General features: G+C 52.2%; 5 protein-coding genes across 9 annotated transcripts; all 5 read right to left on the bottom strand.

Moving 5' to 3' along the window:
* Positions 1–929: 929 nt before the first annotated feature.
* RHOT2 (ras homolog family member T2) lies at positions 930–11523 on the bottom strand. Its single transcript, XM_069734772.1, has 19 exons — positions 11408–11523; positions 10898–10956; positions 10681–10762; positions 9358–9401; positions 8691–8744; positions 8025–8077; positions 7837–7945; positions 7622–7723; positions 7415–7513; positions 7169–7277; positions 6844–6964; positions 4821–4905; positions 4435–4580; positions 4258–4358; positions 3901–4031; positions 3578–3658; positions 2449–2571; positions 2002–2198; positions 930–1726 (listed from the first exon to the last, which is right to left on the bottom strand). The coding sequence occupies exons 1-19, from the start codon at positions 11442–11444 to the stop codon at positions 1609–1611; spliced, it is 1851 nt and encodes a 616-aa protein (XP_069590873.1). The 5' UTR covers positions 11445–11523; the 3' UTR covers positions 930–1608.
* Positions 11524–14375: 2852 nt separating this feature from the next.
* WDR90 (WD repeat domain 90) lies at positions 14376–38338 on the bottom strand. 4 transcript variants are annotated; one of them, XM_069734770.1, is made up of 43 exons: positions 38273–38338; positions 37234–37325; positions 36894–37070; positions 36233–36371; positions 35985–36155; positions 35631–35754; positions 35279–35349; positions 33352–33461; positions 33095–33277; positions 31633–31689; positions 31477–31545; positions 28556–28666; positions 28299–28444; positions 28159–28216; positions 25787–25905; positions 25507–25668; positions 25300–25430; positions 25087–25203; positions 24785–25014; positions 24412–24551; positions 24210–24340; positions 23948–24078; positions 23703–23864; positions 23498–23626; positions 23301–23428; positions 23152–23228; positions 22914–23045; positions 22697–22837; positions 22527–22603; positions 22331–22433; positions 21873–21994; positions 20097–20256; positions 19781–19971; positions 19437–19605; positions 19250–19361; positions 19001–19172; positions 18808–18930; positions 18568–18733; positions 18356–18486; positions 17750–17893; positions 17364–17483; positions 15121–15205; positions 14376–14787 (listed from the first exon to the last, which is right to left on the bottom strand). In XM_069734770.1, the coding sequence occupies exons 1-43, from the start codon at positions 38280–38282 to the stop codon at positions 14630–14632; spliced, it is 5481 nt and encodes a 1826-aa protein (XP_069590871.1). In that variant the 5' UTR covers positions 38283–38338; the 3' UTR covers positions 14376–14629. The 4 variants fall into 4 exon arrangements, with proteins under 4 accessions (XP_069590871.1, XP_069590872.1, XP_069590868.1 ...); XM_069734771.1 differs by having other exon boundaries at positions 22914–23042; XM_069734767.1 differs by having other exon boundaries at positions 22527–22837.
* Positions 38339–38605: 267 nt separating this feature from the next.
* Positions 38606–68297, bottom strand: LOC138645437 (cilia- and flagella-associated protein 70-like). Of its 2 annotated transcripts, none has more exons than XM_069734765.1 (27): positions 68215–68297; positions 63871–64057; positions 63678–63776; positions 63115–63194; positions 62012–62188; positions 61735–61917; positions 61567–61661; positions 61377–61467; positions 57162–57305; positions 56144–56308; positions 52654–52740; positions 52209–52300; positions 50169–50229; positions 49891–50082; positions 48513–48644; positions 47461–47586; positions 47006–47139; positions 46279–46394; positions 46035–46172; positions 45783–45941; positions 45620–45714; positions 45393–45545; positions 45147–45308; positions 40153–40242; positions 39917–40018; positions 39703–39750; positions 38606–38796 (listed from the first exon to the last, which is right to left on the bottom strand). In XM_069734765.1, the coding sequence occupies exons 1-27, from the start codon at positions 68290–68292 to the stop codon at positions 38716–38718; spliced, it is 3267 nt and encodes a 1088-aa protein (XP_069590866.1). In that variant the 5' UTR covers positions 68293–68297; the 3' UTR covers positions 38606–38715. The 2 variants fall into 2 exon arrangements, with proteins under 2 accessions (XP_069590866.1, XP_069590867.1); XM_069734766.1 differs by having other exon boundaries at positions 45792–45941.
* Positions 68298–76571: 8274 nt separating this feature from the next.
* On the bottom strand, positions 76572–79555 carry LOC138645436 (WD repeat-containing protein 90-like). The gene is made up of 5 exons (XM_069734764.1): positions 79495–79555; positions 78456–78547; positions 78116–78292; positions 77526–77664; positions 76572–77448 (listed from the first exon to the last, which is right to left on the bottom strand). The coding sequence occupies exons 1-5, from the start codon at positions 79502–79504 to the stop codon at positions 77156–77158; spliced, it is 711 nt and encodes a 236-aa protein (XP_069590865.1). The 5' UTR covers positions 79505–79555; the 3' UTR covers positions 76572–77155.
* Positions 79556–79827: 272 nt separating this feature from the next.
* LOC138645435 (cilia- and flagella-associated protein 70-like) lies at positions 79828–117747 on the bottom strand. Its single transcript, XM_069734763.1, has 28 exons — positions 117648–117747; positions 111744–111831; positions 106736–106922; positions 106543–106641; positions 105979–106058; positions 104876–105052; positions 104599–104781; positions 104431–104525; positions 104241–104331; positions 101158–101301; positions 100140–100304; positions 94143–94229; positions 93694–93785; positions 91396–91456; positions 91118–91309; positions 89738–89869; positions 88687–88812; positions 88232–88365; positions 87415–87530; positions 87171–87308; positions 86928–87077; positions 86756–86850; positions 86529–86681; positions 86283–86444; positions 81349–81438; positions 81113–81214; positions 80899–80946; positions 79828–80018 (listed from the first exon to the last, which is right to left on the bottom strand). The coding sequence occupies exons 2-28, from the start codon at positions 111819–111821 to the stop codon at positions 79938–79940; spliced, it is 3258 nt and encodes a 1085-aa protein (XP_069590864.1). The 5' UTR covers positions 111822–111831; positions 117648–117747; the 3' UTR covers positions 79828–79937.
* Positions 117748–121896: the final 4149 nt, after the last annotated feature.

Below are 121896 nucleotides of genomic sequence, written 5' to 3'. Positions count from 1 at the left end.
CTCCTTGTAGGGAACGTGGCGTTAAGACGTGACGTATTAGTAAGATAAACCTGTATAACAGCTTTGAAAAAAAAAAAAAAAAATTTGTATGTTCATATGCAAATGAAGTAGTTAGCACACTGTGGGCGGGGCATGTGGTTTAACACTGGGCAGGTTTGTCCACCTAGCTCCACCCCCCGTTTCACCGTGACAGCACTACGCTTGCTAGCTGAAAGTGTGGGAAGTTGGGCACGCTGGACTGTGACCCCGCCCAAATTCCTCAGAGCCTCTCATTTGCATACTAAAAATAAATTAGTAACTCGAGATACAGCTCCGATTACTGCAATGTTCCCTCACAAGGGAACAGATCTCATAGAAGACTGACTCCCTGTAAAACGTTTATCTGTGGCCACCACTAGGGGGAGCTCAGATTACTGCACACTGGGTTATTATTGGGAGGGGTCTGCAGTCAGCTCCTGACCTCCCCCTAGTGGTGGCTGCAGGTAAACAGGATTATCATACTATAGGTAGATCAGAGATGTCAGGCTCCAGCTGCCATAAATATCACTCATTTGCTGCATAAGACCCTTCACATAACCCCAGCAACAGCGGGACTACTCCTGAAAGACTCTGCGCTGCTGTGAGAACGCTGTGCCTACATATAAGTCTAGGTCTATTGGACGCATCTGCTGCTGAGCAATGGATGATCTACGTCCTGCCCAGAGACGGGCGACATCGCTGGGCCCTGCGCTGATCTCGTGGCAGACCATTGGGAGAGAAGAGCTCCCAGCAGCACAGAGTATTTCAGATGACAGGTGCTGAGCCAAGTCCTTCCTAGCACGATCCCTTGGCATCACTAGCTGAGCCCAGACCCACCAGTCACTCCCGACGTGCGCCCCTCGTGTCACGTACGTGCCCCTCCGGTTATAACAGACGACAGAACATTATAATTTGGGGTTTTCCTTAAAATTGTTTTATACATAATTAGATCCGGTGTGAAATCGTTCCGTTCACGTGAGACTGTACACACGACTGACCACCATGGCCGATCGTCCAGAACATCGGGGGTCCGCACTGCAGACTGTTCAGCTGGGAGCCCCCTGATTACTGCTGAGAATTACATCAGATCAGTTCATTAGGAAATAAAGATAAAAAATAGAACTCTGCATCCGCCATCTTCACTTTGGTTTTGTCTCCGCTCCATTCACTTCTCCACAGCATTTATTGATCCTGAGCTCAATCCAGTCTTCTACTCCAATCACATCCAGAGCTGCGGCCAATATCCCATAACGCACTGCTTTCCGCTGTGCACATTACATCTCCGATAATGCAACACAGCAAGAGACATGTGCACAGAATTGTGACTGCAGCTCCGGCTGTGACTGGAGTATGAAGTGGCGCCCGGCCTGTACATGCTGCCAACGCAAAAGAGAATTCAACACTGGAGGGGGGGGGGGATAAAAAAATTTTTTTAAAAGGGTAAAAATGAGGACACAACACCGTTCCTTTGTCAGTGCCCAAGCAGAAGGGGTTAAAAGTGCCAGTGCCGGGGTGGCAGCTCCTCCGGGCGGTCACAGTGGTCGTGCGGTGGATGCTGGTCAGTATCGGGAGGTGCAGAGGCAGCGCCGGTTATTTGCTGCGCAGCAGAGCTTTGTAGAGAGTGAATCCCACGACGGCGGCGACTGTGGCTCCCAGCGCCACCCGCAGCCAGAAGGAGGCTGTGCTGAGCTCCGTGTCGTGCAGGTGCCTGCGGGGGAGGGTGAGAGAGGCGTCAGGGTACAAGGCGGTAACATCGGCACAATGGACCCTGCAAACAGCCCCACAAAGCTCAGCTTCCAGATCGGAAAAGAGACTATAAGGTCCAACACTGATCATATAATGTGGGCTGAGCTGGCCAACAGCGGGGGTCCATCTAGACCCCATGGCGGTGCCTCTGACATTAGTCTGTATTTTGACAGTTTAAGTCCAGTTTTAACAGTCAGGCAGACCACCCCCCATGAATCAATGGCGTCCAATACTCACGGAAAGGCAGCAGCCGTGGCCAGCTTGTTGTAGATGACTTTGTCCACGGAGCCCTGGCAGCTGAAGTGGTACGGTGTCGGCAGCCGATGCTTGTGGCAGAACTCGGCAGGGGAGATCCCGTGCTGCTGCTTTACTTCTCCTTGGTCCCATTTACAGCCCACAAACAGGCAGGGCGTCTGACTCTCCATGTAATGTTGCTACAGGAGGGGCGAAATATGGAGGGGAGGGAAATATGGAGACATTTCAGTAATCTGGCGCTCAACAGTCCAGAATCTGTGGTCAGGGGCTGGACCGGAGGGATTCTCGGGGCAGAGATCAGAACCAGAGGGACTACTCATTCCTGGGCACCCGATAGTCTGGCATCACACTTCATCCATGGATGCCAGACTATTGGACTCATGTCAGACAGTGAGTGGTAGAGGTCGTCCTCCCGCCCCGGACACGCACCTTGTAGATACTGGCGCAGTAGTTGAAGGATTTGGGGTCAGTGACATCGTACATCAGGCAGGCGACATCGCAGGCAGCATCCGACTGTTTCAGGAACTCAGTGTCCACGTCCACTTCAAAAAGCTGGGGGAAGCAAGCGGCGGACAAAAAGTCAGTGCACCCCGATTCTGAATGAGGGGCAGTCTCAGAGGCTCTCCCCCATGCTGCACACGGCAGCTTTGCTTTTTTTCAGATTGGCAAAAGGGTGATTTATACGAGAAGTAAATGACGACTACAGGGAGAGGCTATAACACCCCGATAATGGCCGCTCTTAGGTGCCCGCAGTGTAAAGCGTCTCCGAGCAGCTTCCTGCGAGTGTCAGGGAAAAGAAATATGAAGACTGGATGTAACCGCACCAAACCCTCAGCTGTGAGACGTTTATGAGGTCGGGGTTTTCAGTCTCTGGCTCTTCTCAGCCAGCAGAGATGTGAAAAATGACGATGAATACTACAAGGATAAACATGTAGTCAGGAAAAACTCGGTGGCAGGAGAGGATGCGGCAGCACACAGATGTGCGGTGTGTCGGTGGAGGCAGCACAGATGTGCGGTGTATCGGTGGAGGCAGCACACAGATGTGCGGTATACCGGCGGCAGCACACAGATGTGCGGTGTATCAGCTGCAGCACACAGACATGAGGTGTATTGGCGGCAACATAGACATGCGGTGTACTGGCAGCAGCACATAGACGTGCGGTATACCGGCGGCAGCACACAGACGTGCGGTGTATCGGCGGCAGCACACAGACATGCAGTGTACTGGCAGCAGCACATAGACGTACGGTGTACCGGTGGAGGCAGCACACAGATGTGCGGTGTGTCGGTGGAGGCAGCACAGATGTGCGGTGTATCGGTGGAGGCAGCACATAGACGTGCGGTATACCGGCGGCAGCACAGATGTGCGGTGTATCGGCGGCAGCACACAGACATGAGGTGTATTGGCGGCAGCACACAGACATGAGGTGTATTGGCGACATAGACATGCGGTGTACTGGCAGCAGCACATAGACGTGCGGTATACCGGCGGCAGCACAGACGTACGGTGTAGCGGTGGAGGCAGCACACAGACGTGCGGTGTATCGGCAGCACTTACAATGAGATACTTCTCCTGGCCGCCCACGAGCACCGTGTTGACGGAGTGGAGGGAGGGCTCCCTGAGGGTCCGCAGCTGCTCCTGAGGATGGAGAAGGCGACAGGTCACAGGGGCGATGGCGTGTGGGCAGACAGGAACATACAGTAATATTGGGGAAGAAGCTTCTCATGGAGGAGCAGCAGAGATAAGCGGAGCCGACGGTCACCATCACCTGATAAAGGAAGGTGACAACAAAGAGGCCTCTGACCCCGCTAGTGATCACTTATCTGCCGGACCATGTCTCTGCTTCCTGCATATGACAGATGGAGACGTTGCCCCCTCACCTCCAGGTTCTGCCCCAGGAACGCCCGCAGGAAGGCAGATTTACCCGTCCCGCGGGGGCCGATCACTTTACATAGGAAAACGTTTCTCTGCGTCTGTCCCTTCTCCAGGTCGATCCGCTTCTCCCGGGTCACTGAGGGAGACAAGAAGACGCGTCCAGTAACAATACCCATCGTAGGGGGCCGTGCCCCCCACAGATCAGCCGGGCTCGTCGGCTCGATCACATCTGGTGCCGCTCATCTCCCATGGAACAAAGCATCGAGCTCGTACAGTGAGTAACCGACCGTCATCGACCTTAGCCCAGGTCTGGCCTCACCAGCGAGACACATGTAAAGCAGCCCTCCGGACCCCCGACGTACCGGTGATGGCCTGCGTCTGGCTGTCCTGCTCACACAGGATCGGATACCCCAAATACCCCAGATGTTCCAGGCAGCGATGGACGTCCAGATAGGCCACCAACCTGTGAGGAGGAAGCGCAGGACAATGCAGGACCTGGCAGGACCATGGGAGCACGTGACACAGCGCGGAGAACTTACGTCCACTGGCACATGAACCCGTGGAGGGGGAGCAGGCCGTTCTCCGCCAGGCACACCGTGCTGCTCAGCTCCGGGCCCCACGGGGTGTACGGGAAGACGCTGAAGAAGCTCTGAAGCTCCGAGCGACTTAGGGCACCATCACCATCCTGAGGACACAGGGGAGACTAAGGATCAGACTAGGGGGTAAACGAGGCGTCATCATCTGATAAGAGCCCCCCAAAGTAAGAGACTCCCACTCCGACTAGTGATTTCTAGGGGCACTGGATATTCCAGCAATCAGATCATTGACCCCTAATTAGGAAAGAGGGGTCCAAGCTTAAACATAACCAAACCCAATGCTCCTGATCTGCCCCAGCGTCCGGACGGGGGGCTTCTGTGGGTCTCACCAGGTCGTGCTTCTCGAAAATCTTCTGGAGGAACTGATAGCCAAAATGGTTGAGCTCAGTGGAGGAGTCATGGGGGACACGCAACCTGCGGGGAAAAAAGACGTCTGTATGGGGGCGTCTAACCAACATGGCTCCTGTATAGTTCTGCCCCAACTGCCCCCTTACCGCGGGATAACCAGGTCATGCTGCGCCCTCCGCCCCAGAGGAGAGCTGGCGGACAACCCTGGATGGCAGTTACACTGGTTGTCAGCCAGCTCTTCCCAGAGTCAGGGATGTATTCTCATGTGAAGCGGCTCGCGAAGGGTTAAGCAATAGTTGGCAGCGGGCGCGGGAGCGTCTGCCGTGTGTGAGCAGATTTTCGATGCAGATGCTGCAGTCAGTCGCACGCTCCGTGATGGCTCAATAAAATCTGTTCCTGGATCCGTCACTGCTGGCGCGGAGGCTGAGCGAAGCCCGGAGGAATAACGCAGCGCGCTGGGAGAAATGCTCTGCACGCTGCTCCGCACCCCACAGCACTGCCGCTACGGGAAGCTGAGATACCGCGGACTGTTTGTAGAGTCCTCACAACCCAGAATCACTGCCGACAGCTCCTCGTAGCTCAGCTTCCAGCACCATGTGCAGTCTTAACCCCCTCATGACCTTGGGATTTTCCATTTTTCCGTGTTCGTTTTTCGCTCCCCTTCTTCCCAGAGCCATAACTTTTTTATTTTTCCGTCAATATGGCCATGTGAGGGCTTGTTTTTTGCGGGACGAGTTGTACTTTTGAACGACATCATTGGTTTTAGCATGTCGTGTACTAGAAAACGGGAAAAAAATTCCAAGTGCGGTGAAATTGCAAAAAAAGTGCAGTCCCAAACTTTTTTTTTTTTGATTGGCTTTTTTGCTAGGTTCACTAAATGCTAATACTGAGCTGCCATTATGATTCTCCAGGTCATTACGAGTTCATAGACACCAAACATGTCTAGGTTCTCTTTTATCCAAGTTGTGAAAAAAAATTCCAAACTTTGCTAAAAAAAAAAAAAAAAATATTGCGCCATTTTCCATTACCCGTAGCGTCTCCATTTTTCATGATCTGGGGTCAGGTGAGGGCTTATTTTTTACGTGCCGAGCTGACGTTTTTAATGATAGCATTTGGTGCAGATACGTTCTTTTGATCGCCCGTTATTGCATTTTAATGCAATGTCGCGGCGACCCAAAAAATCGTAATTCTGGCGTTTCCAATTTTTTTCTTGCTACACTGTTTAGCGATCAGGTTAATGCTTTTTTTTATTGATCGGGCGATTCTGAGCGCGACGATACCAAATATGTGTAGATTTGATTTTTTTTATTGATTTATTTTGGATGGGGCGAAAGGGGGGTGATTTAAACTTTTATATTTTTTTTTATTTTTTTCAAATTTTTTTTCACTTTTTTTTTTTAATCTTTTGGCATGCTTCAATAGCCTCCATGGGAGACTAGAAGCAGGCACAACGCGATCGGCTCTGCTACATAGCAGCGATCTGCTGATCGCTGCTATGTAGCAGAAATGGAGGTGTGCTGTGAGCGCCGACCACAGGGTGGCGCTCACAGCAGGACGGCATCAGTAACCATGGAGGTCTCAAGGACCTCTATGGTTACAATGGAGACGCATCGCCGACCCCCGATCATGTGACGGGGGTCGGCGATGCGCTCATTTCCGGCCGCCCGGCCAGAAGCGCCGGTGAAATGACGCTGTCAGCGTTTGACAGCGGCACTTAACTAGTTAATAGCTGCGGGTGGATCGCGATTTCACCTGCCGCTATTGCGGGCACATGTCAGCTGTACAAAACAGCTGACATGTCCCGGCTTTGATGCGGGCTCACCGCCGGAGCCCTGCATCAAAGCGCAGTATCTGACCTTGGACGTACTATCCCGTCCGAGGTCAGAAAGAGGTTAAAGGGCTATGCCTATCAATACTATAGCTCCGCTAGGTGGGGGTCTCACGGATTGGGGTCCGATCCTGAAGATCAAGGGTCTAGTGGAAACCAGGAAGATTGTGACTCACGGTGGGTAGAGGTAGTCGTCAGTGAGCTCCAGCGTGTCGTCATAGCCAAAGCGTCGCAGTATCGTCCATGTGGTCTCGTGGCGCCCCCGCTGGATGAAGAGGGTATTGAGGAAAAGGAAGCCTGGGATTAAAAAGGAAAAGCCCTTACTTGTGGAGCACAATGGCCGCCATCATGGTAGATCGCTGTCGTCTCTCCCGACTCCCACATACAGACATAATCAATTATTTTATTTTTTTCTTAAATTGCCAGTTAGATAATCCCTTTAATGCCTACTCTTAAAGGGTAGGTTACCGGTAAAATACACAACAGAGCATCTGATCTCACCGCTCAGCGTCAGCCCATTGTCCCGCACGCCCTCCGCGGTATTCTTCCTGACAACCATCTTCACGTCTTCCATGGCCTGAGGAACCAAGGGGTTCCCGAAACAGGACTGCTACCTCCCAAGAGACGGCGAGACACCGATCAGAAAGACAAGAACAAAGAGGCGACTGGTACATACAAAGGGTCCTACCCCCTGGGGGGCGCGGACCACCCGCTGTGTGAGCAGCCATGGAGATCGGGGTCAGATACCTGGAAATAGTTCAGCTCGTCGTCGCTCAGGATCTGGTTGTTGTCCTGGTCGGAGATGGTGAATATTCGGGTCAGCGCTTTCCTGCACTGCGGCCTGAGCTGGAGAAGGATCAGATGTAATGAGCCGCGGCCCCCCACATCTCACCTAGGTGGGCGCCATCGCGTTACACAGCACCACACAGGAGGGTGGAGATCACAGCCACGCACCTGCTTCTCCTCCGGGTCGTACAGGGGGGCGGTGGGGTGCAGGACAGCTTTCTGGGCGTAGTAGAAAACTTCAGAGATGTTCTTGAGGTTCTTGGCCGAACACTGGAGGACGGAGAGACCCGGAGGTGACTGTGACGTAACGGCTCATATAGGTACGATACCGGTGTAATGCCTCCATCTCATCACTGGGGGCGCCGCACCACACGGCCACTTACCTCCACGCAGGTCTCGATTTCTGAAAACTGGTTCATAATTGGGAGGATGGATTCCATGGAGCTGCCACACTGGAGGTCCGACTTATTCCCCACCAGGATTATGGGAAGCCTGCAGGGAAGAGAACGCCGATAAGACGCAGGTCCGCTGCCCACCGCCAGCAGGACGGGGAGACGACGGACAACCGTACCGGGAGCTGCGCTCCACATGGCCATTCACCAGCGGGATCCACTTGGAGGAAATCTGGAAGGAGAGTTCCTAATTAGTAATAAGGTTATTGATATAAATGTAATTACGTGTGAGGAGCCTGGATGAGCGCAGACATCTGATCTCGGCCCTCAGCCAATACCTCACTGTCAGCCCCTTATCCATCTCTCAAGCTGTAGAGCGTCACCTTTACTATGTAATATTCTATTCTGCACGCACAGCATCAGATGCACCGTACACAGTACGAGGAACTGACGCAAAGCAGGACACGAGCACAAAGAGGCGAGGAGACGGGCCGAGAGACGGGCCGGAGCTGCAAAGTCTCCATAGTTCTACTCGATAACATTCTTCACTCCCTGCAGCCACCACTAGAGGGAGCTCACAGAACCTGACATAGAGCTTCCCTCGTATTAAGATATGGAGCTCCCTCTAGTGGAGGCTGCAGGCAGAGCATGTGACAGCGCAGAGGGTTTGGAGCTCTGCAATAGGAAAACTGAACCCCAGTCACTATGAAGTAATCAGCACAGAGTTTTGGATCTAATCATATAATAAAAATAAATGATAGAAACTCCTTTAAATTGCCCCTTCTCAAGTGTAACAGAGCACGTCAATGTCATAAGGAGCGCAGCTCTGAAGTCGTTATCCTCACCTTCTCAATGGTGCTGGACTCCGAGACATCGTACACAATGCAGACAACGTTTGCCTGAAAATAACAGAATCAGCAGCGAAAGTCAGAAAATAAAAATAATCAGCCCTCCCTCCCTGGTCTGGAGAATGTACCCAATATCCGTGATCAGACCCCTCCCCGGCTGTTTCCTTGCCCCCGGCTGTTTCCTTGCCATTTGTTAGCAGCGTTTCTGTTAGCCATTATAAAGTGTCATCCTCTGAGGACTCTCCATTCGGATTCCCCTTCATGCCCAGCACCGTCCTCCCCGCACACAGACTGGTGCAGTGCCTATAACCACCACCAGAGGGCGATCTCTACACAGCAGCACATGGCTCCTATTATTCACAATACAGATCGCCCTCTATTGGTGGAAGCAGGAAATGTTGGCGATCTTTTTGCTGATTATTTGGTTGTAGCGTCTCCGACGCCACCCAGGTGCGGTGAAACGACGCATGCGTCGTGCGTTTTTCCGAAAACGCACGACAACGCAACGCATGCGTCCCCAATGATAAAGATAGGGGCGCATGACGCATGCGTTGTCGTGCGTCGACGACGCTGCGTCGCATGACGCTAATGTGAACGTAGCCTTAGTGGTAGTGGCGACGCCGCTCGCTGTTATCTGCCGGGCAGCGTGTGACGCGTCTCTTACCTTCACAATCTCATCCCTGATCTCATCTTCCGTTTGCTCCACTTCTATGGATATAAGAACACGAGCGTCCGTTATACTGCAGGACGGAGGACGATCACTGTATGATGATCCAACATGAACGTCACTGGGAGCACAGAACTCCCCACACCCCGCCTGTGTAATCAGGGGGCCAGGAGCCTGGTCTGCCCGGCCTCCATGCTTTACACTTCTGCTCTGATCCTCTAATAACAGCTCTACTATACGACGCCAGCTGAGCCGTCAGGGTAGGACGTAGTGTGAAACGTCCCATCGGAGCGCTAGACTGCTGCGGTGTCTCTCCCCTGGGATTTGGAGAGTTCGCCCCCAGCAGTTCGCCCCCGTTTGTCCTTGTGGTTCATGAATTCCCGTCCGTCATCAATCCACATGTCACAATAGTGCTGTACAGATACAGAGTGCTGCACGTTTGTCACATGTTAAATCAACTGTTTCCATCTGACATCACGGGGAACCGTTAGACTAAACTCCGTGACCCAAGGAGCTGCGACAGGTAAGTATCATCCAAATGTGCGGGGGTCGAACTGCTGGGAGCAAAACATCCTACAACCAACGGGGCAGCAGCAGCCGGACACATCCGTCCCATAGCGCTATGTGCCAATCATACAAACGTACGACTGTCCCGAGGTGAAGGGACCGCGCAGGGGAGGGTCCCGAGGAGAAGGGACCGCGCAGGGGAAGGATCCCGAGGAGAAAGGGACCACGCAGGGGAAGGGTCCCGAGGAGAAAGGGACCACGCAGGGGAAGGGTCCCGAGGAGAAAGGGACCACGCAGGGGAAGGGTCCCGAGGAGAAAGGGACCACGCAGGGGAAGGGTCCCGAGGAGAAAGGGACCGCGCAGGGGAAGGGTCCCGAGGAGAAAGGGACCGCGCAGGGGAAGGGTCCCGAGGAGAAAGGGACAGCGCAGGGGGAGGGTCCCGAGGAGAAAGGGACCGCACAGGGGAGGGTCCCGAGGAGAAGGAACCGCGCAGGGGAAGGGTCCCGAGGAGAAGGGACCGCGCAGGGGAAGGGTCCCGAGGAGGGACGGGGGCTCCAGCCTGCACAGGAGAGGGTCCCAAGAAGCGACAGGGACGCCCCGGAGAAGGGATAACAGGGGAGGGTCCAGAGAAGGGACGGTGACTATCCTGATGGGACCCCTCTAAACCTTTCTTCCCCTGCGAGCGTCCCTGGGCCGTACAGTCGTGCTATAACAGGCGGCCTCGTTATGGGAGGTCCCGGCCCCCCGCCTGTCAGCAGAGACGTCACGTTTACACCGGGTAACGGTATGACTAACAATGGGCGCTGCGGTTACCGGACGTATCCACGATGTGTGTGGGCACTCGCTCCGGCGTCACGTCGGCCGGGATGGTGATCTCCTCCGCACGGGCCGGCACCTGGTGGACGGAGAGGATGAGGGGTCAGTACCAGCAGCGACACTCATCTGCTGACGGACTACAACTCCCAGTATGCAGTCTGCTGGGAGTTATGGTTCGGCGGCAGCAGCAGCGATGATGACTTAGCACTCCTACCTCGTCCGGGAACTCCTCCCCCACCAGCGCCATTATCAGAGACGTCTTCCCCACACGGGCTGCGGGAGGAGAGGGAGGAGACGGGTCAGTACAGGCGGAGGAGGGGGCCGCACTGGGGAGGGGTGGTCCTGTGTGCGCTGCCCATGATCTGAGGGGTCCCAGCAGTCAGGACCCCCACAATCAGCACGTGGAGAGGGGACAGTACACAGAATACCGAGCGACAGTCTCCATAACGTCTCTCTGGTCACATCCAAAGCTGCAGCCGAGGTCTGTGGTCACCTGAGCGCAGGGCATTGTGGGAGCACAGATACTGGGTCACATGACCGGGGTAAGCAGCGGCTCTGCAGCTTTGGATGTGACTAGAGAAGAAAATTCCTTTGACATCTCGGAAATCACAGCCAGAACCTGCAACTCCCGCCTGTGACAGGACGCGGCCATGTGCGGAGGTGACATTGACGCCCCCGGGACACAACCCGCCGCCTCTCCGCCCCCGTGTGCCCCCGCTCTCACCCTCCCCCAGGAGGAGGATCCTCACGTCCCGCTTCATGATCCCGGTGCCGCTAACATGGACTTCCGGGTGTCCAGGCGGACAACCAGTGACAGGACTCCTCCACTTCCGGCGTCTCTGCGGCAACCCTTACGTCACTTCCGCTCCACGCTTACAAGCGCGAGTAAGAGGCGTCAGGATGCCATGGTAACGAGGGAGGGGCGGAGCGGAGACCTGGCGGAGCGCACGTAGCCCGGGGGAGGGGAGCAGTCACGTGACTGCAGGTGAGCGCCGGCGCGGATTGGGCGCGGATCCTCCACATTACCGCATCATTTGCTGATTTTGCGGCTTCTGTTTTCGTCTGATCCTGCGATCATTTTGCACTTTTATGTTACTTTTTTTGTTTCTTTCCTTTTTTCCCTTGATAATTTCTCTTCTCCATGTTCGCGGTAACTTGCTGTTGTGTCTCCTCCGCTCCCCGCGGGTTCAGGTTTCTGGAGTTTTCAATTTCTTTTTTCAATTTTTTTTAAAGGATTTGTGAGTTTTGGTGCAAAAAAATGAAAAAATAACGAACGTTCAGGATTCTGTGGAAAATATGCAGTCGGTCTGATATCAGAGATGGTGAATCCGGAGCAGAACTCTGTGCCGCAGCACCGCCTGCAGGAGACGGGCGGTAATGACCGGTGCCGCCACCTGCAGGAGACGGGCGGTAATGACCCGTGCGGCCGCCTGCAGGAGACGGGCGGTAATGACGGGTGCCGCCACCTGCAGGAGACGGGCGGTAATGACGGGTGCCGCCGCCTGCGGGAGACGGACGGTAATGACGGGTGCGGCAGCACCGCCTGCAGGAGACGGGCGGTAATGACGGGTGCCGCCGCCTGCAGGAGACGGGCGGTAATGACGGGTGCGGCCGCCTGCAGGAGACGGGCGGTAATGACGGGTGCCGCCACCTGCAGGAGACGGGCGGTAATGACGGGTGCCGCCACCTGCAGGAGACGGGCGGTAATGACGGGTGCCGCCACCTGCAGGAGACGGGCGGTAATGACCGGTGCCGCCACCTGCAGGAGACGGGCGGTAATGACGGGTGCCGCCACCTGCGGGAGACGGACGGTAATGACGGGTGCCGCCGCCTGCGGGAGACGGACGGTAATGACGGGTGCCGCCGCCTGCAGGAGACGGGCGGTAATGACGGGTGCGGCCGCCTGCAGGAGACGGGCGGTAATGACGGGTGCCGCCGCCTGCAGGAGACGGGCGGTAATGACGGGTGCCGCCACCTGCAGGAGACGGGCGGTAATGACCGGTGCCGCCGCCTGCAAGAGACGGGCGGTAATGACGGGTGCCGCCGCCTGCAGGAGACGGGCGGTAATGACGGGTGCCGCCGCCTGCAGGAGACGGGCGGTAATGACGGGTGCCGCCGCCTGCAGGAGACGGGCGGTAATGACGGGTGCCGCCACCTGCAGGAGACGGGCGGTAATGACCGGTGCCGCCGCCTGCAAGAGACGGGCGGTAATGACGGGTGCCGCCACCTGCAGGAGACGGGCGGTAATGACCGGTGCCGCCGCCTGCAAGAGACGGGCGGTAATGACGGGTGCCGCCGCCTGCGGGAGACGGGCGGTAATGACGGGTGCCGCCGCCTGCGGGAGACGGGCGGTAATGACGGGTGCCGCCGCCTGCGGGAGACGGGCGGTAATGACGGGTGCCGCCGCCTGCGGGAGACGGGCGGTAATGACGGGTGCGGCCGCCTGCGGGAGACGGGCGGTAATGACGGGTGCCGCCGCCTGCGGGAGACGGGCGGTAATGACGGGTGCCGCCGCCTGCGGGAGACGGGCGGTAATGACGGGTGCCGCCGCCTGCGGGAGACGGGCGGTAATGACGGGTGCCGCCGCCTGCAAGAGACGGGCGGTAATGACGGGTGCCGCCGCCTGCAGGAGACGGGCGGTAATGACCGGTGCCGCCGCCGCCTGCAGGAGACGGGCGGTAATGACGGGTGCCGCCACCTGCAGGAGACGGGCGGTAATGACGGGTGCCGCCGCCTGCAGGAGACGGGCGGTAATGACCGGCGCGGCCGCCTGCAGGAGACGGGCGGTAATGACGGGTGCCGCCGCCTGCAGGAGACGGGCGGTAATGACGGGTGCCGCCGCCTGCAGGAGACGGGCGGTAATGACCGGCGCGGCCGCCTGCAGGAGACGGGCGGTAATGACGGGTGCCGCCGCCTGCAGGAGACGGGCGGTAATGACCGGTGCCGCCGCCTGCAAGAGACGGGCGGTAATGACCGGTGCCTCCGCCTGCAAGAGACGGGCGGTAATGACCGGTGCCTCCGCCTGCAAGAGACGGGCGGTAATGACCGGTGCCGCCGCCTGCAAGAGACGGGCGGTAATGACGGGTGCCGCCGCCTGCAAGAGACGGGCGGTAATGACCGGTGCCGCCGCCTGCAAGAGACGGGCGGTAATGACCGGTGCCTCCGCCTGCAAGAGACGGGCGGTAATGACCGGTGCCTCCGCCTGCAAGAGACGGGCGGTAATGACCGGTGCCGCCGCCTGCAAGAGACGGGCGGTAATGACGGGTGCCGCCGCCTGCAAGAGACGGGCGGTAATGACCGGTGCTTCCGCCTGCAAGAGACGGGCGGTAATGTCCGGTGCCGCCGCCTGCAAGAGATGGGCGGTAATGACCGGTGCCCCCTGCAGGGGGAGGGCAGTCGGGATCGGCGTTACCCTGCGGTGCGGTTGTGTCAGTATCTGGTCGCTTATTTCGCCTTCTCTACAGACCGTCGGACGTTTTCCTGGACAGACGCGGGGTCAGAGCCGCTCAGATCACTGCAGCCACAATAGTGTTACAGTAATATGGGGTCTGTGTCACCCCCAGTATGTCCGGCAGGAGCAGCCGCCTGCTCTTCTCTACTGATCGGCCATGCAGGAGCCTCGGACAGCTGGGTGACAACGCCGCGGGCTCTGCAGCGGTGGTCGGACTCAGGTACTGGGGAGCTTTCAGTTTAAGGAGAAATTTCTTTTTTTTTTATCAGTTAAGTTCCAATGTGTAAAAAAATATAAAATCTTCACAACAACAAAAAGTTCACAAAAATCTAAAATGACAGAAACATTAATAAACTTTATCTGAACGCAGAAGATTCCTGGTGGAAAAAGAGAAAACATCGGGAAAGAAGTTTCTATTTTACAAACTATACACAAGTCCCGTCCAAAGCTGCGGCGATGGTCACGTGACACGGGGTGATGGCGGCTTCTCGCCCCTCAGGAGCTCTGGACGGCCCAGACCAGCACCTGGCTGTAGGACGCGGTGAGGAGAAGGTTCCCGGACGGAGACACCCGGCACAGGTGGACGCCGTCGTCGTGAGCGGAGAAGTCCTGCCGCGTGCCGGCCGAGGAGTCGATGACGCGCAGGAGACGCTCTGAGAGCAGACACCACACCGTTACAGTTACCGATTTCTCGCTCAGACTCTTCTCACCGTTTCCTAGTCCTCCGGTTACCATCGGTGAATGGGAACATCCAGAGGCGGAAAAGCAGCTCAGATCCAGTAAGTCTCACAGCTGAGGGTTTGTTACAGTTGTGTCCCTGCTGTCCGGTTTGTTCCAATGTATTGGTGCAGGGATCAGCAAACCACAGGGCATTGTCTAGACTGGATAACACTGTAGCAAACCCTCAGCTGTGAGGAGTACGGCTTGGAATGTAAACAGTTCCCTTCACTGACAGCAAGCAGAGATCTTTCTCCCCCCGGACTTACCGCTGCTGCCGGTGACCAGGAGCGACGCCGCCGGCGACATGGACAGAGACGTAGCAAAATGGGACAGAGGGATCCGGAGCAGAACCTGCAGGAAAGATGGGGAGAAAAGTCACACGCAGGGCGGGCGGGGACAGGACGCGCGCCCACAGAGTGCCGGGATAGGGACAGGACGCGCGCCCATAGAGTGCCGGGGCGGGGACAGGACGCGAGCCCACAGAGTGCCGGGGCGGGGACAGGACGCACGCCCACAGAGAGCCGGCGGGGACAGGACACAGGCCCACAGAGAGCCGGCGGGGACAGGACACAGGCCCACAGAGTGCCGGGGCGGGGACAGGACACAGGCCCACAGAGAGCCGGCGGGGACAGGACACAGGCCCACAGAGAGCCGGCGGGGACAGGACAAAGGCCCACAGAGTGCCGGGGCGGGGACAGGACGCAGGCCCACAGAGGGGCGGGGACAGGACGCAGGCCCACAGAGTGCTGGGGCGGGGACAGGACGCAGGCCCACAGAGTGCCGGGGCGGGGACAGGACACAGGCCCACAGAGTGCCGGGGCGGGGACAGGACGCACGCCCACAGAGAGCCGGCGGGGACAGGACACAGGCCCACAGAGTGCCGGGGCGGGGACAGGACGCACGCCCACAGAGAGCCGGCGGGGACAGGACACAGGCCCACAGAGAGCCGGCGGGGACAGGACACAGGCCCACAGAGTGCCGGCGGGGACAGGACGCACGCCCACAGAGAGCCGGCGGGGACAGGACACAGGCCCACAGAGAGCCGGGGCGGGGACAGGACGCAGGCTCACAGAGTGCCGGGGCGGGGACAGGACGCGCGCCCATAGAGTGCCGGGGCGGGGACAGGACGCAAGCCCACAGAGTGCCGGGATGGGGACAGGACGCGCGCCCATAGAGTGCCGGGGCGGGGACAGGACGCGAGCCCACAGAGTGCCGGGGCGGGGACAGGACGCACGCCCACAGAGAGCCGGCGGGGACAGGACGCAGGCCCACAGAGAGCCGGCGGGGACAGGACACAGGCCCACAGAGAGCCGGCGGGGACAGGACACAGGCCCACAGAGAGCCGGCGGGGACAGGACAAAGGCCCACAGAGTGCCGGGGCGGGGACAGGACGCAGGCCCACAGAGGGGCGGGGACAGGACGCAGGCCCACAGAGTGCTGGGGCGGGGACAGGACGCAGGCCCACAGAGTGCCGGGGCGGGGACAGGACACAGGCCCACAGAGTGCCGGGGCGGGGACAGGACGCACGCCCACAGAGAGCCGGCGGGGACAGGACACAGGCCCACAGAGTCCCGGGGCGGGGACAGGACGCACGCCCACAGAGAGCCGGCGGGGACAGGACACAGGCCCACAGAGAGCCGGCGGGGACAGGACACAGGCCCACAGAGTGCCGGCGGGGACAGGACGCACGCCCACAGAGAGCCGGCGGGGACAGGACACAGGCCCACAGAGAGCCGGGGCGGGGACAGGACGCAGGCCCACAGAGTGCCGGGGCGGGGACAGGACGCGCGCCCATAGAGTGCCGGGGCGGGGACAGGATGCGCGCCCACAGAGTGCCGGCGCGGGGACAAGACGCGCACCCAGAGTGCCAGGGCGGGGACAGGACGCAGGCCCACAGAGTGCCGGGGCGGGGACAGGACGCAGGCCCACAGAGTACCGGGGCGGGGACAGGACGCAAGCCCACAGAGTGCCGGGGCGGGGACAGGACGCAAGCCCACAGAGTGCCGGGGCGGGGACAGGACGCAGGCCCACAGAGTGCCGGGGTGGGGACAGGACGCGCGCCCACAGAGTACCGGGGCAGGGACAGGACGCGCGCCCACAGAGTGCCGTGCCGGGGACAGGACACGCGCCCACAGAGTGCCGGGGCGGGGACAGGACGCAGGCCCACAGAGTGCCGGGGCGGGGACAGGACGCACGCCCACAGAGTGCCGGGGCGGGGACAGGACGCACGCCCACAGAGTGCAAGCGGGGACAGGACGCAGGCCCACAGAGTGCCGGGGCGGGGACAGGACGCGCGCCCATAGAGTGCCGTGCCGGGGACAGGACACGCGCCCATAGAGTGCCGGGGCAGGGACAAGACACGCGCCCACAGAGTGCCGGGGCAGGGACAGGACGCGAGCCCACAGAGTGCCGGGGCGGGGACAGGACGCGCGCCCACACAGTGTCGGGGCGGGGACAGGACACGCGCCCACAAAGTGCCGGCGGGATCTGGAGAGCTCGTGGTCAGTACCTGTTTCTGGGCCAGGCTGTAGAACAGCGCCTCCTTCTCCATCCCGAACCCCGTATACACCACTGTACCAGGCTGCCATGGACAGAAAGCGGCAAGAGTGGGAACTGGCGAGTCTGCCTCCTGCAGAGAAAGACAAAGCAGTCACCCGGAGCTCCACTGCACCTTATACTCTAGTCACAGCCAGAGCTGCATTCACCGAATTCTCCTAATAAACGGACCGGCAGTGCAATGCATTCTGGGAGACTTAGGAATCCATTGTACACCTATTACACCTCACCAGCAGGCAGCGCTGCATCTTCAGTGCTCACAGGACGGCAGCGGTATTGCGCATGCAGCTCCGGAGATAACGCCACGTATCAGTGCCGCTCTTGGGCACCGCTGCTCACCTTCTCACTGTCTGGTGCCGGGAAGCTCAACCAATCCATGAGCTCGCACTTATCCTTCGCCCAATCAGAGGCCCAGATGCTCACGCGCCGATCTAAACTGGCAGCCAACCAGATATCTCCACCGTGAAGGCCGAGCTCTTCAGGCTTTGGGAAGAAGGATCAAAGAGGTAAGAGGGGGGAGATGATCCGAGAAAGTGAGGGGGAGGACCGGAGGAAGGGGGAGGAGATGATCCGAGAAAGTGGGGGGAGGACCGGAGGAAGGGGAGGGGGAAGGGGGGGTGAGAACCGGAGGAAGGGGGCGGGGTGAGAACCGGAGGAAGGGGGCGGGGTGAGGACCGGAGGAAGGGGGCGGGGGGAGGACCGGAGGAAGGGGGCGGGGGGAGGACCGGAGGAAGGGGGTGGGTGGGGGGTTAGGACCTGAGGAAGGGGGCGGGGGGGGGAGGACCGGAGGAAGGGGGGAGGACCGGAGGAAGGGGGGGTGACGAACGGAGGAAGGGGGGTGACGAACGGAGGAAGGGGGGTGACGAACGGAGGAAGGGGGGGTGGAGAACGGAGGGAGGAGGTTGACGAACGGAGTGGGACGATCATGGCTCTCCAGCGTGTTACCTTCCTGGGGGAGAACTGGACGGTGCTGATCGGTGACCCCTTGTGATCGTTCAGCACGCGGATGGTCATCCCTGTCCTCGGGCTGCTCACCGCCATCAGACCGTCCTTCCCGCCGGACACCAGAACGTCACCTGTGATGATGAGAAGAGGTGGTCACCGCACGCGGTCGTCGTGTCTGCACAGAACCCCGGGAGCTCGGCTCCATCACTGACCGGTGAGGGAGAAGGCGAGGGCGGTCACGGCACACGGGTGGGGGTGGATCTTCATCTCCATCTCAGTCTTCGTCACACTGAAGAAGCGGATGGTGCCGTCGCTGTACCCGGCCGCTATCCTCTGCCCGGACGACGGCTGGCGGCTCCAGTCCAGGCACAGACAGCTCTGCGGGAGATCACCGGGGTCAGGGAGCTGCGGTAAAGCCCCCTATGTATAGGGCAGTGGCGGTCCGCCATTACCTGGTTGAGGACTTGGAATTGCAGGAGCAGCTCGCAGCTGTGGAGTGACCAGACGCGCACGCTGCCATCCTCCCCGCACGTGGCGCAGTGCGTCTCCCCCGGACCCACCACCGCGCCCGTCACCTGTGGGATCACAAGACATGGAGTCCCAGCCTCCGCCATCGCGCTCTCCGGGAATCCTCCCGCGTCCTACCTTGTTCCTGTGGCCACTGATGAGGCGGATGCTGGTGCTCTCCTCCCAGTTGATGTACCACACCGTGCCGGCCGTGGTGCCCACGATCCCCATCTCCAAGGAATCATCAAATGTGGCGCTGACAATGGCGCCATCTAGAGTCATCTCTTGTTCCATGAGTACGGAGGACGAGCTACAGAGAGAGCGAGATATCGGCTACATATACCCCAGCGCTGTCCCCAAGCTGGCACGGTGACGCCCGGCTCGTACCTGGCAGCGGAGCCCTTCTCCCGGAGCTCCTGCACGGCGGCCACAGACCAGAGCCGGATCCTGCGGGTGTTGCTGCCGGTCAGCAGCCGGTTCCCCCTGCACAGCACGACGCCTGTGGGGCAGAGCGCAGGAATGAGCCCACGGTAAGACGCACGCGGCGTCCGTGGCGGGCAGAGCGGGCTCTCACCTATCTCCCCCTGATCGGCCTCCCAGGTCATGAAGCAGCGGTGCGTCTGAGCGTCCCACACACACACCTGCCCGGTGCTGCAGCCGGTGTACAGCAGGGAGGTGGGGTTGTAGGTTAGCGAGGTCAGCTCTGCGGTGCCCACCTCGTCCGGAACGGGCGCGCTGTACACCTGGAACAGAAGGGACCATGCTGAGGACATGACAGGACTCCTTCCCGTACTCCTCCGCTCAGGGACGGGTGTACGCTGTATGCTCAGCCATCTGGGACTTATGGGGTCCTCAGCTCTCCGATGAGGCCGGTAGGACCCCTGGGACTTGCTGACGATGGAGCATAATGGGCGTTACCTTCATCTGACTCGATGTCCCGTTCTCCTCCACCCGCCAGAAGTTCACAGTCCTGCTGCCGACACAAGCAAAGGTGTCAGCGTGCAATGGGTTAAAGGCAGCGGCGTGGACAGGGTGGGACAGCGTGCTGCGCGCCAGCATCTCATAGGTCCGGGTGCTCCACAGCGCCAGGCTCCCATCTCTGTAGTCACCTGCATCACAGGAGACAGCGCATGGCTTAAAGGGGTTGTCCGCGACATTGATGGCCGATCATTGGGGGTCTGACACCCCGACAAACCAGGCGGCGTGACCCTCAGCGATCTCGCATCCCTCTTACCCACAGTGAGGAGCAGACGGTCGTCCCTGGAGAAGCTCATGGCCTGGACCTCGGTGCGGTGAAGCGTCAGGACTCGGAGACACGATCCTCCCGGTGAGTCCCAGACTCTGATCTGGCAGAGAGAAGAACCGTCCCCAGATCCGGAGGAGGAGGCCAAGATCTGTGCGGAGGAGGAAGTAGGTGAGGTGGCAAAAGGCGGAGGATGAGGCGTCGGCGAGGCGCGGAGAAGGGGGAGGCAACAGCGAGGCGCGGAGGACGAGGGGGAGGCAATAGCGAGGCGCAAAGGAGAAGGGGGTGGCAACAGCGAGGCGTGGAGGACGAGGGGGAGGCAACAGCGAGGCGTGGAGAAGAAGGGGGAGGCAACACCGAGGCACGGAGAAGAAGGGGGAGGCAACAGCGAGGCGCAGAGGACGAGGGGGAGGCAACAGCGAAGCACAGAGGAGAAGGAGGAGGCAACAGCGAGGCGCAGAGGAGAAGTGGGAGGCAACAGCGAGGCATAGAGAAGGGGGAGGCAACAGCGAGGCACAGAGGAGAAGGGGAGGCAACAGCGAGGCACGGAGAAGGGGGAGGCAACAGCGAGGCACGGAGGAGAAGGGGGAGGCAACACCGAGGCACGGAGAAGAAGGGGGAGGCAACAGCGAGGCACGGAGAAGAAGGGGGAGGCAACAGCGAGGCGCAGAGGACGAGGGGGAGGCAATAGCGAGGCGCAAAGGAAAAGGGGGTGGCAACAGCGAGGCGTGGAGGACGAGGGGGAGGCAACAGCGAGGCACGGAGAAGAAGGGGGAGGCAACACAGAGGCACGGAGAAGAAGGGGGAGGCAACAGCGAGGCGCAGAGGACGAGGGGGAGGCAACAGCGAAGCACAGAGGAGAAGGAGGAGGCAACAGCGAGGCGCAGAGGAGAAGTGGGAGGCAACAGCGAGGCATAGAGAAGGGGGAGGCAACAGCGAGGCACAGAGGAGAAGGGGAGGCAACAGCGAGGCACGGAGAAGGGGGAGGCAACAGCGAGGCACGGAGGAGAAGGGGGAGGCAACACCGAGGCACGGAGAAGAAGGGGGAGGCAACAGCGAGGCACGGAGGGGAAGGGGAGGCAACACCGAGGCACGGAGAAGAAGGGGGAGGCAACAGCGAGGCACGGAGAAGTGGGAGGCAACAGCGAGGCGCAGAGGAGAAGGGGGAGGCAACAGCAAGGTGCAGAGGAGAAGGGGGAGGCAACAGCGAGACGCGGAGAAGGGGGAGGCAACAGCGAGGCACGGAGGAGAAGGGGGAGGCAACAGCGAGGCACGGAGAAGGGGGAGGCAACAGCGAGGCACGGAGGAGAAGGGGGAGGCAACAGCGAGGCACGGAGGAGAAGGGGGAGGCAACAGCAAGGTGCAGAGGAGAAGGGGGAAGCAACAGCGAGGCGCGGAGAAGGGGGAAGCAACAGCGAGGCGCAGAGGAGAAGGGGGAAGCAACAGCGAGGCGCGGAGGAGAAGGGGGAAGCAACAGCGAGGCGCAGAGGAGAAGGGGGAAGCAACAGCGAGGCGCGGAGGAGAAGGGGGAAGCAACAGCGAGGCACGGAGAAGGGGGAAGCAACAGCGAGGCACGGAGAAGGGGAGGCAACAGCGAGGCGCAGAGGAGAAGGAGGAAGCAACAGCGAGGCGCAGAGAAGGGGGAGGCAACAGCGAGGCGCGGAGGAGAAGGGGGAGGCAACAGCGAGGAACGGAGGACGAGGGGGAGGTGACAGCAGCATGGGGGGGGGGGGGTCGTCCACACAGGAAGAGCCGGAGACCACTCACCGTTGCGTCGTGGGTCAGCGCCAGGGTGGAGATCTCCTCGCCGTGTCCGAGCCAGTGACGCTGGGATCCAGAATGCAGATCCTCCACCACGATGACGCAGCCGGAAGTGTAAGCGAAGAACCCTGCACGGGGGGAGATCGGGGGCCGCAATCACTCATTTGCTGCCATGAGCGGAAACCGTGATGGTCACATTCGGAGACCGATACAGCTGAGGGTTTGTTACAGTTGCATCCTCTGAGTTAATCATATCAGCAGCAGACATTGAAGAGCCGATTTTGGCCATAGACTGGATACAACTGTAACGACCCCCCAGCTGTGCGCAGTTAGATCGCTGCAGTTTTTCCATTCACTGACAGCAAGCATAAACCTTGGTGCTTATCTTTACAATCCCGGGAGCCCCAACACTCGGAGGAATAGTGGGGGCTTCTGCCACCCCGGACGCCGGGCCCACGTCCTACCTGTATCCGAGCTCCACACCACGTTCCCGCGGCCATTACCGTTGTACCCGATGGCGGCTCTGAGCACCAACCTCTCCTGCCCGGCCGGAGGATGGCACGCCGCCTAGAAACCAAGAGGACAGGAAAGTCAGCAAGGAGCCCCCCGTCACCTCCACACGGGGACGTGGCCCCTCCGTTCTCGCCGGCGCAGTCTCACCTCGGCAGGGCAGGAACTTTTGAAGCGAGGGGTGAAGTGCGAGTAGACGTCAGGACGTGGGGGGTCCGGGAGCAGATCTACGAAACAAAGGGCTGCGTTCCTCAGAGCACTACAGCTCCCAGCATGCCCTGACAGCCGCGGGCTGCAGACCCCCGTCACTAGTGTCGTACCTTGGTCGGCGCCCCCTCGGCTCCGGGTCGGCCGGTTTTCTATGATGATCAGAGACGACTGTCCGTCACTTTCCCCCGGATCTTGGATTTCCACCTCTTCTACCTTCGACTCCTCCAGATCATCACTCCCATCGTCCGATTCTGTCCAGAAGAGCCGCAGGTTAGGGATAACCATCATTATCCGGGGGCGGACACGAGCGAGCGCGAGACCCCTCACCTGTGTGCTGTGCGCCCTGCACGGGGCTGATATCCAGGCGGGGAGGAGAGGAGATGCACGGACGTGGCGCCGTCACCCGTGGCATCCCACTGGAGACGAACGTGGAGTCTCTCCTCTGATCACCATCATCTGCTGGGTGACAACGTTTAAAGGGCCGGTACAGTAAAGAGTTCTGCAGCTTCCTATTATATTTTAAAGGGATTGTACCGTCCCTTTAAACCATACGAGCCCCACTTACCTGCGCTGGAATGGAGGGTGAGGGGCAGGCGCCCCCTGATGGTAGACTGGTGAACCGTGGGCAGACCCCCTGCAGAGCTGCAGAAAGCAGAGCGTTACATCAGTGTCAGCTACCAGAGGCAGAGCGTGGCGCTCCGTACAATACCCCACCTGGTGTCCGCGGGGTCAGGAGCCGCCTCAAAGCTCCAAATAAAGATGGCGTCTCCGGCAGTGATCACGTGCCGCTGATCCGGGGAGAACGCCGCTTGCTGGATGGGTTCGGAGTGTCCGATGAAAACCTGGAGGAGCGAGACGTAGTGAAGACAGAGCGGGCGACACAACATGGCGTCCTGGCATCGCAGCGTTACCTGCGGGCGCGAGGTTCCCGCCAGCCGGTGGTCCCACACCTTCACCACCCGGTCCCCGGCCGTCACCAGGTAGCGGTCATCCGCACTCACTGCCAGCGAGGAGCAGAATTCCTTGTGCACATGCGTGACCTGGGGGGGAGCAGACGCGTGAGATGTGGTCGGCAGCGGCCCCCCATGGACGGCGCAGGCAGGACCCCGCGGTCACCTCTCTGCTCAGCCGACCAGTCGTGGGGTCCAGCCACAGGATCTTATTTCCAGAGGTGGACACCAGGAGGGGGTAAGGGCGGAGGGGGCTGAAGGAGAGACCCCGAGCGCTGTCCAGGGTGGTGCTGTCCAGGTCCAGGATACTGACGTCAACCCGCAGGAGCTGGAAAACAGCAGCATTAAGTGCAAGAGCAGCGCTTCTTAAAGGGGCAGTCAGTCTGGACGACGAGGTGATCAGCGATTTACCTCATCTAACGAGCGGCCGTCCATGACGGTCACCGTGTATTCTGTGGGTCCGACAAAGGCCAAGAGACGGCCATCTCTGCTGAGGGACAAAGCCTGCGGCCCCCGCTCCGGGGTCTTACACACCACGTTACCTGGGGGGTTACGAGGTACAATATGAGAGGCGGCCCACCTGCACCATTCTCAGCTGACACACTGTAACAAGACCATCAGCTGCATAAGAGCGATTCCCTAAGAACAGATCCTGGGATCAGGATCCACTGACCGAGCACCCGCACGACGCGCTGCTCTCTGTGCCCGACGCTGTACAGGGCGAGTGACCCCAGCGCCCCGCAGCTGTACATCAGGCCTCCGTCTGGGGAGAAGAGGAGGCCGGTGACGGCTCCGCGATGCTGCCTGCCGGGAGAAGGACGAGTCAGAGAGGTGGAGGCCGGGCACAGGCTGATGTGCGGCCCCCCGGTACTCACCTGTGTTCTGCCTGCAGAGCCGTCGCTGCCACATCAAAATACCGGACCACCCCGCTGCTGAAGCCGCAAGCCAGGGCCGGCCGGACGGGGTGGAAGGCCACCGTGCACGGAGTCTCCTCACCGGCCGTGAAGTCGTACAGCTGCAAAGATTAGATTAGAGCAAGTGGTGAGGCGTCAGCGAACACCAAAACACAGCGGAGCCGTGCCAGCGCGTCCCGTACAGAGCGGAGCCGCGTCAGCACGTCCCGTACAGAGCGGAGCCGCGTCAGCGCGTCCCGTACAGAGCGGAGCCGCGTCAGCGCGTCCCGTACAGAGCGGAGCCGCGTCAGCGCGTCCCGTACAGAGCCGAGACTGAGGCACGGGGGTCCGCTACCTGCTGGAGGGAAGCCACGTCCCAGATCCGGATGGTGCGGTCCTCGGACACCGTGGCGATCTGACCGTGACACGTGGAGAAGGCACGCAGAGCGTCGGTGTGAGAGCGCATGAGCGTCTGGTAACCCCGCGAGGGAACGTCCAGGACCCCGACTTCTCCACTTCTAGTGGCGGACAGGACACGCAGACCATCGGGGCTGATGGACACAGAGCTCAGCGGACCCTCGTGCTCTGCAGGGCAGACAGGTGTCAGTATATAGCCGAAATGTGACCCCTAGAGAGACCGGATTCACCTACACTCACCCGCCTCTAGGAAGACCCCAGAGAAGTCTAAGGGCCACAGGCGCAGGGAGCCGTCCTCAGAGCCGGTGGCGCAGTAGGTGGCAGAGACATAAAGGCTGTTTATTGCCACGCCAGGACCTGGTGGTGGGAGAGACCCCGTCAGGGAGCGGAACCAAGGATCTCTATGATGATAGTGAACAGTATGGCGGTGGCCGCACTATGTGGCGATCTTACCTGAGCTGAAGGTCATCTTCTCCCGCCGCTCCCTGTGTGGTGTCGGAGGCAGCTGTAGGCGGCGGACATGACGCAGCGCCACGCTCTTGTAGTCGATCTCCAGGATGTGCCCGCTGCGGCTGCAGACATAACTGCGGGTGACAGGACAGAGGTAACGGACGAGCCCCGGCATCCTGCCGCCACCATCACCCACTGACCCCAACTTACAGCGTCCGCTCATCAACTTCTCTCTCCGGACTGTGCCCAACCTCGAACGCCAGGTCTGTGAACTCCAGGTTGTGGTACTCGGCCAGATTCACCGGGCAAGAGCGCAGAGCGCCGTTACGTAGCCGCCATAACCGGACATTGCCGCGGCCACAGGAAACCATCCTGGGGACAGAGAGGACACAAGACGGTGACGGAGGGGAAGCCGAGGTCTAACTGCCCCCAAACCATCACCGAGGGGCCGCGTCACCCCAACAATACAACATGGCCGAAACAAAAATACCTGGTGTCATCAAAGAAGGCGAACTTCATAGTCTGTATATCCACATCTGTGTGAGCCTTCGCCAGGACGACAACCTCACCACCACGGCCGGCCCGAGACGTGTCCCACACCACCACCATCTGAGGGGCAACGACACCGGACACATCGTACAGACCCTCAGAGTAACCGTCTGCACACACCTCGTGCTATACCCCAGAGCTGCACTCACTATTCTGCTGGTGCAGTCACTGTGTACATACATTACATTACTGATCCTGAGTTACATCCTGTATTATACCCCAGAGCTGCACTCACTATTCTGTTGGTGCAGTCACTGTGTACATACATTACATTACTGATCCTGAGTTACATCCTGTATTATACTCCAGAGCTGCACTCACTATTCTGCTGGTGCAGTCACTGTGTACATACATTACATTACTGATCCTGAGTTACATCCTGTATTATACTCCAGAGCTGCACTCACTATTCTGCTGGTGCAGTCACTGTGTACATACATTACATTACTGATCCTGAGTTACATCCTGTATTATACTCCAGAGCTGCACTCACTGTGAACATACATTACATTACTGATCCTGAGTTACATCCTGTATTATACTCCAGAGCTGCACTCACTATTCTGCTGGTGCAGTCACTGTGTACATACATTACATTACTGATCCTGAGTTACATCCTGTATTATACTCCAGAGCTGCACTCACTATTCTGCTGGTGCAGTCACTGTGTACATACATTACATTACTGATCCTGAGTCACATCCTGTATTATACTCCAGAGCTGCACTCAATATTCTGCTGGTGCAGTCACTGTGTACATACATTACATTACTGATCCTGAGTTACATCCTGTATTATACCCCAGAGCTGCACTCACTATTCTGCTGGTGCAGTCACTGTGTACATACATTACATTACTGATCCTGAGTTACATCCTGTACTATACTCCAGAGCTGCACTCACTATTCTGCTGGTGCAGTCACTATGTACATACATTACATTACTGATCCTGAGTTACATCCTGTATTATACTCCAGAGCTGCACTCACTATTCTGCTGGTGCAGTCACTGTGTACATACATTACATTACTGATCCTGAGTTACATCCTGTATTATACCCCAGAGCTGCACTCACTATTCTGCTGGTGCAGTCACTGTGTACATACATTACATTACTGATCCTGAGTTACATCCTGTATTATACCCCAGAGCTGCACTCACTATTCTGCTGGTGCAGTCACTGTGTACATACATTACATTACTGATCCTGAGTTACATCCTGTATTATACCCCAGAGCTGCACTCACTATTCTGCTGGTGCAGTCACTGTGTACATACATTACATTACTGATCCTGAGTTACATCCTGTATTATACTCCAGAGCTGCACTCACTATTCTGCTGGTGCAGTCACTGTGTACATACATTACATTACTGATCCTGAGTCACATCCTGTATTATACTCCAGAGCTGCACTCAATATTCTGCTGGTGCAGTCACTGTGTACATACATTACATTACTCATCCTGAGTTACCTCCTGTATTATACCCCAGAGCTGCACTCAGTATTCTGCTGGTGCAGTCACTGTGTACATACATAACATTACTGATCCTGAGTTACATCCTGTATTATACCCCAGAGCTGCACTCACTATTCTGCTGGTGCAGTCACTGTGTACATACATTACATTACTGATCCTGAGTTACATCCTGTACTATACTCCAGAGCTGCACTCACTATTCTGCTGGTGCAGTCACTATGTACATACATTACATTACTGATCCTGAGTTACATCCTGTATTATACCCCAGAGCTGCACTCACTGTTCTGCTGCTGCAGTCACTGTGTACATACATTACATTACTGATCCTGAGTTACATCCTCTATTATACCCCAGAGCTGCACTCACTAATCTGCTGGTGCAGTCACTGTGTACATACATTACATTACTGATCCTGAGTTACCTCCTGTATTATACCCCAGAGCTGCACTCACTATTCTGCTGGTGCAGTCACTGTGTACATACATTACATTACTGATCCTGAGTTACATCCTGTACTATACCCCAGAGCTGCACTCACTATTCTGCTGGTGCAATCACTGTGTACATACATTACATTACTGATCCTGAGTTACATCCTGTATTATACCCCAGAGCTGCACTCACTATTCTGCTGGTGCAGTCACTGTGTACATACATTACATTACTGATCCTGTGTTACATCCTGTATTATACCCCAGAGCTGCACTCACTATTCTGCTGGTGCAGTCACTGTGTACATACATTACATTACTGATCCTGAGTTACATCCTGTATTATACCCCAGAGCTGCACTCACTATTCTGCTGGTGCAGTCACATTACATTACTCACGTTCTTCCCGTGTCCGTCTTTCCCGACTCCGCACAGTCCAGCTCCGCTGTGTGAGAAGCTGGAGGAGACATGATATCACAGGTTGAGTGCAGTACTTGCTCAGCCCTGCTGGGGGCAGAGTTCCCCTCTGCAGCACTGACCTGAGGGAGGACACGGAGTGGACGTGGGTCCTGAACATGGCGATGCAGCCGCCTTTCTCGAAGTCCCAGAGCCGCACCATGCTCAGGCTGCCCGTCTGCGCGGAGGCCAAGAGGGAGGAGCTGCCATTAAACGCCAGGGCCGACACCTGCAGGAAGAGGAGGCGGTGATGGTGGCGGCGATCAGCGGCACACACCAGCGGCACACACCAGCGGCAGTCGCAGATTGTTCCGGGAGCGGCGGAGGCTCTGGCCTTTACCTTGTCAGTGTGACCCAGGAAGAAGCGCTGATCTCCGCTCCGCACATCCAGCACCACGATAACAGCGTGACAGGGGAAGACCACCGAGCCGCCACAGCCGGACCACAGGGCCTGCAACACAGGAGGATGGGAGTGGTGGTACTATCAGGACACTACAGGGGACGCTGGGAGTAGCGGTGCTGTCACGATATTGTATGAAATATAATATGATGTTGTGCTCTTCTCTCTTTGGTTCTCTTTGATTCTCTGTGTGCTTCGGAATGTATGGTAGAAGGGGGGTTTTATTGCCCTGGCCATAAATTTCAGGCTCGAAGCAAGTTACTCGTCCCCCTCCCAACTGCACTAGCTGAAACTGGTATAAATGGCTCCAAAATCCATGAGAGTCTTTGTTCTAATATTATAAGATTCTGGGCCAACGACTTAGGCTAAGAGAATAATAAATACATATTGCTAACGTCCATCGGCGCATCTATCCATCACTGTAAGCAGGAGTCTCCAAGTCCAACAGGGACAGAGTACGGATTACGCTGGAATGGAGTGTCCCTACTAGCCTGAGTTTAGTATCTATAGAGAGCAAATCCTAATACAAGATGAATCCTGGGTGCGTTATGATCCTGACATGTTCTGTAGCGGAGATACAAGCATTAGACAAACTTGTTTTAAATCTAGTAAGACTGAAGAGATAGGAGGGTCTCGGTAAGCCAGCCCTGTTGGTGATGTCACCGGCTGCGGTTTATAAGTTTCTGACAGACCCCAGCAGTGAGTTTTCTACCTGGGAAGCCATGACTGCTAGCCTGATGCACTGGGACACATGGAAACTCCACCAACTAGCCTGGTTGCCTGCAATGCTCTGAACACATGTAAGTGTTGATTTCTCATGTAATCCCTGTTTTTTTTATAATTACCTTTGTACATATTTTCAATTGTCTCATATTGTAACATCTTTATATAACTTTTTATAAACACTGCCTTATCTTTCGGAGTAAAAATATTTAAAGTACTAGTTCGTTCTTCCTGTTCTAAAACGTACCCTAAGTCTTCTGAAGGGAATTACGCTACTGTTTTGGGTTAGCTTCGGACCCGTTTAATCGAAGCTGGTGGCAGCATATCGTGTGCGAGGCCTTTGGGTGTTGTTGTGGCGATGGCGGCGTTGATAATTATTGTTCCTGCCTGAGTGGGAGTAGTTTATCGTGTCGCTGCAGCGTGCCCAATAGCCAGTACATAGCAGGCAGCCTTTCTGGCGACTAATTACCCAGGGTGCAGTACCTAATCTGACCTGAGAGTAAGGGGGCGCCAGAGAGCTGCAAGTGTTAAGTGGAACTGTAAGCGGGATATACATAAATCCCTGCAGTTTGTGGTATATTGAAAGCAGTGGGATACCTAGAATAAGCCCCTGCTGTAAACTAAGAGGCCAATAGACCTCACAGTGGAGGGATAACTAAGATAAGCCCCCCTGCACATGCGACAGCCGTCTGTTGGCCCAAAGTCACCCCGACCCGTGACGTGGGGGTGACTGTCACGGTGTGAATCGTGACAGGTGCTATCAGGACACTACAGGGGACGCTGGGAGTAGTAGTGACATTAGGACACTACAGGGGACGCTGGGAGTAGTAGTGACATCAAGACACTACAGGGGACGCTGGGAGTAGTAGTGACATTAGGACACTACAGGGGACGCTGGGAGTAGTAGTGACATCAAGACACTACAGGGGACGCTGGGAGTAGTAGTGACATCAAGACACTACAGGGGACGCTGGGAGTAGTAGTGACATCAAGACACTACAGGGGACGCTGGGAGTAGTAGTGACATCAAGACACTACAGGGGACGCTGGGAGTAGTAGTGACATTAGGACACTACAGGGGACGCTGGGAGTAGTAGTGACATCAAGACACTACAGGGGACGCTGGGAGTAGTAGTGACATCAAGACACTACAGGGGACGCTGGGAGTAGTAGTGACATCAAGACACTACAGGGGACGCTGGGAGTAGTAGTGACATCAAGACACTACAGGGGACGCTGGGAGTAGTAGTGACATTAGGACACTACAGGGGACGCTGGGAGTAGTAGTGCTATCAGGACACTACAGGGGACGTTGGGAGTAGTAGTGACATCAAGACACTACAGGGGACGCTGGGAGTAGTAGTGACATCAAGACACTACAGGGGACGCTGGGAGTAGTAGTGACATCAAGACACTACAGGGGACGCTGGGAGTAGTAGTGACATTAGGACACTACAGGGCACGTTAGGAGTAGTAGTGCTATCAGGACACTACAGGGGATGCTGGGAGTAGTAGTGATATCAGGACACTACAGGGGATGCTGGGAGTAGTAGTGATATCAGGACACTACAGGGGATGCTGGGAGTAGTAGTGCTATCAGGACACTACAGGGGATGCTGGGAGTAGTAGTGATATCAGGACACTACAGGGGACGTTGGGAGTAGTAGTGACATCAAGACACTACAGGGCACGTTGGGAGTAGTAGTGACATCAAGACACTACAGGGGACGCTGGGAGTAGTAGTGACATCAAGACACTACAGGGGACGCTGGGAGTAGTAGTGACATTAGGACACTACAGGGGACGCTGGGAGTAGTAGTGACATCAAGACACTACAGGGGACGCTGGGAGTAGTAGTGCTATCAGGACACTACAGGGGACGCTGGGAGTAGTAGTGACATCAAGACACTACAGGGGACGCTGGGAGTAGTAGTGACATTAGGACACTACAGGGCACGTTAGGAGTAGTAGTGCTATCAGGACACTACAGGGGATGCTGGGAGTAGTAGTGATATCAGGACACTACAGGGGATGCTGGGAGTAGTAGTGACATTAGGACACTACAGGGCACGTTAGGAGTAGTAGTGCTATCAGGACACTACAGGGGATGCTGGGAGTAGTAGTGCTATGTCACTCACACATCGCTCTGTGCAGCCTCCGAAGCCGATGATTTTCTTCAGTTTCAGGATCGGATCAGGTAGAAGCTTCTGGAAGACAAAACAGAAGGTAAATGGGGCGTTAGTGAAATGTCGCCCCATCGCCCCGCGGTGCGGCCTGCGCTCTGTAGTCCTCACCCGGCCCCCGGGGTCTGCAGATAACGGCGCTGGTCTGTGGGATGTGATGTGCGCGACCTGTGAGAGGAAAAAGGGTTAAATGGCTGCAACCGGCGGAGCCCACCCCAAGTATGACAGAGCCCCCCCGCCAGCCAGGGGCCCCCCGCACCACGCCAGCCAGGGGCCCCCGCACCACGCCAGACAGGGGCCCCCGCACCACGCCAGACAGGGGCCCCCGCACCACGCCAGACAGGGGCCCCCGCACCACGCCAGACAGGGGCCCCCGCACCACGCCAGACAGGGGCCCCCCGCACCACGCCAGACAGGGGCCCCCCGCACCACGCCAGACAGGGGCCCCCCGCACCACGCCAGACAGGGGCCCCCGCACCACGCCAGACAGGGGCCCCCGCACCACGCCAGACAGGGGCCCCCGCACCACGCCAGACAGGGGCCCCCGCACCACGCCAGCCAGGGGCCCCCCGCACCACGTCAGCCAGGGGCCCCCGCACCACGCCAGCCAGGGCCCCCCGCACCACGCCAGACAGGGGCCCCCCGCACCACGCCAGACAGGGGCCCCCCGCACCACGCCAGACAGGGGCCCCCGCACCACGCCAGACAGGGGCCCCCCGCACCACGCCAGACAGGGGCCCCCCGCACCACGCCAGACAGGGGCCCCCGCACCACGCCAGACAGGGGCCCCCGCACCACGCCAGCCAGGGCCCCCCGCACCACGCCAGCCAGGGGCCCCCCGCACCACGCCAGCCAGGGGCCCCCCGCACCACGCCAGACAGGGGCCCCCCGCACCACGCCAGACAGGGGCCCCCCGCACCACGCCAGACAGGGGCCCCCGCACCACGCCAGACAGGGGCCCCCGCACCACGCCAGACAGGGGCCCCCCGCACCACGCCAGACAGGGGCCCCCCGCACCACGCCAGACAGGGGCCCCCCGCACCACGCCAGACAGGGGCCCCCCGCACCACGCCAGCCAGGGCCCCCAGTACCACGCCAGACAGGGGCCCCCGCACCACGCCAGACAGGGGCCCCCGCACCACGCCAGACAGGGGCCCCCGCACCACGCCAGACAGGGGCCCCCGCACCACGCCAGCCAGGGGCCCCCCGCACCACGTCAGCCAGGGGCCCCCGCACCACGCCAGCCAGGGCCCCCCGCACCACGCCAGACAGGGGCCCCCCGCACCACGCCAGACAGGGGCCCCCCGCACCACGCCAGACAGGGGCCCCCGCACCACGCCAGACAGGGGCCCCCCGCACCACGCCAGACAGGGGCCCCCCGCACCACGCCAGACAGGGGCCCCCGCACCACGCCAGACAGGGGCCCCCGCACCACGCCAGCCAGGGCCCCCCGCACCACGCCAGCCAGGGGCCCCCCGCACCACGCCAGCCAGGGGCCCCCCGCACCACGCCAGCCAGGGGCCCCTGCGAGACAGGGCGGGCAGCATGAGGTGATGGATGACCCCTGACTCGCCTTCTCGGGGTCCGGGTGTCTGTGGACGGTGAGGTTCTGTCCTCTAGACGCGTACACATGGATCCCCCCATCGTCCTCCTCGCCGACGCTGCTCCCCCCCTCGGTCTCTTCCCGCGGTCTCCCGTGTACAGACAGGTGGCGCTCGGGAATGGACTCCACTTGTACGGGGGCGAAGCGAGGAAGCTGAGGGGCAGAGGACAAAGACAGTGAGAACAAGCGCGTGTCAGCGAGCGCAGAAACATGGAGGAAGGACGCACCGGTCTGGGGGTCGTGATCTGCTGGATGAGGGAGACTCTGTCCTGCACTGGTTTACTGAGGGTGACAGAGCGGGGGCGCTGCCGAGCAGGACTGCGGATCGGAGGGGCCCCTGTAAGACAAGACACCAGTATGATATGCACTCACTCCAGAGCTGTGCTCCCAGACTCCGAGCAGAACATGGACATTCAGAACTGAAGTCAGCCGAATAGTGAGTGCAGCTCTGGGGTATAATACAGGATGTAACTCAGGATCAGTAATGTAATGTATGTACACAGTGACTGCACCAGCAGAATAGTGAGTGCAGCTCTGGAGTATAATACAGGAGGTAACTCAGGATCAGTACTGTAATGTATGTACACAGTGACTGCACCAGCAGAATAGTGAGTGCAGCTCTGGAGTATAATACAGGAGGTAACTCAGGATCAGTAATGTAATGTATGTACACAGTGACTGCACCAGCAGAATAGTGAGTGCAGCTCTGGAGTATAATACAGGAGGTAACTCAGGATCAGTAATGTAATGTATGTACACAGTGACTGCACCAGCAGAATAGTGAGTGCAGCTCTGGGGTATAATACAGGATGTAACTCAGGATCAGTAATGTAATGTATGTACACAGTGACTGCACCAGCAGAATAGTGAGTGCAGCTCTGGGGTATAATACAGGATGTAACTCAGGATCAGTACTGTAATGTATGTACACAGTGACTGCACCAGCAGAATAGTGAGTGCAGCTCTGGAGTATAATACAGGAGGTAACTCAGGATCAGTAATGTAATGTATGTACACAGTGACTGCACCAGCAGAATAGTGAGTGCAGCTCTGGGGTATAATACAGGATGTAACTCAGGATCAGTACTGTAATGTATGTACACAGTGACTGCACCAGCAGAATAGTGAGTGCAGCTCTGGGGTATAATACAGGATGTAACTCAGGATCAGTAATGTAATGTATGTACACAGTGACTGCACCAGCAGAATAGTGAGTGCAGCTCTGGAGTATAATACAGGAGGTAACTCAGGATCAGTAATGTAATGTATGTGCACAGTGACTGCACCAGCAGAATAGTGAGTGCAGCTCTGGAGTATAATACAGGATGTAACTCAGGATCAGTAATGTATGTACACAGTGACTGCACCAGCAGAATAGTGAGTGCAGCTCTGGAGTATAATAAAGGAGGTAACTCAGGATCAGTAATGTAATGTATGTACACAGTGACTGCACCAGCAGAATAGTGAGTGCAGCTCTGGAGTATAATACAGGATGTAACTCAGGATCAGTAATGTAATGTATGTACACAGTGACTGCACCAGCAGAATAGTGAGTGCAGCTCTGGAGTATAATACAGGATGTAACTCAGGACCAGTAATGTAATGTATGTACACAGTGACTGCACCAGCAGAATAGTGAGTGCAGCTCTGGGGTATAATACAGGATGTAACTCAGGATCAGTAATGTAATGTAATGTATGTACACAGTGACTGCACCAGCAGAATAGTGAGTGCAGCTCTGGGGTATAATACAGGATGTAACTCAGGATCAGTAATGTAATGTAATGTATGTACACAGTGACTGCACCAGCAGAATAGTGAGTGCAGCTCTGGGGTATAATACACGATGTAACTCAGGATCAGTAATGTAATGTATGTACACAGTGACTGCACCAGCAGAATAGTGAGTGCAGCTCTGGGGTATAATACAGGATGTAACTCAGGATCAGTAATGTAATGTATGTACACAGTGACTGCACCAGCAGAATAGTGAGTGCAGCTCTGGAGTATAATACAGGATGTAACTCAGGATCAGTAATGTAATGTATGTACACAGTGACTGCACCAGCAGAATAGTGAGTGCAGCTCTGGGGTATAATGCAGGGTGTAACGTCACATGAGGAGCACTGGGGGGCAATCTCAGGGGTTTCTTACCTGGGGTGGGGGACGGCGTCTCTCCCTTCTGAATGGAATCGTAGGGTAACTTGGAAGCATCAGAAGGAAATCTGGAAGAACAGTAATTTCCTTCATACAATGTGATGATCGGCAGCCGGCGCTCAGCAGGAACCTATGACCTGTCAGATGTTGTCAGAGGCTCGGTGATTGTTGTTCCGTTACCTCCGCAGACACATGGTGGCACAGTGCACATCTCTGTACAGCGGAAGCTTCTTCTCTAGTGCCCTCCCGGCCATTCCAGCACGAGGTCTCGCTTTACAGCCAGGAGGTGATGGAGCCCAAATGTATCTGAAAGGTGAATCTCGTGGCTGTAGGAGCGGCGTGGACTGACCTTATGAAGTCGTACAGGTCTTGCCATTTCTCTCCTTTAGGAACCGGAAACGCCATCTCGCGGGGCATCGGGGCAAATCCATTCTGTAAAGCCTTGGACTGCCGCGCCTCGTGATAGCTCACCTCTGGAGGGAGAGCCGGAATGGAGTGACCCTTTAAGCTGCCATGTTGGTACAATGTGGGAACCACTAGCGCCCCTTTATTACCCTGATGCCCATTCATTTAAAGGGGCATCATGTAATCCCGGGGCAACAGATGATGCCCAGATGCGGGTACAAAGTGGACATCCCCTTTAACCCCATTTTCCGTTTTTTCCTCCCAGAGCCATAACTTGTTAAGCCCTCACACGTCTTACCGGGGTTGAACACCAGATCGCTGGTCACCAGGTTCTTCACCAGTAAGTTGGAGCAGAGCTTCACGCTCCTCAGGTGGCTGTACCTCCGACTCAAGTACATGGACAGGATATAGCGCAGGTCCAGCAAAAGACAGGTCCACCGGGAGCCTGAGGGGGCCGGACCCACCAGACCTGGAGGGGAGATGCGAGAGGAGGATGATGCCCACCGATCGGGAGCGTTCATGGTCACACAGGATCTCTGCGCTCACCGTGGCGGGCGCCCTGCGCGGTGCCGTCATACACCGAGCCCTTCACTGCTCCGCACACAAACGGGAACTGCAGCCACGTGGTGGTCGACCTAAACTCCTTAAAGAGGTTGGAGAAGGAGATCCGAATGGTCTGACCGTCCTGGAAGAGAGAGACGTGACGAGCGCCATTCACAAGGATGGAACCCAGCTTTCCCAGAATCAGGTGACAGCGGATGTATCCCAGCTTTCCCAGAATCAGGTGACAGCGGATGTAACCCAGCTTTCCCAGAATCAGGTGACAGCGGATATAACCCAGCTTTCCCAGAATCAGGGGTAGCGGATGTAACCCAGCTTTCCCAGAATCAGGTGACAGCGGATGTAACCCAGCTTTCCCAGAATCAGGGGTAGCGGATGTAACCCAGCTTTCCCAGAATCAGGTGACAGCGGATGTAACCCAGCTTTCCCAGAATCAGGTGACAGCGGATGTAACCCAGCTTTCCCAGAATCAGGTGACAGCGGATATAACCCAGCTTTCCCAGAATCAGGGGTAGCGGATGTAACCCAGCTTTCCCAGAATCAGGTGACAGCGGATGTAACCCAGCTTTCCCAGAATCAGGTGACAGCGGATGTAACCCAGCTTTCCCAGATCCCTCTGGATGACACCCGCCCGCTCCCGTCTCACCTCGGCGCTCACGTCTACGTGCACCACAAAATGCTTCCCGGGGATCGGCCTGAACAGCAGGTAGAGGTGGCGGCCGCTCAGCCCCAGACTCTGGGAACTGGTCTTGGGGACCTGGACGTAGTTGCCTGCGGGGACGGCCCCCCGGATCTTGTACACGGTGCACTTCAGGCCTCTGTCCTGCGGCAGGAAGAAGATGATGGGGTGAAGGAGGCCACAGGAAGGAACAGCAGCAACCGTGCTGATTAATGAGGGGCGCGTGGTCCATGGCGATGTGTGGCGGCCCCTGACATACGTCCCCCCAATACTAGAACAGCTTGGAAAATAACATGGAGGCGGTTACCATGACAGCGGTGACATCGCCCTCCCGGCTCGAACGCTTCCACTCGTCCAGCTGCACGTGCTTGAAAACGTTCACATACGGGTGCTGCCAAACTGTGCGGTGGGGGGAAACGAGGACAAGTGAGACCCCAATATACACAACGCCCCCCACATACACATCAGCAGTGCCCCCCCCACATTAAATGTGACCTCTATATTACACACAAGCACCCTCTCGGGACCCCTGAGTGCAGAATCCAACCCCCGAGACCCCTGAGTGCAGAATTCGACCCCGGGACCCCTGAGTGCGGGACACGACCCCCAGGACCCCTGAGTGCGGGACACGACCCCCGGGACACCTGAGTGCGGGACACGACCCCCGGGACCCCAACAAACCAGACACGACCCCCGGGACCCCTGAGCGCGGGACACGACCCCCGGGACACCTGAGCGAGGGACAAGACCCCCGGGACCCCTGAGCGCGGGACACGACCCCCGGGACCCCTGAGCGCGGGACACGACCCCCGGGACCCCTGAGTGCGGGACACGACCCCCAGGACCCCTGAGTGCGGGACACGACCCCCGGGACACCTGAGTGCGGGACACGACCCCCGGGACCCCAACAAACCAGACACGACCCCCGGGACCCCTGAGCGCGGGACACGACCCCCGGGACACCTGAGCGAGGGACAAGACCCCCGGGACCCCTGAGCGCGGGACACGACCCCCGGGACCCCTGAGCGCGGGACACGACCCCCGGGACCCCTGAGCGCGGGACACGACCCCCGGGACCCCTGAATGTGGGACACGACCCCCGGGACCCCTGAGTGCGGGACACGACCCCCGGGAACCCTGAGCGCGGGACACGACCACCGGGACCCCTGAATGTGGGACACGACCCCCGGGAACCCTGAATGTGGGACACGACCCCCGGGACCTCTGAGTGCGGGACACGACCACCGGGACCCCTGAATGTGGGACACGACCCCCGGGAACCCTGAGCGCGGGACACGACCACCGGGACCCCTGAATGTGGGACACGACCCCCGGGAACCCCGCACCTCCAGACATGGCTCCAGCTTAATCCTCCCGCCGCGGCCAACTGTCTACACAGCACTGACGTCATCGCGCTGCCCTAACGACGGCTCCAGAGCATCGTCCCGCCCCCTGGAGACCGGGCGCAGGCTGATGGCGTCACTGGCGGCGTCTGATGTTGCCAAGCAACCGCTCACGTCTCTACTGGAACACGTGCTTCAATCTATAGTCACGTGCCTCCTTGTAAAATGACGCAGCCGCCATCACCACATCCTGAGGCCGCTCTTATCAGTGACCCTATAGCCCCCCATACACTGCAGGCTCATTGTAAAGAAAAACAGGAACGTTTGATTTCATCACTAATCAGCTTTATTCATACAAACAGCCCCATCCCCAATATTCCCTGCTCTGGGGTCTCAGGTGTCATCAGCAGGTGCAGCCCCCAGTATTCCCCGCTTTAGGGCGTTCATCAGAAGGACGGGTCTCCGAAGCCGACCTCCTCCTGGAGCTGCTGGATCTCGGTGATCAGTGTCTGGTCCTGGACATCTAACTGTAGGAGACAGAAGAGGGTCAGAGATGTAAACGGCCATGTCTTACCGCTGCCCCCCCACACTGCCCCCCCCCGGCCATCCCCACACAGCCCACCCCCGCACAGCCCACCCCCGCACAGGCCCACACGGCCCACCCCCAGCACAGGCGCACACTGCCCACCCCCAGCACAGGCCCACGCTGCCCACCCCCAGCACAGGCCCACGCTGCCCACCCCCAGCACAGGCCCACATTGCCCACCCCCAGCACAGGCGCACACTGCCCACCCCCAGCACAGGCCCACGCTGCCCACCCCCAGCACAGGCCCACGCTGCCCACCCCCAGCACAGGCCCACATTGCCCACCCCCAGCACAGGCCCACGCTGCCCACCCCCAGCACAGGCCCACATTGCCCACCCCCAGCACAGGCCCACACTGCCCACCCCCAGCACAGGCGCACACTGCCCACCCCCAGCACAGGCCCACATTGCCCACCCCCGCACAGGCCCACGCTGCCCATCCCCGCACAGGCCCACGCTGCCCACCCCCGCACAGGCCCACGCTGCCCGCCCCCCGCACAGGCCCACGCTGCCCGCCCCCGCACAGGCCCACGCTGTCCGTCCCCAGCACAGGCCCACGCTGTCCGTCCCCAGCACAGGCCCACGCTGCCCATGCCCACACTGCCCATCCCCACACTGCCCACCCCCACACTGCCCACCCCCACACTGCCCATCCCCGCACCGGCCCACGCTGCTCATCCCCAGGAGCAGTGCTCAGTACTAGAGGAGGGGAGGTGTGCGCTTGTATGAGGCGGACGCTGGTACACACTGTGATGCCCATGTTTACGTTTTCAGATTGGGGGCATCATTTCCCCCAGGTGGGCCACCTATCACCTCCATAGATGGTGGCGCTGTACCCGGGCACTCACCTTCCTCGTGTACTTGTACGCCTGTTCGGCCTCCAGTTGTCGTCCCGTCTACGAGAAGCCAGAAATCAATGAGAGAATTGTCTGCATGTTCAGGTCACAGCCCCCCATCTCAGTATTGGGGGTCTCTCCACAGACCTAACATAATCTCCACACATTACTGATCCCTTCCCACCATCTGGGTGGAGTCCTCCCTTAACCCCACGTTGCCTCTCACCTTCAGGCAGACGAGGGTCAGGTAGCCCCACACTTCCGCGTTGCTGTTGTTTAGGGCATTGGCCTCGGAGAGGGCGTCCTCCGCCTCCTGCAGCTCCTCCAGCTGTGAAGGTAATGACCAGTATGAGGCTACGGCCACAGCACTGCCAGGATCTCTGCTTGCAGTCACTGACCGGCCTCTGACTGTTTCCAGTCAGTGATTGTGGCCATATGTCACACGTCGTGGTAAAGCCTCACCCTGTAACAAGCGACACCGACACCCAGCCAGGTGAGGCAGGTGGGCGAGCGTCTGCAGGCCAGGAGGTAGGTGGTCTTCGCCTTCTCAAACTGAAATATAAGAAACGTTAAAATGAAAGATTATACAGATCAGTGAGAAGTCACTCCTGCATTATCCTTCACTGTTGGGAGCAGTACACACCTGACTACACAGGACCAGTATACACAGCTGTGATCGGTCACTGTTGGGCGCAGTACACACCTGACTACACAGGACCAGTACACACAGCTGTGGTCGGGTCAGTGTTGGGCGCAGTACACGCCTGACTACACAGGACCAGTACACACAGCTGTGGTCGGTCACTGTTGGGCGCAGTACACACCTGACTACATAGGACCACTACACACAGCTGTGTGTTGTGAATTCTGTGGCAGAGCTCCCTCCTGTGGTCACAAGTGGTACTTCGGCTGATTCTCTCTGTGAGCTTCTGTTGGTGGAGGGAAGTGGTACTGCGGCTTCTGAGTTTCCTCCCTCAGGTGATCTGGTGAGGTCGTTAGGTGCTTCTCTACTTAACTCCACCTAATGCTTTGATCCATGCTTCCTGTCTATGTTCCAGTGTTGGACTTGTTTTTCCCTGGATCATTCCTGTGGCCTGCTGCTCTGCATAGCTAAGTTCTTCTTTGCTATTTGTTTGCTATTTTTTCTGTCCAGCTTGTCTATTTTGTTGCTGGAAGCTCTGGGACGCAAAGGGTGTACCTCCGTGCCGTTAGTTCGGTACGGAGGGTCTTTTTGCCCCCTTTGCGTGGTTTTCTTTAGGGTTTTGTGTAGACCGCAAAGTTATCTTTCCTATCCTCGTTCTGTTAAGAAAGTCGTGCCTCACTTTGCTGAAACTATTTCATCTCTACGTTTGTCTTTTCATCTTACTCACAGTCATTATATGTGGGGGGCTGCCTTTTCCTTTGGGGTATTTCTCTGAGGCAAGGTAGGCTTATTTTCTATCTTCAGGCTAGTTAGTTTCTCAGGCTGTGCCGAGTTGCATAGGGAGCGTTAGGCGCAATCCACGGCTGCCTCTAGTGTTGTTTGGAGAGGATTAGGAATTGCGGTCTGCAGAGTTCCCACGTGTCAGAGCTCGTTCTATGATTTTGGATTATTGTCAGATCACTGTATGTGCTCTGACCGTTATATCTATTGTAGTACTGAATTGCCTTTCATAACAGCTGTGGTCGGGTCAGTGTTGGGCGCAGTACACGCCTGACTACACAGGACCAGTACACACAGCTGTGGTCGGTCACTGTTGGGCGCAGTACACACCTGACTACACAGGACCAGTACACACAGCTGTGGTCGGGTCACTGTTGGGCGCAGTACACACCTGACTACACGGGCCCAGTACACACAGCTGTGGTCGGGTCACTGTTGGGTGCAGTACACACCTGACTACACAGGACCAGTACACACAGCTGTGATCGGTCACTGTTGGGCGCAGTAACACCTGACTACACAGGACCAGTACACACAGCTGTGGTCAGGTCACTGTTGGGCGCAGTACACACCTGACTACACAGGACCAGTACACACAGCTGTGGTCGGTCACTGTTGGGCGCAGTAGACACCTGACTACACAGGACCAGTACATACAGCTGTGGTCGGGTCACTGTTGGGCGCAGTACAGTACAGACAGCTGTGGTCGGGTCACTGTTGGGCGCAGTACACACCTGACTACATGGGCCCAGTACACACAGCTGTGGTCGGGTCAGTGTTGGGCGCAGTACACACCTGACTACACAGGACCAGTACACACAGCTGTGGTCGGGTCACTGTTGGGCGCAGCACACACCTGACTACACAGGACCAGTACACACAGCTGTGGTCAGGTCAGTGTTGGGCGCGGTACACACCTGACTACACGGGCCCAGTACGCACAGCTGTGGTCGGGTCACTGTTGGGCGCAGTACACACCTGACTACACAGGACCAGTACACACAGCTGTGGTCGGGTCACTGTTTGCCGCAGTACACGCCTGACTATACAGGACCAGTACACACAGCTGTGGTCGGGTCACTGTTGGGCGCAGTACACACCTGACTACACGGGCCCAGTACACACAGCTGTGGTCGGTAAGTGTTGGGCGCAGTACACACCTGACTACACAGGACCAGTACACACAGCTGTGGTCGGTCACTGTGGGGCGCAGTACACGCCTGACTACACAGCACCAGTACACACAGCTGTGATCGGTCACTGTTGGGCGCAGTACACACCTGACTACACGGGCCCAGTACGCAGAGCTGTGGTCGGGTCACTGTTGGGCGCAGTACACACCTGACTACACAGGACCAGTAGACACAGCTGTGGTCGGGTCACTGTTGGCCGCAGTACACGCCTGACTACACAGTACCAGTACACACAGCTGTGGTCGGGTCACTGTTGGGCGCAGTACACACCTGACTACACGGGCCCAGTACACACAGCTGTGGTCGGTAAGTGTTGGGCGCAGTACACACCTGACTACACAGGACCAGTTCCCACAGCTGTGGTCGGTCAGTGTTGGGCGCAGTACACACCTGACTACACAGGACCAGTACACACAGCTGTGGTCGGGTCACTGTTGGGCGCAGTACACACCTGACTACACAGGACCAGTACACACAGCTGTGGTCGGGTCACTGTTGGGCGCAGTACACGCCTGACTACACAGGACCAGTACACACAGCTGTGGTCGGGTCACTGTTGGGCGCAGTACACGCCTGACTACACAGGACCAGGACACACAGCTGTGGTCGGTCACTGTTGGGCGCAGTAACACCTGACTACACAGGACCAGTACACACAGCTGTGGTCGGTCACTGTTGGGCACAGTACACACCTGACTACACAGGACCAGTACACACAGCTGTGGTCGGGTCACTGTTGGGCGCAGTAACACCTGACTACACAGGACCAGTACACACAGCTGTGGTCGGTCACTGTTGGGCGCAGTACACGCCTGACTACACAGGACCAGTACACACAGCTGTGGTCGGGTCAGTGTTGGGCGCAGTACACACCTGACTACACAGGACCAGTACACACAGCTGTGGTCGGGTCACTGTTGGGCGCAGTAACACCTGACTACACAGGACCAGTACACACAGCTGTGGTCGGTCACTGTTGGGCGCAGTACACGCCTGACTACACAGGACCAGTATACACAGCTGTGGTCGGTCAGTGTTGGGCGCAGTACACGCCTGACTACACAGGACCAGTACACACAGCTGTGGTCGGTCAGTGTTGGGCGCAGTACACGCCTGACTACACAGGACCAGTACACACAGCTGTGGTCGGGTCACTGTTGGGCGCAGTACACGCCTGACTACACAGGACCAGGACACACAGCTGTGGTCGGTCACTGTTGGGCGCAGTAACACCTGACTACACAGGACCAGTACACACAGCTGTGGTCGGTCACTGTTGGGCACAGTACACACCTGACTACACAGGACCAGTACACACAGCTGTGGTCGGGTCACTGTTGGGCGCAGTAACACCTGACTACACAGGACCAGTACACACAGCTGTGGTCGGTCACTGTTGGGCGCAGTACACACCTGACTACACAGGACCAGTACACACAGCTGTGGTCGGGTCACTGTTGGGCGCAGTACACGCCTGACTACACAGGACCAGTACACACAGCTGTGGTCGGTCACTGTTGGGCGCAGTACACGCCTGACTACACAGGACCAGTACACACAGCTGTGGTCGGTCAGTGTTGGGCGCAGTACACGCCTGACTACACAGGACCAGTACACACAGCTGTGGTCGGTCACTGTTGGGCGCAGTAACACCTGACTACACAGGACCAGTACACACAGCTGTGGTCGGTCACTGTTGGGCGCAGTACACACCTGACTACACAGGACCAGTATACACAGCTGTGGTCGGTCACTGTTGGGCGCAGTACACACCTGACTACACAGGACCAGTACACACAGCTGTGGTCGGGTCACTGTTGGGCGCAGTACACGCCTGACTACACAGGACCAGTACACACAGCTGTGGTCGGTCACTGTTGGGCGCAGTACACGCCTGACTACACAGGACCAGTACACACAGCTGTGGTCGGGTCACTGTTGGGCGCAGTAACACCTGACTACACAGGACCAGTACACACAGCTGTGGTCGGTCACTGTTGGGCGCAGTACACACCTGACTACACAGGACCAGTATACACAGCTGTGGTCGGTCACTGTTGGGCGCAGTACACGCCTGACTACACAGGACCAGTATACACAGCTGTGGTCGGTCACTGTTGGGCGCAGTACACGCCTGACTACACAGGACCAGTATACACAGCTGTGGTCGGGTCACTGTTGGGCGCAGTAACACCTGACTACACAGGACCAGTACACACAGCTGTGGTCGGGTCACTGTTGGGCGCAGTAACACCTGACTACACAGGACCAGTATACACAGCTGTGGTCGGGTCACTGTTGGGCGCAGTAACACCTGACTACACAGGACCAGTATACACAGCTGTGGTCGGGTCACTGTTGGGCGCAGTACACACCTGACTACACAGGACCAGTATACACAGCTGTGGTCGGTAAGTGTTGGGCGCAGTACACACCTGACTACACAGGACCAGTACACACAGCTGTGGTCGGGTCACTGTTGGGCGCAGTACACACCTGACTACACAGGACCAGTATACACAGCTGTGGTCGGTCACTGTTGGGCGCAGTACACACCTGACTACACAGGACCAGTATACACAGCTGTGGTCGGTCACTGTTGGGCGCAGTACACACCTGACTACACAGGACCAGTATACACAGCTGTGGTCGGTCACTGTTGGGCGCAGTACACACCTGACTACACAGGACCAGTATACACAGCTGTGGTCGGGTCACTGTTGGGCGCAGTAACACCTGACTACACAGGACCAGTACACACAGCTGTGGTCGGGTCACTGTTGGGCGCAGTAACACCTGACTACACAGGACCGGTACACACAGCTGTGGTCGGCTCTTACCTCGCCCTCCTGCAGGTAGATGGATCCCAGGCGGAGGTAGACCGGGTGCGTGTCGGAGGCGTCGTCCACCAGGCTGAGCGCGTGCTCGTAACTCTGTCGCGCCTCCCCCTTCCTGCCGCTCGTGTACTGCACGTGGCCGGTGAGAGCCCACACATCAGGGTTCTGGAATGGGGGGAGATATGATTTCTGGGGGACACGTCATCCGCTCCTCCTCTATAGCCCCATGATATAGGGGGTCCTTCTCACCTGGTGGTCTACCTGTGCCGCCTCCCGCAGGTTCTCATGGGCCGCATCAAACTCTTTCCGGAGCAGGTGCACCTGGGCGCACATCAGGTGGTACTGGCAGCTGGGACCCCCGTCCGGGCTCAGGAGCTCGTGTGACAGCGCCCGCTGGAAAAACTACATAGACGGGAGATTATGGAGGGTCCTCGACATGTGCGGCTGAAATCACGGCCCCCATTTATCATACAGACCTGAGGGGCATTGACCCGCGCCAGGAACTTGGCGGCCTCCATGTAGATGCTGCTGGCCGGGGGCGAGGGCTTGTGGGGGCTGCTGTGCTTCACCCCTGTAATGAGAGGCGTTCCAGACCTGCTCAGTCCAGACCCGCAGTCACCGGACCCCCGGATTACTCACCACTCCCACCTCTGTGAGTTCCAGCTTTGCTTTTGGAGACCACAGATGAAGGGCCTGGGGTCTTCTTCCCTGAGGAATGGCTGCTCGTGGAATGTTCTCCAGAGCCGGGCCGTCGATGCGGAGATGGGGGCACCGTCCTGTCCGGGACCTCGGTCCCCCCTGTAGACGAGAGCGATGTATCACGAGGTGCCCGGTCTGGGGGTGAGGACTTCCCCAGCAGCACAGAGGATTTCAGGCCCTGCCCTCTCTTACCACCGGCACCGGCCTCTCTGCACTCCGATCCTCCAGCATCAGACTGGTCCGCAGTCAGTGCCGCCTGGTGGAGCTTCCCGGCCTCGGAGAAGGCCATCTCCATCCTGATGTCATTTCCCTGGATCTCGTAGAACAGGCCTGGAGGGCGGACGGAGGAGACGGGTGAGCGGCCGCTATACCACACCATGCGGTCATCCTGCCAGCACGATAGGTGCTACAGCCACTGTGAGGAGCTCCGACTCACCCAGCATAGTCCAGGCCAGGGCGCTGCCGGGGGCCACACATGTCGCGTCTTCAAAGAACAACTCTGCGCCCTCATTATTGTCCAGAATAACAGCGATGACACCGCACAGGAGCAGACTGCAGACAGCAAGGAATGCCATTACTACCGGCGCCCACCGCACAGCCAAATATGTGTGCCCCCTCCTATGTGTGTGCCCCCTCCTATGTGTGTGCCCCTTCCTATGTGTGTGCCCCTTCCTATGTGTGTGCCCCTTCCTATGTGTGTGCCCCTTCCTATGTGTGTGCCTCTTCCTATGTGTGTGCCCCTTCCTATGTGTGTGCCTCTTCCTATGTGTGTGCCCCTTCCTATGTGTGTGCCTCTTCCTATGTGTGTGCCCCCTCCTATGTGTGTACCCCTTCCTATGTGTGTGCCCCTTCCTATGTGTGTGCCTCTTCCTATGTGTGTGCCCCTTCCTATGTGTGTGCCCCTTCCTGTGTGTGTGTGCCCCTTCCTGTGTGTGTGTGCCCCTCCTATGTGTGTGCGCCCCTCCTATGTGTGTGCCCCTTCCTGTGTGTGCCCCCTCCTGTGTGTGTGCCCCCTTCTGTGTGTGTGTGCCCCCTCTTATATCTGTGCCCCTTTCCTATACATGTGCCACCTCCAATACGTGCCCCCTCCTATATGTGTGCCCCTTCCATAGATGTGTGCCCCTACAGTCCACACTATTAGCGCAGCTATGAGTGTTACGCACCTGTGTAGATGCTCGCGGTTTGCGGCCAGGGCCTCGTGGAAACATTCCTGCGCTTTGATGTGGTCACCGATTAATAGCTTGAAACAGCCGTAATCCAACCAGTGGTCGACGCGAAGACGGTCCCGGGCCAGCCGCTAAGGGGGGGACACAGGGAGATGAGACGGCGGTGATGGCCGCTACACACTGGCAGGGCCCCCACTAGTGATTACATCGCAGGTAAGACCCCGGCCGACGGTTCCTGGTGGATACTGGGGGGGTCTCGTACAGCGGCTGCCGCATGGGGCCGAGATGCAGACAAGAAACCCCCTGCAACAAAAGGTGCACTATGGGGGCACGGAGCCAAAATATGCAGACCCCCGACCAGCGCTGCACAAGAATCCTCCTGCACACAATGTCCATCATCAGGACGTGTATGGAGGGGCCTGGCCCGGCGGAGGGGTGATGGCCACCCTCACCTCCTGGTAGTACATTTCGGCTTGGTGGTAATCCTCCGTCATCTCGGCCTCCTTGGCGAATCGCAGCAGTTGTTGGGTGTCGGTCATGGGGGCCGGCGGAGCCTTCTCACTGTCATCCAGCAGGGTCTGCAGGCAAGACGGACCCCCAGGGATCATTACAAGGCTCCTCAGACCACTGCGTCTCATTCACCCAGAGAATCTTAAATGTTAATTAAAAATCTTCCATCGCTGCCTCCAGCCAAAAAAACAGACAAAAAAAATATATAAAAAAAAAAAAGGGGAGGGGGAAGATAGGATTTTTTTTTCTCTTTAAAACCTTTAATATTTTTTAAAACCTTTTTTACAAAACTTTTTTCCAACTTTATTTTTAGATTGAAAAAAAAAAAAAAACATTTTAAAATATTTGTAAACTTTTTAACTATTTTAAAATATTTTTCAAAATATTTTTAAAAAAACTTTAAAATTTTTAAAACTTAAAGTTTTCAAAGCCTTTCTAAGTATTTTAAACTTTTAAAAATATGTTGAAAAAATTATATATTTTTTAAAACCTTTTCTAAATTTATTTTTAGATTTGAAGAAAAACATTTTAAACTATTTGAAAACTTTTTTAAACCGTTTTTAAATATTTCTAAATAGTTTGAAAAACTTTAAAAAAATTAACTTTCAAAAAGTTTTAAAAACTTAAAAAAAGTTTTCAACGCCTTTCTAAATATTTAAAACTTTTAAAAATATTTTGAAAAAAAATTATATATTTAAAACATTTTTTTTTTTTTTTTTTTTAGTCCATGCTTTTTTTAAACCATGTTGTCCTATAGAGCGCGGACACAGGCTGTCAATACTGGAATATCGCGTCCCGCACCTCCCCCGTGATCTCCAAATCTGCGCGCCTTAAATGCCGCTGTCAGAGACTGATGGCGGCATTTCAGGGGTCACCAACTGCTATTACAAGGCAGGAGCCGGCTGTGTTACACCTCCGGCGTCTGCAGACTCCTGCATGTGAAGGGGTTAAATGTCCACCCCTAAACTCGCCGGTCTTCCCGGATCTTAGGTACCTTGTTAAGGGCGAGGTGCATCTGATCCACCAGGTAGATGTACAGCTCGCTGAGGAAGGTCTGCAGCTGGTCGCGGTCCTCGAAGGCGGTGGTCTTCAGGTACTTCTCTCTTACGATCTTCACCACCGAGTGCTGCACAGAGACACAAACATGTCAGACAGGCGGAAACTCTGGGTTTCGCCTGTCGGCTTCTTCTGGGGCACGTTTTTACATTAACACATGTTATTTTTACAGCTGTTTTAATGTTAATGTATGGTGATTTGTAGGATGTAATTAGAATGGTCGACTGATAGGGGGAAGAAAACTTATAAGGGTCTTACATAATCATGTGACCTGTAACCACACCCACCTTGTCCTATGAAGAAGCCAACAGGCGAAACTCAGGGTAGAATAGAAGCTGGAATGCCACAAATTGTTTTTTAATGTCATTGTCACTTTATGACTTAAAGTGATGGTCTGACCATAAAAAAAAAACACAGAAAGAATGGATGATAAAAACATAATAGAAGGAAGTAATCTCACCTGCTCTAACCCCCTCATGGCTCAGGTCTGGTGGTAGTCACCAGGAAAAAAGATGACGTCCAGGTCTTCAGTCACTTGACCGCTGAGGACTGTGATTGGCAGCAGCGAGGAGGTGACTGTGACCGGAAGTAACTGCTTCCTGTTCTGATGCAGACCACCGGACCACATCCAGGGGGGGGGGGGGGGGGGAGTGTGCATTTCTGTATTAAGCGTTTCCTATCTCTTCCTTTTCTACTCACTGTGACGACACCGCATTTATTCTTAATTAGGCCAGACAACTATTTTCAGCAGCCTGAGAGACACAGGCCATCGTCTGAACGTTAACTATAATTTGTGTTTTTTTTCAGTGGCTCAAGAAACATAGACTGTTGTTCATATGAGTCTGAATGTTGACTCTTGAAATTGATGTTTGTGAATTAATAAATGGCTGCTGTTTACCTCCTCTATCAGCTCCCTATGAGAGGTTATTGTGCTGCTATCTCTGGAGGACAGGGACGCAGGATAATTTAACAATCGATGTTTGCTAATATGTTGATTACCCGTTGTACCAGGCCATGCAGTTTGTTGACCTGTAAACAGTGGAGGGCGAACTGTGCAGATTCACTCTCTTTGTTTGAGTATTTAATCAATCTCATCACACTTCGCCCCTGACCTGAGGGTGATGACCTGAACCACAGATGTGGGTGTAACAAGGGATGTCAATACTTCCGTAAAGGAGACACTCTACAGCCAGGACACCATGGGCGCCATCAGGGGGAACACAGAACTGACATTCTACATGGCCCCGGAGGGGAGAAGACAGATCTGCTCCGCTGACATACTAAGACGAACGCGCAAGGAGCGGGAGTAATGACACCTTCAGCTGTTCCTTAAAGGCAAAGTATTTTCCGGAGCAGTTTAGCTCATAGTTCAGCTGACACTTCTGCTCCTCCAGCACTTGTGGATCCACATCGACGTCACTGGTCTCCTGCTGCCCAAACAGCTGGCAGTACTCCTCCAAGATGGCGCTGGTTATACTGGTGACGTTACTGTGGAAATCTGCGACCGCCTGAGGAGAAGACGGACACGAATGGATCATTAATGTGACCGGGGGTAAAGAGATCAGAGGGCCGGACCTGACAGACGAGCGCCCACCTTCTGTGCCCCGGCGGTGCGACGATCAAGCTGAGGCCGGACGGGGACGAGCTCCTTCACTCTGCAAAGATGGAGAATTCACTGAGACACAAATATAAGAGATCTCCAACCTGCGGCACTACAACTCTCAGCATGGCCATAAGGGGACGGCGAGAGCCACACAATGAAGTATTAGAGATTACATACATTACATTACTGATCCTGAGTTACATCCTGTAATATACCCCAGAGCTGCACTCACTATTCTGCTGGTGCAGTCACTGTGTACATACATTACATTACTGATCCTGAGTTACATCCTGTAATATACTCCAGAGCTGCACTCACTATTCTGCTGGTGCAGTCACTGTGTACATACATTACATTACTGATCCTGAGTTACATCCTGTATTATACCCCAGAGCTGTACTCACTATTCTGCTGGTGCAGTCACTGTGTACATACATTACATTACTGATCCCGAGTTACATCCTGTATTATACCCCAGAGCTGCACTCACTATTCTGCTGGTGCAGTCACTGTGTACATACATTACATTACTGATCCTGAGTTACCTCCTGTATTATACCCCAGAGCTGCACTCACTATTCTGCTGGTGCAGTCACTGTGTACATACATTACATTACTGATCCTGAGTTACATCCTGTATTATACTCCAGAGCTGCACTCACTATTCTGCTGCTGCAGTCACTGTGTACATACATTACATTACTGATCCTGAGTTACATCCTGTATTATACTTCAGAGCTGCGCTCACTATTCTGCTGGTGCAGTCACTGTGTACATACATTACATTACTGATCCTGAGTTACATCCTGTATTATACCCCAGAGCTGCACTCACTATTCTGCTGGTGCAGTCACTGTGTACATACATTACATTACTGATCCTGAGTTACATCCTGTATTATACTTCAGAGCTGCGCTCACTATTCTGCTGGTGCAGTCACTGTGTACATACATTACATTACTGATCCTGAGTTACATCCTGTATTATACTCCAGAGCTGCACTCCCTATTCTGCTGCTGCAGTCACTGTGTACATACATTACATTACTGATCCTGAGTTACATCCTGTATTATACTTCAGAGCTGCACTCACTATTCTGCGGGTGCAGTCACTGTGTACATACATTACATTACTGATCCTGAGTTACATCCTGTATTATACTCCAGAGCTGCACTCACTATTCTGCTGGTGCAGTCACTGTGTACATACATTACATTACTGATCCTGAGTTACCTCCTGTATTATACTCCAGAGCTGCACTCACTATTCTGCTGGTGCAGTCACTGTATACATACATTACATTACTGATCCTGAGTTACATCCTGTATTATACTCCAGAGCTGCACTCACTATTCTGCTGGTGCAGTCACTGTGTACATACATTACATTACTGATCCTGAGATACATCCTGTATTATACCCCAGAGCTGCACTCACTATTCTGCTGGTGCAGTCACTGTGTACATACATTACATTACTGACCCTGAGTTACATCCTGTATTATACCCCAGAGCTGCACTCACTATTCTGCTGGTGCAGTCACTGTGTACATACATTACTGACCCTGAGTTACATCCTGTATTATACCCCAGAGCTGCACTCACTATTCTGCTGGTGCAGTCACTGTGTACATACATTACTGATCCTGAGTTACATCCTGTATTATACCCCAGAGCTGCACTCACTATTCTGCTGGTGCAGTCACTGTGTACATACATTACATTACTGATCCTGAGTTACCTCCTGTATTATACTCCAGAGCTGCACTCACTATTCTGCTGGTGCAGTCACTGTATACATACATTACATTACTGATCCTGAGTTACATCCTGTATTATACCCCAGAGCTGCACTCACTATTCTGCTGGTGCAGTCACTGTATACATACATTACATTACTGATCCTGGGTTACATCCTGTATTATACCCCAGAGCTGCACTCACTATTCTGCTGGTGCAGTCACTGTATACATACATTACTGATCCTGAGTTACATGCTGTATTATACTCCAGAGCTGCACTCTGTCACTCACTTTAAGGCCACCTCTTCAGCCTTGCGTTTGGGGACGAGCGCTTTCTCCAGCGTCAGCTCCAGGACCAGGTACGTCCCCGAATCCACATATTGCTGAGGAGAGGAGGAGCAGTGACCGACACAAGTAGGAGACGTTAGTTACTCCCTCGCTGAATTCACCCCCGGACGACACTTCCCATGATCCCTTGCCATTCAGGCTTCCAAGGTTATACGGAGACCCCAGTTATGGAACCAAAAGCCCCACATACGGTATTTACTGTGACAACAAGGTGCATTATCTCACATGGCCACTAGAGGGCAGTGCGAGTCAGAAATTACAGAAAGGCAATGATAATAATATGGCTCCTTATACCCAGAGGGGCCACACTGCAGGAACGGCCCCCGACCACCGGGGCTGCAAGATGTACAGGGGGCGGCAGGGTCACAAACTGATAAATATTATCTACCTGTCCTTCTATGTTAGCTGGACCTGTCTGATGTACGGCCGCCGGGTCCATGTCTGCCGCCTCCGACGACCTCATCACAGCGGACATCTGCAGGAAAAAGAGATTAGCAGCAGAATAGTGAGTGCAGCTCTGGAGTATAATACAGGAGGTAACTCAGGATCAGTAATGTAATGTATGTACACAGTGACTGCACCAGCAGAATAGTGACTGCAGCTCTGGAGTATAATACAGGATGTAACTCAGGATCAGTAATGTAATGTATGTACACAGTGACTGCACCAGCAGAATAGTGAGTGCAGCTCTGGGGTATAATACAGGAGGTAACTCAGGATCAGTAATGTAATGTATGTACACAGTGACTGCACCAGCAGAATAGTGAGTGCAGCTCTGGGGTATAATACAGGAGGTAACTCAGGATCAGTAATGTAATGTATGTACACAGTGACTGCACCAGCAGAATAGTGAGTGCAGCTCTGGGGTATAATGCAGGGTGTAACTCAGGATCAGTAATGTAATGTATGTACCCAGTGACTGCACCAGCAGAATAGTGAGTGCAGCTCTGGGGTATAATGCAGGGTGTAACTCAGGATCAGTAATGTAATGTATGTACACAGTGACTGCACCAGCAGAATAATGAGTGCAGCTCTGGGGTATAATACAGGATGTAACTCAGGAATGTAATGTATGTACACAGTGACTGCACCAGCAGAATAGTGAGTGCAGCTCTGGGGTATAATACAGGGTGTAACTCAGGATCAGTAATGTAATGTATGTACACAGTGACTGCACCAGCAGAATAGTGAGTGCAGCTCTGGAGTATAATACAGGATGTAACTCAGGATCAGTAATGTAATGTATGTACACAGTGACTGCACCAGCAGAATAGTGAGTGCAGCTCTGGAGTATAATACAGGATGTAACTCAGGATCAGTAATGTAATGTGTATACACAGTGACTGCAGCAGCAGAATAGTGAGTGCAGCTCTGGAGTATAATACAGGATGTAACTCAGGATCAGTAATGTAATGTGTGTACACAGTGACTACACCAGCAGAATAGTGAGTGCAGCTCTGGGGTATAATACAGGAGGTAACTCAGGATCAGTAATGTAATGTATGTACACAGTGACTGCACCAGCAGAATAGTGAGTGCAGCTCTGGGGTATAATACAGGAGGTAACTCAGGATCAGTAATGTAATGTATGTACACAGTGACTGCACCAGCAGGATAGTGAGTGCAGCTCTGGGGTATAATGCAGGGTGTAACTCAGGATCAGTAATGTAATGTATGTACACAGTGACTGCACCAGCAGAATAGTGAGTGCAGCTCTGGGGTATAATGCAGGAGGTAACTCAGGATCAGTAATGTAATGTATGTACACAGTGACTGCACCAGCAGAATAGTGAGTGCAGCTCTGGGGTATAATGCAGGAGGTAACTCAGGATCAGTAATGTAATGTATGTACACAGTGACTACACCAGCAGAATAGTGAGTGCAGCTCTGGAGTATAATACAGGAGGTAACTCAGGATCAGTAATGTAATGTATGTACACAGTGACTACACCAGCAGAATAGTGAGTGCAGCTCTGGGGTATAATACAGGAGGTAACTCAGGATCAGTAATGTAATGTATGTACACAGTGACTGCACCAGCAGAATAGTGAGTGCAGCTCTGGAGTATAATACAGGATGTAACTCAGGATCAGTAATGTAATGTATGTACACAGTGACTGCACCAGCAGGATAGTGAGTGCAGCTCTGGGGTATAATGCAGGGTGTAACTCAGGATCAGTAATGTAATGTATGTACACAGTGACTGCACCAGCAGAATAGTGAGTGCAGCTCTGGGGTATAATACAGGATGTAACTCAGGATCAGTAATGTAATGTATGTACCCAGTGACTGCACCAGCAGAATAGTGAGTGCAGCTCTGGGGTGTAATGCAGGGTGTAACTCAGGATCAGTAATGTAATGTATGTACACAGTGACTGCACCAGCAGAATAGTGAGTGCAGCTCTGGGGTATAATACAGTGTGTAACACAGGATCAGTAATGTAATGTATGTACACACTGACTGCACCAGCAGAATAGTGAGTGCAGCTCTGGGGTATAATACAGTGTGTAACACAGGATCAGTAATGTAATGTATGTACACACTGACTGCACCAGCAGAATAGTGAGTGCAGCTCTGGGGTATAATGCAGGGTGTAACTCAGGATCAGTAATGTAATGTATGTACACACTGACTGCACCAGCAGAATAGTGAGTGCAGCTCTGGAGTATAATACAGGATGTAACTCAGGATCAGTAATGTAATGTATGTACACAGTGACTGCACCAGCAGAATAGTGAGTGCAGCTCTGGGGTATAATACAGGATGTAACTCAGGATCAGTAATGTAATGTATGTACACAGTGACTGCACCAGCAGAATAGTGAGAGCAGCTCTGGAGTATAATACAGGATGTAACTCAGGATCAGTAATGTATGTACACAGTGACTGCACCAGCAGAATAGTGAGTGCAGCTCTGGGGTATAATACAGGATGTAACTCAGGAATGTAATGTATGTACACAGTGACTGCACCAGCAGAATAGTGAGTGCAGCTCTGGGGTATAATGCAGGGTGTAACTCAGGATCAGTAATGTAATGTATGTACACAGTGACTGCACCAGCAGAATAGTGAGAGCAGCTCTGGGGTATAATACAGGATGTAACTCAGGATCAGTAATGTAATGTATGTACACAGTGACTGCACCAGCAGAATAGTGAGAGCAGCTCTGGGGTATAATACAGGATGTAACTCAGGATCAGTAATGTATGTACACAGTGACTGCACCAGCAGAATAGTGAGTGCAGCTCTGGGGTATAATACAGGATGTAACTCAGGAATGTAATGTATGTACACAGTGACTGCACCAGCAGAATAGTGAGAGCAGCTCTGGAGTATAATACAGGATGTAACTCAGGATCAGTAATGTATGTACACAGTGACTGCACCAGCAGAATAGTGAGTGCAGCTCTGGGGTATAATACAGGATGTAACTCAGGAATGTAATGTATGTACACAGTGACTGCACCAGCAGAATAGTGAGTGCAGCTCTGGGGTATAATGCAGGGTGTAACTCAGGATCAGTAATGTAATGTATGTACCCAGTGACTGCACCAGCAGAATAGTGAGTGCAGCTCTGGGGTATAATACAGTGTGTAACAATGGCTGATGGGTAATTCGCTCCTATTGTTCCTTACTAATACTTAGATCCCTGTTTGCTGTCAGTGAATGGGAACCGTCTTGTGCCGGTTGGATACAATCAGGTCTGGTTTGTAGTCGGAAGGTGTGACCCCGAATATCGGCCGCTATTCCCTGACAACAAACGGAGATCCTGAACCCAATGACTTCACAGCTCTGGTAAAATATTGCAGGAATCCGATTGGTTGCTCTGCAGAAATGGCCACAGATGTCCCTGACATACAGCGGGGTGACGGCCTCACCCGCCGGCTCCCTTCTTTCTCCTTGGCGCCCTTCTCGTCTTTGCCCAGGCGGCTGGGGGTGGGTTTCACGTGCGGAGAGTTGACGCCCAGCGGGGCGGCTGCCAGTCTACTCATCAGGCTGTTCTGACGGGCGACGTCACGAAGGACGCTGTGGTCACGCTTCGTCTACAAGAAGAAGAGACAGAGACCATCAGTGAGGCAGCAGGAACGTCCGGTGTAGGGGGGACTCAGAGACGCCTGGAAACATTATTGGGGGTCTCGGATCAAGAACAGAGTCACATATCCTTCAAAATATTATCTCCATATATAATAAGTAGTGGCCGTTCTCGGTACTGCATCACTGCTGCTATTGGACTGGATCAGAATGGATACGATTGTAACAAACGCTCAGCTGTGGAAAGCATACAATCTGCACAATCTCTGGACTGAATCAATTAAAGGGGTATTTCTCGTCTACATACATGGACGTTGTCAGATAGTGCTCATGAAAATAAGTACTTTTGTAATTTACTGCTTGTTAAAATTCATAGCCGTTTTTGAGATATTAACGGTTTTCTTTTCTTTACAGTTCGTTGCCGTGGAGACCGACCACCGCTATTGTGTGAAAAAAGTGTTAATATCTCAAGAACGGCCGAAAATTTTACTGAGGAGCAAATTACAAAATTGCTCGTATTTACAAGCTCTATCCGACACTGTCCTTGTACGAAAACGGTAAAAAACCCCTTTAAGGCTCCCAGTCATGAAGGCAAGCAGACATGGTGATCATCTGAAACACAATGGGGCCAACTGTAGGCAGAGGTCGGCACAGAAGACATGTGGTGGTCTATCGCAAGCCCTTTATCAAGAATACTTTACGAACAATGGGACCAAAGTCACCGAACGTTCAGTACATAATACTATTTTCTATACATGAATCTGGAGAATCCCTTTAAGTGATGAAGAAACTCCAAACCTATTGTGCCCAGCATGGCAGTATGATGGCGCTATGCGGGTATATACTGGGCATTACCCATCTTACCTTCTCTAGCACCTCCGCGTCCTGATAGGCCAAAACCCTGTAGGCGCCACGAAGACGTCTGACTCCTGGGTACAACAGGGGGACCATGTTTATATACGCCACACCATGGAATGAGACCACCGCTTCCTCGTCGCCGTGCTGCTGCTAGAACAGAAAAAAAGCTTCAGGTCCTGGTGTTGACAACCAAACTCTGACTACACGGCTTCTCCCAGAATCTTATGTATCTCTGTATACAGGGAGCTCCCCCTAGTGGTGGCTGCAGACAGGATCTTATCATGTATCTCTGTATACAGGGAGCTCCCCCTAGTGGTGGCTGCAGACAGGATCTTATCATGTATCTCTGTATACAGGGAGCTCCCCCTAGTGGTGACTGCAGACAGGATCTTATCATGTATCTCTGTATACAGGGAGCTCCCCCTAGTGGTGACTGCAGACAGGATCTTATCATATATCTCTGTATACAGGGAGCTCCCCCTAGTGGTGGCTGCAGACAGGATCTTATCATGTATCTCTGTATACAGGGAGCTCCCCCTAGTGGTGACTGCAGACAGGATCTTATGTATCTCTGTATACAGGGAGCTTCCCCTAGTGGTGGCTGCAGATAGAATCTCATCATGTATCTCTGTATACAGGGAGCTCCCCCTAGTGGTGGATGCAGACATGATCTTATCATGTATCTCTGTATACAGGGAGCTCCCCCTAGTGGTGACTGCAGACAGGATCTTATCATGTATCTCTGTATACAGGGAGCTCCCCCTAGTGGTGACTGCAGACAGGATCTTATGTATCTCTGTATACAGGGAGCTTCCCCTAGTGGTGGCTGCAGATAGAATCTCATCATGTATCTCTGTATACAGGGAGCTCCCCCTAGTGGTGGATGCAGACATGATCTTATCATGTATCTCTGTATACAGGGAGCTCCCCCTAGTGGTGGCTGCAGACAGGATCTTATCATGTATCTCTGTATACAGGGAGCTCCCCCTAGTGGTGACTGCAGACAGGATCTTATGTATCTCTGTATACAGGGAGCTTCCCCTAGTGGTGACTGCAGACAGGATCTTATCATGTATCTCTGTATACAGGGAGCTCCCCCTAGTGGTGGCTGCAGACATGATCTTATCATGTATCTCTGTATACAGGGAGCTCCCCCTAGTGGTGACTGCAGACAGGATCTTATCATGTATCTCTGTATACAAGGAGCTCCCCCTAGTGGTGGATGCAGACATGATCTTATCATGTATCTCTGTATACAGGGAGCTCCCCCTAGTGGTGACTGCAGACAGGATCTTATCATGTATCTCTGTATACAGGGAGCTCCCCCTAGTGGTGGCTGCAGACAGGATCTTATCATGTATCTCTGTATACAGGGAGCTCCCCCTAGTGGTGGCTGCAGACAGGATCTTATCATGTATCTCTGTATACAGGGAGCTCCCCCTAGTGGTGGCTGCAGACAGGATCTTATCATGTATCTCTGTATACAGGGAGCTCCCCCTAGTGGTGACTGCAGACAGGATCTTATGTATCTCTGTATACAGGGAGCTCCCCCTAGTGGTGGCTACAGACAGGATCTTATCATGTATCTCTGTATACAGGGAGCTCCCCCTAGTGGTGGCTGCAGACAGGATCTTATCATGTATCTCTGTATACGGGGAGCTCCCCCTAGTGGTGACTGCAGACAGGATCTTATCATGTATCTCTGTATACAGGGAGCCCCCCTAGTGGTGGCTGCAGACAGAACCTTATCATGTATCTCTATATAAAGGGAGCTCCCCCTAGTGGTGGCTGCAGACAGGATCTTATCATGTATCTCTGTATACAGGGAGCTCCTCCTAGTGGTGGCTGCAGACAGGATCTTATCATGTATCTCTGTATACAGGGAGCTCCCCCTAGTGGTGGCTGCAGACAGGATCTTATCATGTATCTCTGTATACAGGGAGCTCCCCCTAGTGGTGGCTGCAGACAGGATCTTGTCATGTTTCTCTGTATACAGGGAGCTCCCCCTAGTGGTGGCTGCAGACAGGATCTTATCATGTATCTCTGTATACAGGGAGCTCCCCCTAGTGGTGGCTGCAGAGAGGATCTTATCATGTATCTCTGTATACAGGGAGCTCCCCCTAGTGGTGGCTGCAGACAGGATCTTATCATATATCTCTGTATACAGGGAGCTCCCCCTAGTGGTGGCTGCAGGCAGGATGTTATCATGTATCTCTGTATACAGGGAGCTCCCCCTAGTGGTGGCTGCAGACAGGATCTTCTCATGTATCTCTGTATACAGGGAGCTCCCCCTAGTGGTGACTGCAGACAGGATCTTATCATGTATCTCTGTATACAGGGAGCTCCCCCTAGTGGTGGCTGCAGACAGGATCTTATCATGTATCTCTGTATACAGGGAGCTCCCCCTAGTGGTGACTGCAGACAGGATCTTATCATGTATCTCTGTATACAGGGAGCTCCCCCTAGTGGTGACTGCAGACAGGATCTTATCATGTATCTCTGTATACAGGGAGCTCCCCCTAGTGGTGACTGCAGACAGGATCTTATCATGTATCTCTGTATACAGGGAGCTCCTCCTAGTGGTGGCTGCAGACAGAATCTTATCATGTATCTCTGTATACAGGGAGCTCCCCCTAGTGGTGACTGCAGACAGGATCTTATCATGTATCTCTGTATACAGGGAGCTCCCCCTAGTGGTGGCTGCAGACAGAATGTTATCATGTATCTCTGTATACAGGGAGCTCCCCCTAGTGGTGACTGCAGACAGAATCTTATCATGTATCTCTGTATACAGGGAGCTCCTCCTAGTGGTGACTGCAGACAGGATCTTATCATGTATCTCTGTATACAGGGAGCCCCCCTAGTGGTGGCTGCAGACAGGATCTTATCATGTATCTCTGTATACAGGAAGCTCCCCCTAGTGGAGCCTGCAGACAGGATCTTATCATGTATCTCTGTATACAGGGAGCTCCTCCTAGTGGTGACTGCAGACAGGATCTTATCATGTATCTCTGTATACAGGGAGCTCCTCCTAGTGGTGACTGCAGACAGGATCTTATCATGTATCTCTGTATACAGGGAGCTCCCCCTAGTGGTGGCTGCAGACAGGATCTTATCATGTATCTCTGTATACAGGGAGCTCCCCCTAGTGGTGGCTGCAGACAGGATCTTATCATGTATCTCTGTATACAGGGAGCTCCCCCTAGTGGTGACTGCAGACAGGATCTTATCATGTATCTCTGTATACAGGGAGCTTCCCCTAGTGGTGACTGCAGACAGGATCTTATCATGTATCTCTGTATACAGGGAGCTCCCCTTAGTGGTCGCTGCAGACAGGATCTTATCATGTATCTCTGTATACAGGGAGCTCCCCCTAGTGGTGGCTGCAGACAGAATCTTATCATGTATCTCTGTATACAGGGAGCTCCCCCTAGTGGTGACTGCAGACAGGATCTTATCATGTATCTCTGTATACAGGGAGCTCCCCCTAGTGGTGGCTGCAGACAGGATCTTATCATGTATCTCTGTATACAGGGAGCTCCTCCTAGTGGTGACTGCAGACAGGATCTTATCATGTATCTCTGTATACAGGGAGCTCCCCCTAGTGGTGGCTGCAGACAGGATCTTATCATGTATCTCTGTATACAGGGAGCTCCCCCTAGTGGTGGCTGCAGACAGGATCTTATCATGTATCTCTGTATACAGGGAGCTCCCCCTAGTGGTGACTGCAGACAGGATCTTATCATGTATCTCTGTATACAGGGAGCTTCCCCTAGTGGTGACTGCAGACAGGATCTTATCATGTATCTCTGTATACAGGGAGCTCCCCTTAGTGGTCGCTGCAGACAGGATCTTATCATGTATCTCTGTATACAGGGAGCTCCCCCTAGTGGTGGCTGCAGACAGAATCTTATCATGTATCTCTGTATACAGGGAGCTCCCCCTAGTGGTGACTGCAGACAGGATCTTATCATGTATCTCTGTATACAGGGAGCTCCCCCTAGTGGTGGCTGCAGACAGGATCTTATCATGTATCTCTGTATACAGGGAGCTCCTCCTAGTGGTGACTGCAGACAGGATCTTATCATGTATCTCTGTATACAGGGAGCTCCCCCTAGTGGTGGCTGCAGACAGGATCTTATCATGTATCTCTGTATACAGGGTGCTCCCCCTAGTGGTGGATACTTGTGTGGCTATATATTTGCTGCTTCTGCCACTTACTTTTCCTGGTTTAGATTTGCCGGCTGGGGAATACGGCGCTCTCATTATCTCCACCGGCCAGTATCGGCACTCGGCTATCCGCTTCTGTAAGCTGTGAATAAGGAGGAACATACTGATCCGCAGGCGGCACCTGACACATAATACGGCGGTTGCACTCCCAGAACCTGTGATATAAGAAGCTTCTGGTCACCTGGTCACGGCGGATTGATCGAGGCAGCAGCGTCTCTCCATGTCCCACGTCACCCTCTTTTTGTGGGTCTCGGCTTCGGTGCGGAACTCCCTGTCCTGCAGTAAACCATGGCAGTCAGCGTCCAATAGTGCGGCCCATCCGCTCCCGTATATTGGATAAGGCCCTCACCTCTTTCCGGTTCATCTCTCCATCCTCCTCCTCGTAGGCCCCTGTGAGGATGAAGGATTCTGGGATATGCTGGGCTCCGGGGGCCGAGATGCCGCTCATGGGCCACCGCTTCCGTCTGGAGACCGGCTCGCTCTCCCCGCCGCCTTTCAGGACGCCGCTGGAGAAGATGAGAGTGGCGTCTCTCTGGATGACGGACGGAGCAGGATCAGTATCAGATCATCTGCAGCGGCCACACTCACACATCGGGGGCCACATAACCCCCCCAGGCCCACCGTACCTCTCCCACCGACGGGAGCTGAAGACTGGCCACGTAGTTATACTGCGGCCCGCTGAGGGCCCAGGACTCGGGGACACAGTACGCGGCCTCCATGGTCACTCGGAGCAGGTTCCCCTGACTTATCTGTGACTCAGTGAGTAAGGGCGCCGGGACCGACACTGCCACCTCCAGGCTGGGCTGCGATGTAGAGAAATGTGGACAAGGCGTGCAGGCGGATCTGAGCCCAATAACCATCTGCTTGCTGTCAGTGAATGGAAACTTTCCGGCCAACATCCAGGAGCTGACTGTCATGATCCAGGCCGGGGTTTGTTTCAGGTTATTCTCTCCCCGGTCTGGTCATGCGGGAGTTAACCTTCTCTGCCTCGTTTTGGGTTTGGTGGGGTTATTTCAGTCTGTTGTACCTGCAGACCAATGTCAGCTAGAGCAGTTGACCCCTTGATACCATGTTTTGTCCATTTACTCTGTTCCCGTGACTTCCCTTTCCTGCCTCCGTGATTGTCTTAGTGTTCACTCCCTGTATTTGGACCTCTTGGTATGTGACCCGGCTTGTCCTCTGACCTGTTTGACTGTCTCTTGTCTGTTATCTTTGCTCCCGTCTGGCTCTGACTTCTGGCTTGTAGTTGACCACGTGTATTGCTGTGACCTCTGGTACTTCTTGTCCTGACTGTTTCTGACTCGGCCCGTCTGACCACTCTTTCACCACCAGGTGACGCTTGTGCTGCTGCTCTTGGTGTTGCGCTGTGTGTGCAGCCTCTCTTCCCTCACCAGCACTGACATTCCTCATAATAGGGTGCGATCACACTGGTATTTCCCGGCGGTTACCCCTGATCTGTGCCAATGGGGTCACGTGGCACATGTGGCCAACTATGCTATACCCACACACACCGGCCCAATAGCATGGACTCTCCTTTGACCTCGGAGGCCATATTGGGATTCGTACGGTGTATAGGCAGAGCATTCATACTGACGTGTGACACAGTAACAGCACAGCAGCTGTGAGAAGGATTAGGTCAGATCCGAATGGAGACAGGAAAATCCCAGTTTCCTGACAGCAAGCAGAGTAGCAGAAGCTCCCAAACCTCATCCTCCCGGTAGATGATTACCTTGGCATCTGGGTGGGCAGTTTCCAGAGGAGACCCCTGGACCGGGTGCAGGGGGACGGTCACCGTAAAGTTACATTCGCCTAAAAACAAGAAATAAGGAAAATGATTAAAGGGGCGGCGCTCCGAAGAGGCTCACTTCCACACCGGGTCTGCAGGTGACAACCCTGATAAAGGCCGCCAGGGAGAGGAGTGTGGCGGGGTCACTAGAGGAAGGCTGGGACCTGTAGTGCCCGCCATTAAGGAGTCTACTCTAGATACCCCGAGCTTATAAAACGTCTCCAGGGAGGGGGGCGCACAATGCGGGGGGGGGGAGGGGCGGGTCGGGGGGCGCACAGTGCGGGGGGCGTTCAAATCTCCATCACCGGCTAAATCCCCCCGCCAAGAGACCTGAGGGTCCGCACATCGGCCAGCCCCATCCTCGGGAAAAGCATAAAGACAGAGACCCTCAATGTGGAAGCGCATCGGGCACCTTGGGGGGAGAGGGTGGACCCCAAACACCAAGCAGGTCTACGGGCGAGGAGAGGTGTGCGTAGAGAAACCCCAAAAAGTCAGACGCCCCTCACCTCGCAGTAAGGGCAGCAGGTCCACCGCGCTTTGCCCCAAGACGCTCGTCTTCTCCTCCTTCTGCTTCTTCTCCTTGGGTAAGATCTCGATGACGGTCACTAGAGACAACGAGCGGTCAATACCGGGGACTGCCACTCAGGGGCGTCTCTGCCATGTACAGCACCGGGGGTCCGCCGGGCACAGGACACTTACATAAGACGGGTTTGTGTGCCACGTCGTCCAGGCTGTGAGGACCGTCACCGCCGATGTCCAAGCTGGTAGTGAAGTTGTACTCGGTGGGTTTACTGGGGGCTGATTCCAGCTTGGGGGAGTCTCCCAGGAGGGCGTTATTAAACTCCGACCTCACATAGGTGACCGGGGCGTCCGCCTTCACTCCTCTCTGTGCCAGAGAGACCACACTCAGGGCAAAGCACGGCACAGGGCATGGGGGGCACAACACCGCCCCTTCTTAAAATAATACACAAGAAAGGGAAACATCCCAGGTGGTCTGGGGTAGTGAAGGGGTTACTGATAATCTCCCTGGTGGTCTGGGGTAGTGATGGTGTTACTGATAATCTCCCTGGTGGTCTGGAGTAGTGAAGGGGTTACTGATAATATCCCTGGTGGTCTGGAGTAATGATGGTGTTACTGATAATCTCCCTGGTGGTCTGGGGTAGTGATGGTGTTACTGATAATCTCCCTGGTGGTCTGGGGTAGTGATGGTGTTACTGATAATCTCCCTGGTGGTCTGGAGTAGTGATGGTGTTACTGATAATCTCCCTGGTGGTCTGGGGTAGTGATGGTGTTACTGATAATCTCCCTGGTGGTCTGGAGTAGTGAAGGGGTTACTGATAATATCCCTGGTGGTCTGGGGTAGTGATGGTGTTACTGATAATATCCCTGGTGGTCTGGGGTAGTGATGGTGTTACTGATAATCTCCCTGGTGGTCTGGAGTAGTGATGGTGTTACTGATAATATCCCTGGTGGTCTGGGGTAGTGATGGTGTTACTGATAATCTCCCTGGTGGTCTGGAGTAGTGAAGGGGTTACTGATAATATCCCTGGTGGTCTGGAGTAGTGAAGGGGTTACTGATAATATCCCTGGTGGTCTGGAGTAGTGAAGGGGTTACTGATAATATCCCTGGTGGTCTGGGGTAGTGATGATGTTACTGATAATATCCCTGGTGGTCTGGAGTAGTGAAGGGGTTACTGATAATCTCCCTGGTGGTCTGGGGTAGTGATGGTGTTACTGATAATATCCCTGGTGGTCTGGGGTAATGATGGTGTTACTGATAATATCCCTGGTGGTCTGGAGTAGTGAAGGGGTTACTGATAATCTCCCTGGTGGTCTGGGGTAGAGATGGTGTTACTGATAATATCCCTGGTGGTCTGGGGTAATGATGGTGTTACTGATAATATCCCTGGTGGTCTGGGGTAGTGATGGTGTTACTGATAATCTCCCTGGTGGTCTGGAGTAGTGATGGTGTTACTGATAATATTCCTGGTGGTCTGGGGTAATGATGGTGTTACAGATAATATCCCTGGTGGTCTGGAGTAGTGAAGGTGTTACTGATAATATCCCTGGTGGTCTGGGGTAGTGATGGTGTTACTGATGATCTCCCTGGTGGTCTGGAGTAATGATGGTGTTACTGATAATCTCCCTGGTGGTCTGGGGTAGTGATGGTGTTACTGATAATCTCCCTGGTGGTCTGGGGTAGTGATGGTGTTACTGATAATCTCCCTGGTGGTCTGGAGTAGTGATGGTGTTACTGATAATCTCCCTGGTGGTCTGGGGTAGTGATGGTGTTACTGATAATCTCCCTGGTGGTCTGGAGTAGTGAAGGGGTTACTGATAATATCCCTGGTGGTCTGGGGTAGTGATGGTGTTACTGATAATATCCCTGGTGGTCTGGGGTAGTGATGGTGTTACTGATAATCTCCCTGGTGGTCTGGAGTAGTGATGGTGTTACTGATAATATCCCTGGTGGTCTGGGGTAGTGATGGTGTTACTGATAATCTCCCTGGTGGTCTGGAGTAGTGAAGGGGTTACTGATAATATCCCTGGTGGTCTGGAGTAGTGAAGGGGTTACTGATAATATCCCTGGTGGTCTGGAGTAGTGAAGGGGTTACTGATAATATCCCTGGTGGTCTGGGGTAGTGATGATGTTACTGATAATATCCCTGGTGGTCTGGAGTAGTGAAGGGGTTACTGATAATCTCCCTGGTGGTCTGGGGTAGTGATGGTGTTACTGATAATATCCCTGGTGGTCTGGGGTAATGATGGTGTTACTGATAATATCCCTGGTGGTCTGGAGTAGTGAAGGGGTTACTGATAATCTCCCTGGTGGTCTGGGGTAGAGATGGTGTTACTGATAATATCCCTGGTGGTCTGGGGTAATGATGGTGTTACTGATAATATCCCTGGTGGTCTGGGGTAGTGATGGTGTTACTGATAATCTCCCTGGTGGTCTGGAGTAGTGATGGTGTTACTGATAATATTCCTGGTGGTCTGGGGTAATGATGGTGTTACAGATAATATCCCTGGTGGTCTGGAGTAGTGAAGGTGTTACTGATAATATCCCTGGTGGTCTGGGGTAGTGATGGTGTTACTGATGATCTCCCTGGTGGTCTGGAGTAATGATGGTGTTACTGATAATCTCCCTGGTGGTCTGGGGTAGTGATGGTGTTACTGATAATCTCCCTGGTGGTCTGGAGTAGTGATGGTGTTACTGATAATATCCCTGGTGGTCTGGGGTAATGATGGTGTTACTGATAATCTCCCTGGTGGTCTGGAGTAGTGATGGTGTTACTGATAATATTCCTGGTGGTCTGCAGTAGTGATGGTGTTACTGATAATATCCCTGGTGGTCTGGGGTAGTGATGGTGTTACTGATAATATTCCTGGTGGTCTGCAGTAGTGAAGGGGTAACTGATACTTTCCCTGGTGGTCTGGAGTAGTGAAGGTGTTACTGATAATCTCCCTGGTGGTCTGAGGTAGAGATGGTGTTACTGATAATCTCCCTGGTGGTCTGGAGTAGTGATGGTGTTACTGATAATCTCCCTGGTGGTCTGGAGTAGTGAAGGGGTTACTCATAATATCCCTGGTGGTCTGGAGTAGTGAAGGTGTTACTGATAATATCCCTGGTGGTCTGGGGTAGTGATGGTGTTACTGATAATCTCCCTGGTGGTCTGGGGTAATGATGGTGTTACTGATAATATCCCTGGTGGTCTGGAGTAGTGATGGTGTTACTGATAATATCCCTGGTGGTCTGGGGTAGTGAAGAGGTTACCATACCACCAGGGAGATTATCAGTAACACCATCACTACCCCAGACCACCAGGGAGATTATCAGTAACACCTTCACTACTCCAGGCCACCAGGGATATTATCAGTAACACCATCATTACTCCAGACCACCAGGGATATTATCAGTAACACCATCATTACTCCAGGCCACCAGGGAAAGTATCAGTTACCCCTTCACTACTCCAGACCACCAGGGATATTATTAGTAACCCCTTCACTACTCCAGACCACCAGGGATATTATTAGTAACCCCTTCACTACTCCAGACCACCAGGGAAAGTATCAGTTACATCGAACATCACCAGGGTCATTACTATTAACCCTTTCAATAGTCTGGACCACCAGGGACATCAATATTACACTCTTCAGCCGGGTAAAGGTTTTGACAACTGCAAGAGGCACCATAACAAGTAAACCCTTGTGCCCCCTAGACCACTAGGGACATTATTATTAACACCTTAACTACCAGAGATGTCGCCTTACACCTTCACTACCTAAGATGACTGGGGGGGGATCGCTATTGCCACTTCTACTATTAACCCTTTGATAACCCAAGACCACCATGAAAATTAACATTAAACCTATCTGAACCCTAGATCACCAGGGATATGTATTGTAGACCACCAATGATATTACCATTAACCCTTTCTGCACTCTAGCCAATCAGGGATATTACCATTAACCCTTTTTCTAACCCTAGACCACCCTGGCTATTACCAATAACCCTTTTTATACCCTATACACCAGGTATATTACCATTAACCCTTGGTAACCCTAGACCACCAGGGAGGTGCACCCTAGACCACCACCTTGACCACGGATATTAATGTCAACTGTTTCTTAACCCTGAATCACCAGGAATACTTCCATTAACCCTTTCTACACCCTGGACCTCCAGGGATAGAACTACTAACGCTTTGTGAACCATGGACCATCAGGGATATTTTCATTACCTTTTCTGTACTGCAGACCACCCTGAATGAAAATGAATAAACCCTCAAACCACCAAAAGCCCCTCTAAATGTTATAACCAGACTTGGCCCTAATGACTGGTGGACATCCCCCCCATGCCCCTGACAGGAGAAGCTGGTGGTCCTCAGCATGTTACGGTAAAGCCCACCATCCCCGCGTCTCGCGCTCTCGGCCCCAGGAGGCCATGATCTCAGGGGTGAGATATGAATCTGCCGGCGCAGAGAAGCGTTAACAGGTGACCGGCGCTGATCAGGTGAGGTGCAGCATACGAGGTGTTACCAGATCATGTGCTCGGAGAACTGTGATGTGCACCGGGGCGGGGGGCCGAGGCTTCACATCTTCCAGCGCTGTCTCCATAGCTACGGGTCTGAGGAGAGATAAGAGACATGAGAGGAGGGATGTGTGCCCCATTACCAGCATCACCACCGACTTATAAACTGGCGTCACCAGGTGAAGAAGAGCGCGTCCTGGTGTAATGTGACAAGGGGCGAGGAGATACGGGGGAACAGGGGCGAGGATATATGAGGAGATAAGGGGGCGAGGAGATACGGGGGAACAGGGGTGAGGAGATACGGGGGGGATACAGAGGAGATATGGGGGAACAGGGGCGAGGATATATGAGGAGATAAGGGGGCGAGGAGGTACGGGGGAACAGGGGTGAGGAGATACGGGGAAACAGGGGTGAGGAGATATGGGGGGGATACAGGGAAGAGGAAATACGGGGAACAGGGGCAAGAAGTTACGGGAGATACAGAGGAGATGAGATACAGGGGCGAGGATATACGGGTAGATACAGGGGAGAGGAGATACGGGGGAACAGGGGCGAGGAGATATGGGGAAACGGGCAAAGAGATATGAGGGGATACAGAGGAGATGAGATACAGGGGCGAGGATATACGGGTAGATACAGGGGAGAGGAGATACGGGGGAACAGGGGCGAGGAGATATGGGGAAACAGGGGCAAAGAGATATGAGGGGATACAGAGGAGAGGAGATACGGGGAAACAGGGGTGAGGAGATATGGGGGGGATACAGGGAAGAGGAAATACGGGGAACAGGGGCAAGAAGATACGGGAGATACAGAGGAGATGAGATACAGTGGCAAGGATATACGGGTAGATACAGGGGAGAGGAGATACGGGGGAACAGGGGCGAGGAGATAAGGGGAAACAGGGGCAAAGAGATATGAGGGGATACAGAGGAGAGGAGATACGGGGAAACAGGGGTGAGGAGATATGGGGGGATACAGGGAAGAGGAAATACGGGGAACAGGGGCAAGAAGATACTGGAGATACAGAGGAGATGAGATACAGGGGCGAGGATATACGGGTAGATACAGAGGAGAGGAGATACGGGGGGAACAGGGGCAAGGAGATACGAGGGGATAAAGGGGCGAAAAGATACGGGAGATACAGGGGTGAGAAGATACGAGAGGATACAGGGGCGAAAAGATACGGGAGATACAGGGGCGAGGAGATACGATGGGATAAAAAGGCAAAAAGATAAGGGAGATACAGGGGTGAGAAGATACGAGGGAACAGGGGTGAGGAGACACGGGAAATACAGGGGTGAGAAGATATGGGGGAACAGGGGAAAGAAGATACGGGGGACACAGGGGAGAGGAGATATGAAGGGATACAGGGACGAGGAGATACGGGGGATAAAGGGGCAAAGAGATACGGGAATACAGGGGCGAGGACATAAGGGGGGGATACAGCGGCGAGGACACATCCTAATGTTACAAAACCAGAAACCCCCTAATGTCAGGGACTCACTAATAATAATAATAATAATAATAATCTTTATTTATATAGCACCAACATATTCCACAGCGCTTTACAGTTTAACAGTTTGAAACACAACAGTCATAAGTAACAATGTTAACAATACAGTAATAAAGCAAAATAAGACACAATAAGCCGCCCCTGCTCGTGAGAGCTAATCTACAATGAGGTGGGAGATACAAAGTACAGGTGTGTATTTACAATGATGTATTTACAATGAGGGTCCGGCCATCTTCAGGGGGTGGGGAATAGATGGAGATAGTGAATGGGCTACACACACACAAACATAAAATGAGTTTGATTAGGGAACGTGATCGGTCGCTCTGAACAAATGTGTTTTGAACGAGCGCCTAAAACTATGCAAATTGTGGATGGTCCTAATATCTTGGGGTAGAGCATTCCAGAGGATTGGCGCAGCACGGGAGAAGTCTTGGAGTCGGGAGTGGGAGGTACGGATTAGTGCAGAGGTTAGTCGAAAGTCATTTGCAGAGCGCAGTGGTCGGTTAGGCCGATAGACAGAAATGAGGGAGGATAAGGGACGGCTATAATACTGTCATAGTATGGCGGCACAGCGGGGGGGAGGAAGGGGAGCCTTTGGTGTGCTGAGAGCTGCATTCCCAAACTATCAGTGCATCCTTATCTGTCCTGTGCACGACCACCACTAGATGGTAGCAAAGAACCACAATAATCACTGCACAAACGTAATGTATTTACACAGTGACTGCACTAGCAGAATAGTGAGTGCAGCTCTGGAGTATAATACAGGATGTAACTCAGGATCAGTAATGTAATGTATGTACACAGTGACTGCACCAGCAGAATAGTGAGTGCAGCTCTGGAGTATAATACAGGATGTAACTCAGGATCAGTAATGTAATGTATGTACACAGTGACTGCACCAGCAGAATAGTGAGTGCAGCTCTGGGGTATAATACAGGATGTAACTCAGGATCAGTAATGTATGTACACAGTGACTGCACCAGCAGAATAGTGAGTGCAGCTCTGGGGTATAATACAGGATGTAACTCAGGATCAGTAATGTAATGTGTGTACACAGTGACTGCACCAGCAGAATAGTGAGTGCAGCTCTGGGGTATAATACAGGATGTAACTCAGGATCAGTAATGTAATGTATGTACACAGTGACTGCACCAGCAGAATAGTGAGTGCAGCTCTGGAGTATAATACAGGATGTAACTCAGGATCAGTAATGTAATGTATGTACACAGTGACTGCACCAGCAGAATAGTGAGTGCAGCTCTGGGGTATAATACAGGATGTAACTCAGGATCAGTAATGTATGTACACAGTGACTGCACCAGCAGAATAGTGAGTGCAGCTCTGGAGTATAATACAGGATGTAACTCAGGATCAGTAATGTAATGTATGTACACAGTGACTGCACCAGCAGAATAGTGAGTGCAGCTCTGGAGTATAATACAGGATGTAACTCAGGATCAGTAATGTAATGTATGTACACAGTGACTGCACCAGCAGAATAGTGAGTGCAGCTCTGGAGTATAATACAGGATGTAACTCAGGATCAGTAATGTAATGTATGTACACAGTGACTGCACCAGCAGAATAGTGAGTGCAGCTCTGGGGTATAATACAGGATGTAACTCAGGATCAGTAATGTATGTACACAGTGACTGCACCAGCAGAATAGTGAGTGCAGCTCTGGGGTATAATACAGGATGTAACTCAGGATCAGTAATGTAATGTGTGTACACAGTGACTGCACCAGCAGAATAGTGAGTGCAGCTCTGGGGTATAATACAGGATGTAACTCAGGATCAGTAATGTAATGTATGTACACAGTGACTGCACCAGCAGAATAGTGAGTGCAGCTCTGGAGTATAATACAGGATGTAACTCAGGATCAGTAATGTAATGTATGTACACAGTGACTGCACCAGCAGAATAGTGAGTGCAGCTCTGGGGTATAATACAGGATGTAACTCAGGATCAGTAATGTATGTACACAGTGACTGCACCAGCAGAATAGTGAGTGCAGCTCTGGAGTATAATACAGGATGTAACTCAGGATCAGTAATGTAATGTATGTACACAGTGACTGCACCAGCAGAATAGTGAGTGCAGCTCTGGGGTATAATACAGGATGTAACTCAGGATCAGTAATGTAATGTATGTACACAGTGACTGCACCAGCAGAATAGTGAGTGCAGCTCTGGAGTATAGTACAGGATGTAACTCAGGATCAGTAATGTAATATATGTACACAGTGACTGCACCAGCAGAATAGTGAGTGCAGCTCTGCAGTATAATACAGGAGGTAACGCAGGATCAGTAATGTAATGTATGTACACAGTGACTGCACCAGCAGAATAGTGAGTGCAGCTCTGGAGTATAATACAGGATGAAACTCAGGATCAGTAATGTATGTGCACAGTGACTGCACCAGCAGAATAGTGAGTGCAGCTCTGGGGTATAATACAGGATGTAACTCAGGATCAGTAATGTAATGTATGTACACAGTGACTGCACCAGCAGAATAGTGAGTGCAGCTCTGGGGTATAATACATGACGTAACTCCGGATCAGTAATGTAATGTATGTACACAGTGACTGCACCAGCAGAATAGTGAGTGCAGCTCTGGAGTATAATACAGGATGAAACTCAGGATCAGTAATGTATGTGCACAGTGACTGCACCAGCAGAATAGCGAGTGCAGCTCTGGGGTATAATACATGACGTAACTCAGGATCAGTAATGTAATGTATGTACACAGTGACTGCACCAGCAGAATAGTGAGTGCAGCTCTGGGGTATAATACAGGATGAAACTCAGGATCAGTAATGTATGTGCACAGTGACTGCACCAGCAGAATAGTGAGTGCAGCTCTGGAGTATAATACAGGGTGTAACTCAGGATCAGTAATGTAATGTATGTACACAGTGACTGCACCAGCAGAATAGTGAGTGCAGCTCTGGGGTATAATACATGACGTAAGTCAGGATCAGTAATGTATGTACACAGTGACTGCACCAGCAGAATAGTGAGTGCAGCTCTGGAGTATAATACAGGAGGTAACGCAGGATCAGTAATGTAATGTATGCACACAGTGACTGCACCAGCAGAATAGTGAGTGCAGCTCTGGAGTATAATACAGGATGTAACTCAGGATCAGTAATGTAATGTATGTACACAGTGACTGCACCAGCAGAATAGTGAGTGCAGCTCTGGGGTATAATACATGACGTAACACAGGATCAGTAATGTAATGTATGTACACAGTGACTGCACCAGCAGAATAGTGAGTGCAGCTCTGGGGTATAATACAGGATGTAACTCAGGATCAGTAATGTAATGTATGTACACAGTGACTGCACCAGCAGAACAGTGATTGCAGCTCTGGAGTATAATACAGGATGTAACTCAGGATCAGTAATGTAATGTATGTACACAGTGACTGCACCAGCAGAATAGTGAGTGCAGCTCTGGGGTATAATACAGAATGTAACTCAGGATCAGTAATGTATGTACACAGTGACTGCACCAGCAGAATAGTGAGGTCAGCTCTGGGGTATAATACAGGATGTAACTCAGGATCAGTAATGTATGTACACAGTGACTGCACCAGCAGAATAGTGAGTGCAGCTCTGGGATATAATACAGGAGGTAACTCGGGATCAGTAATGTAATGTATGTACACAGTGACTGCACCAGCAGAATAGTGAGTGCAGCTCTGGGGTATAATACAGGAGGTAACTCGGGATCAGTAATATAATGTATGTACACAGTGACTGCACCAGCAGAATAGTGAGTGCAGCTCTGGGGTATAATACAGGAGGTAACTCGGGATCAGTAATGTAATGTATGTACACAGTGACTGCACCAGCAGAATAGTGAGTGCAGCTCTGGAGTATAATACAGGAGGTAACTCAGGATCAGTAATGTATGTACACAGTGACTGCACCAGCAGAATAGTGAGTGCAGCTCTGGAGTATAATACAGGATGTAACTCAGGATCAGTAATGTAATGTATGTACACAGTGACTGTACCACCAGAATAGTGAGTGCAGCTCTGGAGCATAATACAGGATGTAACTCAGGATCAGTAATGTATGTGCACAGTGACTGCACCAGCAGAATAGTGAGTGCAGCTCTGGAGTATAATACAGGAGGTAACGCAGGATCAGTAATGTAATGTATGTACACAGTGACTACAGCAGCAGAATAGTGAGTGCAGCTCTGGGGTATAATACAGGAGGTAACGCAGGATCAGTAATGTAATGTATGTACACAGTGACTGCACCAGCAGAATAGTGAGTGTAGCTCTGGGGTATAATACAGGATGTAACTCAGGATCAGTAATGTAATGTATGTACACAGTGACTGCACCAGCAGAATAGTGAGTGCAGCTCTGGAGTATAATACAGGAGGTAACTCAGGATCAGTAATGTATGTACACAGTGACTGCACCAGCAGAATAGTGAGTGCAGCTCTGGGTTATAATACAGGATTTAACTCAGGATCAGGAATGTAATGTATGTGCACAGTGACTGCACCAGCAGAATAGTGAGTGCAGCTCTGGGGTATAATACAGGAGGTAACTCAGGATCAGTAATGTAATGTATGTACACAGTGACTACAGCAGCAGAATAGTGAGTGCAGCTCTGGGGTATAATACAGGAGGTAACGCAGGATCAGTAATGTAATGTATGTACACAGTGACTGCACCAGCAGAATAGTGAGTGCAGCTCTGGGGTATAATACAGGATGTAACTCAGGATCAGTAATGTAATGTATGTACACAGTGACTGCACCAGCAGAATAGTGAGTGCAGCTCTGGAGTATAATACAGGAGGTAACTCAGGATCAGTAATGTATGTACACAGTGACTGCACCAGCAGAATAGTGAGTGCAGCTCTGGGTTATAATACAGGATTTAACTCAGGATCAGGAATGTAATGTATGTGCACAGTGACTGCACCAGCAGAATAGTGAGTGCAGCTCTGGGGTATAATACAGGAGGTAACGCAGGATCAGTAATGTAATGTATGTACACAGTGACTGCACCAGCAGAATAGTGAGTGCAGCTCTGGGGTATAATACAGGATGTAACTCAGGATCAGTAATGTAATGTATGTGCACAGTGACTGCACCAGCAGAATAGTGAGTGCAGCTCTGGGGTATAATACAGGATGTAACTCAGGATCAGTAATGTAATGTATGTACACAGTGACTGCACCAGCAGAATAGTGAGTGCAGCTCTGGGGTATAATACAGGAGGTAACTCAGGATCAGTAATGTAATGTATGTACACAGTGACTGCACCAGCAGAATAGTGAGTGCAGCTCTGAGGTATAATACAGGATGTAACTCAGGATCAGTAATGTAATGTATGTACACAGTGACTGCACCAGCAGAATAGTGAGTGCAGCTCTGGGGTATAATGCAGGGTGTAACTCAGGATCAGTAATGTAATGTATGTACACAGTGACTGCACCAGCAGAATAGTGAGTGCAGCTCTGGGGTATAATACAGGATGTAACTCAGGATCAGTAATGTAATGTATGTACACAGTGACTGCACCAGCAGAATAGTGAGTGCAGCTCTGGGGTATAATACAGGATGTAACTCAGGATCAGTAATGTAATGTATGTACACAGTGACTGCACCAGCAGAATAGTGAGTGCAGCTCTGAGGTATAATACAGGATGTAACTCAGGATCAGTAATGTAATGTATGTACACAGTGACTGCACCAGCAGAATAGCGAGTGCAGCTCTGGGGTATAATACAGGATGTAACTCAGGATCAGTACTGTAATGTATGTACACAGTGACTGCACCAGCAGAATAGTGAGTGCAGCTCTGGAGTATAATACAGGAGGTAACTCAGGATCAGTAATGTAATGTATGTACACAGTGACTGCACCAGCAGAATAGTGAGTGCAGCTCTGGGGTATAATACAGGATGTAACTCAGGATCAGTACTGTAATGTATGTACACAGTGACTGCACCAGCAGAATAGTGAGTGCAGCTCTGGGGTATAATACAGGATGTAACTCAGGATCAGTAATGTAATGTATGTACACAGTGACTGCACCAGCAGAATAGTGAGTGCAGCTCTGGAGTATAATACAGGAGGTAACTCAGGATCAGTAATGTAATGTATGTGCACAGTGACTGCACCAGCAGAATAGTGAGTGCAGCTCTGGAGTATAATACAGGATGTAACTCAGGATCAGTAATGTAATGTATGTACACAGTGACTGCACCAGCAGAATAGTGAGTGCAGCTCTGGAGTATAATAAAGGAGGTAACTCAGGATCAGTAATGTAATGTATGTACACAGTGACTGCACCAGCAGAATAGTGAGTGCAGCTCTGGAGTATAATACAGGATGTAACTCAGGATCAGTAATGTAATGTATGTACACAGTGACTGCACCAGCAGAATAGTGAGTGCAGCTCTGGAGTATAATACAGGATGTAACTCAGGACCAGTAATGTAATGTATGTACACAGTGACTGCACCAGCAGAATAGTGAGTGCAGCTCTGGGGTATAATACAGGATGTAACTCAGGATCAGTAATGTAATGTATGTACACAGTGACTGCACCAGCAGAATAGTGAGTGCAGCTCTGGGGTATAATACAGGATGTAACTCAGGACCAGTAATGTAATGTATGTACACAGTGACTGCACCAGCAGAATAGTGAGTGCAGCTCTGGAGTATAATACAGGATGTAACTCAGGATCAGTAATGTAATGTATGTACACAGTGACTGCACCAGCAGAATAGTGAGTGCAGCTCTGGGGTATAATGCAGGGTGTAACGTCACATGAGGAGCACTGGGGGGCAATCTCAGGGGTTTCTTACCTGGGGTGGGGGACGGCGTCTCTCCCTTCTGAATGGAATCGTAGGGTAACTTGGAAGCATCAGAAGGAAATCTGGAAGAACAGTAATTTCCTTCATACAATGTGATGATCGGCAGCCGGCGCTCAGCAGGAACCTATGACCTGTCAGATGTTGTCAGAGGCTCGGTGATTGTTGTTCCGTTACCTCCGCAGACACATGGTGGCACAGTGCACATCTCTGTACAGCGGAAGCTTCTTCTCTAGTGCCCTCCCGGCCATTCCAGCACGAGGTCTCGCTTTACAGCCAGGAGGTGATGGAGCCCAAATGTATCTGAAAGGTGAATCTCGTGGCTGTAGGAGCGGCGTGGACTGACCTTATGAAGTCGTACAGGTCTTGCCATTTCTCTCCTTTAGGAACCGGAAACGCCATCTCGCGGGGCATCGGGGCAAATCCATTCTGTAAAGCCTTGGACTGCCGCGCCTCGCGATAGCTCACCTCTGGAGGGAGAGCCGGAATGGAGTGACCCTTTAAGCTGCCATGTTGGTACAATGTGGGAACCACTAGCGCCCCTTTATTACCCTGATGCCCATTCATTTAAAGGGGCATCATGTAATCCCGGGGCAACAGATGATGCCCAGATGCGGGTACAAAGTGGACATCCCCTTTAACCCCATTTTCCGTTTTTTCCTCCCAGAGCCATAACTTGTTAAGCCCTCACACGTCTTACCGGGGTTGAACACCAGATCGCTGGTCACCAGGTTCTTCACCAGTAAGTTGGAGCAGAGCTTCACGCTCCTCAGGTGGCTGTACCTCCGACTCAAGTACATGGACAGGATATAGCGCAGGTCCAGCAAAAGACAGGTCCACCGGGAGCCTGAGGGGGCCGGACCCACCAGACCTGGAGGGGAGATGCGAGAGGAGGATGATGCCCACCGATCGGGAGCGTTCATGGTCACACAGGATCTCTGCGCTCACCGTGGCGGGCGCCCTGCGCGGTGCCGTCATACACCGAGCCCTTCACTGCTCCGCACACAAACGGGAACTGCAGCCACGTGGTGGTCGACCTAAACTCCTTAAAGAGGTTGGAGAAGGAGATCCGAATGGTCTGACCGTCCTGGAAGAGAGAGACGTGACGAGCGCCATTCACAAGGATGGAACCCAGCTTTCCCAGAATCAGGTGACAGCGGATGTATCCCAGCTTTCCCAGAATCAGGTGACAGCGGATGTAACCCAGCTTTCCCAGAATCAGGTGACAGCGGATATAACCCAGCTTTCCCAGAATCAGGGGTAGCGGATGTAACCCAGCTTTCCCAGAATCAGGTGACAGCGGATGTAACCCAGCTTTCCCAGAATCAGGTGACAGCGGATGTAACCCAGCTTTCCCAGAATCAGGTGACAGCGGATATAACCCAGCTTTCCCAGAATCAGGGGTAGCGGATGTAACCCAGCTTTCCCAGAATCAGGTGACAGCGGATGTAACCCAGCTTTCCCAGAATCAGGTGACAGCGGATGTAACCCAGCTTTCCCAGATCCCTCTGGATGACACCCGCCCGCTCCCGTCTCACCTCGGCGCTCACGTCTACGTGCACCACAAAATGCTTCCCGGGGATCGGCCTGAACAGCAGGTAGAGGTGGCGGCCGCTCAGCCCCAGACTCTGGGAACTGGTCTTGGGGACCTGGACGTAGTTGCCTGCGGGGACGGCCCCCCGGATCTTGTACACGGTGCACTTCAGGCCTCTGTCCTGCGGCAGGAAGAAGATGATGGGGTGAAGGAGGCCACAGGAAGGAACAGCAGCAACCGTGCTGATTAATGAGGGGCGCGTGGTCCATGGCGATGTGTGGCGGCCCCTGACATACGTCCCCCCAATACTAGAACAGCTTGGAAAATAACATGGAGGCGGTTACCATGACAGCGGTGACATCGCCCTCCCGGCTCGAACGCTTCCACTCGTCCAGCTGCACGTGCTTGAAAACGTTCACATACGGGTGCTGCCAAACTGTGCGGTGGGGGGAAACGAGGACAAGTGAGACCCCAATATACACAACGCCCCCCACATACACATCAGCAGTGCCCCCCCCACATTAAATGTGACCTCTATATTACACACAAGCACCCTCTCGGGACCCCTGAGTGCAGAATCCAACCCCCGAGACCCCTGAGTGCAGAATTCGACCCCGGGACCCCTGAGTGCGGGACACGACCCCCAGGACCCCTGAGTGCGGGACACGACCCCCGGGACACCTGAGTGCGGGACACGACCCCCGGGACCCCAACAAACCAGACACGACCCCCGGGACCCCTGAGCGCGGGACACGACCCCCGGGACACCTGAGCGAGGGACAAGACCCCCGGGACCCCTGAGCGCGGGACACGACCCCCGGGACCCCTGAGCGCGGGACACGACCCCCGGGACCCCTGAGTGCGGGACACGACCCCCAGGACCCCTGAGTGCGGGACACGACCCCCGGGACACCTGAGTGCGGGACACGACCCCCGGGACCCCAACAAACCAGACACGACCCCCGGGACCCCTGAGCGCGGGACACGACCCCCGGGACACCTGAGCGAGGGACAAGACCCCCGGGACCCCTGAGCGCGGGACACGACCCCCGGGACCCCTGAGCGCGGGACACGACCCCCGGGACCCCTGAGCGCGGGACACGACCCCCGGGACCCCTGAATGTGGGACACGACCCCCGGGACCCCTGAGTGCGGGACACGACCCCCGGGACCCCTGAGCGCGGGACACGACCACCGGGACCCCTGAATGTGGGACACGACCCCCGGGAACCCTGAATGTGGGACACGACCCCCGGGACCTCTGAGTGCGGGACACGACCACCGGGACCCCTGAATGTGGGACACGACCCCCGGGAACCCTGAGCGCGGGACACGACCACCGGGACCCCTGAATGTGGGACACGACCCCCGGGAACCCCGCACCTCCAGACATGGCTCCAGCTTAATCCTCCCGCCGCGGCCAACTGTCTACACAGCACTGACGTCATCGCGCTGCCCTAACGACGGCTCCAGAGCATCGTCCCGCCCCCTGGAGACCGGGCGCAGGCTGATGGCGTCACTGGCGGCGTCTGATGTTGCCAAGCAACCGCTCACGTCTCTACTGGAACACGTGCTTCAATCTATAGTCACGTGCCTCCTTGTAAAATGACGCAGCCGCCATCACCACATCCTGAGGCCGCTCTTATCAGTGACCCTATAGCCCCCCATACACTGCAGGCTCATTGTAAAGAAAAACAGGAACGTTTGATTTCATCACTAATCAGCTTTATTCATACAAACAGCCCCATCCCCAATATTCCCTGCTCTGGGGTCTCAGGTGTCATCAGCAGGTGCAGCCCCCAGTATTCCCCGCTTTAGGGCGTTCATCAGAAGGACGGGTCTCCGAAGCCGACCTCCTCCTGGAGCTGCTGGATCTCGGTGATCAGTGTCTGGTCCTGGACATCTAACTGTAGGAGACAGAAGAGGGTCAGAGATGTAAACGGCCATGTCTTACCGCTGCCCCCCCACACTGCCCCCCCCCGGCCATCCCCACACAGCCCACCCCCGCACAGCCCACCCCCGCACAGGCCCACACGGCCCACCCCCAGCACAGGCCCACGCTGCCCACCCCCAGCACAGGCCCACATTGCCCACCCCCAGCACAGGCGCACGCTGCCCACCCCCAGCACAGGCCCACGCTGCCCACCCCCAGCACAGGCCCACATTGCCCACCCCCAGCACAGGCCCACGCTGCCCACCCCCAGCACAGGCCCACATTGCCCACCCCCAGCACAGGCCCACGCTGCCCACCCCCAGCACAGGCCCACATTGCCCACCCCCAGCACAGGCCCACACTGCCCACCCCCAGCACAGGCGCACACTGCCCACCCCCAGCACAGGCCCACATTGCCCACCCCCGCACAGGCCCACGCTGCCCATCCCCGCACAGGCCCACGCTGCCCACCCCCGCACAGGCCCACGCTGCCCGCCCCCCGCACAGGCCCACGCTGCCCGCCCCCGCACAGGCCCACGCTGTCCGTCCCCAGCACAGGCCCACGCTGTCCGTCCCCAGCACAGGCCCACGCTGCCCATGCCCACACTGCCCATCCCCACACTGCCCACCCCCACACTGCCCACCCCCACACTGCCCATCCCCGCACCGGCCCACGCTGCTCATCCCCAGGAGCAGTGCTCAGTACTAGAGGAGGGGAGGTGTGCGCTTGTATGAGGCGGACGCTGGTACACACTGTGATGCCCATGTTTACGTTTTCAGATTGGGGGCATCATTTCCCCCAGGTGGGCCACCTATCACCTCCATAGATGGTGGCGCTGTACCCGGGCACTCACCTTCCTCGTGTACTTGTACGCCTGTTCGGCCTCCAGTTGTCGTCCCGTCTACGAGAAGCCAGAAATCAATGAGAGAATTGTCTGCATGTTCAGGTCACAGCCCCCCATCTCAGTATTGGGGGTCTCTCCACAGACCTAACATAATCTCCACACATTACTGATCCCTTCCCACCATCTGGGTGGAGTCCTCCCTTAACCCCACGTTGCCTCTCACCTTCAGGCAGACGAGGGTCAGGTAGCCCCACACTTCCGCGTTGCTGTTGTTTAGGGCATTGGCCTCGGAGAGGGCGTCCTCCGCCTCCTGCAGCTCCTCCAGCTGTGAAGGTAATGACCAGTATGAGGCTACGGCCACAGCACTGCCAGGATCTCTGCTTGCAGTCACTGACCGGCCTCTGACTGTTTCCAGTCAGTGATTGTGGCCATATGTCACACGTCGTGGTAAAGCCTCACCCTGTAACAAGCGACACCGACACCCAGCCAGGTGAGGCAGGTGGGCGAGCGTCTGCAGGCCAGGAGGTAGGTGGTCTTCGCCTTCTCAAACTGAAATATAAGAAACGTTAAAATGAAAGATTATACAGATCAGTGAGAAGTCACTCCTGCATTATCCTTCACTGTTGGGAGCAGTACACACCTGACTACACAGGACCAGTATACACAGCTGTGATCGGTCACTGTTGGGCGCAGTACACACCTGACTACACAGGACCAGTACACACAGCTGTGGTCGGGTCAGTGTTGGGCGCAGTACACGCCTGACTACACAGGACCAGTACACACAGCTGTGGTCGGTCACTGTTGGGCGCAGTACACACCTGACTACATAGGACCACTACACACAGCTGTGTGTTGTGAATTCTGTGGCAGAGCTCCCTCCTGTGGTCACAAGTGGTACTTCGGCTGATTCTCTCTGTGAGCTTCTGTTGGTGGAGGGAAGTGGTACTGCGGCTTCTGAGTTTCCTCCCTCAGGTGATCTGGTGAGGTCGTTAGGTGCTTCTCTACTTAACTCCACCTAATGCTTTGATCCATGCTTCCTGTCTATGTTCCAGTGTTGGACTTGTTTTTCCCTGGATCATTCCTGTGGCCTGCTGCTCTGCATAGCTAAGTTCTTCTTTGCTATTTGTTTGCTATTTTTTCTGTCCAGCTTGTCTATTTTGTTGCTGGAAGCTCTGGGACGCAAAGGGTGTACCTCCGTGCCGTTAGTTCGGTACGGAGGGTCTTTTTGCCCCCTTTGCGTGGTTTTCTTTAGGGTTTTGTGTAGACCGCAAAGTTATCTTTCCTATCCTCGTTCTGTTAAGAAAGTCGTGCCTCACTTTGCTGAAACTATTTCATCTCTACGTTTGTCTTTTCATCTTACTCACAGTCATTATATGTGGGGGGCTGCCTTTTCCTTTGGGGTATTTCTCTGAGGCAAGGTAGGCTTATTTTCTATCTTCAGGCTAGTTAGTTTCTCAGGCTGTGCCGAGTTGCATAGGGAGCGTTAGGCGCAATCCACGGCTGCCTCTAGTGTTGTTTGGAGAGGATTAGGAATTGCGGTCTGCAGAGTTCCCACGTGTCAGAGCTCGTTCTATGATTTTGGATTATTGTCAGATCACTGTATGTGCTCTGACCGTTATATCTATTGTAGTACTGAATTGCCTTTCATAACAGCTGTGGTCGGGTCAGTGTTGGGCGCAGTACACGCCTGACTACACAGGACCAGTACACACAGCTGTGGTCGGTCACTGTTGGGCGCAGTACACACCTGACTACACAGGACCAGTACACACAGCTGTGGTCGGGTCACTGTTGGGCGCAGTACACACCTGACTACACGGGCCCAGTACACACAGCTGTGGTCGGGTCACTGTTGGGTGCAGTACACACCTGACTACACAGGACCAGTACACACAGCTGTGATCGGTCACTGTTGGGCGCAGTAGACACCTGACTACACAGGACCAGTACACACAGCTGTGATCGGTCACTGTTGGGCGCAGTAGACACCTGACTACACAGGACCAGTACACACAGCTGTGGTCAGGTCACTGTTGGGCGCAGTACACACCTGACTACACAGGACCAGTACACACAGCTGTGGTCGGTCACTGTTGGGCGCAGTAGACACCTGACTACACAGGACCAGTACATACAGCTGTGGTCGGGTCACTGTTGGGCGCAGTACAGTACAGACAGCTGTGGTCGGGTCACTGTTGGGCGCAGTACACACCTGACTACATGGGCCCAGTACACACAGCTGTGGTCGGGTCAGTGTTGGGCGCAGTACACACCTGACTACACAGGACCAGTACACACAGCTGTGGTCGGGTCACTGTTGGGCGCAGCACACACCTGACTACACAGGACCAGTACACACAGCTGTGGTCAGGTCAGTGTTGGGCGCGGTACACACCTGACTACACGGGCCCAGTACGCACAGCTGTGGTCGGGTCACTGTTGGGCGCAGTACACACCTGACTACACAGGACCAGTACACACAGCTGTGGTCGGGTCACTGTTTGCCGCAGTACACGCCTGACTATACAGGACCAGTACACACAGCTGTGGTCGGGTCACTGTTGGGCGCAGTACACACCTGACTACACGGGCCCAGTACACACAGCTGTGGTCGGTAAGTGTTGGGCGCAGTACACACCTGACTACACAGGACCAGTACACACAGCTGTGGTCGGTCACTGTGGGGCGCAGTACACGCCTGACTACACAGCACCAGTACACACAGCTGTGATCGGTCACTGTTGGGCGCAGTACACACCTGACTACACGGGCCCAGTACGCAGAGCTGTGGTCGGGTCACTGTTGGGCGCAGTACACACCTGACTACACAGGACCAGTAGACACAGCTGTGGTCGGGTCACTGTTGGCCGCAGTACACGCCTGACTACACAGTACCAGTACACACAGCTGTGGTCGGGTCACTGTTGGGCGCAGTACACACCTGACTACACGGGCCCAGTACACACAGCTGTGGTCGGTAAGTGTTGGGCGCAGTACACACCTGACTACACAGGACCAGTTCCCACAGCTGTGGTCGGTCAGTGTTGGGCGCAGTACACACCTGACTACACAGGACCAGTACACACAGCTGTGGTCGGGTCACTGTTGGGCGCAGTACACACCTGACTACACAGGACCAGTACACACAGCTGTGGTCGGGTCACTGTTGGGCGCAGTACACGCCTGACTACACAGGACCAGTACACACAGCTGTGGTCGGGTCACTGTTGGGCGCAGTACACGCCTGACTACACAGGACCAGGACACACAGCTGTGGTCGGTCACTGTTGGGCGCAGTAACACCTGACTACACAGGACCAGTACACACAGCTGTGGTCGGTCACTGTTGGGCACAGTACACACCTGACTACACAGGACCAGTACACACAGCTGTGGTCGGGTCACTGTTGGGCGCAGTAACACCTGACTACACAGGACCAGTACACACAGCTGTGGTCGGTCACTGTTGGGCGCAGTACACGCCTGACTACACAGGACCAGTACACACAGCTGTGGTCGGGTCAGTGTTGGGCGCAGTACACGCCTGACTACACAGGACCAGTACACACAGCTGTGGTCGGGTCACTGTTGGGCGCAGTAACACCTGACTACACAGGACCAGTACACACAGCTGTGGTCGGTCACTGTTGGGCGCAGTACACGCCTGACTACACAGGACCAGTATACACAGCTGTGGTCGGTCAGTGTTGGGCGCAGTACACGCCTGACTACACAGGACCAGTACACACAGCTGTGGTCGGTCAGTGTTGGGCGCAGTACACGCCTGACTACACAGGACCAGTATACACAGCTGTGGTCGGTCACTGTTGGGCGCAGTACACGCCTGACTACACAGGACCAGTACACACAGCTGTGGTCGGGTCACTGTTGGGCGCAGTACACGCCTGACTACACAGGACCAGGACACACAGCTGTGGTCGGTCACTGTTGGGCGCAGTAACACCTGACTACACAGGACCAGTACACACAGCTGTGGTCGGTCACTGTTGGGCACAGTACACACCTGACTACACAGGACCAGTACACACAGCTGTGGTCGGGTCACTGTTGGGCGCAGTAACACCTGACTACACAGGACCAGTACACACAGCTGTGGTCGGTCACTGTTGGGCGCAGTACACGCCTGACTACACAGGACCAGTACACACAGCTGTGGTCGGGTCAGTGTTGGGCGCAGTAACACCTGACTACACAGGACCAGTACACACAGCTGTGGTCGGGTCACTGTTGGGCGCAGTAACACCTGACTACACAGGACCAGTACACACAGCTGTGGTCGGTCACTGTTGGGCGCAGTACACGCCTGACTACACAGGACCAGTACACACAGCTGTGGTCGGTCAGTGTTGGGCGCAGTACACGCCTGACTACACAGGACCAGTACACACAGCTGTGGTCGGTCACTGTTGGGCGCAGTAACACCTGACTACACAGGACCAGTACACACAGCTGTGGTCGGTCACTGTTGGGCGCAGTACACACCTGACTACACAGGACCAGTATACACAGCTGTGGTCGGTCACTGTTGGGCGCAGTACACACCTGACTACACAGGACCAGTACACACAGCTGTGGTCGGGTCACTGTTGGGCGCAGTACACGCCTGACTACACAGGACCAGTACACACAGCTGTGGTCGGTCACTGTTGGGCGCAGTACACGCCTGACTACACAGGACCAGTACACACAGCTGTGGTCGGGTCACTGTTGGGCGCAGTAACACCTGACTACACAGGACCAGTACACACAGCTGTGGTCGGTCACTGTTGGGCGCAGTACACACCTGACTACACAGGACCAGTATACACAGCTGTGGTCGGTCACTGTTGGGCGCAGTACACGCCTGACTACACAGGACCAGTATACACAGCTGTGGTCGGTCACTGTTGGGCGCAGTACACGCCTGACTACACAGGACCAGTATACACAGCTGTGGTCGGGTCACTGTTGGGCGCAGTAACACCTGACTACACAGGACCAGTACACACAGCTGTGGTCGGGTCACTGTTGGGCGCAGTAACACCTGACTACACAGGACCAGTATACACAGCTGTGGTCGGGTCACTGTTGGGCGCAGTAACACCTGACTACACAGGACCAGTATACACAGCTGTGGTCGGGTCACTGTTGGGCGCAGTACACACCTGACTACACAGGACCAGTATACACAGCTGTGGTCGGTAAGTGTTGGGCGCAGTACACACCTGACTACACAGGACCAGTACACACAGCTGTGGTCGGGTCACTGTTGGGCGCAGTACACACCTGACTACACAGGACCAGTACACACAGCTGTGGTCGGGTCACTGTTGGGCGCAGTAACACCTGACTACACAGGACCGGTACACACAGCTGTGGTCGGCTCTTACCTCGCCCTCCTGCAGGTAGATGGATCCCAGGCGGAGGTAGACCGGGTGCGTGTCGGAGGCGTCGTCCACCAGGCTGAGCGCGTGCTCGTAACTCTGTCGCGCCTCCCCCTTCCTGCCGCTCGTGTACTGCACGTGGCCGGTGAGAGCCCACACATCAGGGTTCTGGAATGGGGGGAGATATGATTTCTGGGGGACACGTCATCCGCTCCTCCTCTATAGCCCCATGATATAGGGGGTCCTTCTCACCTGGTGGTCTACCTGTGCCGCCTCCCGCAGGTTCTCATGGGCCGCATCAAACTCTTTCCGGAGCAGGTGCACCTGGGCGCACATCAGGTGGTACTGGCAGCTGGGACCCCCGTCCGGGCTCAGGAGCTCGTGTGACAGCGCCCGCTGGAAAAACTACATAGACGGGAGATTATGGAGGGTCCTCGACATGTGCGGCTGAAATCACGGCCCCCATTTATCATACAGACCTGAGGGGCATTGACCCGCGCCAGGAACTTGGCGGCCTCCATGTAGATGCTGCTGGCCGGGGGCGAGGGCTTGTGGGGGCTGCTGTGCTTCACCCCTGTAATGAGAGGCGTTCCAGACCTGCTCAGTCCAGACCCGCAGTCACCGGACCCCCGGATTACTCACCACTCCCACCTCTGTGAGTTCCAGCTTTGCTTTTGGAGACCACAGATGAAGGGCCTGGGGTCTTCTTCCCTGAGGAATGGCTGCTCGTGGAACGTTCTCCAGAGCCGGGCCGTCGATGCGGAGATGGGGGCACCGTCCTGTCCGGGACCTCGGTCCCCCCTGTAGACGAGAGCGATGTATCACGAGGTGCCCGGTCTGGGGGTGAGGACTTCCCCAGCAGCACAGAGGATTTCAGGCCCTGCCCTCTCTTACCACCGGCACCGGCCTCTCTGCACTCCGATCCTCCAGCATCAGACTGGTCCGCAGTCAGTGCCGCCTGGTGGAGCTTCCCGGCCTCGGAGAAGGCCATCTCCATCCTGATGTCATTTCCCTGGATCTCGTAGAACAGGCCTGGAGGGCGGACGGAGGAGACGGGTGAGCGGCCGCTATACCACACCATGCGGTCATCCTGCCAGCACGATAGGTGCTACAGCCACGGTGAGGAGCTCCGACTCACCCAGCATAGTCCAGGCCAGGGCGCTGCCGGGGGCCACACATGTCGCGTCTTCAAAGAACAACTCTGCGCCCTCATTATTGTCCAGAATAACAGCGATGACACCGCACAGGAGCAGACTGCAGACAGCAAGGAATGCCATTACTACCGGCGCCCACCGCACAGCCAAATATGTGTGCCCCCTCCTATGTGTGTGCCCCCTCCTATGTGTGTGCCCCTTCCTATGTGTGTGCCCCTTCCTATGTGTGTGCCCCTTCCTATGTGTGTGCCCCTTCCTATGTGTGTGCCCCTTCCTATGTGTGTGCCCCTTCCTATGTGTGTGCCTCTTCCTATGTGTGTGCCCCTTCCTATGTGTGTGCCCCTTCCTATGTGTGTGCCCCTTCCTATGTGTGTGCCTCTTCCTATGTGTGTGCCCCTTCCTATGTGTGTGCCTCTTCCTATGTGTGTGCCCCCTCCTATGTGTGTACCCCTTCCTATGTGTGTGCCCCTTCCTATGTGTGTGCCTCTTCCTATGTGTGTGCCTCTTCCTATGTGTGTGCCCCTTCCTATGTGTGTGCCCCTTCCTGTGTGTGTGTGCCCCTTCCTGTGTGTGTGTGCCCCTCCTATGTGTGTGCGCCCCTCCTATGTGTGTGCCCCTTCCTGTGTGTGCCCCCTCCTGTGTGTGTGCCCCCTTCTGTGTGTGTGTGCCCCCTCTTATATCTGTGCCCCTTTCCTATACATGTGCCACCTCCAATACGTGCCCCCTCCTATATGTGTGCCCCTTCCATAGATGTGTGCCCCTACAGTCCACACTATTAGCGCAGCTATGAGTGTTACGCACCTGTGTAGATGCTCGCGGTTTGCGGCCAGGGCCTCGTGGAAACATTCCTGCGCTTTGATGTGGTCACCGATTAATAGCTTGAAACAGCCGTAATCCAACCAGTGGTCGACGCGAAGACGGTCCCGGGCCAGCCGCTAAGGGGGGGACACAGGGAGATGAGACGGCGGTGATGGCCGCTACACACTGGCAGGGCCCCCACTAGTGATTACATCGCAGGTAAGACCCCGGCCGACGGTTCCTGGTGGATACTGGGGGGGTCTCGTACAGCGGCTGCCGCATGGGGCCGAGATGCAGACAAGAAACCCCCTGCAACAAAAGGTGCACTATGGGGGCACGGAGCCAAAATATGCAGACCCCCGACCAGCGCTGCACAAGAATCCTCCTGCACACAATGTCCATCATCAGGACGTGTATGGAGGGGCCTGGCCCGGCGGAGGGGTGATGGCCGCCCTCACCTCCTGGTAGTACATTTCGGCTTGGTGGTAATCCTCCGTCATCTCGGCCTCCTTGGCGAATCGCAGCAGTTGTTGGGTGTCGGTCATGGGGGCCGGCGGAGCCTTCTCACTGTCATCCAGCAGGGTCTGCAGGCAAGACGGACCCCCAGGGATCATTACAAGGCTCCTCAGACCACTGCGTCTCATTCACCCAGAGAATCTTAAATGTTAATTAAAAATCTTCCATCGCTGCCTCCAGCCAAAAAAACAGACAAAAAAAATATATAAAAAAAAAAAAGGGGAGGGGGAAGATAGGATTTTTTTTTCTCTTTAAAACCTTTAATATTTTTTAAAACCTTTTTTACAAAACTTTTTTCCAACTTTATTTTTAGATTGAAAAAAAAAAAAAAACATTTTAAAATATTTGTAAACTTTTTAACTATTTTAAAATATTTTTCAAAATATTTTTAAAAAAACTTTAAAATTTTTAAAACTTAAAGTTTTCAAAGCCTTTCTAAGTATTTTAAACTTTTAAAAATATGTTGAAAAAATTATATATTTTTTAAAACCTTTTCTAAATTTATTTTTAGATTTGAAGAAAAACATTTTAAACTATTTGAAAACTTTTTTAAACCGTTTTTAAATATTTCTAAATAGTTTGAAAAACTTTAAAAAAATTAACTTTCAAAAAGTTTTAAAAACTTAAAAAAAGTTTTCAAAGCCTTTCTAAATATTTAAAACTTTTAAAAATATTTTGAAAAAAAATTATATATTTAAAACATTTTTTTTTTTTTTTTTTAGTCCATGCTTTTTTTTAAACCATGTTGTCCTATAGAGCGCGGACACAGGCTGTCAATACTGGAATATCGCGTCCCGCACCTCCCCCGTGATCTCCAAATCTGCGCGCCTTAAATGCCGCTGTCAGAGACTGATGGCGGCATTTCAGGGGTCACCAACTGCTATTACAAGGCAGGAGCCGGCTGTGTTACACCTCCGGCGTCTGCAGACTCCTGCATGTGAAGGGGTTAAATGTCCACCCCTAAACTCGCCGGTCTTCCCGGATCTTAGGTACCTTGTTAAGGGCGAGGTGCATCTGATCCACCAGGTAGATGTACAGCTCGCTGAGGAAGGTCTGCAGCTGGTCGCGGTCCTCGAAGGCGGTGGTCTTCAGGTACTTCTCTCTTACGATCTTCACCACCGAGTGCTGCACAGAGACACAAACATGTCAGACAGGCGGAAACTCTGGGTTTCGCCTGTTGGCTTCTTCTGGGGCACGTTTTTACATTAACACATGTTATTTTTACAGCTGTTTTAATGTTAATTAATGTATGGTGAGTTGTAGGATGTAATTAGAATGGTCGACTGATAGGGGGAAGAAAACTTATAAGGGTCTTACATAATCATGTGACCTGTAACCACACCCACCTTGTCCTATGAAGAAGCTAACAGGCGAAACTCAGGGTAGAATAGAAGCTGGAATGCCACAAATTGTTTTTTAATGTCATTGTCACTTTATGACTTAAAGTGATGGTCTGACCATAAAAAAAAAAACACAGAAAGAATGGATGATAAAAACATAATAGAAGGAAGTAATCTCACCTGCTCTAACCCCCTCATGGCTCAGGTCTGGTGGTAGTCACCAGGAAAAAAGATGACGTCCAGGTCTTCAGTCACTTGACCGCTGAGGACTGTGATTGGCAGCAGCGAGGAGGTGACTGTGACCGGACGTAACTGCTTCCTGTTCTGATGCAGACCACCGGACCACATCCAGGGGGGGGGGGGGGGGGAGTGTGCATTTCTGTATTAAGCGTTTCCTATCTCTTCCTTTTCTACTCACCGTGACGACACCGCATTTATTCTTAATTAGGCCAGACAACTATTTTCAGCAGCCTGAGAGACATAGGCCATCATCTGAACGTTAACTATAATTTGTGTTTTTTTTCAGTGGCTCAAGAAACATAGACTGTTGTTCATATGAGTCTGAATGTTGACTCTTGAAATTGATGTTTGTGAATTAATAAATGGCTGCTGTTTACCTCCTCTATCAGCTCCCTATGAGGTTATTGTGCTGCTATCTCTGGAGGACAGGGACGCAGGATAATTTAACAATCGATGTTTGCTAATATGTTGATTACCCGTTGTACCAGGCCATGCAGTTTGTTGACCTGCAAACAGTGGAGGATGAACTGTGCAGATTCACTCTCATTGTTTGAGTATTTAATCAATCTCATCACACTTCGCCCCTGACCTGAGGGTGATGACCTGAACCACAGATGTGGGTGTAACAAGGGATGTCAATACTTCCGTAAAGGAGACACTCTACAGCCAGGACACCATGGGCGCCATCAGGGGGAACACAGAACTGACATTCTACATGGCCCCGGAGGGGAGAAGACAGATCTGCTCCGCTGACATACTAAGACGAACGCGCAAGGAGCGGGAGTAATGACACCTTCAGCTGTTCCTTAAAGGCAAAGTATTTTCCGGAGCAGTTTAGCTCATAGTTCAGCTGACACTTCTGCTCCTCCAGCACTTGTGGATCCACATCGACGTCACTGGTCTCCTGCTGCCCAAACAGCTGGCAGTACTCCTCCAAGATGGCGCTGGTTATACTGGTGACGTTACTGTGGAAATCTGCGACCGCCTGAGGAGAAGACGGACACGAATGGATCATTAATGTGACCGGGGGTAAAGAGATCAGAGGGCCGGACCTGACAGACGAGCGCCCACCTTCTGTGCCCCGGCGGTGCGACGATCAAGCTGAGGCCGGACGGGGACGAGCTCCTTCACTCTGCAAAGATGGAGAATTCACTGAGACACAAATATAAGAGATCTCCAACCTGCGGCACTACAACTCTCAGCATGGCCATAAGGGGACGGCGAGAGCCACACAATGAAGTATTAGAGATTACATACATTACATTACTGATCCTGAGTTACATCCTGTAATATACTCCAGAGCTGCACTCACTATTCTGCTGGTGCAGTCACTGTGTACATACATTACATTACTGATCCTGAGTTACATCCTGTATTATACTCCAGAGCTGCACTCACTATTCTGCTGGTGCAGTCACTGTGTACATACATTACATTACTGATCCTGAGTTACATCCTGTATTATACTCCAGAGCTGCACTCACTATTCTGCTGCTGCAGTCACTGTGTACATACATTACATTACTGATCCTGAGTTACATCCTGTATTATACTTCAGAGCTGCGCTCACTATTCTGCTGGTGCAGTCACTGTGTACATACATTACATTACTGATCCTGAGTTACATCCTGTATTATACCCCAGAGCTGCACTCACTATTCTGCTGGTGCAGTCACTGTGTACATACATTACATTACTGATCCTGAGTTACATCCTGTATTATACTTCAGAGCTGCGCTCACTATTCTGCTGGTGCAGTCACTGTGTACATACATTACATTACTGATCCTGAGTTACATCCTGTATTATACTCCAGAGCTGCACTCACTATTCTGCTGGTGCAGTCACTCTGTACATACATTACATTACTGATCCTGAGTTACATCCTGTATTATACTCCAGAGCTGCACTCACTATTCTGCTGCTGCAGTCACTGTGTACATACATTACATTACTGATCCTGAGTTACATCCTGTATTATACTTCAGAGCTGCACTCACTATTCTGCGGGTGCAGTCACTGTGTACATACATTACATTACTGATCCTGAGTTACATCCTGTATTATACTCCAGAGCTGCACTCACTATTCTGCTGGTGCAGTCACTGTGTACATACATTACATTACTGATCCTGAGTTACCTCCTGTATTATACTCCAGAGCTGCACTCACTATTCTGCTGGTGCAGTCACTGTGTACATACATTACATTACTGATCCTGAGTTACCTCCTGTATTATACCCCAGAGCTGCGCTCACTATTCTGCTGGTGCAGTCACTGTGTTCATACATTACATTACTGATCCTGAGTTACATCCTGTATTATACTCCAGAGCTGCACTCACTATTCTGCTGGTGCAGTCACTGTGTACATACATTACTGATCCTGAGTTACATCCTGTATTATACCCCAGAGCTGCGCTCACTATTCTGCTGGTGCAATCACTGTGTACATACATTACATTACTGATCCTGAGTTACATCCTGTATTATACTCCAGAGCTGCACTCACTATTCTGCTGGTGCAGTCACTGTGTACATACATTACATTACTGATCCTGAGATACATCCTGTATTATACCCCAGAGCTGCACTCACTATTCTGCTGGTGCAGTCACTGTGTACATACATTACATTACTGACCCTGAGTTACATCCTGTATTATACCCCAGAGCTGCACTCACTATTCTGCTGGTGCAGTCACTGTGTACATACATTACTGATCCTGAGTTACATCCTGTATTATACCCCAGAGCTGCACTCACTATTCTGCTGGTGCAGTCACTGTGTACATACATTACATTACTGATCCTGAGTTACCTCCTGTATTATACTCCAGAGCTGCACTCACTATTCTGCTGGTGCAGTCACTGTATACATACATTATATTACTGATCCTGAGTTACATCCTGTATTATACTCCAGAGCTGCACTCACTATTCTGCTGGTGCAGTCACTGTGTACATACATTACATTACTGACCCTGAGTTACATCCTGTATTATACCCCAGAGCTGCACTCACTATTCTGCTGGTGCAGTCACTGTGTACATACATTACTGATCCTGAGTTACATCCTGTATTATACCCCAGAGCTGCACTCACTATTCTGCTGGTGCAGTCACTGTGTACATACATTACATTACTGATCCTGAGTTACCTCCTGTATTATACTCCAGAGCTGCACTCACTATTCTGCTGGTGCAGTCACTGTATACATACATTATATTACTGATCCTGAGTTACATCCTGTATTATACTCCAGAGCTGCACTCACTATTCTGCTGGTGCAGTCACTGTGTACATACATTACATTACTGATCCTGAGTTACATCCTGTATTATACTCCAGAGCTGCACTCTGTCACTCACTTTAAGGCCACCTCTTCAGCCTTGCGTTTGGGGACGAGCGCTTTCTCCAGCGTCAGCTCCAGGACCAGGTACGTCCCCGAATCCACATATTGCTGAGGAGAGGAGGAGCAGTGACCGACACAAGTAGGAGACGTTAGTTACTCCCTCGCTGAATTCACCCCCGGACGACACTTCCCATGATCCCTTGCCATTCAGGCTTCCAAGGTTATACGGAGACCCCAGTTATGGAACCAAAAGCCCCACATACGGTATTTACCGTGACAACAAGGTGCATTATCTCACATGGCCACTAGAGGGCAGTGCGAGTCAGAAATTACAGAAAGGCAATGATAATAATATGGCTCCTTATACCCAGAGGGGCCACACTGCAGGAACGGCCCCCGACCACCGGGGCTGCAAGATGTACAGGGGGCGGCAGGGTCACAAACTTCCTGATAAATATTATCTACCTGTCCTTCTATGTTAGCTGGACCTGTCTGATGTACGGCCGCCGGGTCCATGTCTGCCGCCTCCGACGACCTCATCACAGCGGACATCTGCAGGAAAAAGAGATTAGCAGCAGAATAGTGAGTGCAGCTCTGGAGTATAATACAGGAGGTAACTCAGGATCAGTAATGTAATGTATGTACACAGTGACTGCACCAGCAGAATAGTGAGTGCAGCTCTGGAGTATAATACAGGAGGTAACTCAGGATCAGTAATGTAATATATGTACACAGTGACTGCACCAGCAGAATAGTGAGTGCAGCTCTAGGGTATAATACAGGATGTAACTCAGGATCAGTAATGTAATGTATGTACACAGTGACTGCACCAGCAGAATAGTGAGTGCAGCTCTAGGGTATAATACAGGATGTAACTTAGGATCAGTAATGTAATGTATGTACACAGTGACTGCACCAGCAGAATAGTGAGTGCAGCTCTGGAGTATAATACAGGATGTAACTCAGGATCAGTAATGTATGTGCACAGTGACTGCACCAGCAGAATAGTGAGTGCAGCTCTGGAGTATAATACAGGATGTAACTCAGGATCAGTAATGTATGTACACAGTGACTGCACCAGCAGAATAGTGAGTGCAGCTCTGGAGTATAATACAGGATGTAACTCAGGATCAGTAATGTAATGTATGTACACAGTGACTGCACCAGCAGAATAGTGAGTGCAGCTCTAGGGTATAATACAGGATGTAACTCAGGATCAGTAATGTAATGTATGTACACAGTGACTGCACCAGCAGAATAGTGAGTGCAGCTCTGGGGTATAATGCAGGGTGTAACTCAGGATCAGTAATGTAATGTATGTACACAGTGACTGCACCAGCAGAATAGTGAGTGCAGCTCTGGAGTATAATACAGGATGTAACTCAGGATCAGTAATGTATGTACACAGTGACTGCACCAGCAGAATAGTGAGTGCAGCTCTAGGGTATAATACAGGATGTAACTCAGGATCAGTAATGTAATGTATGTACACAGTGACTGCACCAGCAGAATAGTGAGTGCAGCTCTAGGGTATAATACAGGATGTAACTTAGGATCAGTAATGTAATGTATGTACACAGTGACTGCACCAGCAGAATAGTGAGTGCAGCTCTGGAGTATAATACAGGATGTAACTCAGGATCAGTAATGTAATGTATGTACACAGTGACTGCACCAGCAGAATAGTGAGTGCAGCTCTAGGGTATAATACAGGAGGTAACTCAGGATCAGTAATGTAATGTATGTACACAGTGACTGCACCAGCAGAATAGTGAGTGCAGCTCTGGAGTATAATACAGGATGTAACTCAGGATCAGTAATGTAATGTATGTACACAGTGACTGCACCAGCAGAATAGTGAGTGCAGCTCTAGGGTATAATACAGGATGTAACTCAGGATCAGTAATGTAATGTATGTACACAGTGACTGCACCAGCAGAATAGTGAGTGCAGCTCTGGAGTATAATACAGGATGTAACTCAGGATCAGTAATGTAATGTATGTACACAGTGACTGCACCAGCAGAATAGTGAGTGCAGCTCTAGGGTATAATACAGGAGGTAACTCAGGATCAGTAATGTAATGTATGTACACAGTGACTGCACCAGCAGAATAGTGACTGCAGCTCTGGAGTATAATACAGGATGTAACTCAGGATCAGTACTGTAATGTGTGTACACAGTGACTGCACCAGCAGAATAGTGAGTGCAGCTCTGGAGTATAATACAGGATGTAACTCAGGATCAGTAATGTAATGTATGTACACAGTGACTGCACCAGCAGAATAGTGAGTGCAGCTCTGGGGTATAATACAGGATGTAACTCCGGATCAGTAATGTAATGTATGTACACAGTGACTGCACCAGCAGAATAGTGAGTGCAGCTCTGGGGTATAATACAGGAGGTAACTCAGGATCAGTAATGTATGTACACAGTGACTGCACCAGCAGAATAGTGAGTGCAGCTCTGGAGTATAATACAGGATGTAACTCAGGATCAGTAATGTAATGTATGTACACAGTGACTGCACCAGCAGAATAGTGACTGCAGCTCTGGAGTATAATACAGGATGTAACTCAGGATCAGTAATGTAATGTATGTACACAGTGACTGCACCAGCAGAATAGTGAGTGCAGCTCTGGGGTATAATACAGGATGTAACTCAGGATCAGTAATGTAATGTATGTACACAGTGACTGCACCAGCAGAATAGTGAGTGCAGCTCTGGAGTATAATACAGGATGTAACTCAGGATCAGTAATGTAATGTATGTACACAGTGACTGCACCAGCAGAATAGTGAGTGCAGCTCTGGAGTATAATACAGGATGTAACTCAGGATCAGTAATGTAATGTATGTACACAGTGACTGCACCAGCAGAATAGTGAGTGCAGCTCTGGAGTATAATACAGGATGTAACTCAGGATCAGTAATGTAATGTATGTACACAGTGACTGCACCAGCAGAATAGTGAGAGCAGCTCTGGAGTATAATACAGGAGGTAACTCAGGATCAGTAATGTATGTACCCAGTGACTGCACCAGCAGAATAGTGAGTGCAGCTCTGGGGTATAATGCAGGGTGTAACTCAGGATCAGTAATGTAATGTATGTACACAGTGACTGCACCAGCAGAATAGTGAGTGCAGCTCTGGGGTATAATGCAGGGTGTAACTCAGGATCAGTAATGTAATGTATGTACACAGTGACTGCACCAGCAGAATAGTGAGTGCAGCTCTGGGGTATAATGCAGGGTGTAACTCAGGATCAGTAATGTAATGTATGTACACCGTGACTGCACCAGCAGAATAGTGAGTGCAGCTCTGGAGTATAATACAGGATGTAACTCAGGATCAGTAATGTAATGTATGTACACAGTGACTGCACCAGCAGAATAGTGAGTGCAGCTCTGGAGTATAATACAGGATGTAACTCAGGATCAGTAATGTAATGTGTATACACAGTGACTGCAGCAGCAGAATAGTGAGTGCAGCTCTGGAGTATAATACAGGATGTAACTCAGGATCAGTAATGTAATGTGTATACACAGTGACTGCAGCAGCAGAATAGTGAGTGCAGCTCTGGAGTATAATACAGGATGTAACTCAGGATCAGTAATGTAATGTATGTACACAGTGACTACACCAGCAGAATAGTGAGTGCAGCTCTGGGGTATAATACAGGAGGTAACTCAGGATCAGTAATGTAATGTATGTACACAGTGACTGCACCAGCAGAATAGTGAGTGCAGCTCTGGAGTATAATACAGGATGTAACTCAGGATCAGTAATGTAATGTATGTACACAGTGACTGCACCAGCAGAATAGTGAGTGCAGCTCTGGAGTATAATACAGGAGGTAACTCAGGATCAGTAATGTAATGTATGTACACAGTGACTGCACCAGCAGGATAGTGAGTGCAGCTCTGGGGTATATGCAGGGTGTAACTCAGGATCAGTAATGTAATGTATGTACACAGTGACTGCACCAGCAGAATAGTGAGTGCAGCTCTGGGGTATAATGCAGGAGGTAACTCAGGATCAGTAATGTAATGTATGTACACAGTGACTGCACCAGCAGAATAGTGAGTGCAGCTCTGGAGTATAATACAGGAGGTAACTCAGGATCAGTAATGTAATGTATGTACACAGTGACTACACCAGCAGAATAGTGAGTGCAGCTCTGGGGTATAATACAGGAGGTAACTCAGGATCAGTAATGTAATGTATGTACACAGTGACTGCACCAGCAGAATAGTGAGTGCAGCTCTGGAGTATAATACAGGATGTAACTCAGGATCAGTAATGTAATGTATGTACACAGTGACTGCACCAGCAGAATAGTGAGTGCAGCTCTGGAGTATAATACAGGAGGTAACTCAGGATCAGTAATGTAATGTATGTACACAGTGACTGCACCAGCAGAATAGTGAGTGCAGCTCTGGAGTATAATACAGGATGTAACTCAGGATCAGTAATGTAATGTATGTACACAGTGACTGCACCAGCAGAATAGTGAGTGCAGCTCTGGAGTATAATACAGGAGGTAACTCAGGATCAGTAATGTAATGTATGTACACAGTGACTGCACCAGCAGGATAGTGAGTGCAGCTCTGGGGTATAATGCAGGGTGTAACTCAGGATCAGTAATGTAATGTATGTACACAGTGACTGCACCAGCAGAATAGTGAGTGCAGCTCTGGGGTATAATGCAGGAGGTAACTCAGGATCAGTAATGTAATGTATGTACACAGTGACTGCACCAGCAGAATAGTGAGTGCAGCTCTGGAGTATAATACAGGAGGTAACTCAGGATCAGTAATGTAATGTATGTACACAGTGACTACACCAGCAGAATAGTGAGTGCAGCTCTGGGGTATAATACAGGAGGTAACTCAGGATCAGTAATGTAATGTATGTACACAGTGACTGCACCAGCAGAATAGTGAGTGCAGCTCTGGAGTATAATACAGGATGTAACTCAGGATCAGTAATGTAATGTATGTACACAGTGACTGCACCAGCAGAATAGTGAGTGCAGCTCTGGAGTATAATACAGGAGGTAACTCAGGATCAGTAATGTAATGTATGTACACAGTGACTGCACCAGCAGAATAGTGAGTGCAGCTCTGGAGTATAATACAGGAGGTAACTCAGGATCAGTAATGTAATGTATGTACACAGTGACTGCACCGGCAGAATAGTGAGTGCAGCTCTGGAGTATAATACAGGAGGTAACTCAGGATCAGTAATGTAATGTATGTACACAGTGACTGCACCAGCAGGATAGTGAGTGCAGCTCTGGGGTATAATGCAGGGTGTAACTCAGGATCAGTAATGTAATGTATGTACACAGTGACTGCACCAGCAGAATAGTGAGTGCAGCTCTGGGGTATAATGCAGGAGGTAACTCAGGATCAATAATGTAATGTATGTACACAGTGACTGCACCAGCAGAATAGTGAGTGCAGCTCTGGGGTATAATGCAGGATGTAACTCAGGATCAGTAATGTAATGTATGTACCCAGTGACTGCACCAGCAGAATAGTGAGTGCAGCTCTGGGGTGTAATGCAGGGTGTAACTCAGGATCAGTAATGTAATGTATGTACACAGTGACTACACCAGCAGAATAGTGAGTGCAGCTCTGGGGTATAATACGGGATGTAACTCAGGATCAGTAATGTAATGTATGTACACAGTGACTGCACCAGCAGAATAGTGAGTGCAGCTCTGGGGTATAATACAGGATGTAACTCAGGATCAGTAATGTAATGTATGTACACAGTGACTGCACCAGCAGAATAGTGAGTGCAGCTCTGGGGTATAATGCAGGGTGTAACTCAGGATCAGTAATGTAATGTATGTACACAGTGACTACACCAGCAGAATAGTGAGTGCAGCTCTGGGGTATAATACAGGATGTAACTCAGGATCAGTAATGTAATGTATGTACACAGTGACTGCACCAGCAGAATAGTGAGTGCAGCTCTGGGGTATAATGCAGGGTGTAACTCAGGATCAGTAATGTAATGTATGTACCCAGTGACTGCACCAGCAGAATAGTGAGTGCAGCTCTGGGGTATAATACAGGATGTAACTCAGGATCAGTAATGTAATGTATGTACCCAGTGACTGCACCAGCAGAATAGTGAGTGCAGCTCTGGGGTATAATACAGTGTGTAACAATGGCTGATGGGTAATTCGCTCCTATTGTTCCTTACTAATACTTAGATCCCTGTTTGCTGTCAGTGAATGGGAACCGTCTTGTGCCGGTTGGATACAATCAGGTCTGGTTTGTAGTCGGAAGGTGTGACCCCGAATATCGGCCGCTATTCCCTGACAACAAACGGAGATCCTGAACCCAATGACTTCACAGCTCTGGTAAAATATTGCAGGAATCCGATTGGTTGCTCTGCAGAAATGGCCACAGATGTCCCTGACATACAGCGGGGTGACGGCCTCACCCGCCGGCTCCCTTCTTTCTCCTTGGCGCCCTTCTCGTCTTTGCCCAGGCGGCTGGGGGTGGGTTTCACGTGCGGAGAGTTGACGCCCAGCGGGGCAGCTGCCAGTCTACTCATCAGGCTGTTCTGACGGGCGACGTCACGAAGGACGCTGTGGTCACGCTTCGTCTACAAGAAGAAGAGACAGAGACCATCAGTGAGGCAGCAGGAACGTCCGGTGTAGGGGGGACTCAGAGACGCCTGGAAACATTATTGGGGGTCTCGGATCAAGAACAGAGTCACATATCCTTCAAAATATTATCTCCATATATAATAAGTAGTGGCCGTTCTCGGTACTGCATCACTGCTGCTATTGGACTGGATCAGAATGGATACGATTGTAACAAACGCTCAGCTGTGGAAAGCATACAATCTGCACAATCTCTGGACTGAATCAATTAAAGGGGTATTTCTCGTCTACATACATGGACGTTGTCAGATAGTGCTCATGAAAATAAGTACTTTTGTAATTTACTGCTTGTTAAAATTCATAGCCGTTTTTGAGATATTAACGGTTTTCTTTTCTTTACAGTTCGTTGCCGTGGAGACCGACCACCGCTATTGTGTGAAAAAAGTGTTAATATCTCAAGAACGGCCGAAAATTTTACTGAGGAGCAAATTACAAAATTGCTCGTATTTACAAGCTCTATCCGACACTGTCCTTGTACGAAAACGGTAAAAAACCCCTTTAAGGCTCCCAGTCATGAAGGCAAGCAGACATGGTGATCATCTGAAACACAATGGGGCCAACTGTAGGCAGAGGTCGGCATAGAAGACATGTGGTGGTCTATCGCAAGCCCTTTATCAAGAATACTTTACGAACAATGGGACCAAAGTCACCGAACGTTCAGTACATAATACTATTTTCTATACATGAATCTGGAGAATCCCTTTAAGTGATGAAGAAACTCCAAACCTATTGTGCCCAGCATGGCAGTATGATGGCGCTATGCGGGTATATACTGGGCATTACCCATCTTACCTTCTCTAGCACCTCCGCGTCCTGATAGGCCAAAACCCTGTAGGCGCCACGAAGACGTCTGACTCCTGGGTACAACAGGGGGACCATGTTTATATACGCCACACCATGGAATGAGACCACCGCTTCCTCGTCGCCGTGCTGCTGCTAGAACAGAAAAAAAGCTTCAGGTCCTGGTGTTGACAACCAAACTCTGACTACACGGCTTCTCCCAGAATCTTATGTATCTCTGTATACAGGGAGCTCCCCCTAGTGGTGGCTGCAGACAGAATCTTATCATGTATCTCTGTATACAGGGAGCTCCCCCTAGTGGTGACTGCAGACAGGATCTTATCATGTATCTCTGTATACAGGGAGCTCCCCCTAGTGGTGACTGCAGACAGGATCTTATCATATATCTCTGTATACAGGGAGCTCCCCCTAGTGGTGGCTGCAGACAGGATCTTATCATGTATCTCTGTATACAGGGAGCTCCCCCTAGTGGTGACTGCAGACAGGATCTTATCATGTATCTCTGTATACAGGGAGCCCCCCTAGTGGTGACTGCAGACAGGATCTTATCATGTATCTCTGTATACAGGGAGCTCCCCCTAGTGGTGGATGCAGACAGGATCTTATCATGTATCTCTGTATACAGGGAGCTCCCCCTAGTGGTGGCTGCAGACAGGATCTTATCATGTATCTCTGTATACAGGGAGCTCCCCCTAGTGGTGACTGCAGACAAGATCTTATCATGTATCTCTGTATACAGGGAGCTCCCCCTAGTGGTGACTGCAGACAGGATCTTATCATGTATCTCTGTATACAGGGAGCTCCCCCTAGTGGTGGCTGCAGACAGGATCTTATCATGTATCTCTGTATACAGGGAGCTCCCCCTAGTGGTGACTGCAGACAAGATCTTATCATGTATCTCTGTATACAGGGAGCTCCCCCTAGTGGTGACTGCAGACAGGATCTTATCATGTATCTCTGTATACAGGGAGCTCCCCCTAGTGGTGACTGCAGACAGGATCTTATCATGTATCTCTGTATACAGTGAGCTCTCCCTAGTGGTGGCTGCAGACAGGATCTTATCATGTATCTCTGTATACAGGGAGCTCCCCCTAGTGGTGGCTGCAGACAGGATCTTATCATGTATCTCTGTATACAGGGAGCTCCCCCTAGTGGTGACTGCAGACAGGATCTTATCATGTATCTCTGTATACAGGGAGCTCCCCCTAGTGGTGGCTGCAGACAGGATCTTATCATGTATCTCTGTATACAGGGAGCTCCCCCTAGTGGTGACTGCAGACAGGATCTTATGTATCTCTGTATACAGGGAGCTCCCCCTAGTGGTGGCTACAGACAGGATCTTATCATGTATCTCTGTATACAGGGAGCTCCCCCTAGTGGTGACTGCAGACAGGATCTTATCATGTATCTCTGTATACAGGGAGCTCCCCCTAGTGGTGACTGCAGACAGGATCTTATCATGTATCTCTGTATACAGGGAGCCCCCCTAGTGGTGACTGCAGACAGGATCTTATCATGTATCTCTGTATACAGGGAGCTCCCCCTAGTGGTGACTGCAGACAGGATCTTATCATGTATCTCTGTATACAGGGAGCTCCCCCTAGTGGTGACTGCAGACAGGATCTTATCTTGTATCTCTGTATACAGGGAGCTCCCCCTAGTGGTGACTGCAGACAGGATCTTATCATGTATCTCTGTATACAGGGAGCTCCCCCTAGTGGTGACTGCAGACAGGATCTTATCATGTATCTCTGTATACACGGAGCTCCCCCTAGTGGTGGCTGCAGACAGGATCTTATCATGTATCTCTGTATACACGGAGCTCCCCCTAGTGGTGACTGCAGACAGGATCTTATCATGTATCTCTGTATACAGGGAGCCCCCCTAGTGGTGGCTGCAGACAGAACCTTATCATGTATCTCTATATAAAGGGAGCTCCCCCTAGTGGTGGCTGCAGACAGGATCTTATCATGTATCTCTGTATACAGGGAGCTCCCCCTAGTGGTGGCTGCAGACAGGATCTTGTCATGTTTCTCTGTATACAGGGAGCTCCCCCTAGTGGTGGCTGCAGACAGGATCTTATCATGTATCTCTGTATACAGGGAGCTCCCCCTAGTGGTGGCTGCAGACAGGATCTTATCATGTATCTCTGTATACAGGGAGCTCCCCCTAGTGGTGGCTGCAGAGAGGATCTTATCATGTATCTCTGTATACAGGGAGCTCCCCCTAGTGGTGGCTGCAGACAGGATCTTATCATATATCTCTGTATACAGGGAGCTCCCCCTAGTGGTGGCTGCAGACAGGATCTTCTCATGTATCTCTGTATACAGGGAGCTCCCCCTAGTGGTGACTGCAGACAGGATCTTATCATGTATCTCTGTATACAGGGAGCTCCCCCTAGTGGTGGCTGCAGACAGGATCTTCTCATGTATCTCTGTATACAGGGAGCTCCCCCTAGTGGTGACTGCAGACAGGATCTTATCATGTATCTCTGTATACAGGGAGCTCCCCCTAGTGGTGGCTGCAGACAGGATCTTATCATGTATCTCTGTATACAGGGAGCTCCCCCTAGTGGTGGCTGCAGACAGGATCTTATCACGTATCTCTGTATACAGGGAGCTCCTCCTAGTGGTGGCTGCAGACAGGATCTTATCATGTATCTCTGTATACAGGGAGCTCCCCCTAGTGGAGCCTGCAGACAGGATCTTATCATGTATCTCTGTATACAGGGAGCTCCCCCTAGTGGTGACTGCAGACAGGATCTTATCATGTATCTCTGTATACAGGGAGCTCCCCCTAGTGGTGGCTGCAGACAGGATCTTATCATGTATCTCTGTATACAGGAAGCTCCCCCTAGTGGAGCCTGCAGACAGGATCTTATCATGTATCTCTCTATACAGGGAGCTCCCCCTAGTGGTGGCTGCAGACAGGATCTTATCATGTATCTCTGTATACAGGGAGCTCCCCCTAGTGGTGGCTGCAGACAGGATCTTATCATGTATCTCTGTATACAGGGTGCTCCCCCTAGTGGTGGATACTTGTGTGGCTATATATTTGCTGCTTCTGCCACTTACTTTTCCTGGTTTAGATTTGCCGGCTGGGGAATACGGCGCTCTCATTATCTCCACCGGCCAGTATCGGCACTCGGCTATCCGCTTCTGTAAGCTGTGAATAAGGAGGAACATACTGATCCGCAGGCGGCACCTGACACATAATACGGCGGTTACACTCCCAGAACCTGTGATATAAGAAGCTTCTGGTCACCTGGTCACGGCGGACTGATCGAGGCAGCAGCGTCGCTCCATGTCCCACGTCACTCTCTTTTTGTGGGTCTCGGCTTCGGTGCGGAACTCCCTGTCCTGCAGTAAACCATGGCAGTCAGCGTCCAATAGTGCGGCCCATCCGCTCCCGTATATTGGATAAGGCCCTCACCTCTTTCCGGTTCATCTCTCCATCCTCCTCCTCGTAGACCCCTGTGAGGATGAAGGATTCTGGGATATGCTGGGCTCCGGGGGCCGAGATGCCGCTCATGGGCCACCGCTTCCGTCTGGAGACCGGCTCGCTCTCCCCGCCGCCTTTCAGGACGCCGCTGGAGAAGATGAGAGTGGCGTCTCTCTGGATGACGGACGGAGCAGGATCAGTATCAGATCATCCGCAGCGGCCACACTCACACATCGGGGGCCACATAACCCCCCCAGGCCCACCGTACCTCTCCCACCGACGGGAGCTGAAGACTGGCCACGTAGTTATACTGCGGCCCGCTGAGGGCCCAGGACTCGGGGACACAGTACGCGGCCTCCATGGTCACTCGGAGCAGGTTCCCCTGACTTATCTGTGACTCAGTGAGTAAGGGCGCCGGGACCGACACTGCCACCTCCAGGCTGGGCTGCGATGTAGAGAAATGTGGACAAGGCGTGCAGGCGGATCTGAGCCCAATAACCATCTGCTTGCTGTCAGTGAATGGAAACTTTCCGGCCAACATCCAGGAGCTGACTGTCATGATCCAGGCCGGGGTTTGTTTCAGGTTATTCTCTCCCCGGTCTGGTCATGCGGGAGTTAACTTTCTCTGCCTCGTTTTGGGTTTGGTGGGGTTATTTCAGTCTGTTGTACCTGCAGACCAATGTCAGCTAGAGCAGTTGACCCCTTGATACCATGTTTTGTCCATTTACTCTGTTCCCGTGACTTCCCTTTCCTGCCTCCGTGATTGTCTTAGTGTTCACTCCCTGTATTTGGACCTCTTGGTATGTGACCCGGCTTGTCCTCTGACCTGTTTGACTGTCTCTTGTCTGTTATCTTTGCTCCCGTCTGGCTCTGACTTCTGGCTTGTAGTTGACCACGTGTATTGCTGTGACCTCTGGTACTTCTTGTCCTGACTGTTTCTGACTCGGCCCGTCTGACCACTCTTTCACCACCAGGTGACGCTTGTGCTGCTGCTCTTGGTGTTGCGCTGTGTGTGCAGCCTCTCTTCCCTCACCAGCACTGACATTCCTCATAATAGGGTGCGATCACACTGGTATTTCCCGGCGGTTACCCCTGATCTGTGCCAATGGGGTCACGTGGCACATGTGGCCAACTATGCTATACCCACACACACCGGCCCAATAGCATGGACTCTCCTTTGACCTCGGAGGCCATATTGGGATTCGTACGGTGTATAGGCAGAGCATTCATACTGACGTGTGACACAGTAACAGCACAGCAGCTGTGAGAAGGATTAGGTCAGATCCGAATGGAGACAGGAAAATCCCAGTTTCCTGACAGCAAGCAGAGTAGCAGAAGCTCCCAAACCTCATCCTCCCGGTAGATCATTACCTTGGCATCTGGGTGGGCAGTTTCCAGAGGAGACCCCTGGACCGGGTGCAGGGGGACGGTCACCGTAAAGTTACATTCGCCTAAAAACAAGAAATAAGGAAAATGATTAAAGGGGCGGCGCTCCGAAGAGGCTCACTTCCACACCGGGTCTGCAGGTGACAACCCTGATAAAGGCCGCCAGGGAGAGGAGTGTGGCGGGGTCACTAGAGGAAGGCTGGGACCTGTAGTGCCCGCCATTAAGGAGTCTACTCTAGATACCCCGAGCTTATAAAACGTCTCCAGGGAGGGGAGCGCACAATGCGGGGGTGGGGGAGGGGCAGGTCGGGGGGCGCACAGTGCGGGGGGCGTTCAAATCTCCATCACCGGCTAAATCCCCCCGCCAAGAGACCTGAGGGTCCGCACATCGGCCAGCCCCATCCTCGGGAAAAGCATAAAGACAGAGACCCTCAATGTGGAAGGGCATCGGGCACCTTGGGGGGAGAGGGTGGACCCCAAACACCAAGCAGGTCTACGGGCGAGGAGAGGTGTGCGTAGAGAAACCCCAAAAAGTCAGACGCCCCTCACCTCGCAGTAAGGGCAGCAGGTCCACCGCGCTTTGCCCCAAGACGCTCGTCTTCTCCTCCTTCTGCTTCTTCTCCTTGGGCAAGATCTCGATGACGGTCACTAGAGACAACGAGCGGTCAATACCGGGGACTGCCACTCAGGGGCGTCTCTGCGATGTACAGCACCGGGGGTCCGCCGGGCACAGGACACTTACATAAGACGGGTTTGTGCGCCACGTCGTCCAGGCTGTGAGGACCGTCACCGCCGATGTCCAAGCTGGTAGTGAAGTTGTACTCGGTGGGTTTACTGGGGGCTGATTCCAGCTTGGGGGAGTCTCCCAGGAGGGCGTTATTAAACTCCGACCTCACATAGGTGACCGGGGCGTCCGCCTTCACTCCTCTCTGTGCCAGAGAGACCACACTCAGGGCAAAGCACGGCACAGGGCATGGGGGGCACAACACCGCCCCTTCTTAAAATAATACACAAGAAAGGGAAACATCCCAGGTGGTCTGGGGTAGTGAAGGGGTTACTGATAATATCCCTGGTGGTCTGGGGTAGTGATGGTGTTACTGATAATCTCCCTGGTGGTCTGGAGTAGTGAAGGGGTTACTGATAATATCCCTGGTGGTCTGGAGTAGTGAAGGGGTTACTGATAATATCCCTGGTGGTCTGGGGTAGAGAAGGGGTTACTGATAATATCCCTGGTGGTCTGGGGTAGTGATGGTGTTACTGATAATATCCCTGGTGGTCTGGGGTAGTGATGGTGTTACTGATAATATCCCTGGTGGTCTGGGGTAGTGATGATGTTACTGATAATATCCCTGGTGGTCTGGAGTAGTGAAGGGGTTACTGATAATCTCCCTGGTGGTCTGGGGTAGAGATGGTGTTACTGATAATATCCCTGGTGGTCTGGGGTAGTGATGGTGTTACTGATAATATCCCTGGTGGTCTGGGGTAATGATGGTGTTACTGATAATATCCCTGGTGGTCTGGAGTAGTGATGGTGTTACTGATAATCTCCCTGGTGGTCTGGAGTAGTGAAGGGGTTACTGATAATCTCCCTGGTGGTCTGGGGTAGAGATGGTGTTACTGATAATATCCCTGGTGGTCTGGGGTAGTGATGGTGTTACTGATAATATCCCTGGTGGTCTGGGGTAATGATGGTGTTACTGATAATATTCCTGGTGGTCTGCAGTAGTGAAGGGGTAACTGATACTTTCCCTGGTGGTCTGGAGTAATGATGGTGTTACTGATAATATCCCTGGTGGTCTGGGGTAGTGATGGTGTTACTGATAATCTCCCTGGTGGTCTAGAGTAGTGATGGTGTTACTGATAATATCCCTGGTGGTCTGGGGTAGTGATGGTGTTACTGATAATCTCCCTGGTGGTCTAGAGTAGTGATGGTGTTACTGATAATCTCCCTAGTGGTCTGGAGTAATGATGGTGTTACTGATAATATCCCTGGTGGTCTGGAGTAGTGATGGTGTTACTGATAATATCCCTGGTGGTCTGCAGTAGTGAAGGGGTAACTGATACTTTCCCTGGTGGTCTGGAGTAATGATGGTGTTACTGATAATATCCCTGGTGGTCTGGGGTAATGATGGTGTTACTGATAATCTCCCTAGTGGTCTGGAGTAATGATGGTGTTACTGATAATATCCCTGGTGGTCTGGAGTAGTGATGGTGTTACTGATAATATCCCTGGTGGTCTGGAGTAGTGATGGTGTTACTGATAATATTCCTGGTGGTCTGCAGTAGTGAAGGGGTAACTGATACTTTCCCTGGTGGTCTGGAGTAATGATGGTGTTACTGATAATATCCCTGGTGGTCTGGGGTAATGATGGTGTTACTGATAATCTCCCTGGTGGTCTGGAGTAGTGATGGTGTTACTGATAATATCCCTGGTGGTCTGGGGTAGTGATGGTGTTACTGATAATCTCCCTAGTGGTCTGGAGTAATGATGGTGTTACTGATAATATCCCTGGTGGTCTGGAGTAGTGAAGGTGTTACTGATAATATCCCTGGTGGTCTGGGGTAGTGATGGTGTTACTGATGATCTCCCTGGTGGTCTGGAGTAGTGATGGTGTTACTGATAATCTCCCTGGTGGTCTGGAGTAGTGATGGTGTTACTGATAATATCCCTGGTGGTCTGGGGTAGTGATGGTGTTACTGATGATCTCCCTGGTGGTCTGGAGTAGTGATGGTGTTACTGATAATCTCCCTGGTGGTCTGGAGTAGTGATGGTGTTACTGATAATATCCCTGGTGGTCTGGGGTAATGATGGTGTTACTGATAATCTCCCTGGTGGTCTGGAGTAGTGATGGTGTTACTGATAATATCCATGGTGGTCTGGGGTAATGATGGTGTTACTGATAATCTCCCTGGTGGTCTGGAGTAGTGATGGTGTTACTGATAATATTCCTGGTGGTCTGCAGTAGTGATGGTGTTACTGATAATATCCCTGGTGGTCTGGGGTAGTGATGGTGTTACTGATAATATTCCTGGTGGTCTGCAGTAGTGATGGTGTTACTGATAATATCCCTGGTGGTCTGGGGTAGTGATGGTGTTACTGATAATATTCCTGGTGGTCTGCAGTAGTGAAGGGGTTACTGATAATATCCCTGGTGGTCTGGAGTAGTGATGGTGTTACTGATAATATCCCTGGTGGTCTGGGGTAATGATGGTGTTACTGATAATATCCCTGGTGGTCTGGAGTAGTGATGGTGTTACTGATACTTTCCCTGGTGGTCTGGAGTAGTGAAGGTGTTACTGATAATCTCCCTGGTGGTCTGAGGTAGAGATGGTGTTACTGATAATATCCCTGGTGGTCTGGGGTAATGATGGTGTTACTGATACTTTCCCTGGTGGTCTGGAGTAGTGAAGGTGTTACTGATAATCTCCCTGGTGGTCTGAGGTAGAGATGGTGTTACTGATAATATCCCTGGTGGTCTGGGGTAATGATGGTGTTACTGATACTTTCCCTGGTGGTCTGGAGTAGTGAAGGTGTTACTGATAATCTCCCTGGTGGTCTGAGGTAGAGATGGTGTTACTGATAATATCCCTGGTGGTCTGGGGTAATGATGGTGTTACTGATAATATTCCTGGTGGTCTGCAGTAGTGAAGGGGTTACTGATAATATCCCTGGTGGTCTGCAGTAGTGAAGGGGTAACTGATACTTTCCCTGGTGGTCTGGAGTAGTGATGGTGTTACTGATAATATCCCTGGTGGTCTGGGGTAATGATGGTGTTACTGATAATATCCCTGGTGGTCTGGAGTAGTGATGGTGTTACTGATAATATTCCTGGTGGTCTGGAGTAGTGATGGTGTTACTGATAATATCCCTGGTGGTCTGGGGTAATGATGGTGTTACTGATAATATCCCTGGTGGTCTGGAGTAGTGAAGGTGTTACTGATAATATCCCTGGTGGTCTGGAGTAGTGAAGGTGTTACTGATAATATCCCTGGTGGTCTGGAGTAGTGAAGGTGTTACTGATAATCTCCCTGGTGGTCCGGAGTAGTGATGGTGTTACTGATAATATCCCTGGTGGTCTGGGGTAATGATGGTGTTACTGATAATATTCCTGGTGGTCTGCAGTAGTGAAGGGGTTACTGATATCCCTGGTGGTCTGCAGTAGTGAAGGGGTAACTGATACTTTCCCTGGTGGTCTGGAGTAATGATGGTGTTACTGATAATCTCCCTGGTGGTCTGGAGTAATGATGGTGTTACTGATAATATCCCCGGTGGTCTGGGGTAGTGAAGAGGTTACTGATAATATCCCTGGTGGTCTGGAGTAGTGATGGGGTAACTGATACTTTCCCTGGTGGTCTGGAGTAGTGAAGGGGTTACTAATAATATCCCTGGTGGTCTGGAGTAGTGAAGGGGTTACTAATAATATCCCTGGTGGTCTGCAGTAGTGAAGGGGTTACTGACACTTTCCCTGGTGGTCTGGGGTAGTGAAGGGGTTACTGACACTTTCCCTGGTGGTCTGGGGTAGTGAAGGGGTAACTGATAATCTCCCTGGTGGTCTGCAGTAGTGAAGGGGTTACTGACACTTTCCCTGGTGGTCTGGGGTAGTGAAGGGGTTACTGACACTTTCCCTGGTGGTCCGGGGTAGTGAAGGGGTTATTGATAATCTCCCTGGTGGTCTGTTGACCCTTTCAATACCAGTAACCCCTTCACTACTGCAGACCACCAGGGACAAAGTCCTTAACACCTTAATGACCGCAGATTACAATGAAAGATACTATTAACCCCTTTCTATCGAACATCACCAGGGTCATTACTATTAACCCTTTCAATAGTCTGGACCACCAGGGACATCAATATTACACTCTTCAGCCGGGTAAAGGTTTTGACAACTGCAAGAGGCACCATAACAAGTAAACCCTTGTGCCCCCTAGACCACTAGGGACATTATTATTAACACCTTAACTACCAGAGATGTCGCCTTACACCTTCACTACCTAAGATGACTGGGGGGGGGATCGCTATTGCCACTTCTACTATTAACCCTTTGATAACCCAAGACCACCATGAAAATTAACATTAAACCTATCTGAACCCTAGATCACCAGGGATATGTATTGTAGACCACCAATGATATTACCATTAACCCTTTCTGCACTCTAGCCAATCAGGGATATTACCATTAACCCTTTTTCTAACCCTAGACCACCCTGGCTATTACCAATAACCCTTTTTATACCCTATACACCAGGTATATTACCATTAACCCTTGGTAACCCTAGACCACCAGGGAGGTGCACCCTAGACCACCACCTTGACCACGGATATTAATGTCAACTGTTTCTTAACCCTGAATCACCAGGAATACTTCCATTAACCCTTTCTACACCCTGGACCTCCAGGGATAGAACTACTAACGCTTTGTGAACCATGGACCATCAGGGATATTTTCATTACCTTTTCTGTACTGCAGACCACCCTGAATGAAAATGAATAAACCCTCAAACCACCAAAAGCCCCTCTAAATGTTATAACCAGACTTGGCCCTAATGACTGGTGGACATCCCCCCCATGCCCCTGACAGGAGAAGCTGGTGGTCCTCAGCATGTTACGGTAAAGCCCACCATCCCCGCGTCTCGCGCTCTCGGCCCCAGGAGGCCATGATCTCAGGGGTGAGATATGAATCTGCCGGCGCAGAGAAGCGTTAACAGGTGACCGGCGCTGATCAGGTGAGGTGCAGCATACGAGGTGTTACCAGATCATGTGCTCGGAGAACTGTGATGTGCACCGGGGCGGGGGGCCGAGGCTTCACATCTTCCAGCGCTGTCTCCATAGCTACGGGTCTGAGGAGAGATAAGAGACATGAGAGGAGGGATGTGTGCCCCATTACCAGCATCACCACCGACTTATAAACTGGCGTCACCAGGTGAAGAAGAGCGCGTCCTGGTGTAATGTGACAAGGGGCGAGGAGATACGGGGGAACAGGGGCGAGGATATATGAGGAGATAAGGGGGCGAGGAGATACGGGGGAACAGGGGTGAGGAGATACGGGGGGATACAGAGGAGATATGGGGGAACAGGGGCGAGGATATATGAGGAGATAAGGGGGCGAGGAGGTACGGGGGAACGGGTGAGGAGATACGGGGAAACAGGGGTGAGGAGATATGGGGGGGATACAGGGAAGAGGAAATACGGGGAACAGGGGCAAGAAGATACGGGAGATACAGAGGAGATGAGATACAGGGGCGAGGATATACGGGTAGATACAGGGGAGAGGAGATACGGGGGAACAGGGGCGAGGAGATATGGGGAAACAGGGGCAAAGAGATATGAGGGGATACAGAGGAGAGGAGATACGGGGAAACAGGGGTGAGGAGATATGGGGGGGATACAGGGAAGAGGAAATACGGGGAACAGGGGCAAGAAGATACGGGAGATACAGAGGAGATGAGATACAGTGGCAAGGATATACGGGTAGATACAGGGGAGAGGAGATACGGGGGAACAGGGGCGAGGAGATATGGGGAAACAGGGGCAAAGAGATATGAGGGGATACAGAGGAGAGGAGATACGGGGAAACAGGGGTGAGGAGATATGGGGGGATACAGGGAAGAGGAAATACGGGGAACAGGGGCAAGAAGATACTGGAGATACAGAGGAGATGAGATACAGGGGCGAGGATATACGGGTAGATACAGAGGAGAGGAGATACGGGGGGAACAGGGGCAAGGAGATACGAGGGGATAAAGGGGCGAAAAGATACGGGAGATACAGGGGTGAGAAGATACGAGAGGATACAGGGGCGAAAAGATACGGGAGATACAGGGGCGAGGAGATACGATGGGATAAAAAGGCAAAAAGATAAGGGAGATACAGGGGTGAGAAGATACGAGGGAACAGGGGTGAGGAGACACGGGAAATACAGGGGTGAGAAGATATGGGGGAACAGGGGAAAGAAGATACGGGGGACACAGGGGAGAGGAGATATGAAGGGATACAGGGACGAGGAGATACGGGGGATAAAGGGGCAAAGAGATACGGGAATACAGGGGCGAGGAGATACGGGGGGGATACAGCGGCGAGGACACATCCTAATGTTACAAAACCAGAAACCCCCTAATGTCAGGGACTCACTAATAATAATAATAATAATAATAATCTTTATTTATATAGCACCAACATATTCCACAGCGCTTTACAGTTTAACAGTTTCAAACACAACAGTCATAAGTAACAATGTTAACAATACAGTAATAAAGCAAAATAAGACACAATAAGCCGCCCCTGCTCGTGAGAGCTAATCTACAATGAGGTGGGAGATACAAAGTACAGGTGTGTATTTACAATGATGTATTTACAATGAGGGTCCGGCCATCTTCAGGGGGTGGGGGATAGATGGAGATAGTGAATGGGCTACACACACACAAACATAAAATGAGTTTGATTAGGGAACGTGATCGGCCGCTCTGAACAAATGTGTTTTGAACGAGCGCCTAAAACTATGCAAATTGTGGATGGTCCTAATATCTTGGGGTAGAGCATTCCAGAGGATTGGCGCAGCACGGGAGAAGTCTTGGAGTCGGGAGTGGGAGGTACGGATTAGTGCAGAGGTTAGTCGAAAGTCATTTGCAGAGCGCATCGGTCGGTTAGGCCGATAGACAGAAATGAGGGAGGATAAGGGACGGCTATAATACTGTCATAGTATGGCGGCACAGCGGGGGGGAGGAAGGGGAGCCTTTGGTGTGCTGAGAGCTGCATTCCCAAACTATCAGTGCATCCTTATCTGTCCTGTGCACGACCACCACTAGATGGTAGCAAAGAACCACAATAATCACTGCACAAACGTAATGTATTTACACAGTGACTGCACTAGCAGAATAGTGAGTGCAGCTCTGGGGTATAATACAAGATGTAACTCAGGATCAGTAATGTAATGTATGTACACAGTGACTGCACCAGCAGAATAGTGAGTGCAGCTCTGGAGTATAATACAGGATGTAACTCAGGATCAGTAATGTATGTACACAGTGACTGCACCAGCAGAATAGTGAGTGCAGCTCTGGGGTATAATACAGGATGTAACTCAGGATCAGTGATGTATTTACACAGTGACTGCACTAGCAGAATAGTGAGTGCAGCTCTGGGGTATAATACAGGATGTAACTCAGGATCAGTAATGTAATGTATGTACACAGTGACTGCACCAGCAGAATAGTGAGTGCAGCTCTGGGGTATAATACAGGATGTAACTCAGGATCAGTAATGTATGTACACAGTGACTGCACCAGCAGAATAGTGAGTGCAGCTCTGGGGTATAATACAGGATGTAACTCAGGATCAGTAATGTATGTGCACAGTGACTGCACCAGCAGAATAGTGAGTGCAGCTCTGGAGTATAATACAGGATGTAACTCAGGATCAGTAATGTAATGTATGTACACAGTGACTGCACCAGCAGAATAGTGAGTGCAGCTCTGGAGTATAATACAGGATGTAACTCAGGATCAGTAATGTAATGTATGTACACAGTGACTGCACCAGCAGAATAGTGAGTGCAGCTCTGGGGTATAATACAGGATGTAACTCAGGATCAGTAATGTATGTACACAGTGACTGCACCAGCAGAATAGTGAGTGCAGCTCTGGGGTATAATACAGGAGGTAACTCAGGATCAGTAATGTAATGTATGTACACAGTGACTGCACCAGCAGAATAGTGAGTGCAGCTCTGGATTATAATACAGGATGTAACTCAGGATCATTAATGTAATGTATGTACACAGTGACTGCACCAGCAGAATAGTGAGTGCAGCTCTGGGGTATAATACAGGATGTAACTCAGGATCAGTAATGTAATGTGTGTACACAGTGACTGCACCAGCAGAATAGTGAGTGCAGCTCTGGGGTATAATACAGGATGTAACTCAGGATCAGTAATGTAATGTATGTACACAGTGACTGCACCAGCAGAATAGTGAGTGCAGCTCTGGGGTATAATACAGGATGTAACTCAGGATCAGTAATGTAATGTATGTACACAGTGACTGCACCAGCAGAATAGTGAGTGCAGCTCTGCAGTATAATACAGGAGGTAACTCAGGATCAGTAATGTAATGTATGTACACAGTGACTGCACCAGCAGGATAGTGAGTGCAGCTCTGGGGTATAATACAGGATGTAACTCAGGATCAGTAATGTAATGTATGTACACAGTGACTGCACCAGCAGAATAGTGAGTGCAGCTCTGGAGTATAATACAGGATGTAACTCAGGATCAGTAATGTAATGTATGTACACAGTGACTGCACCAGCAGAATAGTGAGTGCAGCTCTGGGGTATAATACAGGATGTAACTCAGGATCAGTAATGTATGTACACAGTGACTGCACCAGCAGAATAGTGAGTGCAGCTCTGGGGTATAATACAGGATGTAACTCAGGATCAGTAATGTAATGTATGTACACAGTGACTGCACCAGCAGAATAGTGAGTGCAGCTCTGGAGTATAATACAGGATGAAACTCAGGATCAGTAATGTATGTGCACAGTGACTGCACCAGCAGAATAGCGAGTGCAGCTCTGGGGTATAATACATGACGTAACTCAGGATCAGTAATGTAATGTATGTACACAGTGACTGCACCAGCAGAATAGTGAGTGCAGCTCTGGGGTATAATACAGGATGAAACTCAGGATCAGTAATGTATGTGCACAGTGACTGCACCAGCAGAATAGTGAGTGCAGCTCTGGAGTATAATACAGGGTGTAACTCAGGATCAGTAATGTAATGTATGTACACAGTGACTGCACCAGCAGAATAGTGAGTGCAGCTCTGGGGTATAATACAGGATGTAACTCAGGATCAGTAATGTAATGTATGTACACAGTGACTGCACCAGCAGAATAGTGAGTGCAGCTCTGGAGTATAATACAGGAGGTAACGCAGGATCAGTAATGTAATGTATGCACACAGTGACTGCACCAGCAGAATAGTGAGTGCAGCTCTGGAGTATAATACAGGATGTAACTCAGGATCAGTAATGTAATGTATGTACACAGTGACTGCACCAGCAGAATAGTGAGTGCAGCTCTGGGGTATAATACATGACGTAACACAGGATCAGTAATGTAATGTATGTACACAGTGACTGCACCAGCAGAATAGTGAGTGCAGCTCTGGGGTATAATACAGGATGTAACTCAGGATCAGTAATGTAATGTATGTACACAGTGACTGCACCAGCAGAACAGTGATTGCAGCTCTGGAGTATAATACAGGATGTAACTCAGGATCAGTAATGTAATGTATGTACACAGTGACTGCACCAGCAGAATAGTGAGTGCAGCTCTGGGGTATAATACAGAATGTAACTCAGGATCAGTAATGTATGTACACAGTGACTGCACCAGCAGAATAGTGAGTGCAGCTCTGGAGTATAATACAGGGTGTAACTCAGGATCAGTAATGTAATGTATGTACACAGTGACTGCACCAGCAGAATAGTGAGGTCAGCTCTGGGGTATAATACAGGATGTAACTCAGGATCAGTAATGCATGTACACAGTGACTGCACCAGCAGAATAGTGAGTGCAGCTCTGGAGTATAATACAGGAGGTAACTCGGGATCAGTAATGTAATGTATGCACACAGTGACTGCACCAGCAGAATAGTGAGTGCAGCTCTGGAGTATAATACAGGAGGTAACGCAGGATCAGTAATGTAATGTATGTACACAGTGACTGCAGCAGCAGAATAGTGAGTGCAGCTCTGGGGTATAATACAGGAGGTAACTCAGGATCAGTAATGTAATGTATGTACACAGTGACTGCACCAGCAGAATAGTGAGTGCAGCTCTGGAGTATAATACAGGAGGTAACTCAGGATCAGTAATGTAATGTATGTACACAGTGACTGCACCAGCAGAATAGTGAGTGCAGCTCTGGGGTATAATACAGGATGTAACTCAGGATCAGTATTGTAATGTATGTACACAGTGACTGCACCAGCAGAATAGTGAGTGCAGCTCTGGAGTATAATACAGGATGAAACTCAGGATCAGTAATGTATGTGCACAGTGACTGCACCAGCAGAATAGTGAGTGCAGCTCTGGGGTATAATACAGGATGTAACTCAGGATCAGTAATGTAATGTATGTACACAGTGACTGCACCAGCAGAATAGTGAGTGCAGCTCTGGAGTATAATACAGGATGAAACTCAGGATCAGTAATGTAATGTATGTACACAGTGACTGCACCAGCAGAATAGTGAGTGCAGCTCTGGAGTATAATACAGGATGAAACTCAGGATCAGTAATGTATGTGCACAGTGACTGCACCAGCAGAATAGTGAGTGCAGCTCTGGAGTATAATACAGGATGTAACTCAGGATCAGTAATGTAATGTATGTACACAGTGACTGCACCAGCAGAATAGTGAGTGCAGCTCTGGAGTATAATACAGGATGAAACTCAGGATCAGTAATGTAATGTATGTACACAGTGACTGCACCAGCAGAATAGTGAGTGCAGCTCTGGAGTATAATACAGGATGAAACTCAGGATCAGTAATGTATGTATACAGTGACTGCACCAGCAGAATAGTGAGTGCAGCTCTGGAGTATATACTGCCTGTCTCCTCCCCTCCCCCACATTGTACACACCGCTCCTGATCTCTGCTCCCGGTGTCGGTAGACTCTCCGTACTCCGGTTTGCTATGAGACTTCTCCCCGTAGATCACCGTCTCTCTACAGTTCAGCGTTCCCGGTCTCCTAGCAACGAGTTTCCCTCTCCCAGGATCCTTCGGGGTCGCACAACTCGTTGCTAGGTGACCGGCTATTTCTTTTCAGTCAGCAGGAGGCCGCTCCACATAAAACTACATTTCCCATAATGCCTCTCATCAGTGCTCAGGGTGGAGCCTTCTGGGGCTTGTAGTCTGGAGTTACACTAAGAGGTGGTCTTTCTGATGATGGGGCACTCTGATAATAATGGGGGCTCTGATAATAATGGGGTCTCTGATAATAATGGGGCCTTTGATAATAATGGGGGTCTCTGATAATAATGGGGCATCTGATAATAATGGGGGTCTCTGATAATAATGGGGTCTCTGATAATAATGGGGTCTCTGATAATAATGGGGGCTCTGATAATAATGGGGCCTTTGATAATAATGGGGGTCTCTGATAATAATGGGGCATCTGATAATAATGGGGGTCTCTGATAATAATGGGGCATCTGATAATAATGGGGGTCTCTGATAATAATGGGGTCTCTGATAATAATGGGGTCTCTGATAATAATGGGGCATCTGATAATAATGGGGCTCTCTGATAATAATGGGGTCTCTGATAATAATGGGGGTCTCTGATAATAATGGGGGCTCTGATAATAATGGGGCTCTCTGATAATAATGGGCTCTCTGATAATAATGGGGCATCTGATAATAATGGGGCTCTCTGATAATAATGGGGTCTCTGATAATAATGGGGGTCTCTGATAATAATGGGGCATCTGATAATAATGGGGCTCTCTGATAATAATGGGGCCTTTGATAATAATGGGGGTCTCTGATAATAATGGGGCATCTGATAATAATGGGGCTCTCTGATAATAATGGGGTCTCTGATAATAATGGGGGTCTCTGATAATAATGGGGCATCTGATAATAATGGGGCTCTCTGATAATAATGGGGCATCTGATAATAATGGGGGCTCTGATAATAATGGGGCCTTTGATAATAATGGGGGTCTCTGATAATAATGGGGCATCTGATAATAATGGGGCTCTCTGATAATAATGGGGCATCTGATAATAATGGGGGTCTCTGATAATAATGGGGGCTCTGATAATAATGGGGGTCTCTGATAATAATGGGCTCTCTGATAATAATGGGGCATCTGATAATAATGGGGCTCTCTGATAATAATGGGGTCTCTGATAATAATGGGGGTCTCTGATAATAATGGGGGCTCTGATAATAATGGGGCTCTCTGATAATAATGGGGGTCTCTGATAATAATGGGGTCTCTGATAATAATGGGGCATCTGATAATAATGGGGGTCTCTGATAATAATGGGGGCTCTGATAATAATGGGGGTCTCTGATAATAATGGGCTCTCTGATAATAATGGGGCATCTGATAATAATGGGGGCTCTGATAATAATGGGGCATCTGATAATAATGGGGGCATCTGATAATAATGGGGTCTCTGATAATAATGGGGCATCTGATAATAATGGGGTCTCTGATAATAATGGGGGCTCTGATAATAATGGGGGTCTCTGATAATAATGGGCTCTCTGATAATAATGGGGGCTCTCTGATAATAATGGGGGCTCTGATAATAATGGGGCATCTGATAATAATGGGGGCATCTGATAATAATGGGGTCTCTGATAATAATGGGGCATCTGATAATAATGGGGGCTCTGATAATAATGGGGGCTCTCTGATAATAATGGGGGCTCTGATAATAATGGGGCTCTCTGATAATAATGGGGTCTCTGATAATAATGGGGGTCTCTGATAATAATGGGGGCTCTGATAATAATGGGGGTCTCTGATAATAATGGGGTCTCTGATAATAATGGGGGCTCTGATAATAATGGGGGCTCTCTGATAATAATGGGGTCTCTGATAATAATGGGGGTCTCTGATAATAATGGGGGCTCTGATAATAATGGGGCTCTCTGATAATAATGGGGTCTCTGATAATAATGGGGGTCTCTGATAATAATGGGGGCTCTGATAATAATGGGGGTCTCTGATAATAATGGGGTCATTCTGATAATAATGGGGCACTCTGATAATAATGGGGCATCTGATAATAATGGGGGTCTCTGATAATAATGGGGGCTCTGATAATAATGGGGGTCTCTGATAATAATGGGCTCTCTGATAATAATGGGGCATCTGATAATAATGGGGCTCTCTGATAATAATGGGGTCTCTGATAATAATGGGGGTCTCTGATAATAATGGGGGCTCTGATAATAATGGGGCATCTGATAATAATGGGGGTCTCTGATAATAATGGGGGCTCTGATAATAATGGGGGTCTCTGATAATAATGGGCTCTCTGATAATAATGGGGCATCTGATAATAATGGGGCTCTCTGATAATAATGGGGTCATTCTGATAATAATGGGGCACTCTGATAATAATGGGGCATCTGATAATAATGGGGGTCTCTGATAATAATGGGGGCTCTGATAATAATGGGGGTCTCTGATAATAATGGGCTCTCTGATAATAATGGGGCATCTGATAATAATGGGGCTCTCTGATAATAATGGGGTCTCTGATAATAATGGGGGCTCTGATAATAATGGGCTCTCTGATAATAATGGGGTCTCTGATAATAATGGGGGTCTCTGATAATAATGGGGGCTCTGATAATAATGGGGTCTCTGATAATAATGGGGTCTCTGATAATAATGGGGGTCTCTGATAATAATGGGGCTCTCTGATAATAATGGGGGTCTCTGATAATAATGGGGGTCTCTGATAATAATGGGGTCTCTGATAATAATGGGGTCTCTGATAATAATGGGGGTCTCTGATAATAATGGGGGCTCTGATAATAATGGGGTCTCTGATAATAATGGGGGCTCTGATAATAATGGGGGCTCTGATAATAATGGGGGCTCTGATAATAATGGGGTCTCTGATAATAATGGGGGTCTCTGATAATAATGGGGCCTTTGATAATAATGGGGGTCTCTGATAATAATGGGGCCTTTGATAATAATGGGGTCTCTGATAATAATGGGGGTCTCTGATAATAATGGGGTCTCTGATAATAATGGGGTCTCTGATAATAATGGGGTCTCTGATAATAATGGGGGTCTCTGATAATAATGGGGTCTCTGATAATAATGGGGTCTCTGATAATAATGGGGGTCTCTGATAATAATGGGGTCTCTGATAATAATGGGGTCTCTGATAATAATGGGGTCTCTGATAATAATGGGGGCCTTTGATAATAATGGGGGTCTCTGATAATAATGGGGCCTTTGATAATAATGGGGTCTCTGATAATAATGGGGGTCTCTGATAATAATGGGGTCTCTGATAATAATGGGGTCTCTGATAATAATGGGGGTCTCTGATAATAATGGGGTCTCTGATAATAATGGGGGTCTCTGATAATAATGGGGGTCTCTGATAATAATGGGGTCTCTGATAATAATGGGGTCTCTGATAATAATGGGGGCTCTCTGATAATAATGGGGTCTCTGATAATAATGGGGGTCTCTGATAATAATGGGGTCTCTGATAATAATGGGGTCTCTGATAATAATGGGGGTCTCTGATAATAATGGGGTCTCTGATAATAATGGGGGTCTCTGATAATAATGGGGTCTCTGATAATAATGGGGGCTCTCTGATAATAATGGGGTCTCTGATAATAATGGGGTCTCTGATAATAATGGGGCCTTTGATAATAATGGGGTCTCTGATAATAATGGGGTCTCTGATAATAATGGGGTCTCTGATAATAATGGGGGCTCTGATAATAATGGGGCCTTTGATAATAATGGGGCCTTTGATAATAATGGGGTCTCTGATAATAATGGGGTCTCTGATAATAATGGGGGCTCTGATAATAATGGGGTCTCTGATAATAATGGGGTCTCTGATAATAATGGGGTCTCTGATAATAATGGGGCCTTTGATAATAATGGGGTCTCTGATAATAATGGGGTCTCTGATAATAATGGGGTCTCTGATAATAATGGGGTCTCTGATAATAATGGGGCCTTTGATAATAATGGGGTCTCTGATAATAATGGGGTCTCTGATAATAATGGGGTCTCTGATAATAATGGGGGCTCTGATAATAATGGGGTCTCTGATAATAATGGGGTCTCTGATAATAATGGGGTCTCTGATAATAATGGGGGTCT

The sequence above is a fragment of the Ranitomeya imitator genome, chromosome 7 (genome assembly GCF_032444005.1).
Source record: "Ranitomeya imitator isolate aRanImi1 chromosome 7, aRanImi1.pri, whole genome shotgun sequence".
Classification (NCBI taxonomy): Eukaryota; Metazoa; Chordata; class Amphibia; order Anura; family Dendrobatidae; genus Ranitomeya; species Ranitomeya imitator.
This window is presented reverse-complemented; position numbering and strand designations above follow the sequence as displayed.

Excerpts from the sequence above, each read along its gene's own strand:
- RHOT2 (XM_069734772.1), bottom strand. The coding sequence starts at position 11,444 with ATGAAGCGGGACGTGAGGATCCTCCTCCTGGGGGAGG. Across the intron at positions 7,514-7,621 it reads ACGACCCGGAGGAGAAGCAG|CTCAGGCCGCAGTGCAGGAA; the intron begins GTGCGTGGCTGT and ends ATCCTTCTCCAG. Across the intron at positions 4,581-4,820 it reads TTTTCGAGAAGCACGACCTG|GATGGTGATGGTGCCCTAAG; the intron begins GTGAGACCCACA and ends CTGTGTCCTCAG.
- WDR90 (XM_069734767.1), bottom strand. Across the intron at positions 33,278-33,351 it reads AGATCACGACCCCCAGACCG|CTTCCTCGCTTCGCCCCCGT; the intron begins GTGCGTCCTTCC and ends TCTGCCCCTCAG. Across the intron at positions 28,217-28,298 it reads CACTCCGTGTCCTCCCTCAG|CTTCTCACACAGCGGAGCTG; the intron begins GTCAGTGCTGCA and ends TGTCTCCTCCAG.
- LOC138645437 (XM_069734765.1), bottom strand. The coding sequence starts at position 68,292 with ATGGAGACAGCGCTGGAAGATGTGAAGCCTCGGCCCCCCGCCCCGGTG. Across the intron at positions 40,243-45,146 it reads TCTACCTGCAGGAGGGCGAG|TTTGAGAAGGCGAAGACCAC; the intron begins GTAAGAGCCGAC and ends CTTATATTTCAG. Across the intron at positions 38,797-39,702 it reads CGTACAAGTACACGAGGAAG|TTAGATGTCCAGGACCAGAC; the intron begins GTGAGTGCCCGG and ends TGTCTCCTACAG.
- LOC138645436 (XM_069734764.1), bottom strand. Across the intron at positions 78,293-78,455 it reads GCGATGTCACCGCTGTCATG|GACAGAGGCCTGAAGTGCAC; the intron begins GTAACCGCCTCC and ends TTCCTGCCGCAG. Across the intron at positions 77,449-77,525 it reads CGCGCAGGGCGCCCGCCACG|GTCTGGTGGGTCCGGCCCCC; the intron begins GTGAGCGCAGAG and ends TCTCCCCTCCAG.
- LOC138645435 (XM_069734763.1), bottom strand. The coding sequence starts at position 111,821 with ATGGAGACAGCGCTGGAAGATGTGAAGCCTCGGCCCCCCGCCCCGGTG. Across the intron at positions 101,302-104,240 it reads GCAAATCTAAACCAGGAAAA|CAGCAGCACGGCGACGAGGA; the intron begins GTAAGTGGCAGA and ends TTTCTGTTCTAG. Across the intron at positions 86,682-86,755 it reads CGCGGGTCAATGCCCCTCAG|TTTTTCCAGCGGGCGCTGTC; the intron begins GTCTGTATGATA and ends CCGTCTATGTAG.